Below are 144,179 nucleotides of genomic sequence, written 5' to 3' on the forward strand. Positions count from 1 at the left end.
CCTTTGCGGTTTTACGCAACGCTGTGTCAACAACATATTTTTCAGAGAAATTTTTGCCCTTGACCCCCCTCCTGCATGCCACTGTCCAGGTCGTGGCACCCTTTAAACAACTTTAAAATCAGTTTTCTGGCCAGAAATGGCTTTTCTAGGTTTTAAAGTTCGCCTTCCCATTGAAGTCTATGGGGTTCGCAAAGTTCGCGAATATTCGCACTTTTTGGCGTAAGTTCGCGAACGGGTTCGCAAACTTTTTTTTTGAGGTTCGCTACATCCCTAGTGATAAAAAGGTACCAAGCCTGTGTACCCGGGTTGATTGCAGGCTCGCTTTACCCCCCACTGCCCCTGAATGAAAAGGTATTTCTCCCCCTGACCTGGTTAATCCACCACCATGCAGGACTCTAGAGTGGGCAGCAGATGCATTTAAAGAAATGGTTATTGTGCTTCATTGCAGTTGTGCCGTCTAAATCTAATAGATCCTTGTCTCTTCTCTGTGTCCCTGTGTAAGTCGGCCAATGTCTGACACTAAGGTGGGCATCTACTAACATTTGCATTTTCGTGGTTTTAAAGTTTTTTGAAACCATGAAAGTCAGTTATTTATCAAAAGATCCAAAAAAGCATTAGTGTGACATTAGTGCAGGGGCTGTTAGCTCTTCTTTCAATGGATTCCCAGCTCATGCTGTGGGAATGCTCTGGGCTGATTAGCAGCTACAGATACAGTTACAGAACATCAAACAACTATAGAAGTAGTTGGGCAGATTTATCAAAGGCCAGGGATAAAATTCCTTACTTATCACCAGTGAAAAGTGTTCAGGAAGTTTTTCCTTATTTATCTTCTTTTCTAGCATTCTGAAAAGATTTTTTAACATTTTTTTTTTTCACCATTTTTTTGTCGCCACTTGGTCAACTGATAAAAAGTTTTTGGCCCACGGAATAAAATGATTTTCATTTGTTTCAAAAGCTGGAAAACACTTTTCTCCAGGAAAAAAAAACATATTGGGGGGAAGTAAAAATGCTTTGATAAATGAGCCAGATGTTTTTGGAATTCTGTTTTTTAATTCCGACGGGAAAAAGTCAAGAGAATCTTGTATTTACTTTGAAGCTTACCTCTAATGCCATAGGATGGGGTAACTGGGTACAGGGAGTGTTACTGAAGGGCAATACCAATATCATGCTGGGCAGGGTGCCCAAGTGAGTTGAGAAACTTACCGGGGGCAGCAAAAAGCCGCTCCTAGTTACCCCTAGGGCTGAAATCCGAGTGTAATTGCACTCTCTGCACTAGCAATTCCATTCCCCCTTGACCCGCACCAAAGCTTTAAATAGAAGGGTTAGGGCAGTGATTCCCAACCTTTTTTGCACCACGGACCGGTTTCAAGCAAAACATTTTTTCCAAGGACCGGGGATGGGGGGTGCGGCACAACTAGTGCTAGTTAAAGTTTATATTATGCACTTACTATTAATATTATTATTACATACAGCTTAATAAAGTACTTTGATCCTTGTCGTAATCAGTAGAAAGCTCCCTGGGCTTCGCATTGCTATTGTCATGGCTGTGTAACGCATTAGGGAGTTGGGATCACAAGTAATTGGGACCAGAGGTGGCCCGGTTCAGCACAGCCCACGGCCCGGCACCAGTCCCTGGACCGGTGGTTGGGGACCCCTGGGTTAGGGGATGGCATTGGAAACCCAACCAGGGCAATTCTGCTGCCAGGGGTGCAGAATTGCCCCTACTGGAAGCCACTTACCGGAATGTTGCCTCTTATAGTGCAATAGTGTATGACTTGAGCACTAAGAGGTGCAAGATTGCGCCCCCTAGCGCTTTTGCCTGGGGTCTGGCTGCACTTTGTACCTCACACTGGGGGTGCAGAATTCCCATGAAGAGGTTAACATGTACTGTTCCTTTTCTTATTAAAAAACAAAGAAAATGTCCAGATCTGAAGGTTCCCTGTAGTCTGTTTTAGATTTTTTATGATCATTACAGTAGCTTTGCTATTTATCAGGATTATATCAGAATAAATTAGCATTGCTTTGTTTTTCTTCTAAAAAGGCATACATCTGGTTCCCTTTTGCTATATGGCAACACACGAGGCTTACGTCAAAGCAGCTCAATAAATAGCCTCCCTCCAGATCTGAGTTAGTGGCAAAAGATTTACAAGCGCATTTTACATCAGAATTTCATCAGCAGAGATATCCCGTGTATAGATCATGGTGATTGTACTAATAAACTGCATGTAACGGAGCCCATTACTTATTCATTGCACTTAGCAGGTAATTCATGGATGCGTTCTACTAATGGGCACCCACAGAATGGGGACATGGATTCATCATGCAAATGCTGGCAGCAATTACACACATTAGGGCTTGGCAGGCTTGCACTATGTATGCGGGTTATTACCTGCGTAATCAGATTATTTGGGGTGACAGGGACCTATATGATATAAAGAGACAAATGCGTACTCTTGATAGTATTGTACATGCAGAAGAACGTATATTCAACATTAAATATCTGAGCAGGGACCGACGTGTAGGAGCAGGAGTATAAAGGCCAAGAGCAGTCCTGACGAATGAGCAATCTCATTGCATGTTTGACAAAAAGGCCCTGAAGTTTCAGGGTTCAGGAAGTTACTTTCCTCCAATGTATCCCAGCCAGACTTCTGTGTTTTGGCCAATTTGGCAAATTAATTTAGGAGCCAGGACATAGGTTAAGGCAAGAGGGCATTGTAGCCCTTTTTGAGGCTTTACACAGGCCCGGGCTGGTAATCTGTGGATTCTGGCATATACCAGAGGGGCTGCTGTAGGGTCCCATTGGGTCTCTTGGGGCTGTATGTACTAAAAATGCCTAAAAATGGCTCTTTGTCCTCTGTAAATGTTATTTTTTTGTAAAATGAAAAGGTTTAAAATACTAGTCAGAAGCATATTTTGTGGTCCTGTCTGTAAATAGTGAATCCCAATAAGGCTACACCTCATACAGCCAATCACCTATTGCTTTAGGTTGTGCGTCTGCGTATTATAGAGCCCTTGCACCCCCAGAATAATGTTAATGTTGCATTGCTTAACCCTTGTCATTAACACAGTAAATATTGTATTTCAAAGTAAAACTGACTGCTGGATTTTACACTTTTACACTAATTTGTTGGATAATGGATTTTCCCAAATGCCGTATTATTATATGAAAACCTTTCCAAGCAAGAATTATTATTACTACTGTAACACTTAGGGACCAGTTTTTCAATAACATGATCAGACATGATTGTGAGTGTTGAGATGATCACAAAAAAATAAAACATTTTGGGGGTTATTTACTATAAAGTTTGCTACACTTCTTATCGCCAATATCAACCAATCAGCAGGTAGCATTTCCTGGTCACCTGTTCAAAGCAAATATAATATTGGTTGCTACAGGTTACTGCTCCTGGGCAAACACTGTGCCTTTGATTACATATGGGGCCATAACTATACCACCCAAAACCTGCCAAGATGCCATAGAAGTCAACAGAAAGTGTATTTGTAACATTTTGACAAGCTGAATATTAGTTTTAAACCAGTCAGGCAATTTTCAAATATTTTCTCATAGCATTTCACACTTCTGATGAACAATTCCTTATTTGTCATAAACATGGGGGGAAAAGATGGTAAAAATTGTGAATTTGTTGTTTTTTACACGAGTGTATGTATGTATGTATGTATGTATAACTTTATTTATAAAGCGCCACAAGGGTACGCAGCGCTGTACAGTCTTACAGAATACAAAATTACACACAGGGAGGACAAGTGTTATAATAAATAAATACAATAAATATATATATATATAAATGCACAGGTAATAAGTGCCATGTGGTATGAGACACAGTAGGAAGGAGGTCCCTGCCCCGTAGAGCTTACAATCTAAGTGGTTGGGTAACATACAGGCACACACTGGAAGGTAAGAGTGCATCAGGTATGGGCATTTGCCCTTAAGCGCAGGACTGGGCAAAATAGTGTTTTAGTGCTCCAGAGTGTGTGATTTTGCAAGATTTTTTTATAATTATGCCCCTTATATAGTGCTGTAGGTTTCTGAAAATGTTAATTTGCTGGAGATGTGTCTTCAAGCTGCTCAATTAGTTGAGTAGAAAATGTAAGAATGGCGCCTAAATATCTAACTAACGTATAGTTTTATGTCCCAGTCTACAACTGTAAAATACTAAACCCTTGATTCCAACTTGACTTTGCACTATCCATGGCAGGGGAAATAGTAAATTAGGCAAACCCTCATTAGCGGCAGCCAGGAACAGAATGCCTAAATGGTCCAAATGAGTTTGAAGCTTATTTATTCTAAATATAAATAAACTGGTGAGGGGGTGAGGCAACTGATATATACACTGTCTATCCTCTGTAAAGCAAAATGAAGTAAAAAACAATTTAAAAAGGACAGTTTATAAAAAATATGCATTGTTGTCTTACAATCAACTTGATGCAAGGGCGTTGGTGCTTTTTACATGCAACATTTCTTGCATCCCTGCAATCAGTTGCCTAGAATTTAGCATTCCAAGCATTATGGCAGATATCAGCTTTGGTGGAACTCTCTTAAAGTGATTACATTAACTTCTTCCCCTGTAATTATCCTGTTATTACTTAAGAAGCCAACATCCAGCCTGAGCAAGGGGATTCTTTGAAAGTCTATTAGGGCGTTAACCAATCAATTAACAGACTGGCAATTGGCAGAACAATGATCAAAGTGGAAAGCTCTAATGTTAGTATGTATACTAACAGCCAACAGATTTACTGCTCCCTACACATCTTGCATCATGGCATAAAGGAAAACAACTGAAAAGACTTGCCCAGACATTGGCATTGGCCCCATAGAGTTGCTCAAACAGCCAAAGGGGGATCCAGCCATAAAGAAATGTTAGGACAAATGCTTTAGTACAGTGGATAACTCTGGAAATGTAGGCGAGTAATCATTATGTTAATATTCACATGTATTGTAGGGCACAGCGGAATATATTGGCACTTTATGAATACATGATAATAATAATATTATACCTATAACATTTTCATCAACTACAGGTATCTAAGCAAATGCTGAAATGCACAAGGTGCCCGAACTTAAGGTCTATTCTAGGGGGAAGGACAAACTCATACAATGTAATTGCCGGTAAATTTGTAATACCCTATCAATCCATGCCTCCCCTGAACGTCTCTGCTGATGAATTACCCCTTATAAGGTCAGACTTGTCTATAATCTGCCCATGTCCCTGCCCACTCCTCCCAATTCCCCACCTACTCCATCTATGGGCCATGGGACGCCCCCGCCTGCTTTCCTGACCCAAAGGCTGGTATAATAGTAAAAAAAGGAGGAAACCCTAAATATAGTGTTACGGAATGCAGGCAGCACTGTATTCATGGGGGGAGAATGCACGTCTCTGCGCACTGTATTGGAACAATGGGATATAAAAAGACCACTTACCACTTACCAACAATTTTACCAGCTAACTACTTTGAGTTCCCTTTGTCTTTTTCCAAAAGCTTCATAAGCAGACAACCCTATCATCCATAGAAACTAGCAAAGTGCATTTAAGTAGTAAATATTACAACCATATACATACAAATGACATAAAACTTCCCCTGAAAAAAGTTATTAGCAATTAGTTGTACCTATCAGTGACCTGTGTATCTGTAGCCAAATGGATGATGATGTAGATTCTAGAAGATGAAGATCAGAGCAAATTCATTTTATTGTCCCATGGAACCTTGGGAATAAGATATGTTTCATAAACAAAGCTTGAAACTGCTCATTAGTTGGAGCCATACTGGGCCCCCAGAAGCCTCCTTGGGCCCAGTCACAGGGTCATAGCTCTGCCTCTGGTACCTTCTTGCAAAGAATACTATGATTCTCTAAAAGCCCTAGAAATAGCATAACTAGTTATTAACAAAAAGAGCTATTAAGTAAGTATTGTCACATTAGTAATCCTAATTTTAATTAATGCATAAAGCCACAAAACGGTTTTAAATTGGAAAGGGCTAGCCCCCCCCCCCCCCCCCAAATAAAGAGCATGTATTTTCCTCATTATATTAATATAACTAATACATTTCCACTATTAAAGTCTTGTAAAGCTTTTTTTCCTCTGTTACCAGCTAATAAAGTTTTAAAGCAATTGTCAGCCCTGCGCTGAGAGCCGGTAGGCACCTCTTTGCATGGTCATGTCGGCCTGCTCGCTGCTAAATACATCAGGCTAAGGCACATTTTATTGGTTGTATAATAAAATGTCTCCAGATTTGTCCAGACAACAGGTGTGGAATTTATACCCGGCAAATGTGCAGCCGATTAGTGTTGACATGGGCCTGGTTGGTCTGAGTTTCTGCTCCGGTACGTGATTTGGATACTGTTGTCACACTGAATGGTGCTAAGGTGCAGGGCTTTATAATAAATCATTAAAATAAAATTCTACTTAGCGAGCAGCGCAGTCTCTGTTACATTCCTTCTTAACCTGGTGGTCCCCAGACAGCTGAATAAGTATCTTTGCATTGGAGTGAAACACTAGCATGCCTTGTTAGAAACAATATTTTGACAGGTACTTGGAGACCTGTATAATATATTTTCTTGAGATATATATATATATTATTGGCATACAGATTCTTGTAACCTTTTACTTTAGCATTGTCGTAACTTGCTGCTTTTGTGGGTTCACAATAAAACGTGCCTCTGCCCCCCAGCAAATCATAAAATAAAAAATGCAGGGTTGATGCGATATGAAGCTGGCGTATTCCTGCCAAAATATTGCTGTGAACAGGTACATGCGTGGGATTCGTTATCTGAAAATCCATTATCCAGAAAGTTACAAATTACGGAAAGGCCATCTCCCATCGACTCCATTTTAATTAAATATTTACATTTTTAAAAATTATTCCCTTTTATCTGTAATAATAAAACAGTACCTTGTACTTGATCCTAACTAAGATATAATTACCCCTTATTGGGGGCAGAACAGCCCTATTGGGTTTATTTCATGGTTAAATGATTCCCTTTTCTCTGTAATAATAAAACAGTACCTGTACTTGATCCTAACTAAGATATAATTACCCCTTATTGGGGGCAGAACAGCCCTATTGGGTTTATTTAATGGTTAAATGATTCCTTTTTCTCTGTAATAATAAAACAGTACCTGTACTTGATCCTAACTAAGATATAATTACCCCTTATTGGGGGCAGAACAGCCCTATTGGGATTATTTCATGGTTAAATGATTCCCTTTTCTCTGTAATAATAAAACAGTACCTGTACTTGATCCCAACTAAGATATAATTACCCCTTATTGGGGGCAGAACAGCCATATTGGGTTTATTTAATGGTTAAATGATTCCCTTTTCTCTGTAATAATAAAACAGTACCTGTACTTGATCCCAACTAAGATATAATTACCCCTTATTGGGGGCAGAACAGCCTTATTGGGTTTATTTAATGGTTAAATGATTCCCTTTTCTCTGTAATAATAAAACAGTACCTGTAGTTGATCCCAACTAAGATATAATTACCCCTTATTGGGGGCAGAACAGCCCTATTGGGTTTATTTCATGGTTAAATGATTCCCTTTTCTCTGTAATAATAAAACAGTACCTGTACTTGATCCCAACTAAGATATAATTACCCCTTATTGGGGGCAGAACAGCCCTATTGGGTTTATTTCATGGTTAAATGATTCCCTTTTCTCTGTAATAATAAAACAGTACCTGTACTTGATCCCAACTAAGATATAATTACCCCTTATTGGGGGCAGAACAGCCCTATTGGGTTTATTTCATGGTTAAATGATTCCCTTTTCTCTGTAATAATAAAACAGTACCCATAGTTGATCCCAACTAAGATATCCAGGATTCGGCTCGGGATTTGGCCTTTTACAGCATGATTTGGATTCGGCCAAATCCATGCTTTTGTGCGAATCCTTAAAATCACTTAACTATTTGACACAAAAGTTGAAAAAAGTTTTTAACCCTTCAGATTTGGTTCAGCATTCAGTTGAATCCTCTACGAAGGATTCGGGGTTCAGCCGAATCTGAAAATAGTCGATTTGGTGCATCCCTAAAAAAAAAACCCAAACTGGCTGGCCTACATGCAAATACAGGTAAGATATCTATTATGTGAAATACTTTGGACCCTAGCTCAAATACAGAGTACTACACCACCAAACATGCACTGCCAGTATGCAAATAATACATTCATATAGAAAAAAATAGTACTACAGTAGGCAGGGTATATTAATGCAAATAAAGCCATTGCTTCCCAGCCAGGCAAGGAGGACAAAACATCAGGAACTCTGCATGAGTGCCAAATATAAATGCAGCCTCGTTTGTCAGTCGTATTCATTTGCTTGGTAATTAGCAGTAATTGGCAGCTATAAAAAAGGTCAGACAATCAGCCCTTAGAAGCTTTCAAAGCAACATGAGTTCTAAATAAGCTTAACAGTCAGTGCTGGAAATGCAGGTGAATTGGTCACAAAAACGGCAAAATCACAGTGATATATATATGTATCATCTATCATCTATCTATCTATCTATCTATCTATCATCTATCTATCCATCTATCTACTTTGTATCATCTATCATCTATCTATCTATCATCTATCTATCTATCTATCTATCTATCTATCTACTTTGTATCATCTATCATCTATCTATCTATCTATCAATCTATCTATCTATCTATCATCTATCTATCTATCTATCTATCTATCATCTATCTATCTATCTATCTATCTTTCTATCTATCATCTATCTATCTATCTATCTATCTATCATCTATCTATCTATCATCTATCTATCTATCATCTATCTATCTAAATTAGCAGGGGCAGTCAATTAAGAAAGTTTAGAAAACAACCCCAAAGCAGTTTTAAAATGTATGACTGTTACACAAAAAACTCTTTCATCTATCTATCTATCTATCTATCTATCTATCTATCTATCATCTATCTATCTACTTTGTATGATCTATCATCTATCTATCTATCTATCATCTATCTATCATCTATCTATCTATCATCTATCTATCTATCATCTATCTATCTATCTATCTTTCTATCATCTATCTATCATCTATCTATCTATCTATCTATCTATCTATCTATCTATCATCTATCTATCTATCTATCATCTATCTATCTATCTATCTATCATCTATCTATCTATCATCTATCTATCATCTATCTATCTATCATCTATCTATCATCTATCATCTATCTATCTATCATCTATCTATCTATCATCTATCTATCTATCTATCAATCATCTATCTATCTATCTATATATCTATCTATCATCTATCTATCATCTATTTATCTATCTATCTATCTATCATCTATCTATCTATCATTTATCTATCATCTATCTATCATCTATCTATCTATCTATCTATCTATCTATCTATCATCTATCTATCTATCTTAGCAGGGGCAGTCAATTAAGAAAGTTTAGAAAACAACCCCAAAGCAGTTTTAAAATGTATGACTGTTACACAAAAAACTCTTTCATCAAACATACATATTTAATAAGCAGAAACTTTGGGTTAATAGTATCTGTTTTATAGAATATTTCACATATCTTGTTATGTATGAGTCTCAAAAATACCTGGGATATATCTTAAACTGGGATATTGCATAAAAAAAGATTTTACTTGCCACTGGTAAATACAAGCCATTTTTCACAGAAGTCCATGTACCTGAATTGGGGACTTCTGCTCGGAAACAGATTCTTTTTAGTTTTATTTAGTTCAGCAGTTGTGTTTTGCTTTTCCATAGCTGTGTTATCCTGGCTCTGAACAGTATTTTAAGGAGAAAGAGCATTTCATGTGGTGGGAGATCATGAAAGGTTATGCCCAATAAGCAATAACCTGAATCTCTTGGTATGGGCTGTTCCATGATTGCCAAGAGGAGCTCCGGGATTGTGGACAAGCAATGCTTCAGGGTTGGGCTGTTCCAGAGATGCAGCAGAGAGCTTGTTTGGCCCATAGCTATTTCAGAGAGTTAAGATATTCTTATCTATTTTATCCAGGCTGGTGTAATAGGATATATTGATATGATATACTGGAGCTGTATTACCTTAAGTTGTATATTATACTTACAGCTTGGTTCCAGTGGTCATTTATTATAAAAACTAGGTCTTCTTGCCATTTGCTCAGGGCTTTTATAGGTTTGTGAAGGGTAAGAATTAGATATATTTAGTCACAGAAATGGCATTCAGAGGACTTAAAAAGATAAATGAGGTAAATATAATGGACTATACTGTTATACTGAATTGGTTGCCATTGCTGCCACACATCGTACTTTACCCATCCAGGGAAAGAAAAGGCTTAATTTGAGCACAAACAGGCCAAGCTGACAGTTATCCACCGATGTTGACGTGGGTGCAATGGCCGCATATTGTTCCAACGCAGATCCATATAGAAGTCAGTAGCAACTGTGGCCAATGTCCAAACGGCTCATTGTGACGGGACCTTGACAGATGAAATCTTTCAGTTTGAAAAGAACAACTTCTGTATGTTGGGATAATCTGTTGAAATGGTCCCAAGCCCTGCCACCAAGGCGCCATTCATGCTCAGACTCCTGGGACAGTCTGGTTGAATTCTGTCAAGCTGTTGCCCAACATCTGGTCATATATGGCCGCCTCTAGACTAGGGCCAATACCACATAGTAAAAAATATGGAATTGATAAGATATTTCCCATAGGATTTTGGCAATATATTAGGAAACTGGTTTGTCAGCAGGATGAAGGAAATCAAGGTTTATGTCTTAACAAATTACTTGCCATTTTTTATTTCTTATTTAAACTGATGGCCCGTTGCTGTATATGGCCAACATTTTAGGTACAGATTGCTATTAACTTAAATATTTTTCATTTCATTTAAGTTTTCTAGTGGGTGGGTGGCAAAGCAATTTGTCTCCATTAGTGCACGCTCCAGGTCATTTGCTTTGTAAACCTTCCTCCCTGGTTGTATTTTACAATTCATTAAATTGTACCCAAGGGAACAGATCATCAAAGCGGTGTTTACAAGCCCTTATAGCGTAGGGATGAAGAGAAGACATCCTGGTTCCTAGTTTTCTCATACAGTTTATAAATGATGTGCCCATCCATTTGGTCCTTTGCTTTGTCTGCCCTGGGGTTTATTTCCGCCACCTACTAATGTATATTTCATGTGTCCCTCAACAAGTCTCTCCTCAATGAAACGTGGGATCAATGTATTCTTTACTAGTGCCATCTCCATGTTGGGTTCCCATATGTATCACCATTCTGCCCATTCAATTCCCCACGTTTCTCCCATCAGCATGTTCATCAGCATACCGTGATACTGACGCATATTTCTACCCACCTGATACCGTACCCTAACCAGCAACTCAAGCTTCCAACCTTACTTATTCCTCTAGCCAGCAAGGCACCTTCCCCCCCAAGAAATGACCCCAATATAGTGCGTGAGGAAAATGACACATTTCTCTCATTCATCTCACAATTCCCATCCTCTGCGCAGGATGTTTAACATTCCTTTCCCCTGCATTTTTCATCTGGGCAAAGAGCAGAACAGGTTTAAAGTAGAACAAGTGGAAAAATGAATTTGTGTCTTGCACGTCACATATTTCACTCAAGTTCTTAATCTGTTTCGATGTTTAATCCCTTGAGGGCTAAATCGGTCTCCAACACATTGCAAACTCTCTGGCGCCCAAAGGGCCTCATTGCTTTCTTGGCATTGATACTTCTCAGACGAGTTGTGTGTTTGGTTCTGCTGTGATTTGCGGTTTCCTTTAGTTCAAAACAAACCGCCTGTGATTGACTGGTGGAAATGGGTGGTTTACAGCTGGTATGATTTCATGCCCGTGCCTGTTTTTCACTTTTACTTTCCTTACGTATGTAAATGCTGGAAGATTTTTCAAGAGAATATGTTTCAAAATAATTGTATTCTTACTCAGTGCTGCATGTTTGGGGTAGTCAAAATATTCCAGTCATGGAGTCTCTCTTCCCCTTAAACCTTATAGTCTAACTTCACACATGGGGAAAATAAAAAAACCCAGAACCCAGGGGCTTTGTCAACTCCTATGGTACATGGTAAAATGCCAGGACATAATTATGGATCTTCACCTTCATCCTCACCTTCATAAATGGCTACACGCACAATTTTTACCCAAAACCAAGAAACAACATTTCTATCAATAAGAAGTAAATCATGGATATCCATATTCTGATTTCTGGGCAACACATATGATTTGTCATAAAATAATTTGTAAAATACATTAAAAATGGTGCTATGTGATGCTATATGTATCACATGACCCTTTCTCAATGGGACATCTAGGGCTCCAAGCATGCAGTGTGGCAATAAATACACTTTAATCAGCAACTTCTTCCTCATCCAGATTTTGCTTTTTTTTATTGCCATAGTTACTAGCATACCCTTAGGTGGGGGTATTATAATATACAATATATTGACCATTTCACTTCACATGACCCCCTCCTGATAAGCTCCTGAAATGTTGTGCTAATATTGGGCTGATTTACAAACATAGGTTCTAAATTCCACAAGTGGAGCTGCCAATATCAAGTAATCAGAAATTATTATTCTATAGGTGAATAATGAAGGCAATATGCATCCCTCAGTTTTTCATCTGATATATGTATAAGCTCGTGGTTAGTGTGGCCCTTTTGGTGGACTTCATTGTCCATGTTAAAATTATTAATAATACAGTTTAAAATGGCAAAGCCTAAGTCTTATTGTTGCAGACAGTAGCTGTGTATATATTTGGAAAACGCAATGAATGCAATGTCCTTTCCATAATTATCAGGCTGTGTGTGAATGTGATTGGGACCTTAGACTGTAATCTCCACTGGGGCAGAGATTGATATTAACAGGGACATTTAAAAATCAGAATTTTGGCTCTTGAAGTTTTTTTCAACTTGCTTTATGGCAGCAGTGGCCCTGGGTGACAATGATGTATATTCTTTGTACAGAGCTGCAGAATATGCCAGGCTATCCAAATAAAGGATGATAATAATGATAAATGAAAAAACATGGTCACTGCATACAATCTCCTCTCTACAAATCACTGTAAATCAGTACAGAACATTTAAATGCTAAAATACAGAAATAATATCAGTCAGTGCAGCAGATTTGTGCCAAACTGGCCAACATGTGACTGTGTGTGCAGCTGAGCCCAGTACTGACTGGAATCTATTTGGAACCATAATGTTTCTGATTGGACATGTTGGCCAAGTCAGCTACAAGTGTGCATAGGAATTTGGCCAGTGATCTGCTAGATATGCCCCTAGTTACCGAGCTTTAGAATATTCTAACAGATGGAATGTCTTATAAATCTTTTGGGAACTTTTTATAACTAATTCCCATGATTTGATTGCCATGGTCTGATTCAACTGGATCCAACTTGTAAAATATTAGAAGAAAGGTGATTTCAAATAAGTACACAATCGCCTCTCACACACACAAAAACCCGTGGCGAATTCAAACAACTTGCCAAAAAATCAGCTTTTCCCCGACACTCTCCTTATAAAGTTTTAAGCTCAAGCAGTCGCATTATTCGACAGCTTCGGGGGAAAGATTTACGCTCGCAGACTGCCTCACAAAAGGAAGAAAAAACCCGACACGTACGGTTTGGGCCAAAATTTGTTGCGAAATGAATCAATATTTGTTTTCTGCTTGCCAGACACAGCCTAACGACTTGTTAAGGAAAGGCTTCCTACGAACTGTCTGTACATATTAAATGGCGCGGCTGTTGTGCAAGCCTGGCATTCAGACTCGAGACTTGCCTTGCAAGGTGGATAAATTGAATGCACTTAAAAAGGAGGTCAACAGTAGTTCTGTAGCAGCGGCAGCAGGAATGTCTGAAAACGGCTCATTATTCAACGCACTCACAAGGCGATTGTTAAAAGCCTCTTTATATAGTGCAATCTACTTTAATTATATCCATTACCTCAACTTAAACAGGAAAGCCGTGCCTTTAAGACATTAGCTTCTGCATTGAATGTAAAGCTATTTTCTTTATCAGTACTCTGTCTGTAAAACGAGGACTAATAGTATGAGATTCTCTTCCCCCTCCACCTTCTAAATGGGAAAGAGGGAATTGCGAAAGTTAACTACATTCTTGGCCGGCAACCCAAACACACCTCTTTGTCGGGTGTATATTTGTCTTCTGCTTAAATGCAATTATACTCTGTTTCATTGACTGCAGGTTATACCCGTATCAATGTTCTGGCCTGTTGGAAATGTCTTTGAAGTGTTTCGTTGGATTCCATCGTGCCACCTTTCAGACGGCTGGAATGCACCCAGAACTACCATGTTTCCCCGAAAATAAGACCTATCCAAAAAATAAACCCTAGCGGGATTTCTATGCATTTGTTAAATATAAGCCATACCCCGATAATAAGATCTAGTGATGGGCGTGGCTCCGCGCTATGCATTTCGGCGCAGAGCAGTAAGGAAGACCGGAATACCGGAATGCCACAGCTCCTTTCTCCAAGCCGTTCGCACATGCGCGGGTGGTAACCGCGGTCGCAGGCATCCTATTGCACATGCACGAATGGCTAGGCCAGGGGTCCCCAACCTTTCTTACTCGTGAGCCACAGTCAAATGTAGAAAGACTTGAAGAGCAACAATAGCATCATAAAAGTTCATGGAGGTGCCAAATAAGGGCTAAGATTGGTTATTAGGGGCCTCTATGCACACTATCAGCTTACAGGGGGCTTTATTTGGTAGGAAATCTTGTTTTTATTCAACCAAAACTTGCCCCCAAGTCAGGAATTCAAAAATAACTACCTGGTTTGGGGGCACTGAGAGCAACATCCAAGGGGTTGGGGAGCAACATGTTGCCCCCGAGCCACTGGTTGGGGATCACTGGGCTAGGGGAAAGGAGTTCACGCATCACTAGCGCCAGCCCCACCAACAAGGTCGGCTCCCCGTCAGGTCCCAGCCATTCTGTGCACGCTGAGATTTCAGGTGAAGACGGAGACAGAGACTGGAGGTCTCCACAGTGAAAGTCTCCTTGTGTGTCCCCAGGGGGAAGAAGGAAAGCCGAGGCTGCTATTTCACCCAGCACCAGTTCAGCAACAGTCTGTGGGCCTCTCTCACCCCACAAACACCAGGGGATAGGGGACAAGCTTCAGCAAGCAGTCTGCTATAGATTGTTGTATTATACTTAATAAAAAAATAAGACATCCACTGAAAATAAGCCCTAGTGGGTCTTATTTTCGGGGAAACACGGTAGTCGCTCCGGGCCTCTTACACAAATCTCTGTAGGCATGAAACCCTAGAGTTCCATTTGTTGTCGGATGACCAGATTCACCCGGTCAAAACCACGTCACTCCCAACGTTGCGAAAGAACAACCCTCGGAAAGTTTGGATAATGATGTTGGTTTAAGCCGCTCAATGTGACATGTAGAATATTGACAATTTACACATAAACATTGCTGGCTGGATTAAACATCAGGTAATCTTGCTCGGTATGGAGCCTTCAAAGATATGGGTAACATGCTTGGGGGATCTGCTGAAAAGTTTCTGTTTAGACAGAAGCTGAATGTTTTCTATAGCAACTGATTGATGTACAGGGCGAAATACGGGAAAATTTAAAGAATTTTCCAGCGTGGATTTTAAAGGATTTAACCAAAAACCCAGATTGTACACAATTTTATAATGTAACTGTCTCTCATCAATCTGTGCTCTGATGGAACTGCTTTGATACAGGAGAAGATTTATACAGCGAGATATAAGTCATATACAGGCATGGGATCCCTTATCCGGAAACCCGTTATCCAGAAAGTTTCGAATTACGGAAAGGCCATCTCCCATAGACTCCATTATAAGCAAATAATTCTAATTTTTTAAAATTATATGAAACAAGTGTCAGTGTATAATAATTGACACAAATTCATTTGACACACAACTCACTAAATCTTGTGTATTATAGAAAAAAAACAATGTACCCCCTGTTGTAAAATTTGAACATATTATAATTCCCTGAGATCAAGACATTTTGTAGGGGGGGGGCATTATTCCTTATATAATGGCACAGTTTAAAAAACAATTGGTGGAACAGGTAAGGTTTTCGTAAGGGTGGATCTGTGCTAAGATTACGCCAAGTCTCTGTTTTCCGCGCGTCTCTTTTATTACATTTTATTGCTGTGTTGGACGGATTATACCAATGTTATTGCATATGTCATGGCAGCCTTGAATTATAAATGTTTATATCTTGCCTGCTATACAGGTATGGGACCTGTTATCCAGAATGCTCAGGATCTGGGGTTTTCCGGATAAGGGATATTTCCATAATTTGGATCTCCATAATTTAAGTCTGAATAAACCCAATAGGGCTGTTCTGCCCCCAATAAGGGGTAATTATATCTTAGTTGGGATCAAGTACAGGTACTGTTTTATTATTACAGAGAAAAGGGAATCATTTAACCATGAAATAAACCCAATAGGGCTGTTCTGCCCCCAATAAGGGGTAATTATATCTTAGTTGGGATCAAGTACAGGTACTGTTTTATTATTACAGAGAAAAGGGAATCATTTAATCATGAAATAAACCCAATAGGGCTGTTCTGCCCCCAATAAGGGGTAATTATATCTTAGTTGGGATCAAGTACAGGTACTGTTTTATTATTACAGAGAAAAGGGAATCATTTAACCATTAAATAAACCCAATAGGGCTGTTCTGCCCCCAATAAGGGGTAATTATATCTTAGTTGGGATCAAGTACAGGTACTGTTTTATTATTACAGAGAAAAGGGAATCATTTAACCATGAAATAAACCCAATAGGGCTGTTCTGCCCCCAATAAGGGGTAATTATATCTTAGTTGGGATCAAGTACAGGTACTGTTTTATTATTACAGAGAAAAAGGAAATCATTTTAAATTTTTTTAATTATTTGCTTATAATGGAGTTTATGGGAGATGGCCTTTCCATAATTTGGAACTTTCTGGATAACAGGTTTCCAGATAAGGGATCCTATACCTGTACATTAAAATATGACATATTAAAGTGTAAGTTAAGGTGAACATCCCCTTTAGCGTGTATAAGAGCACTCAATCTGCTTTTATATGGGAAGGAACTCTCCTGTGCCATACCTGAAAGTAGGACTGCATTATTTTTTATATACTTTCTACTGGAGACAGTATTGTTATTGAATACTGTATATAAACCCAGCCATTACTCTGCTAAATGCTACGTTACACATAAATCACAGCAGTAATTACACTGGTTTCGCTTTGAAGTAACATAACGAGTCCCACAAAGAGCTTAAATTTAGATCTAATACAGGACTGATTGGAAACAAATCGCTTGCGTTATCCACTTTTTCGGCTTATTTTTAGCACTGACGAATGAAAAAATAAATCTTGCTAATTGCAGCGAGCGGACCTGTGTTTGTGTTTATATCCCATGCTTGAAAAATGCCACATTTTCCCTTTTTCTCATGCACTCTGGGAACTTAAAAGTCCTGCACCGTAGATCTGGGTTTGGGGTTTCACGTCTTTTATATTTAGTTTGGGAAAATAAACCATGTTAAACAAGACTTGCTTGAAACTAAATGGCTATTATATGGGGTCTACTTCCCCCCCCCCCGTGACACTGAAATATTGCGCTTAATAGTTATAAGCCACACTGAGAAATTCTTTATATAATCACTTCTATGCCAGACTTTATTGTAGCCAGAACTAATCAGCGCTGATCTAAAAACTGAACTACTTTGAATATTCTCAAGACAGATGCTTATTGTACAGACTAAACTGCACTTGATACCTTAATCCTAGCGCTCAATCCAGGTTTAACTATTTTCATACTTTCCTTGGACGCAACCTCAATACTTTCATGTGCCCCCCAGCACCGATGTGGTTAAATTGTAATTGCTCTCTTGAAGTAAAGCGCACCATGGAATTCTCATTATAGCTTACAACTGGAAAACACCTGCTCGTAGCATATTTATATTTAAGAAGCAGAGGAGCAGCGCAGACGTGTATAATTAGAATGGTGCACCTGCTGCTTCGCAGTTCTGGAAAATATGTTTGCACCTTGATAACACCGGGAGGGACATTTTTTAGATTTGGGCGGGGGGGGGGGGGGGTCCATAGGGTTGTTCCAGGGAAGAACAATCAACAATAAGGGCTTTGACAGAAGGGGAGATTAGTCGCCGCAAGACTAATCTCCCCGATATGCCATCCCGCCGACTAGAATGTAAATCGCCGGTGGGATTACATACGCGGCGCCAAAATTTCCTCTCAAGGCAACTTCGGCAAATCGCCGCACCGCATACGCCATGCAGCCGGCGATTTACATTCTAGGCATGCACCGTTCCTTCTCCTGTTGTTGTTCTTGCTACACACATGGCATATATGGTCCCTCAGTCTTAGAAAAGACTGTCAAAAGTTGATTAAAATATAGTACAGGTATAGGGTCAGTTATCCAGAAACCCATTATACAGAAAGAAGAACCCAATTTATGGGAGGGTCAAGCTGCACAGATCCCATTTTTCTTTGTAATAATAAAACAGTACCTTGTACTCGATCCCAACTAAGATATAATTACCCCTTATTGGGGGCAGAACAGCCCTATTGGGTTTATTTCATGGTTAAATGATTCCCTTTTCTCTGTAATAATAAAACAGTACCTGTACTTGATCCCAACTAAGATATAATTACCCCTTATTGGGGGCAGAACAGCCCTATTGGGTTTATTTCATGGTTAAATGATTCCCTTTTCTCTGTAATAATAAAACAGTACCTGTAGTTGATCCCAACTAAGATATAATTACCCCTTATTGGGGCAGAACAGCCCTATTGGGTTTATGTAATGGTTAAATGATTCCCTTGTCTCTGTAATAATAAAACAGTACCTGTACTTGATCCCAACTAAGATATAATTACCCCTTATTGGGGCAGAACAGCCCTATTGGGTTTATTTAATGGTTAAATGATTCCCTTTTCTCTGTAATAATAAAACAGTATCTGTACTTGATCCCAACTAAGATATAATTACCCCTTATTGGGGGCAGAACAGCCCTATTGGGTTTATTTCATGGTTAAATGATTCCCTTTTCTCTGTAATAATAAAACAGTACCTGTACTTGATCCCAACTAAGATATAATTACCCCTTATTGGGGGCAGAACAGCCCTATTGGGTTTATTTAATGGTTAAATGATTCCCTTTTCTCTGTAATAATAAAACAGTACCTGTACTTGATCCCAACTAAGATATAATTACCCCTTATTGGGGGCAGAACAGCCATATTGGGTTTATTTAATATTTAAATGATTTTTTTAGTAGACTTAAGCTACGGAGATCAAAATTACAGAAAGGCGCCTTCTCCAGAAAGCACTAGATCCCGAGCATTCAGAATAATGGGTCCCATACCTGTAGTCCAATAATTATGTGTATTAACGTTTAACGAGCATCATCAGGGCAAAGGAGAAAAATCATTAAAGGACAAGTAAAGACAAATTTAACAGGGGTGCTAATTTGTTAGGTCCCCTTCTAGTAATTAAAAATAGTACTTTTTACCCGTGGTTTTTGGTAAAAAAAACACAAACCTGGGCTTTTGCTATGGGAGAGCCATGCTACCAACATTTTCCCACAGATTCCTTGTGTTGCACCAACTTGCTACACATGGAGGCTTATTTATCAAAAGTATTATTTGTGAAATTTCCTTTTTTTTTTTCTAACGTGAATAAACTCGAAATTTTTTACTTGATTGTTAAACAAAGACAAAAAAAACACACCATGGATGAATGTTGCACGTGGCTACTTATGTTTATGCCTAATATTTACATAAAGTACCCAGTATGATAAATAGGCCCCTATGTTAGCATGTATCCCCTGCAGCGGTCAGAGGGCACAGGGAGATCATACAGACAGGGCACAGGGAGATCATACAGACAGGGCACAGGGAGATCATACAGACAGGGCACAGGGAGATCATACAGACAGGGCACAGGGAGATCATACAGACAGGGCACAGGGAGATCATACAGACTACTTGCAGATAGTGTCTTGGCTTGAATTGAACCTAGTGCTGCAAGGTAGCAGTTTTAACCATTGCACCACCATGCTGCTCCAAATTGACTGAATTGTTGGAAATAAAACTAGCTAAAACTAGACAGCTATTTTTATATATAAAATAGTATCAAATACACTTTTTTTAACACCTATTGTATTGTATACCCATTCTATTCTGGATATACAGAAATGGGGGCTTGTACCTTGCCAAGAGGCTGCTAATCCCCATGAATATACTGCTACTAAAAGAGGGGTGGATGGAGACTGGGGGAAGCAAGGCAGAGCTGAGGATATAGGGGAAAGAGCAACGCTAAGATTTACTCATTTTAAAAATATTGGGGGTAAGATGTTGTCTGTAACCTGGCTTTCACAAAAAGGAAAAGTGGTGGCTGAATTTTGAGGGATTGCTGCTTGTGTATAGGGGTGTATAGGGGTATTTACCCCGGTTTTAGCACCATTTCACGCCAAAAAAGGCTATTATCACTTTTGTAAATTGCCCCCATGGTGATAATTCTAAAAGTTACATTTATTTAAAGTCTGGGTGCAGAATAGAGATTCTTCCCCTGAATAAAGAGAGAATGCCTTTGTAATACAGTAAAAGGAATGTAAGATGACTCATTTAGAAGTAGGAGCTACTACAAAGCAGGAATTCTGCTTGATGGATTACAAAGTGGCTATGAAAACACTGCCACAATACTATAGGCTGCTCAGCTCATTTAAACCTCCCTATTACTGGCCTATGCGTACTGCAATTTCCTAAAGGTTTGAACACCCTAAGTCGCCGCTGCTATATATAGATAAGTTTATCAAAGGCTCAATTGGAAAACTTCAAAAACATTTTAAAACAGACTCCACAAGATTCATTTGTAGTTTAAAGGTCATATTTATTAGGAGATTAAGCGTATTATATTTGTTCTATAAATATAGCGCAGCTGACTGAGCTCACAGTCAGACTTATGGATAGCCAATAACAATTCATTTTGTGGATACCCTTGTTCGCTTGTTCCAAGAAAAATTTGCTCCGTAAGACTTGGATTTTGGTTTTGGAATCCTCTTCTCCTCAACTTCATAGCTCCATCCTAAAATAAATTTCAAAGTAAATGTATATATCATTTATAAAATGATAGGGGCTGGTCTAAAAATAAACGGTCAACGAGCAGAAAGAAGCAATTTTACGTTTTTAATTTTATGCAGAATTGCTGCATTTGTCTGTACAAATACATCATTATTTATAGTTACTCAATAGAGTGCATGTTTGGGTTCCAGACTGCATTCTAATAAAAGTATTATCCGAAGAGGGCAAAACCCCAGAGGTTTTGGGGCCACTTTAGAGGGCCACATCAATCCCCCAATTATAAATACAATCTGTTGGGTCAACAGACTCTCTTAGCATGCATTAGATGACATTATGTGACTTAAATAACAGACTAAAAATGATTGTAGAAATACATATAGAAGAGCCAAGTTAACTGTTGCCTGGGCTACACAACAATATAAATAAAAATATTAATCTGTGGTTCAGTGTGGTTGGGTTGTTCTATCCTACTAATCATGTGTGCTCTTTAACCTGCATATGTAAAAAAAAGGCACAGGAGCAGTAACCCATAGCAACCAATAAGATGTTTACTTTTCAACAGGTGACCGTTAAATGTTACCTGCTTATTGGTTGCTATGGGTTACTGCTCCTGGGCAAACTTAGTGCCTTTTATTACATTACAAATCCATTAAATCTGCAAGATCTGTGGCTGCTACAGGCCTGTTATGGTTGGACCAAAATAAGTCAGAGGCTGAAAATGACAGAAATAGCTATTTTACCAAATGATTTCTGTACTATACTTAACATAATTCATATAGTAAGTGCTAAAATACAGAGGCAGGCCAAGCCCGCCGGGGGATCTAGGCAACCCGGCCGGCCACCAGAAGCCCCACCCTACATGCAAATAAGCATGCAGAGGGACATCATGAGGGGAGTGACTGGTGACAACTTTCAGTGGGGGCAAGAGAGCCTGGGCTATTTCAATAGGTGGGTAACTGGGCATTTGCCCAGAGGTGACAGCTGACCAGGACAGAGGGTCCACCATAAAACTTGTCATCTGGTACAGCTTTTGACATTAAATTTTTCTAATAAAAACCAGGTATATTAGGTTTTTTCAGCTCCCACGCCTGTTGCTCAGGGACGACACACCTAGGGGACCATGTCTATTTCAGTAAGCAAAGACCACTGACATTTACCTGCTTCAATTAAGTTTTATACAAAGTTTTTGGGGCAATGGGAGGACAGCACTGCCCTCAGCCCATTGGTACCTTAAGGGTTAGACACCACAAGAAGCACTAGAGGTGATAAGATCATCATTCATTTTATTACTCTACAAGGATTTCTTACCATTCTTTTCAGCAAAAGAGATAGCATCTTCTTTGGAAGAAAAGGACAGCAGCATATTGGACAAGGGATCCGCCCTTCAAAAAAAATGAAATGAGAAAAATGTGTATTTAGCTTTCTACTGTTACATTAGGAGAGAAAAGCTCAGCCACTCGCAAAGCCGATGTTTATTAAAAGAGCGCAATTACGCAGTTAATCTCCTGGAACCAAGTTCTTGCTCCGGCACCATTTCCATATGTCCCAGGTTTATCTCCAGAATACACAACATAATCAAAAGAAAGGCATTTACCAGAAACATATACTTTGAACTTAGGTAAATATGATCCTACACAGCATATGCACAGAGGAAAGGGGGAAAGTTTCAAATCAGGTGACCACACTGTTTGTACAAAGAGCGTATCAGGCAGGTGACAGCTTTAGTGAAATATGGCCGTATGGATTTATGGGGCCGTACTGTTTAGGTTCTCAGGAGCCTGACTATAAACTCATGTTAATTTTACTTAATGGATAAGTTTCACCCTGCACATACATAATACATGAAAAATCTCCTTTGCACCTATAGAGAAAAATGTGTACGGCAGAATTATGTATATATTTATGCCATGATGTTTTAGCATAGTCTTTAAACTTGTAAAAAGCAGTGAGGTAAAGTCTCATTGTGCACTGATTTATAAACAAGCATATGATGCAATGCTCGCTTGTGCTCAATGAAGCATGAATTCTGGGGAGACCGTTGCATTGTGGGAAAAAACATGGGCATTGTATCCCAAAGTGCACGTTGTAGACTGCATCAGGGTAAGTGAATGCACCCTAATGTATTGGGGGGAAGGTATTAAGAAGGTGAAGCTTGCCTAGGTTCAGTAATGGACAGTCAGCAATTAGAATTTAGTGCAGGGAGCCCCAACCTTTTCACTTGTGAGCCACAGTCAAATGTAAAAAGACTTGGAGAGCAACACAAGCACCATAAAAGTTAACAGAGGTGCCAAATAAGAGGTAGGATTGGCTATTAGGCAGCCTCTATGCACACTATCAGCTTACAGGGGGCTTTATTTGGTAGGAAATCTCGTTTTTATTCAACCAAAACTTGCCCCCAAGTCAGGAATTCAAAAATAACTCCCTGGTTTGGGGCACTGAGAGCAACATCCAAGGGGTTGGGGAGCAACATGTTGCCCCTGAGCCACTGGTTGGGGAACACTGATTTTGTGGTAAAAGTGTTTGGTGGCTATGGGTGCAATAATCGTTATTATTTAATTTCATAAGTGATATCCATCAATTAGACATGAAGCATTTGCTGACAGCTGTTCTACCACTAGCCTGAAGGTTACCAGCGATGGAAGGGGAATGCTACTAATAGCTGGAGGACCTCAACTGATGCATGTGGTACTTGTTATCTCAAGTTAGGTGGTTGCTCCCTTTCCCAGAGCCCTCTTTTTTATGATGTCAATTTCCATGAAAGATTTTTTAGGCTCTTCTTATGTTATCACTTTGCACACTTTACACAGAGCTTTAATATTATCACAGAACCCAGAACCAAACAACTACAAGTCAGGGCATCAAAATATTCACAAATCAATAATTAAATGACAATTCAAAAAGGAAAAGCAAATGCCGATCAATACTGTTTATAGATCAGCGGTAGATCAGTCATAGTAATTTAAAATATCAAGAAATAGAGAAAGTCATAAGGAGTCTGCTCTCAAGGTTCATTATCTAGCAGTGTTGCATGTAATGCAGTATTGTTTATATGATACCTACGTTGATGCCCATCCCATTAAAGGGTTTTCCCAGCGCTCCCGAGTGTCAAATTCTATCTTCCATCTCTTTGTGTTCTGCACACCAGACTGCATTGCATTCCGTGCAGGAACAAAAATGTGGACTTTTCTTGTTTTGATGTGCTCCTCTGGAACGCCACTTATGGTACTAATATCCTAAAATAAGAACAAAAAGACTGATGAAGTTTCTAGATTCAGCTTTGCATTTCATACTTTATTCCTGCAAGGATCAATTAAACAAACATTTCACGTGTTTGCAGTTGTGTCACGCCCTGTATTTTTATGGTTCGCATCACTTTTTTAAGTATGTTGTGAAAATGCAGGGCTTAAACATGCCCTCAAAAATAAAATGCGTAATGTGTTGAGACAATAATTGATTTAACCTTAACTATGTAGTCCAAATAACCAAAGGGAAAAAGATAACGTTTCCGAATCAGTAGTCAACTTCAGAGTCTTTCCATAAAAAGGGAAAGTAATTAGTGTCTCTAAACTGCTCACTGCCATTTGGGAGCTGACCACCATTAAACAGGAAGTGCTGTTGCTGCAAACCAGAAATTACATCATCAGAAGTGGGTGGGGGTAGAAAATATATATATAGATAATATAATATTAAGAAACATATATAAGACCCGCAATGTGACCCGCATCTGAAATTTCTACCTGCAACCCACAGAGTACTCGCTTTTTTGTAGTAAAACCCATGGGTTCTCGACCCATTGCAGGACTCTAGCACGTGCAGCTCAAGCTTTCCTCCTTAGGGTAAGGGTGCACAAAGAAGAAACTGCTGAAATCAAATTGCTATGTAAAACTGTAAAAATAAAATAATACAAATAAAAATGCCTTGTATGCTATTGAGAGCGCTCCGGAATGGCACAGCACAGCGTCATAAAAGAACATGGTATTTATGTTCCTATTCTGTCCTTTCTGTATATCTGGAATATGGGAAAACTCTGCCATAGTCTATAGCTGCCATTTCCCCTTTAAAAAAAAAAAAAAAAAGACATGGTGCCAAAAATTGGCTGCATAGCCTGAATGAATTAATGAATGAAACAGTTTTCAGTAAAATTACAATTTTGATGCCAGTCCAATAAAACTGAAAGGTAAAAATGTTATTGCAAATATATATATATATATATATATATATATATATATATATATATATATATATATATATATAAAATACTTTTTTCTACTCTTCCTCCCAGAGCAATCTGTGACAATGAATCCTTCCAACTGATAGAATGAAAGATTCATAATAATAATACAGGTAATGGAACCATTATCCAGAAAGCTATGAATTACAAGATGGCCATCTCCCATAGACAACATAATCGACATTTAAAAAAAATGATTTCCAGTGCTTTGTACTTGATCCCAACTAAGATATAATTACCCCTTATTGGGGGCAGAACAGCCCTATTGGGTTTATTTAATGGTTAAATGATTCCCTTTTCTCTGTAATAATAAAACAGTACCTGTACTTGATCCCAACTAAGATATAATTACCCCTTATTGGGGGCAGAACAATCCTATTGGGTTTATTTAAAATTCAAGTGATTTTTAAGTAGACTTAAAATAGGAGATAAAAATTACATTAAGACCCCTTATCCGGAATTCCCCCAGGTCCCAGGCATTCTCGATAACAGGTCCCATACCCCTGTAAGTCTCCTACCATTTCCACCACGTAAGCTATCCCAGTCAGCTTTATTTATATATGTAGCAACTGAAAGCTAAGATGAAAATGACAACAAACACATGACTATTATTACAGACCTCAAGTAGAATCCCATGAAGGGGATCTTAAAAGGAATCAGCAGCCGTAGGGTTAACTGAATCCAGTGCAAAGACAGAGTCACTGACGCTCTCGTCCTTCAGAGAGAGCAGAACAAAATTTAAATGGCTTAAACTGGTTACAATATTAAAACTAGAGAATTCTGGGATGGGGGGAGGGGTGCGTGGACCCCCCGGACCCCTGTTCCGACAGCCATGGGCTACTGCCAATTGTACGCTCCGCAAAACTCGAGATTTTCTTCGCTCTGTGGGTTTTTTTTCATTGTTAAAGTAACATGCCCCCAATTTGTTCAAATTCTTATTTCCTTAAACTGTGTTTCCTATTTTAATTAAACATTCACGCTGCAAAAGATTTATTGAAAATGCGTTCTTAATTAAGGTCCCACCAGGGAATAATAAGTTAATTTAATAGGCATGAAATCATTTATTCCAGATAGCTATTACTATAATCATGGCAACGTTTTACAACAGCACCGGCTGACTGAGCTCTCCAGTTGAAAAATGAAGACATATGCTCCAGGTGTTTTTATATAAACTTATTCATGCTGATTTTTTATTATTTCAGTGCCCCCCATCTTTATTTATAACCTAATTAAATACTACAAAATATATATTTTAACAAATAGAAAATTATCCTGAACAACATTTGAGTTACAAGGGTAAATAAATATATATGTTTGGGAACCCTATACATTTTCTATATTTTTATATGAATGTGACCTAAAACATCACCTGATTTTCTAAGTCCTAAAAGTAGATGAAAAAAACCTAATTAAACAAATGAAACAAAAATTATTATATTTGGTCATGAATTTATTGAAAAAAAAAGATCCAATAACTTATGTGTGTGTGGCAAAAGTAAGTAAATCACTCTCAGTATTTGGTGTGACCCCTTGTGCAGCAATAACTGCAACTAAAAGGTTTTCGGTATCCGTTGACCAGTCCTGCACAATTAGGAATTTCCTCCATACAGAACAGCTTCAGTGCTTGGATGTCGGTGGGTTTCCCCACATGAACTGCTCACTTTAGGTCTTTCCACAACATTTCAATTGGAACAAGGTCAGGACTTTGACTTGGTCATTCTAGAAAATCCCCCTGAATTTTTCTTTAACCATTCTTTGATAGAACGACTTGTGTGTTTAGGATCGTTATCTTGCAGAATGAACCACTGTCTCTTGAGATTGAGTTCATGGACAGGTCTCTCAACATTTTCCTTTAGAATTCTCCAGTATAGTTTGGAATTCATTGTTCCATCAATGATGGCAAGCTGTCCAGGCCCAGATGCAGCAAAACAGGCCCAAATATTTTTGGGGGAGAGCAGTGGCTTTCTCCTTGCTACCTTTCCATACACACACCATTCCTCTTCAATGTTCTCCTGTGGATGGGCTTCAGTTGCTTAGAAGTTACCCTGGGTTCCTTTGTAACCTGTCAGACTATTAGATGCCTTGCAGTTGGAGTTATCTTTAATGGTCGACCACTTCTAGGTAGGGTAACAATGGTGTTGAATTCCCTCCATTTGTACAGAATCTGCCTGACTGTTTAGAGATAGTCTTGCAACCTTTTCCAGCTTTATGGACATCAACAACTCTTTTTCTGAGGTCATCAGACACCAAGCTTGTTCAAGCCATGATACACATCCACAAATGTGTGATCAGGCTTTATTGGATCCCCTTTCTTTAAACAGGCTCAATCACACCCGATTGTCATCCTATTGACTAAAAACACCAGACACTGATTTCACCTTCAAATGAAATCCTCAGGATTCACTGACTTTTTCTACACACAGATGTTATTGGATCATTTTATTTTCAATATATGACCAAATATAATAATTATTGTTTCATTAAGTTCTCAATGGGGCAGATTTATAAAAATGTAAGATTACAGATCAGCACATACAAAATTACCCACTTTCTATTCATCCCTATAGGATTTTTAGAAGCATATTTATCAAATGGTGGACTCTAATTTCACCATTGATAAATGTGCTTCTTAAAATCCCATGGTGGGTGAATTTTTCTGTGGTGAGCTCAAATCTCACATTTTGATAAATCCGGCCCTATGTGTGCGCATAACAGCAGATCCGCTCTCCTCTGCCTTTATAAAAAAAATGTCTGTGGAGGAAAGTGGACAATCCTCTTAGTGTGCCCTAAATCTCCGATATTAGAATAATAAATAGAATTGTTGATGAGGAGGCAAGGAAACTGTATTTTTGAAGAATGAGAGTAAACAGTACTGGTAGAAAATCCAAGGGGAGACAAGGAGAAAATCATTTGCTTTCCCCATGTGATGCTTAAAATCATTTTGACCTCTGCAGTAAGCTCAGATGGAAAAGATGGCCAAACATTGTATGATAGGGTCACCCAGTGCAGTTGTTTTTAAATAATTGCACCCCAAGATGATCAGAATATATCTGCATTGATGAGCACTATAAATGTGACCCAAGTCACTGGCGACCTGTGTGGACTTCTTCACACAACAACTTTTTTTTGTGTGTGTGGCCAGACAATTTGATTTCCCTATAAGTAGCGCTTGGCTTATATTCATGCTATTAAAGTTAAGCGATAGATCCTGAATCATAGAATTCATAAATCTCATTTTCGTATTTAGCTTTTAGTTTTTTTTTTAATTAGCCATAACATATTTGTTGCTGGATGCAAATTCCAATTATACACAGCCTTGGGTGGTTATCTTGTCAAGTTATAACTAACTGGAACTACCAAAAGCCAAAAGAAAAATAAATGAGTGGCTGTAAAGAAAGAAATCTATTTATGAGGTATGGTATACTACAAATGTATCCATACCATTTAGTCAATGAGGGCTCTTGTTGACAGCTGGCTACTTATAATGCAGTAAAGCATCTCGTAGCCAGCTATGACCCAGATTCTAATCAAGTCCTCTGCAATACTGTCTAGACTGGCATTTTCAGATGACATTCGTGCTTTTGTATGGAAAAAAAAAAAAAAAAAAACCTTCCACAGAACACCCTGTGGGCTGACAAAGCAAAGATGCTTGTTAACCAAGAACAGCTTGTTGGCTAGAGTTGGATAGCAATAAATAAGCACACTTTAAGAACAGGTGCAACTATGGCCAGTAAGACATTGCTACACTGCTACACAATGTGCTTGTGTGTATGTTCAACAGCTTAATTGAGGTAAGATGGAAAAAATAGATCCCATTAAAAACAACAGTTTTGCACCTCCAGCGATATCACTAAAAAAACCTTATAAAGAAAATACTTATTCCACAGTGCTATTTCTGTCACTTTTTCTAATGACGTTCATTATATTGCAACTAAAGCTGGCTACAAAGAGTTGTTTCATACTACAGGGCACATTCATCAATGTATGATTGAGTCCGAATACGAAAAATGTGTCTTTTCTCTAAGTTTTAGAACTGTGCGAGTTTTCTGCGATTTTTTCGTTAGTTTGCGCAACTTTTTTGTACTTTGCACCACTTTGTGCAACAAAATCTTATTTGTCACAACGAGTATGAAAGTTTGGGATTCATTCAAGCTTCAGTATGGTGACTTTCCTTGGGCCATATCATGATATTTTCATGCAATTAATGCACATCAGAAATTTTCGTATTTAATCCAAATTTTTCCTAAACGTACTTTTTAAGATCCAAAATTCGGACTTTGATAAATCTGGCCCTATGTGTTTATTTAGGAGGGTCCGTGTTTGCACTCCCCAAACAAGAGATTAGTCAGTCAATATTAAGACAATCAATGTGGTCAGTGCAATATGGCAATACAAATATGTCCAACAAGTATGATATTTTATTAGTCAAAAGGTCAGATATCCTTAAGATGCCCTCTCGGTGTACAAGACCACTTGTGCATGTTCTACAGTTCTACTTGATTTTTATTTGACCCTAGCTATCTATTTTAACATATTTAAAAGTTAAATATTGTTTTACATCAGAGAAATCAGAGAGGGAGAAATGAAGAAAAGGGTGCTTTGAAATCTTTAAATACCTGCACTCCCTTTTCTAAAAGGTTAACGGTAAGACTTCAGCATTCCTTCTCCTCTTCTCAACCACTCGGCTCCCTTAGGAATTTACTTTGGCTGCTGGCTTCTGAACATGCTCTGTTCCTCTCAACTCAAAATAGTTTCCATAGAAACTCTCCTCTATCTGTAGAAACATGTTTATTTGTAAGAGGGAAAATGGCTGCCAGGTGAAAGCTGCTATTTGTTTTTAAAAAAATGTGATGGTGCTGGCAAACAGTGGGGATATATGTAGTACAAATGAGGCAGTTTGTCTAAGGGAGATGAGCTCAACTTTAATACATGGTAGATAAATGTAGGGTTTACATGTCCTTTAAAGAAGAGGTGCCTTAAGGTTTTCTACTAACAGTTGCATCGGCCGGGGTTATCAGGTAAGCGATTACAATCCCTGGGGTCACCTACCAGTCACCTCGTCTCCCACCATACACAAACCAAAAGTTTCATACAATAATATTTGAGCGTGTATGGCCACCTTTAGAATCAACAACAACAGCATGGATCAAGGTGCAATCAAAGTGCAATCCTCTGCACAATAGTGAAACTAACAACAATGGTCCTGTTTGAATAAAATGTGGTTACCTTACGTTATGCAGTGCTCTAAAGACATGATATCATTTTCCCCAATTTGATTTAGACTTTTTTGGTATAAAATATTTACATACCTTTACAAATATGCACCTACAAATTGTTGCTAAATTATCTTTATAAAACAGTTCTTTTTCTTCCTAACAAAAGCTTAAGCAATCATAAACCAAGCCCTGCATTTTTACCACAAAGCAATATATTTCAGCTACATCCTTATGTGGTAAGCACAAAGCTTTGTGGCACAAATATATCTCTCTTCCAAAAACTGTATATGTTATAACAGTATATGGTCTTCGTTTCCATTGCTACGAGACAATCTTGAATTTTCAGTTCTCCTGCTCTACCACTGATACAGCATCTGTGAGTGGCTCTTTCTACTGCTATTTCAGTAGGCATTGGTCAGAGGCCAAAAGGAATAGATCATTTAAACATTCTGATAACTAGAGAACAGTGCTGGACAATTTAACCATTAACTTCCTCATGGTCTTTCAGCATTGAAAGAGTTATGAAAACAGTGGGAATGCCTGATGTACTTTAGAATGCAATCACTCCAATAAATGGCATTTTTATAGTCTGATGGTGCTCAAGTAAGATGAACAAAATCTAGTCTAAACTAATGGTCTGCAGATTGGGAAAGCAAATACACTGTTCTTGGCCACTTGAGATTGGTTTTCCAGCTTTAGAGGCAATAAATTTTTCAGCAATAACCAAACCTGTAAATGGTTCATGAGCCTGGATTTAATACTACTTTCCCTATAAATCATGAGTAAAATGTATGGTTTTGGTTAAATACAAATTGCTTTTTGCTGGTATATTGTATTATAACAAAGTTACAGGACTCGACAAGACAAATCTATAAAATGTATTGCATCTTGGCACATAATACTTTCTTGTAGATAATGCCAAAGCCCATTGTTCAGAAAATTACATCGATATAAATGTTTTTTCGGAAAGTTTTTAAATTCCTCCTAGAAAATTACCCCAAAAATTTACTTTGACAGTGACACGTACCTACAATTAATACAACTTCTTTAATCTCGCTGACATCTCACCCTACCCTTGTCTGTACAAGCAAACTATTTTAATCACTTTGGTTACTGGGATTTCATTTGAAGCCCAATAAAATAGTTCTGGAATATAATTTTTTTATGTATATGGGGTATCTTACATGCCTCCTGGGACAAACATATTACACAGTCCAATGTTACTAATGTCTACACTACAGCTCTGAAACTGTTGTGGAACTACAATGCAAAGAATCTTTCCACAGCTGAGGACAGGCGGGGGTTGCTGTATTATTAATATGGATGTCTTAATGCTGTCAACCAGGATGCCTTTGGAAATGAGCCATGGCTATTTTTGTTTCACCTTGTAAATCTAGTTGTGGAAATACCCAGTTGTTTTTTTTTTTTGGTCATGGGTTAGAAATAGACTTATTTTTTTTTACTGCCATGGGACATAAAAATATTCTTATTTTATCAAAACGTTTTCTGTATATTTGTAACATTTTCGATTTTCATTTGTTGGTTAATCTTATGGGTTAAGCTTTATGGTTATGATTCAGAACTTTACTGTTTTTGAGTTATTAACCACTTAAGCCTTCCTGTCCTTTCTAAGCAAATTGGTCTTACTGGGAAGGAGAGAATGTTTGGTGTGAAAGGATTTAAGAGCTGAACCGTGAATTCTGTATAAATGGGTAAAAGTTGCTAGAGGAGGAGGTGAACCCTGCTGTGAAATTTTCCATCAACATCTGATGATTAAGGCGCCCCAGCTCAGTGTCAGATATTTGGCATGTTTTTGGAGTCGTACATTCGTGGTTGGCTTAGTTTGTTTGTACTAAAAAAATTCCAACTTCTTTTTATACACTGTATACTTAAGTAGCAGATGAGACATGATAAAAGATTGATTTGTTTGGCCTGCAGGCCAACCAATATATAATAATGTATACTGTTAAACAGTACTATTAGACAGAGCTTCGTCAGGAAACCTGGACCCTTGCCTCCAGCTTGATTCCTAGAAAGTAGCAACTTGTCCAGAATTTCAATTCTTTTTTGAGTCCAGAGCAGAAATGTAGGCAGGACTATTTACGGCACAAATAAAGTCCAAGGCAAGCATCGAAGGGCAAAAACTATTCATCCTTTGCTATTTTCTTGTGGTATGTGCATTTGGCTTGGGGGTATTAAAACTCTGAAAAACACATTACTTGTGATACCTGTGCAAATGCAGGCATGAGAGTAATAAGAAGGTCAATAAATGGTAATATGTCCCAATACTGCCCCAAAGGGGACAAAAAGGGTATTTTGGGCACAAATGTTATTTTGTACCAAATTATCATTAAAAAACCATATCTCCGTCTCGCTGACTATTGGCCAACTATAGACAGATTCTCACTCTAGTGATCAGCTACTTTCAAGTGCATGCTTGGCTACACTCAACTGCAATGAGCTTGAAATACCCATCCGTAACTTAAGTTATAGCCCTCAATAACAAAGAAAACACCACCGGAATAACTGCTGGCCGTGCCCTATCCAATGGCAGAAGTAAGCCAAGTGTCCTAACAATGTCTAAAGGTCCTCATACACGGGCAGATTGTAGCTGCCGATATCGGTCCCTTGGACCGATTCGGCAGCTTATCGGCCCGTGTAGGGGCAGAAACGAGCAGGCTGGCCGACCAGGTTAGAAAATCCAGTCGGATCGGGGACTGCATCTGCTCGTTGCTGCGGTCCCCAAACCGACTGCCCCATTGCCGCCTACATAATCCGATCGTTTGGCCCCAGGGCCAAACGATCGGATTATTTTATTTTTTTTAATTTCAAGCTCCCCGATATCGCCCACCCGTAGGTGGGGATATCGGGGGAAGATCTGCTCGCTTGGCGATCTCGCCAAGCGAGCGGATCTTACCGTGTATGGGGACCTTAAGGCCTATTTATCACAATTAAGATTTGTGTAGTTTTAGAAGTTTTTTCTACTACAACTAAACTCACAAATTGAAAAAGCATGAATGTTTCCTTATTTGTTAAAAAGCATGAAAAAAGGTGAATACCTTGAATAGTGAACATTACATCATTTAGCACCAATAGCTCCCCTCCAAAAACACTTCTTTCGAAGTGAAAGAACAGCAAAAAAATTGGTCAGCTTCCACTGACTTCTACATGAGCTTGTCAGCTTTTAGATGGTGTATATTTACATTTGCGTTTTTCATGGTTTTTTTAATTAAGAAAATTATTATTAATAGTGCAAAAAACATTGAATCCCCAGTAAAAAATATATATAATTTAACATTTTATAAATTATTTCTCATTTCAGTCCAAGAGGACCATTACATGAGGACCATTGTTTGTTAAATGTCAGGCTCTCTATACTCCACACTGTATACTTCTGCATACCTTCAGAAACCTTCTCTGGGTACCATAAAATGAGTTACTTTCCTATGTGCAAGAGAACTCAGTTGTAATTTGAAAAAATAATGAAGACTCATAAATCTTAAATGTGCTCTTATTTATAAAGAAACTGAAATCTCAAAAACTCAAGCACATTAAAAAAAAAACTTGAATGCAGTGAAATCATATTCTACCCTTAATTTTCAATGAGTCAAATTTCATATTAATCCTGAAAACTTCCATTGTTTTTACATGAACTTGCTTAGTTTTATGTTTAATAAATTTAAAAAAATGTAAGTTTTGGAAACTCAAATTCACAATTTTGGCTGCAAAAATAATGAGTTTTTTTCTGTTTGAAACCCAGCTTGATTTGGCAAATTCACGCACGGTTTCCTTTATGATTGCAAAGGCTTGAGAAACAATAAATCAGGCCCTAAGTCTATGCTACAGATACACAGAAAAGGTAAGAAAGCTGGGGCTGCATTTTTATACCTGGATTCTGCATATGGCTCTCCTTGTATGTGATTATGAACAAAAGTAGAGGAGTGAAGGCCTGGCCAGACAATGAGTGACTGGGTTGGTCAACTTTATATTGTGATATGTTAATGTAGCAAATGCTACTTTGTTTCTGGTGGTGTTAGGTAACCATAAGAAACACAATCTTGGATGAATCTTTTCCTTCTAGCAAACTTTGGGCTAGATTCCATTTAATAGGTTCATTCAATTCCAGATTTCCCCATAGACTTTACTGGAGTATTCATGCTATATGTTTTTCTCATGGGATTGAACCTGGCAGATTATGCTTTATTAGGGAGTTGCAACACAAATACAACCAGTGCACATTCTGGTAAGGATTACACATTGGAGACACTTTAACACGGATTTGCTTCACAATTCTGAATTACTGACTCCTAAACTGCAGGACCTGACACACAAATCAAACCAGGACCCCCTTGCTCTCTGGCTGTGTCTGAGTAGGAGCCCACTGAGCTATTATTTCTGCAGTTTAGAGCTGGAAACCCTTTTGTTTTAGGCAGACAAGGCGTATAATGCAACAAACACAATAAAAGCTGCTGTTTTTGCAACTATGGTTTAATTTTGTTTCCTATTTTGCAAGGAAAACCATCAAAGCTTTGCGGCTGTAGAGAGATCTTTCAATGACCCCCACAGAGAAGAGTTCAGCCTGGTGCCACATAGTTCTTTTCAAGAGTTCAAATTGTTTTCATGGAATAGTAGAGCAAAAACTGTCACCCATTGAAATGCCACTTAACGGATAGGTTCCTTTGTCACCGGCTAAAAGCAATGTGGATAAAATGCTCACAATAGTGCACTGTAACACGTTTCAGGAGTGGAAGAAATCAGCTTGTCTGGAGTATGCTAGTAAGGCATAAGAATAATAAAGTTGCCCTTTATGTGTCAAGCGTGTGATAGGTGCCAAGTCTTTACAAAATCATTTGCAATTTTAGCTATGCAACAGCACCTTACATGTCCTCCAACAGAAACAGAACTGTTCTGCTCAGACCCAGACTGAGCAGCAAGCAGACACATGGCTCAATAATAACCCTTTCAGTTCTCCAAACAAGATACATTTTCACTTCCTGTGTATGTATGCTCATAAAATAACAAATCAATCTTGCTTTAGAGAACAATATTACTAAAAAAAATTATATTGGATAACCAATTTCATAAAGTATTTGCAATGGGCTGAAATAAGTAACACTGAAAGGATTCCCGGTAATCTGACCTATTTTGTCACTTAGAAATCACTTTCATGTAGGGAAAAGTCTCCTGACAGTCGAGAAAGTGTTAATGAATTAAAACAGACAGATGGGCCAAGGTGTGTTGGACTGTTTTAAACAACTGAACACATTTATTGTCAATGGGTGTGAATACACAGCGTTGCGTACTAACACCTACCTAAATCATGAATTCCTGATGCAAATTGCACAAGGGGATTAATGATTTGGACAATTATTTTTTGCCCTGATCTGATCACTTTAGTAAATTTGAAACTCTCTTTTCTGAGCAGAATGCAAGTGTATTGCTGTGGCCTGAACAAAAGCTGAAGTTGCTCACAGTGACTGAAAACTTCAGGGGTTGTCAAGGAGCTTCAGGGACTTTGGAAGGATAATAAGTTTAAAGATTCAGTGAGACTAGTGGTAAATAGGTGAGTAAAGAAGGAGATATGGTAAAAAAAACAAACAAAACAAAACAAAAATACTGGTGCTGTTTGCAAAGAGATGTGACTAAAGCCTACAAGACTTAAGGTGGCCACGCACAGGTCGATAAAAGCTGCGTCCTTCTGTGACTGGTGCCAGCCTGACCAATATCTGGATGAAAAGTGGGCAGATATCCATGGGGAAAGTTTGATTTTGCATCGGAATGAGCACTGCATCTGCGGATTTATAGGCGCTTGCCCACCTCGAGGTAGGTATATTAAGGAAAGAAGCACTCGTTTGGCGACCTCTCTAAACAAGAGGACCTTTACATGTATAGACACCATAATTTCCCTAGAGAAGGGTTCTGGACATTTACAGCATTCAATCAGAAACAGGGCGTGCTCAGAAACTTAAAAACAAGACAGAGACAATAGTAAAATTGTAATGGGTAATAACGTACAAGAAAAAAGAAATGTCTAGGAATGTGTGCTTTTCTCAAAACCTGCAGAAAAAGATAAAGAGACGATTCCAAATTTGTAGGACTAATGTCCTGGATGGAGGTGATAATGCAGAGGGTTAAGTAGAGAAATGAGGCTGATCATTTCAGACTTATCGGTTTATTACCTACCAGCCAGCCACGTTAACTCATCCTTAAATTAAACCCTGATTCTTTTTGCATTCTCGAATGAACACCATCCTACCTAAATAAGTACATTCAGGGGGTGAGCTTCACTCTGTGCCCCCAAAGATGCCCCTAATTTCACTTATCAGCCTTATAATGTGACATGTATTACATTTACTACAGATACTACTGGCAGCTTAGAAACCAGCAAAGTCAGCATCAAATTAAATAAGGGGCACTGTAGTATCAGCAACAGATGAACCTCCTTTTTAGTTTGATAATTTGTAAAGACCCCTAAGCTTAGCTTCCCAACAGCTGCTTGGAGCACACTGAGCATGTGCAGTGTCACTGACACTTTCCAAGATTATGACCCCCTGTGACAAGTTTGAAGGCCTGGATCATCACTGCTATTGAGATGCTGAAACTTTAGGCTGGTGCAATAAGTTCAGTATATTTAATACAGCATTTTTAGCCATATTCATTTTTACAGTTTAGTTCTCCTTTCATGATGTGTCAAGTCTCTGTACATTTAATAACACAAAGTCAAAAGTAAATTGCCACAATATGCTTACATCTGGAACAGCCTCAGTGTTAATGCCATGCCTCTTTTCTCTTCATCTCCTGACCACCATCTGTAATTAGCTGGGTCTGCAAGATTTCTCCTTCATAGATAACAATTGTCAGTGTTTGTGCCCTACCTGATTCTAACTTTTTTTTTTATATGCAACCAACTTTGTGGATGGATGAGTTGGACCAAGCTGTAGCACAATACAACATTTGTACATTCAGCCAAAGGCCGTAAGTATATCCTTTTATACAACAATTCGGGTGGGGAGTTGTGCCAGCTCCCTTAAACTTAGGCTGAAGATTTTAATACAAATAGTAAGAACCCATTACCCTATCTCAGCAGTGAACAGACAAGGATTTCTTACTTGAATCCAGGTCTCGTACTTGAATAAAATAGTCTTTTATCGAGTATGAAGAAGAAAATCTCTTGACTTACGAATTGGCAGTCATTTTGTTTTTTAACGAACGTACACTGGCCCATTAAATAGTCCTGCTTTTGTGGTGTTAATAAGATACTCTCAAAGTTATAGCCTTAACTTGCGGCTTTCAGAGCTGTGTTTCCAGAGACAGAACTTCCCACATGACCTAGGCTGCACTATCCACTGAACAATTGGGTCAGTGCCTCTGGGGCTGTTCCACTGATGATCTGCAGAACTGATGGACCTTATCTGACTGCTACAGATGATTTGCAGACGGTGCCTGGGTCACTATGTGTATCCAAGGTACTTATATAGTGAGCTTGCATGGACCCGGATCTTTGCAGAACATGTGTTTGCATCCATAAAGTGTGGGGCTTGCATATGGGTCTGTTTAGGCATGATGAGGGAAGGGGGGGGGGCAAAGGAAAAATATGAGCATGTAATACACTGAACACATTACATCAAATAGATGACCTCGCATTGCAAGCATTACACGCCTTCGCTGTAAAATAGGTGATAAAACTGTGTAATAGAGCAAAAGCTGAAGGCAAGCCATGCACACAGCTATACTCCATCCAATACACGGACAAGTGGAAGATACTGCTTGCTGTGAGTTACGCTTACACCCAACCTACCAAAAGTATGAGGATGCCTGCCTGCCCAACAGCTAATGCTGAACCCAAGGATGCTAATACCAAGTTGACAATTACATTTGTGTTCCTAATATCAATTTAGAAGGGGTGGATAGTTTTACTTGCACTTTGATGTTTTTGCTATATGGGTTTATAGGTGATATTTTATATGGAATGTTATCTTACCTGTTAGATAAGTTACAGATGATGGGAGTTGTACCTCCAAACCTGGAGACTTGAAGCCCATGCTTAACGTAAAGTACTCCTTCAGACAATAAACCCATTTTTGAATCACAAATCATTACATATATTATTTTGGTAAAGAGGGGCAAATATTTCACGACACAGCGGTGGAAGTGGGAATTTCCTTCTCAGGCCTATGCCTTTCAGTGGCAGCCAGCCTTCACACTTGCACTAAATGGCAGACACTGTTTGAACATTTTGTTCTTTCTCTTTACATAATAACATTATATATTGCTCATTCTGCACTTTTTTCAGCAAACTAAGCTTTCTACATTTCCCTAAAACTTTGCTGAATTAACATTCATTCAAAATGGCTAAATAAGTTTTTCTACTCCAAACTACAAAACTTTGCTGCACTTTAGACCATGTTATCCCACTTTTGCCCTTAGCTACAATGATAAAGCATCATAAATATATTCACAAAACGCTAGGTGTCTTCTTAACAGTCTGATTCCAAGTATCCACAGGAATACCAAACTATGTAGCATGTAGATATCCCACAATAAAATTATTGAACAAAGAATATTTGAACCCTTTACCCAGAAAGCTCCAAATTATGGAAAGGCCATCTCCTATAGACTCCATTATAAGCAAATAATGTTAATTTTTTTGTAATGATTTTTCTTCTCTCTTTAATAATAAAACAGTTCCTGTGCTTGAAGGTGATTAAGCTTCATAAATCCATATTGGTGGCAAAGCAATTCTATTGGGTTTATTGATTCTTAGCAGACTTAAGGTATTGTGATTTCAATTGTGAAATCTTGGGTCCTGGCACTTAGCTCTCTGTATACACACATTTTCTTCAACCCTTTAAGTACCACAGGTCATTACAAACTATGAAACTATTCTACAACTTCACAGCTTTCACTGTAAAAAATATTTTTTGAATATTAATATGGAACCTCTAGTCTATGATTAGTGAATAGAACTACCTTTAAAGTTATGCAGGCCTAGTCATTTGCCAGTGGTTGCAGGCATGTGTATCATGATGAAGCCCAGAAAGGCACATATGGTTGTAGCAAAATACATTGTCATGTGCGCCTAGAGGTTTGCTTTTTATTAAGTCTAAGCCTATGCAGTCTCATACTTATACAATACCCTTTCCTGGTGCTGGAGAGCACCATAAGCAACATCAGTTAGCATTGCTGATTAGGTTAACCAGGTTAACCACAGCCGGCAAAAGGGTTGATTATGCTTTCTTAGTTGGGGTAAGGGGCCGCCTGTAAGTGTGTAGGCAACTGATTCCTAAAATATCAATGCAAACATCCCGGCAATACAGTCAGAACAGCCAATATTCTATACAGATCACTTAGTCACAGGAAATGGTCACCAGGAAGCTGACGGCATCAGGGTTCACAATTGTCTCAGCTGACAGTTGTTTGTATGCAGGACTCCATAGGGGGCTACAGATAATAGTTTAGAAGCTTTTCCCGCAGCTCTGAGGAGTCATCCATCTGGCACTACTTACAAGTCTATTGTGTATACAGTAGAAAGCCTCTGCTTGTGCTCAGCTGGCTAACACATTCTATATATTTGTTTAGTTTGGCTTATTAACAAGTCATTTTAACAACCTTTAAAGATATTGTACAGCGCTGCAGAATATGTTGGCGCTTTATAAATAAATGTTAATAATAATAATAAAATCTATAATAGGGTTAATAATAACAAAATAGTTTTGAACTGCCTTAATAAATAGGAAAAAATAATGGGTGCTCAGACGTTTGTCAAATATTATTCCTTCCTGGGGCTCCAAGGAACATTTTTGCAAATGACAAAAGGACCTGCTAAGAAGTTCCTGAAGTGCTAGCCCCAAGAGGGCCATGTCACACCTCCAGGCACATTTATAAAGCTGTGGAAAAAGTGGCGTTAAAATACAATTTACATCACCTCTCTTCCACAGTAGGTAGTGTAAAAACCTTGTGTATTTATAAAGCCTATTAATAGAGTGTATAGGCGAGTGCTAAATCTGGCAAAAAAGGTGACATTCGCTACACCATTAACACAGCATTTTACATCACAAAACAATTATGGTGTACATAAGGTACACACCAGATTATTCCTTTGCATGGACAATGCCTGGATATTTCCGTAGAAGAACAGTGCTAACACGTCACAACATACCAACCTTCCACTCGTCATTACAGCCTAAATATGTCTCAGTAGATTTTTTGATAGTCACTCTGGGGTGACTCCTATTATGTATATGGTAAACTAGTGCATAACTGTAATTATTCTGTAATTGATTGATTGCAGAGTACTTTACACACACCATTAAATACACCACATAAAACATTGTATGTTGCGAATATTCTGGGCGCTTGCTGTGGTTATGGTCTTAGAGAGCCAATTAAGCTATTACCTTTAGGTAAATGTATCGACCAAACCACAGGGCAATTCACACAGAAATCAATGGGGGTGATTCTGAGCACTTTGCTGCCCAAATGCTTTTTAGCTCAGCAGGCAGGCCACAAAATGCTCACAATCATTTCTCATTTATTCCTATGAAAAATGCCTACTAGATAAGGCATTTATCCCTAAAAAAAAAAAAAAAAAAAATTGTTGCGTTTGAAAGAAATAATTGTTGACTTGTGGGAGTGCAAGTGATTCAATATATAGAAATGAATGGGGGTGAATTTTTAGCATTTTGTTACTCACTGAGCTGGAAAATTCTCAGGGTAATGAAACCCATGTTTGACCAAATACTGGTCACTATATGATTCATCTCTATACAATCTCCATTAGCAATTGTGTTACCTAATCACCTCTGATTAACAGCTGCATTGTGTAGTTTAGATGTTGATCAGGAAGGCTGGTATATATACAGTCACATCTGCCCACATATCCAAAGGGTCTACACAAGCCCAATGTAATCCAATCACTAACTTGAGGGCCAATAAATCAAATTAGCCGGATTTGTCCCTCTACTGGCCAAACTAAGCACATCATCTTCTGGTACCCTCACTAAACAAGAGGTCCATTCAGTGCACAGCCAACCCAAAATAACAACCACGGCAAGTTTTTGGAGCATTACAGTTTCCATTTTCGTTTTAAAGGAACAGTAACACCAAAAAAATTATTTATTTCAAAGAAATTAAACTATAATGCACTGCTGCCCTGCACTGGTAAAAGTTTTGTGTTTGCTTCAGAAACACTACTAGAGTTTATATAAACCCTGGTGTGTAGCCATGGGGGCAGCCATTCAAAAGAAGAAAAGGCACAGGTTATATAGCAGCTAACAGATAAGCCCTGTAGAATACAATGGTGTCTTATCTGTTATCTGCTATGTAACCTGTGCCTTTTCTCCTTTTTACCAGCTTGAATGGCTGCCCCCGTGGCTACACAGCAGCTTATTTATATAAACTATAGTAGTGTTCCTGAAGCAAACCCCCAGTTTTACCAGTGCAGGACCACAGTACATTATATTTCAATTATTTTACAACACTTTCATTTTTTGGTGTTACTGTTCCTTTAAGAGGCCAGGAAAGATATCGCTTCACATGTCACATCTGTTATTTTTTAATGTGAAGAATTTTACATAAATATGCTAACTAGCCGACATGGTATTACATTTTTTTCTTTGAAAAGATAATGTTTATAATGTAAAAAACATAAGTACTATAGATGCACAGAAGAAGATATGAAATGTCTCTAGGCATCGATCAACAACATGTCACACCAAGTTAGTTATGATATACGGTAATTCTGATGTTCTCACTGCCATTACGAAATGTATATTTTAGCCTTTGCAGCCTTTAATAACTGATAGCTGTTCATAGATGGAAATCTATTGTAACTCTAAACATTCTAACATGAATACAGTATGTGTGGGACACCATCTCCAGAGCAGACTTTTACAGTGCAAGTTGGTTATGAGATCTGATGGGTCTGGGACCCCTTAAGGTGGGCACACACGTGGCGATCTGACGATCTTTTGGTTGCACGAAACATCGTCAGATCCGCCACACACCGTTCAGGGCTGAAACAGCAGATAAGGAGGTAGAAACAATAGGATTTCTACCTCCTTCTCCCGATTCAGCCCTGACGGCAGATTTTGGTCAGGCGCCTTCTATGGCACCCGATCAAAATCTTATAACCGGTCCGATCGGCGAGTCGACCAATATCAGCAGCTTCCTGCGATATCGGTCGACTCGCCGACATGCCATACACGCACCGAATATCGCACGAAACAAGGTTTCGTACGATATTATCGGTGCGTGTATGGCCAGCTTTAGAGATTGAATGTTAATCCAGTGAGGTAACATGCAAAAAAAAGTCAATAAAACCCAGTTTATTACCTCAAAACAAGAAAATTTATTGGAGTTCTTGCTTCTGAGATAATTTGTTTATGGTTTTCTTATCCTTTAATGGCTACCTTTGTTCATTTCATCATCGTCAATGTATACATTTTATTTTATTTACATTTAAATAATTTTAACACGGAAAACCAAATGAGTCCGGGAAGTAATTTCCCGCCGTCCTTTCAATGACCTTTGTCCTGACCTGGAGAGACCACCCTCTCTGGTCATTTTTATCTAAGCTGTGTGCTCAAAGGACAGCTCAAAGGACATGGTGCATTCATAATTTGTCACTTTGCTTCTGTCTGAGCAGACAGCCACTTTCTCCACAAGTCTCCCAAATCATCAGCTATGCAAATCTGTGACTTGTTGCCCTCTGGCTTGATCCAGATAACATATCAGAAAAGGGCGAGACGCTGCAACCTTTCCACTCCAACGGCACTAAAAGAGGAAAAGAGACAAGACCGTTCCATGGACCTTATCTGACAACATTTCCCAAGACATTCCTGTTTATGAGTTGGGGGAGATCAAATTGCCTACACTGTGCACATATAAAGAACACCGCAATGTTGAGGTTATTCTCAGACACGTGGAAATGAAAGGGGGGAAATCTAGTAACTTATATAAAGACTAGAGGCACTTCATAGGGTGATTAAGATATCAAGCTAACAACAGAAGTGTAAGGGCTCTGGCACACGAGGAGATTTGTCGCCTGCGTTTTTTGCCCCTGGCGCTTTGGCGACAAGTCACCACGACAATACCCACAAAGATATTTCATGCGAGTTGAGCTCCAGACGATCGGCTACCCATGGTACACTTAACAGTTAACCCCCCCTCCTGTTTACTCAAGTCGTTCAGTAAAGGGTCTGTGTGCGATTTGAAACAGCAGGCAATTTGAAGTAGCCTCGTTTTGACGCTGGCGATTTCCATTGATTTAGCATTGGCGTCTTGTCGCTCGTCTTGTCGCCAAATCGCTCTTTTAAAAATCGCCGGCGACAAATCTCCTCGTGTGCCAGAGCCCTAAAGGTCACCATATGAGTGGATCTTTCCCTGATATGCCCACCTTGATGAGGATACAGGCAGTTGGGCCAAGGGCCGCATCAACGAGCCAACACAGTCATTGCTCTGACGAGATTTTCAAATCGGTCCGATTGATATCTGCTTGATTTTTGGCCAGATATAAACCTGATAGGACAGGGGTGGTAGATAAGCTGCCCACTTGGACTGAAGGAGCCAAATCAGCAGCTTAGCATCAGCAACAAATTACTGAACAAAATTTGATCTTGAGGGAACAATACCTTTAAAATTCAAAATAATGTATTCTACAAATTTGTAATAATGACAGAATGTGAAAAAGAATGCAATAAGTGCATGGACTAGAAATCATAACTGAAACCAGAGCAAGTATAGGTAAAATATCTGAGGAATCCGAGCAATGACTGTGGAATAATGCCATTTGTGGGGAAAAAAGGTCATTGTATTTTAAACTTGGCTACAAATATGTAGAACAGGTCTTGAGTCTCCCATAGGATGATACATACATTGCTGCCAACTGATGAAGTCCTAAGTCTGACCTAGTCACGACCTGAAATGCTAAGCTTCTCTGTGCAGTAAGTTAGAGCCAAAGTGCAGAAAACAAATCTCACCTCACAGCAGGTAGTAAATACAGAGAAAGCAGCACTGAGGCTTCTACTCGTTAAAAGGCTTAGGCAATAAACAGATAATGTTAGCATAACGAAATCCAACGCACACTGGCAACACTCAATTTGAAGTTTAAACTTTCACTGTGTTCATCCAATTAAGAGGTATCCGTTTGTGCCTTAACAGAACAACAAGATACAGGATTCATTAAACAAACCTCCTGGGGATGGTATTTACCCGCACCCTGCACTGTTTGCACAGCACCGGTAACTTGTCACTTTCTGCAGCTTCACACTATACCATTATGGGAACATAAATTTGTTGTGGGGTAGAACCTGCAAACTCGCAGCAACCTGATAAGAATCTACAATCAAGTCAGGAACGTTCTGAGAAATTGGCACATTTATCATCAGAATGAATTTGACTTAAGTACAGAAGCCCCTGTGTGATTTTCCATGCATAGAAATACATTATTCAGATATTTAACCATTATACTTAGTAAAGGCACTTCAGACAACATAATGTAGGCTAAGGACCTCCGGTGTGGTGTGGTTGACTGTAATAGATCACTGTTTTCGCGAGTGACTATCCGCTCCAAAATGGCTTTCAACCTGCAAAAACAGAAATCCCAGATGGAAAGCCCTTCGTAATGCTCCGGTCATGCAAAGTTGCCTACAGGAGGAAAGTTAGTGTGACTTCAGAATAACAAAGTGTTGTGATGACGGTGGAAATGCATTTCGGAGTGGTTAGTCGCCTGCATTTCACACTAAGATCTATAAAGAGGGGAAAATCTACAGAAAATTCCTTCTTAAAGGGCAGTGGCACATGGGGAGATTAGTTGCCCGCGATAAATCTTCACTATTGCGGGCAACTTATCTTCCCGACATGCCATCCCACCGGCATGTAAATCACCGATGGGATGGCATATGCGTTGCTTCAGTTTTCTGAAGTCGCACAAAGTTTCCATGTGAGGCAACTTTGGGCGACCAAAGCAATGTGTATACCATCCCACTGGTGATTTACATTCTTGCCGGTGGGATGGAATGTCGGGGAGATTAGTCGCCCACAATAGTGACGATTTATCGCGGGCTATTAATCTCCCCATGTGCCACTGCCCTAACATCTTAACATCAAGGTAGTGGTTCACAAACTGTTGGGCTGCACCCCACCCTTGCAGGGGCCTGGAGCAATGGCAGGGGGGTCCCCCAGAAAGCTAATTTAACTGAAATTTGTGAAAATGACAATCTCCTCTCATAGATACATCTGAAAGTTCAGCTTGAAAGTCAGTTGTGGTGAGATTTGGGATAATCACATTCATTGTCCAAGATTGTCTTAGAACAATGGCTGAATGGCAGATAAACCAATGTAACACTGTTAGGAGCTAATGGGGCCCCTTTAACATCTTAACATTATCACACCGGGAGATTAGTTGCCCGCGATAAATCTCTTCTACTGCAACTAATCTCCTGCAAATGCTTTCCATTATTGCTGGTGGGAAAACATATATTGTGCGGCTACTTTGTGAGGTAGCCCAAAGTTGCCTTTCAAAGAAACTTCGGGCTACTTCGGAAAGTAGCCGCACTGTGTATGTTTCCCCATGGACGATTTGCATTTAGCTGTTGGGAATGATTTGGTAGAGGAGATTTATGTGGTGTGTCATTGCCCTAAGGTAATGGTTCCCCAACAGGGAATGGGGCCTGAAGCAATAGGAGGGGAGTGGCTAAGCCAGAAAGCTAACGTTACTGAAATCTCTGGAGAATGCCTATCTGCTGACATAGATACACGTAAAAGCCCAGCCTGAAGGTCAGTAATTGTATATCATTGAGCTGAAACCCAATTTTCCAACCCAATTCACCCAATACATGAAGATGAATAGCGTCAAGTAAGTTCACTTTCTTATTGCATTTAACTTGGGACCCACAGCAATTGACTAAACTCACAGCCGGCATTAACACTAACGAGCCCCTATCAGAGGCCATAGTTTTGACACATGTATCGGCCAGTAGGCTGCCAACTCTGTGAAGGGTATCGCTAACATACAGTTGTAAACCTAAAAGGATCTGTTTCAAGAAGGTGGTACTGAAAAGACACAGGTACCTTTAAACCATGTTGCTCAGACTGTTTCCGAGGTAGAAGCCATTTATAGTTTTATTAGTGTATACTGCACATGTAGCCGTGAGTCTGGCAAAGACAAACACATGCCCCTGTTTTGGCACCTGATGCCTTCTGGTCCCCATTACAAGTATCCCTGGAGCATTCAGCTGCCAACTCAACGCACTGTGTGTCCCGTCGCACTTGCTCTCCCACACAATGTTATCTAGTGGTTTAGATTAGATACTGATATAGGAATCATACACCATGCTCTTTCTGTTTAAAGCAATAGGGGACCCAGGGCATATCAGCCTACAGCAAGCAAATACTAAGATGCCACACACTTTTACATTTGGCTCTACAATGACCCCTATAACCCCGTGTACTTCCAGTAATATACACGGCGCAGAACAGGAGACCCCCTGCAACCTTGTCTGAAACTGGCAATGCAACCAAATGGAATGGCATTCAAAGTCGAATCTCTAACCAGCATTCACAAATAATAAGCTGCCAGAACTCCCTCTTGTGGCCAAGAGGCTCCACTAGAACTTACACAGAAATATTGTGGCTTTCTAGACTTGCATCAAATACAAAATTTCTGTAAGAATATATGAAAAAAATTCATTGGGGGAAAAAAAAGGTACTTCTGTTCCATAATAAATGACTATAATAAATATAGGGATTATGGGTAAAATATAAATCAGAGTGAAACAGGGAAATACAGGTATACTAGATGTGCCCTGCTTGTATAACTTGTATATTAATTAGCAGGCAGGCACTCTATGGATTCCACTTTCAGAATTGAATGTGGATTAAAGAATATTAATTAAAAAAAAAGAATCTTGCTAGGGTGCCTGATGCTTTTTAAGCACAAGGGGCATCACCGATGACAGGTCACCAATAACAGAGGGTGTATATAATTATAGGCCAGAATTAGCCAACTTTATAGTATATTGGTAAAAATGCAGCACAGTGCGGTGTACATAAGTAGCGCTATATAAATAAAATTATACAGACATAAGAAACATGACTTATCCTACTTACTCATCTCTATGGTACATGTATCTATGGCAAAATAGATAGATAAATATTATCTAATTTGTACTAAATTGCATGAGTGTAATGTATTGTGTCTTCCTCTTGCCACAGTTCTGATGGAAATATGTCATTACTTTGACACTCCCAAATAACAGTGCCAGCCATGAGAAGAGCATTTGAACCGGGATTCCCTTGAGAGGCACCATATGACATAGCCCTCACGGCGCTTATGGCACATGGAGACCTGGATTTTATTTTTTGAAACATCTCCTTTGTCATTTGCTTGAGGCGTTAGGCAAGTTATTTAAGTCTAAAGTGTTTTTACTAAAAGAGTTTTCAGCGACCACACGTAGGAAGTGTGGAAGGCAGTGGATAAGAAAGTAGGGTTGCCACATGGCCGGGCCGGTAAAATACCAGCAAAGGCCGAGGCTGGTGTTCCCAATTAACTGGGAATGTACTGGGGGGTAAATTTGTAATAACCAGTTGCTTCCTGCCTTTTGCGTCCATCGTGTCATAACCCTGCTGATTTCGCCTAATAAATCTGGCCCTACACAACCAGCCTCCCCAATACCTAGAGAAAGGTGGCAACCTTTGCTACCAACAAAGAAAAGGACCTTAGCTTTCCAGATCATGTGAAAAATCAGGGGCACGTCTGATAAGCTGCTGGGCTCTACTGAATGACATGCAATTGAAGTGCAACCCTTGTACAGTGGTGTGAAAAACTATTTGCCCCCTTCCTGATTTCTTATTCTTTTGCATGTTTGTCACACTTAAATGTTTCTGCTCATCAAACACATTTAACTATTAGTCAAAGATAACACAAGTAAACACAAAATGCAGTTTTTAAATGAGGGTTTTTATTATTTAGGGAGAAAAAAAATCCAAACCTACATGGCCCTGTGTGAAAAAGTAATTGCCCCCTGAACCTAATAACTGGTTGGGCCACCCTTAGCAGCAATAACTGCAATCAAGCGTTTGCGATAACTTGCAACGAGTCTTTTACAGCGCTCTGGAGGAATTTTGGCCCACTCATCTTTGCAGAATTGTTGTAATTCAGCTTTATTTGAGGGTTTTCTAGCATGAACCGCCTTTTTAAGGTCATGCCACAACATCTCAATAGGATTCAGGTCAGGACTTTGACTAGGCCACTCCAAAGTCTTCATTTTGTTTTTCTTCAGCCATTCAGAGGAGGATTTGCTGGTGTGTTTTAGGTCATTGTCCTGCTGCAGCACCCAAGATCGCTTCAGCTTGAGTTGACGAACAGATGGCCGGACATTCTCCTTCAGGATTTTTTGGTAGACAGTAGAATTCATGGTTCCATCTATCACAGCAAGCCTTCCAGGTCCTGAAGCAGCAAAACAACCCCAGACCATCACACTACCACCACCATATTTTACTGTTGGTATGATGTTCTTTTTCTGAAATGCTGTGTTACTTTTACGCCAGATGTAACGGGACATGCACCTTCCAAAAAGTTCAACTTTTGTCTCGTCGGTCCACAAGGTATTTTCTCAAAAGTCTTGGCAATCATTGAGATGTTTTTTTAGCAAAATTGAGACGAGCCATAATGTTCTTTTTGCTTAAAAGTGGTTTGCGCCTTGGAAATCTGCCATGCCGTTTTTGCCCAGTCTCTTTCTTATGGTGGAGTCGTGAACACTGACCTTAATTGAGGCAAGTGAGGCCTGCAGTTCTTTAGATGTTGTCCTGGGGTCTTTTGTGGCCTCTCGGATGAGTTGTCTCTGCGCTCTTGGGGTAATTTTGGTCGGCCGGCCGGCCACTCCTGGGAAGGTTCACCACTGTTCCATGTTTTTGCCATTTGTGGATAATGGCTCTCACTGTGGTTCGCTGGAGTCCCAAAGCTTTAGAAATGGCTTTATAACCTTTACCAGACTGATAGATCTCAATTACTTTTGTTCTCATTTGTTCCTGAATTTCTTTGGATCTTGGCATGATGTCTAGCTTTTGAGGTGCTTTTGGTCTACTTCTCTGTGTCAGGTAGCTCCTATTTAAGTGATTTCTTGATTGAAACAGGTGTGGCAGTAATCAGGCCTGGGGGTGACTACAGAAATTGATATTGAAATTGAAAATTGAAATTGATAAACCACAGTTAAGTTATTTTTTAACAAGGGGGGCAATCACTTTTTCACACAGGGCCATGTAGATTTGGAGTTTTTTTTCTCCCTTAATAACGTAAACCTTCATTTAAAAACTGCATTTTGTGTTCAATTATGTTATCTTTGACTAATAGTTAACAGTTTTTGATGAGCAGAAACATTTAAGTGTGACAAACATGCAAAAGAATAAGAAATCAGGAAGGGGGCAAATAGTTTTTCACACCACTGTAGCTGGATTCTCTATTAGTGTTCCTGGTTTTTACTTTAATAAAGGGCTGCACAGTGCAAAGTTATCAGCATTTCATTAGCATTGCAGTTGGGTTATAGGTTCAGTTCTGGCCTTGACATATACATGGAGTTTGTACGCTCTTCCCATGTTGGTGCTAATTACCTAAACAGTCCATAAAGATATAGGCAGGTTCATTGGCTTCTAATAGTGACCTGCGTGTGCATATACATGGAAGGGTGCTGGGGCCACACCAAAAAACCCCACACACTGCAGCACACAAACTCTACTAAACTACAATTGTAAAACTGAATTTTCAATGCTCAGCTGTGCAAAAGTGCAATAGTACTCATGCAGAGTATATTTAAATTAAAAAAATGAATAGTTATTTATCCACCAGTCTGATACACTCTCATATACTGTACAATTTTTAAAACTGTGTTTTAATACCCCCAGTGAAATGTCTGTGCTCTTATGAAATAGTGAAGGCAGGCAAGTGTTTGCAAGCACAGCATTCTTTAGAATAGAACTTAATGCTGTGTTTACATGCCCGATTATAAAATTGTACTACGCAGCCAATGCAGCTTGCGCTTAAAGACACTTATTCTTTGATGTGAATTGAAATGCTACTCGGTGAATAAAACGTACCAAAAAAAAAAAAAAGTCTGTCTACGCTTCAAAGAGACATATTCTTTGACCCAGTGCTCCAGACTGAAGCCTTGAAATTTTTGCACAAGAATGCTTGGTGAGGGGAGTCCAGACAAAACAGACACTTGAGATGGCGGAGGAGTGGCATATCCTACATCTCAGACACTCCTTCTAATAATTTAACACTCATAGCACCACCTCACCATAAAACACAGCAAAATGTCACGGACGTGAGACTAATCCCAATAAAGGATCACGTTGCCAGAAACAATGTTTATGCCAATTTCATTTCAAAGTACGCCGAGACCCTTTTGCCGTGCATCCACACAAGGAACGACAGAACGAATCGGCCAAAGCTCAGTATTCTACAAAGGCTCGTTTCAGGGGAATTCAAGAAAGAAAAAAAAAAAGGTGTTATACTTTGCTCATAATGAATTAATTGATATAAGGCACTACTATAAATTAAATTACCACCTAGTCAAGACTGCTCACAAAAATCATGATCTTTACAAGGGCAATAAAAGCTTTTCAAGTGATAATGGATCTGGCATTTTCTTCACGTAGGCTGTCAGCAGAACTACAAAAGTGGAGGATTACTTACTGCCTTGCAGACACTGGGGGGCTGTATGACAGCCCCGCCAGCTGAGCTTGCTTACCCCACAGAATGTTTAATCAAACATCAGGTATAAGAGCAAGCTGTAGTAATAGTTTACTTGGTACAGATATTCATTGCAAATGAAGAGGACAAAAAGGTATGTGTAGAGAAGTACATTTATATGCAGGATAAGGTTTAAGGTCCTAATACACTATAAAATCTGCTCATTTGGCGAGGCTGCCACACGAACGGATATTTCAACCGATATGCCCACCTAAGGTGGCCAATTAGTCCAACTGTTTGGCCCTCAAACGAATTATGACATGAAGAGGACCCGTTGCGGCCAATGTGGTTCCCAATCCGATGGGAAAATCAGATCTGCCCAATTTTAGGGTAGATATCGGTCAGGTAGGCCTGTAGGGGGTCCCCAAACACTGGCTGGCAGGTTCGTCTGAAGGACCTGAACCAGCAGCTTAAATCTGCACATGTATGGACACTTTTACTCTGAATGTTTCACAGTAACACTGTAAATGTTATCAATCTACTCTAATAAGAAAAGGAGTATGAGTTTTACTATAGTAGCGGACATGTGTGACAGCAGTCATAGAGGATCACGGCCAACCAGCTAACGTGCCTATTACCACTGGTGAAACATGCTCAGTATGAAGTTGCCCGAATTTTCCTTGTGAGTAAACGTCTGCCTATTTCGGAAAGCTTGCGTATCACATATGTTTCCCCACCAGTGATTTGCAAAACTCATTGTTCTATTTATTATTTATTCAATTTATTTAGGACTGTGTGACACATACACCTTATAGTTGAATATTTGTCGCATAATTTACTATGGTGCCAATTTGCACTTCAGTTTGCTCTGGGGTTTATTCAGTAGGCGACAATGGAATCTAATTCTAGGCTGCTACCATAATCAAGTATAAGTATTGCTCCAAGTGATAGGTTTTACTTGGGAATCCACATTCACCAGCACACCCTGGCCTTTCCACTCTGTTCAGCCAGGTGCACAGTATGTAGAGAGACTTCAGCACTCTCCGCCACCTTCCAAATTGCAGAAAAATACTGGCATAACAGGACTTATTTAAGCGGGATAAATCCTGCTGATTTTTAATAGTAGCAAACCATATAATGTTTATGGTTTGCTACCATTAACAATCAGCAGGGTTTATCCCGCTTAAATAAGTCCTGTTGTGCCAGGTTTTACTTGGGGCAACCTTAATGTTATACTATGGCAATTTTCTGAAACTTTGTTATCTGTGGTAGCACAGAATTAACTGTGGGCAACAGTACCATCACCTTTAGGAGCTTAGCCCTTATAAACCATATAACCATTACCTTACTTTGTGTTCTCATCAACCTTTGTCTAAATAGGTACCAATGTGCTAATGCCCCAGATTTTATATTTCTGGGTTACATAGTAACTTATAGAATTAACATGTTGCTTAAGGGTAGGCCACCCTTCCTTTGCATGGTCTTAAAGAATAAGTAAACCTTTTTTGGAAAAAATCTCTAAAATTACTTTGTACCTTACCCAGAATAACATACCTTTCTCCCTGCGTGCAGATTTATTTTGTTTCTCTATTACAAGTAGCCGAACAGCAGTTCTTTTAGTTACTTCCATGACTAGTGTGAAGCTCCGTCCCCTTTTGCTTTCTAAGCATTTCTTCTCTCTCCCAGTATGCCATTGGAGCAGAGGCAGTGTGCATAGCCAGTAGGCAGCTCTTTGAGGTCTTCATATTTGGAAAGAGGAGTGCACAAGAAGCAAAAGGCGGCATAGCTTCATACTGGACAAGGAAGCAACTTAAAGAACTGCAGTTTAGCTGCTTGTAATAGAGAAACAAAATAAATCTACATACAGGGAGAAAGGTATGCTATTCTGGGGGCTGTTTAAAGTCATTTTGGGGGACATGAAAATTAATGGCTGACTTATACTTCACAGTCAATTCACAGTGGTATTGATTATTTTTTTGGCCATAACCTCTGGAAACAGTGCTACAGTCCTAGGTGCTTACATGGGTCTGCTCCTGGCAGGGATTGTCAATAATGCATAAGCTCCGTAAAGTGCCATGGAATATGTTGGTGCTAAATAAAGAATAACCATAAACCAAAACCAGTATATTGTATGTCGGGAAGCAGTTGTCTCTGAGCAGCGCCAGTGCACCTGTTCATATGTACTTCAAATGCTGTTGTCAGTGTACTTGAGCTCTTGCATCTACTTTGCACCACATTCCATTAGACCACACTATAGAAAGCACAATATCCAATTAAGCAAGAATAAATGCTATCAGAACCACAAATTTAACTCTCTTGCATAGCAAGTATTCTCCTATTTATCTGGGGGCCTATGAAGGAGGCAGACTTCTCTTTGCAAAATATAAACTTGTCTTGTGTTCTCCGAGGATACAAAACAAATGACCAAACATATTCATAGAAAAATACACAAGGTCCATAGTAAGCAATCAAAACTGTTCTAATAATTCTTTCTGCGTTATTATCACCCTTTATTTAGCATGTTAAAGAGGGGGCCCTGCTTAAATCTAAGGTCCCCATTACATTCACACACTCATATGCCCAAGGGACAGTTGCATAAGGAAACAATTGCCTGACTGTTTTTTTGCAGTGTGGGAAGAAACCCACATAGACAGAGAAAATATACAAACTACTTGTTTGGATTTGAACAAGAGCCCCAGTGCTATAAAGCAGCAGTGCTAACCACTGAGCCAATTGGTGATAAGAGCTCATTGCCAACTTACTGCTATGGGTTACAACTCCCTCACTGCACTGCCTGCTTTCTCCATATGTTAGGGATTGGGGAGGGATATAAAACTGAAATAAATGGTTACTAGTGACGTGCAGGACTAGGGGTCAGACAGGATCAGGTTGGCCAATCACTTTTCAAATGGGTAACAGCAGGTCAAACCTTGCCAACAAATGGAAATTTGTAACGAACGTAAAACTGATAGTTGCTTAGGATTACAATTTCTGTTACTAGGCAAAACTTTTATTTTACCTTCCATTTAAAGAATCTTAAGCACTGTTTGCAAAATTTCTCCCACAGACATAATGTATTGTAGTGCCATGGCTGCATCATAATTTAAAAGCAATTAAAATTATTTTTGTTTTTCAAAAGTAAACATTAAGTTAAATTGTTTTAAAAAAAAGATAATTGTTTTTTTGTACAATGTTCCAGCTGAGTTTAACTTGTATATTATAGAACTTTATAATAATGTATCTTTTCTGGAAAGATCCCTTGGTCAACAGGCTTTGCCTTATAAGCAGAATAACTATAACGTTAAAGGGGAACTAAAGACATATTCACCGATGGGTACTAAAATGTTAGACAGCCCCCAGTGATTATAATAGTTTACCTGATACCCTGGGTCATCTCTAGTGCACTGCAGTTCTGTAGATGCTCATTGTTACCATGTCCTTAGGCTTCTAGGACCATATTTTATTGGTTCTGGAATAGGAAAGTGCATTTGCAGAGTGCAAAACAAAAAAACAAGTTTACACTAACTCTCACTCTGCTGTGCAAGGAAGAAGCAAAAGTGAACTGTGGCAAATGAGCTCCAACAGAAATACCCCAGGCCTGTGCAGTTTTAAGCAAATAGAAGCACCATCCTGGGGTACCAGGTAAGCAATTATGAGTGGGGGTGGCTAATATTTGGCACCTCCTATTGATTGATACCTCTCCTTCTTGAAAGGTGAAATTTTGTCACCCAAAACAGGCACAAATATTGTTTTAACTAATTTCAGATGTTTAGCAAAAGCACACTAACAGCAATGTGCTCCCAAATATGTTGGCGCTGCCAAATATGCATTTATGTTTTTATAATAATAATAATTACAGACAAGTTCCAGTTACATAGTAAACTGCAAAGGAGCGTAAAAATGCTTTTTTAGAACGGCAGTGAGACAAGGATTAATATCATTACACAAACATGGACTTGAAAATCTGCAAAGATTTCTTGCCTCTCCAGACTATGTTTGTGTGATTAGCCAAGTAGTCGGTATGTCATAAAATAGGTGTTAATGGAGAAAGCCAGCTTTGGGAAAATGAAGACATATACACGCGGGAAGCCCGAGACATGTGTGCTGTGAAATGACATGACATGTTAATCCCTCTGCATTACATGCAAGTCAGACGTTACAAGCAATGTATGAGCTCCTTTTCCATGCATCGGAAACATCAATGGGTCATAATGTACAGTGGACTGGAAGGCTGACAAGTCACGGCAGCACTTGGACGTCAGCCTTTGATGTCCCTCTCGTGGCTGCTTTGCCACATTGCTACGTATTGCTGAAGTGACTGCAGCAAAGTAATACTTCTTGTGTCTTAATTCCCCCCCCCCTTTTTTTTTTTTAATATGAGATAATACAGGCAATGAAACCATTAACGCACTGAGCCATTCAGAGAAGTTTCAGAAGCATTCAGCATACACATTGGCTACAGGGCAAATAACCAAGATTCTTAAGATCACCTTAGACGTCTTCATAGCATAATAGTAACTTTAGACTCAGGGTTTCCAAATTTGTCCTAAGGCGGCTACAGCAGTTCACATTTTCCCAATCTGCAGACAAGAGTAAGCATTGAGAGGCACGGGGATACCTGTCAGCATGAGTCACTTACTGATCCACCTGTACCTGTGGGAGGATTTCCTGAAGGGCGGGGCTTGGGAACAGAGGGTTAACAAGACAGGCAGCTCAATCATTGCTGGGGGGCCCAAAAGCAAAGATGAATCGGTGGGGGGGTCTGGTACCCCCATAGAATCACCACTGTTTGAGAAATGCTATTTACTAGGGGCACATTTACTAATCCACGAATCCGAATCACGAATGATGTGTTTGATATGTTATAGAATGCCTAATTCCAAGCAACTGGTCTTCATTATTTATTTTGTATAGTTTTGTAATTCTTTGCCTTTTCCTTCTAACTCTTTGCAGCTTTCAAATGGGGGTCACTGACCCCAGCAGCCAAAAAACTATTGCTCTGTGAGGCTACAATTTTATTGTTATTATCTACTAGTCATATACCAGACTCTCATTCAAACCATTCCCTGGTTGCTAAGATAATTTGGATCCTAGCAACCAGATAGTTGCTAAAACAACAAAACTGGAAAGCTGTTAAACAAAAAGTGCAATAACTAAAAAAAAACTACAAATAATAAAAAATGAAGACCAACTGCAAATTATCTCAGAATATGACACTCTATATCATACTAAAAGTTAATCCAAAGCTGAACATCCCCTTTAAATGTCATAGTAGCTGACGCTGCAAGGCTGACACACTGGTTTCTATTGCCAAGTAATCAAAAGCCAAATCATTCCGCAATCCTGAGTGGCCCATTACAAACGCTGGGAAAACTTACGCTAGCATGATATACCTTATGGCAAAAAAACAGTCTAATTTTAGCTTTGTTTTCCTGAAGCTGTCTGAACCAACCTAATCACTGTTTGTTCACTATGGGTTATTGCCCAGTGTTAGTAAATGAGCCAATCCTGAGTCATCGCAGACAGTGGCACAGAATCTGCTATATGCAATCAACAAGATAAAGCTGCGGGTGGGGCAGGGGCTCTCTAACCACCATGGTTCTGCCTGACAGATCCATTCCAGGGTCTGAATTATATATCAAGGTCATATAAATATCTGAATGTACTTAATGATTTAGTTGTACGAGTTACAGATCAGGGAATGGTGATGGAATAGGAAATTAGAAAACTGCTAAAGGAGAAAGAAAGGTAAAAACTAAGTAAGCTTTATCAGAAAGGTCTATGTAAATACAGCCATAAGCACTCACAGAAAAGCTGCACTGACATCTCTGAAAAATGATTTATTGTGTCTGTAATTCCTGTGCCACAGACACGCAGCTCTCTGCTGTCTCCTCTCTCCTGCTCCCCCCTCCCTCAAGAATGCTAAGAACTCACTCCCCCCCTTAGGAATGTGGATCTGAGCCAATCAGCAGGAAGCTGACTCATAGTCTTACTAACTGAGCATGTCCACTTGGTCTGGGTGTCCGTGCAGGAGTGAGGCATTATGGGAACTTTTGTTACACAGCTCAGCGTTTTTTCTTCCTGTTTGGCTTCAGATCTTCTGAACAGGTGAAATATGGGGAGACTTAAGGGCACTATTGAGACAACTGAAGGTATGCCTGCAGCTTGAGATTAACTCTTTACTAGCCTTTCCTTCTCCTTTAATAGCAGTGGCAGGAGGAGATTAGTCGCCTGCGATAAATCTTCACTATTGCAGGCAACTAAGCTACCTGACATGCCATCCTACCAGCAAGAATGTAAATCGGTGGTGGGATGGTATACGCATCGCTTCGGTCGCCCGAAGTTGCCTCACAGAACTGGGGCAGAATTCACTTGAAGCAAAAGAATATGGATCTGGAGAGTGTCCTTCTTAACATGCAGGTAATGGTTAACAGAAACCCAAAGTAAAAGGTGTTGTTTTATAATAATATGGGTACTACTTTTCATAGGCAAAATATAAAAATAAAAGAGGAGATGAAGCAAGAAGGCCATTCAGGTAACGCTGAAGCAGCGTTGAATTTTTCTTTTGCATTATGACCAACAACTCCCCTCTGATTCTCGGGCAGAATCAGCCCCCATACAGGAGGAGTCAGCACTATTAAACCCCTAACGGGAAGGACCCTGATTGACGTTTTGACCCATCACCTGCACAACCCATGGGTCCCAGAGTTAACCCGTTCATCACTACTCACCATTCCTCAAACACTAAGACAAAGAAATGTACAAATAAAGGAATAAGAGTGAAGAAAATAAAGCTAGAAAAAACACTGGCAGGAGAAGCTGCACAGAAACCACAGAAAACAGATTAACCAATCTAAAGATAAATAAATGTAATAATGAAATATATGATGCCCATTCTTTCCCAGCATTTCCTCTGCAAAGCACTGCAGTAGATAGTGCTAATAATTTAATAAAATACTTCTAGACTGTGTAGTTAAAAGTAGGTTTATTTGACTGCAGAGCTGACACTTCTTCCTACAGTGTATATTTTGTGTTTTTCCTATAGTAGACAGGGGGTAAACTGGAATCATTTCAGAAAAGCTAAGGGTGTCCCAGTCTGTGAACCAGAAACACAGGCCACCGAGGCAGTTGTCTCCTTGACACCCTGGTTAGTTCTGTGGTGAGATGAAAACAAATGACAAACAAACAAAAAGCTCTGACTATAAAACCTAGGGATATTTATATGTGTGAGTTCAATGCTGCCAGCAGTTAAGAGTTGGTTGGTATCACTTTCAGTTCACTGCATGCTAAGAAGAGAGGGTGCAACCAAGAAACCCTTGTTTTGTTTCCACAATACAATACACAGAGTCCATCAGTACTGAAAACATCTCGTACTTAAAGATAATAAGTATAGTGGCAGGTGGGTCGCACCAATCTTCTGCTTTACCCTACATAGTTTTAAAAGTGAATTTCCAACGTACTTTCCAGAATGCACAGGGTTGAGCAATCTGTATACTGTGAGGAATGTTTCCTAGTGCTAATCCTAAGAGAAAACCTCCAAGCCTGGTGTTAATACCAGCAACATCATGTTGATATGTTTCCAAATTCCTTGTACGACTTTAGTTTTACATGACAAAGGGTCAGACATTTCCAGTCTTCTGATCAAAGCATACATGTAGAATATATGCAATACCTTCATCGATAGTCTTTTCCCCCAGAGCAATACAGGACATGCCTGGCATGAAACTAGAGCTGCGTCAACTTGATCAAGGTCAGACTTATCGATTTCCTTATCCGTCATCATGTTTCTAATTTGCAGATTTCCTTTACCTAATTTCACAAATATTCAGGTTTCACTGCTTCACTTCCAGTAAAAAGCATTAGAAATACTCTTTTGAAACTCATAGGCAAAAATGAAAAGATTTAAAATTCATCCTTTTAATGTTGCCCATACATGGGCCAGCTGTTACCTTACTGTTTGGCCTGCAGGTCCAACAGGCAGAAAATCTGCATTCTGTATATACAGGTTGATGGCCACCTGGATATCTGTCTTCTCCAGAATAAACTGCTCAGTTCATTCTGGAGTTATGGACCCTAGCATCAAAATGTTCCCCCTCCTTCAAACAAAGGCCTTAGTGGGTCCTGGGCAAAGATCCAACTGGTTGACCACCCCCCACCCCCAGTAGTTGCTCTCCACAGACAACTCTCACCCCCTCCCATAGCAACCATCAGATCTTTGCTTTTGTTCTAATCTAATTGCTGATTGCTATGGGCAATATCACCAGTGATGGCTTTCACACTATGTATGTATGTATGTATGTATAACTTTATTTATAAAGCACCACAAGGGTAAGCAGCTGTACAATCTTACAAAATTACACACAGGGAAGACAAGTGTTATAATAAATAAATACTATATATATATATATATATATATATATATATATATATATATATATAAAAAATATGCCCCTAGGTGTATTGCAGATCAAGGGGAGCAGAGTGCGGGACGCTGGCAGGTAAGGGCTCTAAACATTTTTAATTATCTGATCAAAATTATTTCCTTTTTTCTGTAATTATAAAACAATACCTTGCACTTGATTCGAACTAAAATTGATTTATCGGAGGTAAAACAGTACTATTGGGTTTACTTAATATTTAAATTATTTTTTAGTAGATAAGATATTTGAATACGGAAAGACCCAAGGTTTCGAGTGCTCTGGATAAACGGTCCTGTATCTGTAATAACTAGGGACATGAAGGCTTAATTGAAGCAGAGATCTGGATCAGGACTAATAACAGGCAGGCAAGGGGAAACATGAGATAAGCTATTGCTGATTGTGGGGAAATTAATACATTGTGAGACCCTGGCATATGTCCCTTTTGCATTTTTATTAAGGCAGCCCGGAACGGAGGGGATTCTATATTTTGCTCCTTCTGAGGCAATACGCATGTGTAGTTCAATACCTACTTGTCATAGAGTAAAACATCTTTATTCATCCATAGCATTACTTATTATATATAGCACTGTAAACAGAGTTTATTGAGTCTCTGTCGCACAGAGCTCACAATGAAAAGTCAGTGCCAAAGGAACAGGACAACTAAGCAACATTCCAAGAGGCACAAGTAAATGTCATGGAAGTCATTACCACTGAGCCATTCCTTCTCCCTATAATACAGGTATGGGACCTATTATCCAGAATGCTTGGGACCTGGGGATTTCAGGATAGGGGTCTTTCCATTAATTAATTTGGATCTCCAAATCTTAAATCTAGTTAAAAATCATTTAAACATTAAATAAAACAAATAAGATTGCCAATAAGGAATAATTATACCTTAGTTGGGATCAAGTACAAGGTACTCATTTATTATTACAGAGTAAAAGGAAATCATTTTAAACTTAGCATTATTTGATTAAAATTACGTCTATGGGAGATTGCCTTCCCATAATTCAGAGCTTTCTGGATAACAGATCCCATACCTGTACTCTTATACTACACAATAACAAAGGTTGTAGCTGCAAAACAAAAAGCTGCTATTTCCAGGTATGCAACAACAAGGAGAGATAAGTTTACCCTTGGAACAATTCAGAGCTACAGTGTATGTTCCAAAACAGCCTGTCCTCAGGTTTATGACCAGCGGGTTTAAAGGACACATGATCAAAGAAACAAGGGTTAATCTAATAAATCAAAAGAATTTTGGAGGGAGGCTTGTTGATTATTGCCAGTAATGATATTCAAAAATAGAAAGGACATAATCCTGACCGGTAAAAAGGTAATGATATCATCAGTGAAAATGTACTACTTAATTGAGCACATTACTAACTTGATAAAAAGGCACATGGAAATGTGGAAGAAATGTGTGCTTGAGCTTAATTGGGTTATGCACTAAATCAGATTGAAATTTAAGATTTGTTTATGAAAAAAATGGTATTACAAAAACCTTGTTATATACTGGCAAGTTGCTTCTATCAGTTTGTTTTGAGCATTAATTTTATTATTTTCTTCAAGCAGGTTCTAAAAAGATATATATACAGGTCTGTATAATACATTTAAAGCAGCATCTCCGTTTAATTGTTCCCACACTTATATAGTGCTGCTAGTAAAGGAAAAAGAAAGTCTCAATTACTGATTGCAATCACTTACCTGATACCCTGGGCTGGTGATCCTGTTAGCAGAGAACTACACCAGTCCGGGGTACTTCTGAGCGAGCACCACAGAGTGATCCTCCTCCTCCCCCTTCTTCTATTCCCCCAGGCTGAAGCATGCCCAGTATAGAGAAAAAAAAATGGCTTTTTTGTTTGTTTGGCTTTTTACTCTACTGCAAATGCGCACCCACACCAATCTTGTATGGGTTATTGGTTACTTTGTATGTAATTCTGTATATGCACTGTATAAACCCACTTATTATACAGTGCTGGGAATAAATTGGCACTTTATAAATACACGTAAATGATAATATTAAAGAAAGAAGAAGCAGGAAAAGGATCGCTGAAGAGTACCCTGGGCCGGTGCGGTTTTCCGCTAAGAGGAGCGCTGGCCCAGGATATTAGGTAAGTAATTGCTATCACTGGGGGGTGACTTACATTTGGCATCCCCCAGTGATTGAGACTTTCCTTCTTCTTCAAGGCTTCCAATAAACAGGCTGCTATAAGGCGCATGTTTCCTTCTTAGTGGCACTGACCAGCTGGGTAAAAAGTAAACAAATGAACACTGGGCATGACTTGAGGTGCCAGATAAAAACACGATTGGTGCTGTTACAGCCTGATGACAGGGAATTGCCCACAGGTCATAGTGCTGATGGTCAGCTGGTATTTGAGATCATCACTTCAAAATCTTCCAGCACATAGCCCTTATTATGCATTAACTGGTCCTTATGATATGGAAGAGCCATAGATTTTCTGTTCTGTTATTAGTTGTTTCATTACATATGCTACAAACATTTCTTAATGCAGGTGTTACCATAAACCTTTCTAATAAATATGATATTCATGCCAATTCACATAAGTAGCCATGTATTTAATGATATAAACTGCTGGAATTCATATAATTTGAGTTCTAAACCTGAATGCCAGGAGTGTTTCAACAAGTCTTTTAGACGCAAAACACTGCTTCAGAATTAATTAATGACTGAACCTTATTTTAATTACAATTGTCTATTAAAGGGGATCATGGAGACCTGCATGAATAAAACTGGGAAGCATTTTAAGTCCCAACCCATAAGCTAAAGAGAAAAAATACCCCCTTTGACTCCCATCATAACAAAATGGGTATACTTTGTAACAAAGCCTAAGAAACAAAGTTCCAGATATTGGGATCTCTGTTTAAAACTGGCACTAAAAAAAGAAGTTTGTATCAGAAGTGCACTAGGCTAAGGCTGTATAGACTATAGAAAGGTAATTTACCCAATGAGCAGACATATTGTTTTGGGCAAAATGAATGACAGGATAAAATACAATGTATTGTGTCTCAAGTCATACTGGTTAGTCTGAGCCAAACTTTTAAAGTTGTATTAAAATTCTGCCCCATGTGGACTCCTTACTTGTACATAGCTCTTGATTTAAGATTCTGTAGTAAAGTCCAAACTTTATTGATTGTTTTTTCTACATCTTTCTGCGGACTAGCTTTAAAACAGTATAACCATGTTTGCAGACGCCTTATTCATTTGTGTAATTTCAAAAGGGAGGTATCATATATCAAGCCCTTGTTATTGGCTATGACCGCTGTTTCAGAACCACTGCTATATTCCATCCTTTTGTTTGCAGCTGCAACTAAGGCTTTGTTTCTAATCTGGTACAGGTATGAGACCTGTTATTCAGAATGCTCTGGAACTGGGGTTTTCCCAGAACTGTCCCAACCAGCTTCTTGAGCTGGTTTGAGGAGTCGCATATTACTATAGTCATGTTCTATATACCTGGGAAGCTGTATGTAAATTGATCTAACATCTAGTGATATTCCTTCCAAATTTCTAATGATAGTGGACTATGGAAAAAATGGCTAAGACAACAGAACCACCTCATTTGGACTCATCATTTTACAGTTTACAGGTGGGTATTATGGTTCACACAAAACAGTCATCATTACCGAGCATTTCCCTTATTGTTTCAATTACCTGCATTTTGTTAGGAAATGTGCTTACGATCGGGCAAAGGAGTAAGAGGAAAAACAAAACAGGCCCAAACTGAATGATAGATATGCATTTTCTGTGACCTATTACCAGATAGTTGGAGGCCTTACTAAATGTGTGCTTGGAAAAAGTAAGCATAAATATCAGGTTGCATATGAAACAACAGACCACACATAGCAGGACTTTTTAAAGAAAGACTTGCCAAAACTGTAATCTGCTACTAATTAGAACAAGAATGCCATCTATTTTTTTTTCTAATTGTCGTCTACCCATAGAAGCAAAGGAGGGGGGATGGGAGAATCTTTGCTTGCTCGTACAGACATTACACCTCCCTCTCTACGTCTGTATTCTACTTATTGCATTTAAAGCTCATTCTTCAGGTTGCACAGAGAATGAAAAAAATGAAATGCAAAGATGGGTTGGTTTCTAGTTTTCTGTTTCATGGCATTATTTTAGCCCATTGAGCCCTATGGGAGACTTTCCTTGGGCCGGGTTGGAGCTGCAGAGTGCCATTGAGCCCTATGGGAGACTTTCCTTGGGCCAGGTTGGAGCTGCAGAGTGCCATTGAGCCCTATGGGAGACTTTCCTTGGGCCGGGTTGGAGCTGCAGAGTGCCACTGAGCCCTATGGGAGACTTTCCTTGGGCCGGGTTGGAGCTTCAGAGTGCCATTAAGTCCTATGGGGTGCTTCCAAAATCATGCACAGAAGGATCAAAGTCAGAAAGGTTTTCCCGCTGTTTACGATCATTCGGATACAAAAATTTGTGTGCGGAAAGTGACTTTCCGCACACATTGCGATATTATCGTGACTATTACAATTTTTTCGTAAGCATTTTAGTGACATTTCTGATCATCAGAAACTATAGTATTTAATCCGAATTTTTCCCATTTCGGGATTCAAACTCGTACTTTGATAAATCTGCCCCTTAGTGTGGCAACACAAGGCAATACAAGTATGGGACCCGTTATCCAGAATGCACGGGACCTGGGGTTTTCCAGATAAGGGGTCTTTCCATTCGGATCTCCTACCTTAAGTCTGCTAAAAAAAAGATGAACAGTAATTAAACCCAATAGGATTGTTTTGGCTCCAACAGGGATTAATTATATCTTAGTTGGGATCAAGTACAGGTACTGTTTTATTATTACAGAGAAAAGGGGAATCATTTAACCATTAAATAAACCCAATAGGACTGTTCTGCCCCAATAAGGGGTAATTATATCTTAGTTGGGATCAAGTACAGGTACTGTTTTATTATTACAGAGAAAAGGGGAATCATTTAACCATTAAATAAACCCAATAGGACTGTTCTGCCCCAATAAGGGGTAATTATATCTTAGTTGGGATCAAGTACAGGTACTGTTTTATTATTACAGAGAAAAGGGGAATCATTTAACCATTAAATAAACCCAATAGGACTGTTCTGCCCCCAATAAGGGGTAATTATATCTTAGTTGGGATCAAGTACAAGGTGCTGTTTTATTATTACAGAGAAACAGAAAAACATTTTTAAAAATGTGAATTATTTGATTAATGGGAGATAGTCTTTCCATAATTCCGGATAAGGGATCCAATACCTGTACCTATGGGAGCCAAGTGAACTATGAACTTATGAGGGTTTAATTGTTAAGCACTGTATGTTAAGCCTGGGTACATTTAATGATCTCCTAAATATGCCAAGGAGAGACTAAGTGCCAACTGTAATTTGATTGGTTCACACATTGATCTTTAAAAATTATCCCTCAAGGAAATCTCAAACCTTTTAAAGCATATGCAGTCCAACATTATTGTATAATCATACTAATTACTATCTTAAAGCCTAGCTCTTCTACACAAGGCCCAACAGGATGCATTTCATATTGAGTTTCCCTAACATGTAAAACTGCCTGGATACCTGCTATGTTACATAGGGGAATCTTTTTTATACTGGCAGTTTAGACATTTAATTATCTCCCTTTATTTGACCTTTACAATCTTCACAATATAACATCTAAAGGGAACTTCACTCCAACATACCCTAAGCTTTTTGAAAAGTAAACATAATTTCAAATAACTATGCAATATACATCAATTAAAAAGATATGCAGCCTTTCCATGATTTTTATGTAATAATATGGTTTGGAACAGTTCGCTAAGCCCCCCCCCCCCCTGTTCCCCTGCTGATCTGGCTGACTACTTTGTGACTCAAATATAATGTAACAGTAGTCACCTGTCCTCAGCCTGCATCCTCCCAATCCCACAATCCCCTGCACATGGGATGTCAATGAGGAAAGGAACATCACAGTGCAATGCATTGTGGGTTGTGTAGTGCCTGCATGCTGTCTGTAAGCTGTGGAGAAGTTGTTATTTTCGTAAAATCAGTGTTTTAGTCCCTCTTCCACTGCCAGGATTTCGAGCAATGCAGAAAGCGAAGAAATGTTTTGCAACTGGATTTCAGCTTATAAAATTGTATTTATTCGTAGTTTTTTGGGTATATTAGGGGTTTCTTTGTTGTGTGGGGCTCTTTAACAAATTTTTGATCAGCTCTGGGTTTTACAATGAAAAGATTATTCTAACCACCTATTTGTGACCCTTCCTTTAGACTACAAGAAAGTTTCTGTTGAAATAGGAACATTTCCCTTAATCAAGTAGCCTACTGCAACCAGTAACATGTTCGTTTAGAATTCAGTCATACAGCATAAGGGCTGCCAACCTGCATGTTGATTGCTATTGGATATTGTACCTAATATAGCTTTGCAAATTACTAAAAAAAAAAAAAAATCTTTCAAATTTTTTGTTTTATTTTTATCAGACCAATATAACAGTGAATTTCTATTTACACTGCCACCCTCCATTTACCATAACTTCTATTAAAGTGTTTATTACTTAGCTGGGGCTTTTGTTGTGCCTAAACTGCTGGTTGGTCACAGTTATACTTCCCAGAGCAGGAGCAACCTGTAAGGATATATACCACGTAGTATCCCAGCATTGTTAACCCCAGTACGATCACAATCTGACAGTAAGTACAGCCTTTGTCCTTCCAATATATAATCTGGCCATATCCAGGGCAAAGGGATCTAGTGGTCAAGTGGTTAGGCAAAAGACCATAACTATCTGAATGGGGCTCATTCTTATATCTTTTGCAAATCCTCAAAAATTACACTGTGCAAAGACTGCATGTTAGGAAGCCCTCATCTGCATACAGTAGTTGTCCCAGTCCAATCTGGCCCAAAACAATGGTTGGTTGATTCTGCATACTTAGTGGATCTTTGCCCAGTTTGGCCAATAAACTCAGCCGAATGGTTGAAATGGAGTGCAATCACTTTATAAGATAACAGTAGAAATCCAAAAGGTGTGACAAAGGCATTTCCAACTAAATATTCAACAGATGAAAAGAGAACCAGTATGGAGTAAGGAGAGTTCAACTGATTTTATTCACTAGTATATGCTGCTTCTCATAAAATGCCTCATTTTAATTGTAATATGGTTAAAATGGAGATCTGATTATACAGTTTTCCAGATTTCCTTCTGTTAAGGTCAAACTTTTCTAATGTGTTGGCTCATGTACTGGGAAACACCACCTCTGGTCTTTCACTTTAAAATGTGGATCCCTCCTCTTGTATCGATGAGCACATTCTCTTGCTAAATCAGTAAACTCCTGGCTTTCATTACCATCTCTTCTCTGATGACATTCAAACTAACCTCTCTTCCTCTGATCTTTCTATCAAAGCCCTGCAGCTAAATCATAACCTGACTCAGCATATCTAAAATGTTTTCCTATGTTTGGAATGCACACCAGCTTCCTAGCATTCAGTCACTTACACAGCAGCTACGTTAATGTCCCTTTCAAATATTCCCATTTTTTGGGGGGCCAAATAGTGCTAGGAGTTATGACTAAAATCTTCCCCCATATCCCTTATCAAGGAAACCTACAGATTGCCCTCAAAATGTATTAGATAAACTTAAGGATTCCATTTTGGTTGACTCATTCTTAGTATGTGGCCTGACACCCCCACCCCATTAAACAAGAGAGTTTGTCCCTATACTGCAATAAATTTAATCTGGTCAAATACATTGCTCATCCTTCGTCTGGCCAGACCTACACTTATTTTTATAAATGAGAATTACAGAATTATGCATTTTTATAAAGCCCTTTAACAGTAAATTGCTTTGCTAATGTGAAGGGTGATGGCAACACTAATATAAAGGGTGATCTGTGATCAGTGATCTGGCTTAACCAAAAGAAGATGGCTCCCTTTGCATTTTGCTATGGTAAAGCCAGATTACCGCGAGTAATGGAATTTACTTGTAACAACTGTAATATTATGCTATGGGTATTGGGATACAGCATTAAATCACTTTGCTAAAAACTTAATTTTTTTTTATCTATACTGCTATTTTATTATATAAGTTGTTTAGGTGGTCTGTTAGCATTTGGATTAATTAAGCACACTATTGGATTAATTAATTGTTGGTTATGCTTCTTTATCAGAAAATTTGTCTGTTACGATAGCAAAGCTTTAACCTAAGGGACAACAAATCTCCCGCCATCACCCTTAAGCTCCTACTAAACATTTTAAAGGGGCGGGCCACTGCTGCCATGGTTGTAACACCCTGCAGGTTACCAAGGGCAGAAACTAAGCCACCCCTGGTATTCTAAAGAGCCGAAATTCTGATTTTAAATCAAAATTGTGTCTCTTCTATTGCTGAGAGCGCTACTGTGCTCTTTGCACTAGCAATGAGCCCCCCCCCCCCCCAAACTCACTTTGATGCAAAAAAAAAAAAATTAAGCGCAGGAAGGCATTGACTTGGCCATCTCAAGGCGTCTCCAACCCCTGAAACTCCCCTTATAAAAGTGAGAGCATTTTCCTTTTTTCCCCGTTTGTATGAATTGAGTGTTTTATGAACAACTTTTGCTTTGCTACAATTTATACAGTTAGAAATTTCCTGTGCTGGTCTAAGGGGGAAAAAAAAGCATTTGGGAGTTAAAAACTTTGCAAGCAATTTGCAGGTAAAATTTAGTAAAACAAAAAAACAAAACACAATTCCTGAATCCTGAAATAGAGTGCACGACTGACAGGGACGACTTTGCTGTAAACAACCAGCTTAAAGGGGACACTCAGCTTAGATGTTACCATAATATTGTATTTTTGCTCTTAGTCGATTTTTGAACCCAGCGGGATATGGAACATGATCTAAAGATTGTGAAGAAGCAGACGCAGCCTAACTAGCCAGCTGTATACCAGACATGTAAGCATTTGTCTAGAAGTCTGAGACTAATATGGCATTTAAGCCATCTGCAAATGAATTCTTAAACATCTTTAAGGGCAGTTAGATGACATGTATACAGAAAAATATTATTCCAAGCTATAGAATACTTGCTGTGCTGTATGGCACAGAAAATGGTATCTTCCACTGCAAACTAAGCAAGATGGAAAGGCATTTTCCATAATTTCTTTGGTTCTCCTGCAGTTTCTCAAAGTTTATGCAGGATCTATGAGCCATGAATTTTAGCCTGTCCTGAATATAATAAATTGATTTTAATGTGTTTTTAGAAATGCTTAATTAAGACACAAAAATATATAAATGTATATATTTGGATCTGTCAAACGCAGAACATAATCTGCCACAGCTGGATGGCAGTGCTGTATACAAAATTAGCATGCCAGCATAGTTTCATGTTTCCATGCATGATGACATATTTTCTCCCCGGGCATTATCCATCTTTAAGCTGGTTTTTGTATTTTCATTGGATTTGTTGCCCTTGTTTTAAAGCATTATGTTCTTAAACATAATGGCACATATTGATTTCCGAAGACAGAGAGCGAATGGCGCTGTGCGGGACACTTTTTACCTGACAAGTGGCCCAAGATGATATTGGACACACACACACAAAGCCTTACCATTTTTTCATCAACTGTGATGAGTTGCGTGTCTTGAGCTTGGGTCTGTGCCAGCCGCCATGTGGAAGTGCTCAGTGACCTGCAGTGCAAGACTTGAAGTTAAAAATGATTCATGCAATGAGAAAATAGAGGCAGACAAATCTTACATAAACAAGTTACTTTAACAATATCCGTCCTTTAAAAAAAAAAAAAAAAAATTGATGAGAGGGGGAGAGATGAAGGCACAAACATCCCTTTTCTACCCAATTAGTTCTGTCTGCTGAGTTTTTGGCAGACTCCCACTTAGAAGTTCACAAGAGGCTGCACTTTATGTCACAGAGAGACTGCCAGTGGCAAAGACTGTACCGCTCCATGTGAATGTACAGTAGCAGGTTCGTCACAAATAGACAGAGCTGCAACAACCGACTCGAAACTCTGATCCGAAAATGATGGTATCAGAGGCATGACTATGTGCTTAATTGTATTTGCTGCTTGGCTAGACAGAAAGTTACAAAACGGAAAAAAAAAAAAAAAATATTTTATTGAGAAAAGCTGTAGTGGAATTTGCAAAGGTGTGGTGCTTTATTTGGGATCTAATAAAAATTAAACGCTCTACTGAGAGAATTAAGGCTGTAAAGTGATGAATCACTTGCCATCCACACATTTTCCTGAGGCTTATAATATTAAAAGTCAAGGAAAATGAAGATCCGAACCAATAAACGACTATATATGATTTAGGGTGCAAAGTAAAAAGTGCAATAATAACAGTGGTGTATAATGTGGAAATTAGAGCTGCTCTTTAACAATGTAATGCCTACAGAAATGCTTTCAATGCAATGTATTCCAACCATGGAGAGATGTGAAAAAAACCAGGCATGAAGCAGGCTTCTTGTCTTTTTTCTCAAGGGCAGCCAGCAGAAGAAGGCAACTTGTCCCCGCATAAACATAGCCATTCAGCCACTACTTCCAATATCAACTTAAGGACCTTCTTAGTGTTTTTCCTACTTCCCCCCCAAGCCCAAGTGTTACATACCAGCATGAGTCAAAATCTCTTCTCCCATCAGCCAATGCTGCTGCCATGATGTTGAGATTGATTGTGGAGCAAATAGCACCCAAACATGAGCACCTATGTAACCCAAACATCTCCATCTACTGGGACTTGTCCCTGCCCGCAAGCCCAACATCCTGGCTAAAGCAGGTATGGTAAAAAGATACTTAAATAAGGCTGACCATACACACCAACATTTACTTAGCTGTGATACAGCCAAGTGTGTGGATCTTTGGCTGATATAAACATGTAGGGGCAGATTTATTAATGTGTTAATTTAGAGCTCACTGCAGAAAAACTCACCTACTTTCTTTTACTCCTATGGGATTTTAAGAAGCAGGAATGAATAGGGAGCTTGTTAACACCCTGTGTGTCATTGCTGGTTCAGAACTGTCACCCAGCGTCACCCTTCTCAGCCACCGGGGGGTCCCAATTTTTTTTTTTTTTTTATAAATTTGAAAAACCATATAAGGATAACACAAATGTGTCAGAACAAAATCAAATTTAATCCTCCCTCAGTCTTTTCAAAACTAAACTTAAAGGCTCCCTCTTGGGGCACTCGCACAGCCCCTGATCTGGGAACTGGCACTTATATTGTAGTGTCACCCACTGTAACCTACAGTACTTATATTTGCCTATTTGTGTGTGTAAGTTACCCTCCCATATAGAGTGTTAGCTCTACGGGGCAGGGACCTCCATCCTCTTGTGTCTTTGACTAATAACTTATTGCAACTGTATCTTGTATTTATTTGTATTTATTGTTATACTTTGTATTTATCTATTATTATCTTAATAACCCCCTGTTTGTATTAATGAATTCTACTGTACAGTGCTGCGTACATAAGTAGCGCTTTATAAATAAAGATATACATACATACATACATTTAAAAAGATATAGTTTAATCAGCAAAACTGTGTTACCAAGTTTTAGACATAACAAAAAGCATTTGGTGCATGGTGGTGCATATACAACTCGGGCTTTGGTGAATTTGTCTTTCAACCTTTTTTGGTTTTTTAAAACTGACCATTTTAAAGGACAAGGCAACCCCCATAATGTACTGCTTTTGAAGCCAGGGCTAATTTTACCAAATTCAGTAGAACTTCAGAATAAGCCAAGGTTTCACTGTAGTGTTTTATTCCACTCAACAGAAACATATGGCAGTGCGATGAAGGACACAGAGTCCACTTTTTAATACAGCATTAAAACAAGAAGCGTTAAATTCAGGGCTGTGGAGTCGGTAGATAAATTCCCCAACTCCGACTCCTCAGTTTCTGATACTTCCGACTCCTCTGTTTTTAATATGCTAATGTATTTTATACATTCATACAGTCAATGAAAAGCATGCTTCATGGTCACTCAACGTGTTCGTTTATGCACTGCGTGCACTGGGCTTTATTCTTATAGCAGGCAAGTAATTAATTATGACTGTTTGTGAATTGGGACATTTAAACTTGCTCTATTTTTTTTTTTTTATTCCCATTTAAATTTAGTAGGAGTCGAAGTCGGTTCATTTTTTGCCGACTCCGACTCCATGTACCCAAAATTGCCTCCGACTCCTTGACTCCGACTCCACAGCTCTGGTTAAATTATTAAAAAAAAAAAAAAAAAAGCAAGGAAGGGGCAAAGGGGGGCTAAAAGTGGGAGGACTGCAGTTTCAGGGGGTTGCCCTATCCATTAATTCAATTTAACACCAATTTTGTCTTAACGCCACTTTTGTGACTTCCACCCAGGAGCCCTGGGAAGATCCTCCAGGTGTGTATGTGTAGTCTGCTGCAGTGCGATCACCTGGCTGTGTGTGAACGTTAATCATCTGTTCAACAGGCAAATGACAAATTTTGGTACATTCTCCATCCACAAAATTCTTGAATCCTCAAATTGTATCACATATTACAAGCACACTGTCACATCTCATCAAAAATAAACACCAAATATGGAAATAATAAAATTCTACAAAGCCAAAGAAGTCATTTACAGTCAATTCAACATTGTTTGTAAATCTAATTGCTATGGGAAACAGTATCAATCTGTCCCATCCTGTGTGTGCTCTCCACTGCTCTTTCTAATTATCTAATGTATCTTGAAACAACAAGAAAGGATCAGCCCTCTACCAGCCAGGATTTTTGGATGCTGCTGCAGTAGATTCTAGGGTTAAATAAATATATATATTTAGTGCTTTACTGAACACATCTGTTTTAATGCAGTGTAACGCAGGCAGCTCAGGGGTTAATTACCTATGCAAAAAGCCTCTTTAATCAGAAGTCTCCTGTTTAGAGTGTCCTTCATCCCCCACCATAATGGCACTGTGCCAGGCTATGGAATGATGGAGCAGCATTCTTGACCCAGTGAGTGGGTTCCTGACCCAGTAAGTGCTGTAACAGCAGACCACCCCCATGCTGGTACCATATCCCTGGCTGTGATCACTAAAACACAACGCAACTGCTTTTTTTTTTTTTTTTTTTAACATGTTTAAATGTTTTTTTGGTGGCCCAAATTACTGAAAACATTCAGATAATAGATCCCATACTTGCACTAATTTAGTTTTGCTGACTGTGGAAAATGGCGCTACATTAAGCAAGCACTGTCCTCTTGAGCAGCCACATTTTATAACCTCTACCTACAGGGTATGCCAAGATGCAGTTGTTAAATAATCATAACTTCCAAACATATATTACATAGGAAAGACAGAATGATCGTGTGGGAGGAACTTCAATAGAGCTCCCAAGTCGGCACTGCAGGAATTGCTTGTTTAAACCAGAGGGCAATCTTTGTATTAGTCCTACCAGTAATTACAAGCAAAAGCACTGCATTTACCCTATAAACCATATAAATACAGAGATGGAATGCAAAAAACAAAACAACGGAAAATGGGGAAAAAGTTTTTCATTCTCTTTACATCAAACTATATAAGATTATCTCTATTAAAGGGGCACTTTTGGCAGATTTCTCATTTAGTAGCCTTAAGCTGGCCATGTACCACGAATATTTCATGAACCAAAGTTCACGGAGCATCAGCAGAGGCCACAGCTCTTCCAACTGTTTTTGTGCTTTACCCAAACTATAGGCCAAAGTCACTTGGGGTGGATTCTTGGCATGCGGATAAGCGAAAGTCGAGAATCTGTCATTCCACTCAAAAAAGCTTATTGATTTGCCTGCTCCCGGAGTCATTGCATTGACCCAGGTGCAAAAGTGGAATTTGGTGCGGAACTGCTTGCGCATACAGTTTTGTGCCGAATTCCACTTGGGCTAATGCCACATGGAGCAGATTCTCAGCCTGAGGATAAACGCACATCAACAAGCTTTTTTGATCGTAGGAGCAATTTCTCAGCCTGCGTTTATAAGTCTGAAGTCCTTGGCCAGATTGCATTGATGTTGGAAATTTAAACATTTCTGTCGATGTCTTTTTGAATTTAGTTAAAGTGATAAAATGTTGAAGAAATGTCAGTACTTTAATGGCAATTCAATGACTTTGCCAAACACAAAGATTGTAGTTTGTGCTGTAAGTTTTAACCTTCCATTCAAAGCTTCACACTGCAGCAGGGCACTCCGGGTCGACGCAAGGACCTCAACCGTTACAGTTTAAAACCGATCAATCTTTATTGACACGTAGTGAATTACTGCCCAAGGTCTGATGCATCTCATGACTGCGCACTTCCGCATTGTTACTACAAAGAGTATAAACCCAAGACCCCAACTATAAAATTACCATAATTATTATGGCTTAATAAATCACAAATCCAATATTCACCAACAGATGCTTTGTAAACATTTTTTGTCAACTCGCGTTACTAATACAAAATTATCTATGAAATTCATTGCGGTACAAATTAATCTAGTAACAAGTTAAAGTAAATACAAGTTACCAGTTTGTTAGAACAACTCATTAAACATTGTTGCAGTCCATATGTTGAAACATTTTTACTCTTAAAAATAGCAGCTTATTTCAAATGCTAAATTTGAAGGAGAAGGAAAGCTAAAAACTAAGTAAGCTTGATGATAAAGTGATACAGAAGAAGAAGAGGTGAACAAATTAATTTTCTATGGGTGCTAATGTTCAGCACTAACACCTGTCAGATAACCTCCAGTGCAAAGTGCGTGCAGGGAGAAAAGATTTGTACAATTAGAAGACAGGATAAGGAGCTGTATCTTCATAAGAGCAGTTGGAATTGCTACCGTATGTATGATGATAATGTCACATTTGGCCCTAAATATGCTTTGAAACTACACTATAAAGATTTTACAATGCAAAATATGTCTTTGTACATGAAAACCCAAACTGCAATTACACTTAAATTAATAATGTTTTAGTACTTTGGTACAGAACTTTAAATTCTTATTTCATGCCTGCTCTAAGATAGAGAATCAAATGAATAATATGAATGCCATAGGCTGTTTGATAGCACATATGAATATGATTACCTATGTACACTGCATGTAAAAACTCCATATTATCAATAGTGCATTCATTTTTTTCATGAATGATGCTTTGGTGCCTGCAACAAAACATAGGGAGCTTGTTTTATGCCCCATAGCCTACTATTAAAGTAACCTACAAGTTCCATTTCTTTTGGAAGAGACACTCTAATCTGTTTCTTCAAAAAGTATGAATAAATATCATTTTACAAGCTGATATCCATCTACAAAACAGCTCTTCTCTTTCTGCATCATTTGAAATCCTGGCAGAGGAGGAGGGACTAAAACATTGATGTTACAAATTGTAACAACTACTCCATAACTTACAGACAGCATGCAGGAACTACATAACCCACAATGCATTGCACCGTGATGTTCCTTTCTTTATTGACATCACGTGTGCAGGGAATAGTGGGATTTGGTGGATGCAGGCTGAGTAGAGTCGACTACTGTTACATTTAATTTTAAACTTAAAGTAGTCAGCTAGATCAGCAGGAAAACAGGGGGCCGGGCTTAGGAAACTGTTCCAAACTATGACAATAAAGGTTTTTATTCACCAGATCATGGAATATCTAGTAAGTAATTAGAGCAACAGGACTTGCTGAGTGATCACTGAAGACGTTTCACTGCTCATTCACTACAGTTGAGCTGTAAAAGCTGCGTGGATGAATAAGAAGTTTCCTCAGCAACTCCAGTTGCTCTAAATTGACTTATACTAGATAAAATATATAATTACATTAAAAATCATGAAAAGGCTGTATTTTTTTAATTTATGTAAATTGCAAAGCTGCTTGAAATGATGTTTACTTTAAAAAAGATTAAGTTGGATTGGAGCAAATACCACATTTCATGGATAGGGAGAATTATAGCGGTGAAAATGACTCTATTACCTAAACTCCTCTATCTCTTTAGACTGCTACCTGTGAATATAAGTGAGAGGGACCTGAAAACATTCGAGAAACAGGTTATGTCATTTATCTGGATGGCCAAGAAACCAAGAGTGAACAAATCAGTACTGTACAGAAATCGGTTGGAAGGTGGCTTAGGTCTTCCAAACTTGAAAAAATATTATGTGGCTGCACAATTGGCACAAATCCCCACCATCCATATCCAGTCCGCCCCGCCTCTCTGGGTCGACTTAGAAAACTACATGGTGAAACCACTTACAGCTGAAGCTCTCTTTTGGTCCCCGGCTCCATCTAGATCAACTTCTATGAGCCTTTGTTTAAAGCACACACTAACCCTGTGGGATCGCTACGCCCCCGTATACGCCTGGGCTTCCTCCTACACCCCAGCTGCCCCTATCATAGGCAACCCCCAGTTTCTCCCGGGGCTCCAAGCCAAAGCATTTGCTTGGTGGACGGCGAATAAACTCACAAGAATAGAGCATCTAATCTCAGTCAGAGGCCCATACCCTATGTCATACCTAATTGAAAACTACGAGCTGCCAAGATCAGAGCACTATAGAGCATTGCAGTTGCTCCATTGGGCACAGAAATGCTGGGGGCCGAGTAACACAGACCAGACTCCGCCGACATTCTTTGAGAGATGGTGTCTGAAAAGCGATATCATACCCAGAGCTATATCTCTCTTATACCTCACAATGATATCACCCAAAAATCTTACAGCAATTTCATATATTGCACAGTGGGGTAACGACTTAGGTGTAACCCTTACGGAAGAGCAGTGGCCCCAGCTATGGGAAAATCTAAAATGCAGCTCAGCAAATACAATCCTATCGGAAGCTGGGTATAAGGTATTATTTCGATGGTACCTAACTCCAGTCAGGTTAGCACGGATATATCACAATGGGAACGATCGATGTTTCAGGGGATGTTCGGCCCCGGGGACCATGGGACATATATGGTGGCACTGTCCCAAAGCAGTTAGATACTGGGCAAGAGTCTATAACCTGATCTTTTCAGTGCTACATCTAAACTTACGCAAAAACCCCTACGAAGCTTTAATGGGAATGCCCTCAGCCACTGTCCCAAAAGTCAAACAAAAACTCTTGAACTGTATGTTCCTAGCAGCCAGACAAACAATAGCGAAGTCCTGGAAGGCCCCATCTATTAATTGTACACTGTTTAAAAATAAAGTAGATTGGATCTTTATCAATGAAAAGCTATCAAGTGTCGCTAACGATAAATTTAACTCATTTCAACTAGTTTGGAAACCCTGGATAACCTATAGGTTTCAGGATCAGTTACCCCCCCACCTCCTCACGATATGAGTAGATACAGCAACAATAATTAAACCAGTGACCAATTCACATGGGATACTATATCTCCACTACCCAGTTACTAAGTTACTATGTTATTATGTTTTTTCATGCTATTTTGTTATTATTCCGCTTCCCTTTTTCCTTTTTCTTTCACAATCACTAATCTATGGTTATAAAGATAAGGCTATGCATAACTCAGACTAACTTTACAGGTATATAACATATTTTAAGAAACTTGACTGCAGCTTCCAAAGCATAATAAAAGCAACATTGCTGAGGGAACTGGAGAAAGTAAAGCTAATGGGGCGTGCCCCTGTAAGAAGCATAATGCAAGACCAGATCGGTAAACAAATGTATGATTGTAATGATTTTATATTATATAAATAAAGATGTAACTTTTCTGTAATGGAAACGGTTCATGTATGCTATGAAAACTTCTAAAAAAATAAAAATATTAAAAAAAAAAAAGATTAAGTTGTGTTAGGGTGAAGTTCCCCTTTAACACCTTGCAATAAAATAATCTAACATAGGGTATTTGTAAAGTTAGCGACATGCAACAATTTGTCAATCTCCCCATGTTACGTAGCCTCATATGTGTCACTGTGTCACATGATACATGCAACTATACCCAAATACACACATCATCTGTGCACAAAATAACAAATATGTATGGCAACCCTATTCATACACACCAGAAAGCTGAAAGATGCATTCATCACATTTTATTTCTGAATATTTATCATTTATGGGGTCTCACACACTTTTGCTACAGGCAAAGCACAACAAAATTAATCTAAGGCCAAGTGAATGCAGTATAAGGCAAGTATACTCTTATGTGACATACATTCCGTGGGCAGGCAGTGTGCTGACAATACTTTCTGCACCCACTACAGTTAAGTGGATATTGGCCCTTAAAGCGGACCTGTCACCCAGGCATAAAAAACTGTATAATAAAAGCCCATTTCAAATTAAAAAGGAAACCCAAACTCATTTTTTTATTAACACATCCAAACCCATTATAAAAGCATTTAAAAATCCCAGATGTCAATCATATATTGCCTGCCCCGCCTCTATGCCTTAGGCATAGAGGTGGGGCAGAGAGTTACTTTCACTTTCAATTCAGAACTTCTTAGATGTTGCTGCATCCTCACATTCCCCCTCCCTCCTCACCATCTAATTGTGTAACCAGTGCATGGACATGGGCATCAGGTCCCCCTATACTGGCACAGAAATAAGATTTTAGCAGGCTGCAAATCTTGCCTTAATAACACTGTCCACAAAATGGCCCCTGCCTGCTTGTTGCAATTGTGAATTCCAAGACTGAAGAAAATAAGATTCAAATAATTTATAAAGTGTAAGTGAAGTTTATTTTGCTTGGCAAACACAATAGAAAACTATCTGGAATTATTTCTTAAGGTGACAGGTCCCCTTTAAGCATCTGTTGAGTAATTTGTTCAAAAATAACACCACTGACCAGCATATTGTATCTATATACACATATACATAATGATTAGACAAGCCAGTGTGTATAGTTAGAGAGGAGGCAGTAATCATGCAACTGAAAGTGACACTAAACTTACTGAGAATTACGTGCCAGATAAATTGAAGTCATACTATCCATCCAGATGGGAATGTTTATCACATACCAACCCTGGATTCATTCAACATAAGAACTTCAAATAATGCATGAATAATGACTTTCAAAAGTTACAGTATGTCTAAAACAGCCCTTTGGGTTACAGTGAAAACTTGGATTATAGGGAAAGTGTGTAAATTTTTTTATTTAGACTTGACCTGTGACATGCCACATCTTTTAAACCATCTCAGTCATGTAGCTAATAATTATTTATACATGGTCCCTGACACCTTTACTGGATCCCCCCATAGATCCTCTCTAGTCTGTATGCAGTGAGCAAGCGCTAGCCGGGAAAGATATAGTGCTGAGCGCAGCCTGCTCTCCTGCAGAGCCTGGGAAATTACTGACAAGAAGTGGAATGAATGATTTTAGAGTTATTTATTCAAAGCACAAAATGCAACATTTAATGGCACCGTAAAATGCAATAGCAAATAGCATATGGCTTTACTTTTGGTTTTTTGGCCATCCAATATGGAATTTAAACAGATAAGTGTATAGCAGCGGTCCCCAAACTACGGCCCGTGGGCCTGATCCAGCCGCCCCAGGGGAATTTACCTGGCCCGCCACTGCGTCCTTACCCCTGGCAGCAGAGAGAGAGAGAACGGACGGCAGGTAGGACAAAGGGAACGCTGGGGGGAGGAGTTGGGGGGAAATGCGACATGTTGCCACTGCCGCCGACGGGGGGATGATGGTGCTGGAGGTCCAGCCCCCCAACAGTCTGAGGGGGCCCTTGATACGGCCCCTTGGGTCAAAAGTTTGAGGACCCCTGGCGTATAGTGAGATTCTACAAAACCTTCCACGTTAACAGTAGCTTAGTAGCTGCAACGTGGATACATAGTATTTTACATTTTAGACATTAAATAAGTCAGTTGCAAAGCTGTTTATTAAAACTTTTACAATACTATAAGCTTATTTTACGATGATATTAACTGCCCCTTAAGGGCAACTGCACAAGCACAATCTGATGCCCACAGGACCGGTCCAATGGTCCATCTACTGGCTGCCTTCCACATCTCACCCACTAGGACACTGATCCCCAACCAGTGGCTCAGGAGCAACATGTCGCTCACTAACCCCTTGGATGTTGCTCTCAAAAGCAGGTGCTTATTTTTGTAATTTCTGGCTTGGAGGCAAGTTGAATAAAAACAAGATTTACTACCAAACAAAGCCTCCTGTTGGCTGATAGTCTGCACAGAGGCTACCAAATAGCAAATCACAGCCCTTACTTGGCAAACCCACGGACTGTTATGATTGTGTATGATGCTTTTGTTGCTCCCAGAGTCTTTCTACATTTCACTGGGGCTCACGAGCAAGAAAGGTTGGGGACCCCTGCACTTGGACCTGTTCTACATGTCCTGATCTTCCTTTAATCACAGTGAATAAAATGTTTTATAATCCAATTTTAGCTTTATATAGACCACACCAGGTTCATCTACCCCCTGCCAAATTCTCCCTAAAGGTGGCCATACACAGGCATAATTAAGCTGCCGATTTCACCACTTCAGAGCAAGTTGGCAGTTTGCCTGTGTGTTAGTGATGCACCACGGGTCAGCCTGAAACCTGCAAAACACAAGGGTGGGTTTAACTATAAAATGTGTCCATCCCGCCTGCCACCTTAATATTCCCCACTTCCACCTACAGATGATGCTATTTATAGATATGTGCCTGTGTGCCCTGCTCATTTTGTGACATCAGAGAGGGGTGGGGCAGGCATGGGTCTATAAACACAGAGGCTCGGCTGGTTAGGGTGGAGGAAGGTAAAAAGCAGGAGGATCCTCACTACCGTATATGGGGACCACCGATGGGCCTGCACAACTGATATCTGCCTGAGAATCAGCTAGATGACAACTGAGCAGGTTTAAAAATCCTGTTGGGACGAGGACCACATGGGCTTGTAGATGTGCTCCTAACCCCACTGGCCTGCATACCACTGTTAGAAAAGCCTCAAAGTGAGCATATTGGGGAAAAATCTGCTCATTTGGCAACCTTGTCAAACAAGCAGAATTTTCTCATTTGCCTAATTGATAACGCTTTGCCCAGCATATTTATCTAAACATACATGGAATAACTATAGGTTATGCATTCCACATCCATGCTGTAACTACACCTTAACTTGTTCAGGTCACAATGGAAAATGTTTGCTTTTTTATTTGTTTTGGATGCCTATGAGCTACACACTTTCACAAAAACCTTATAGCTTAAAATGTTTTTTTCCTGTTTCTTAGCCGCAAGTAGAACATATGCATCCATTTTAACTCTATTAGAATGAAAGTTCGTAAATCATTGGGGCTTATTAATTTGTCAGGTCAATATGAGTCAAGTTGATTATTCAAAACAGAACCAAACCATTTGAAAGGAATACAAACGACACCTAGGAACTAGATTTTGTGAGAATCCAGATACGAGAAGCACGCAGAACATTGTGTTACTGCCTTTTATCTCCCATAACACAATACCTCTGGAATGTGTTGGCTGCGAGAAAACAATAATAAAACTGCAGAACATCAGCATAAACTTCATGGTGTCAAACAATCAGTAAAACAAATATGAACATATCAATATGTAGCCGAGAGTTGCCTTAGAAGACATACCATAATAAACATTTACTTAGAGAAAAATGAAGCATCTTAGAGATTACAATGTGTTGAGAAACAGGGTATTTTTATGCTCTGTGTTATGGAATGTAGAACCAGAGGAATACATAATCGAGGAATATACTTTGCAATATACACATTGTTAAATTCACATTTTCCCACCAAAGATAGTAAAAAAAATGCATCTGGATTCAATTGCATCCACCCGCTATCTGACTGATCTATGATACCTTACACAGGACACCTAGCAACAAAACATCACAAACGGTGGAGGCTATAATGTTTAGGATCAAGCTGGAAGTTTAAGTCTTCTAATGACCCTACATCCTACTCTTGGCTTGGTGATTGTCAAATCTATTTGTACAGATATGGGACCCATTATCCAGAATGCTTGGTACCTGGGGTTTTCCATAATTCAGGTCTCATACCTTGAGTCTACTAAAAAAAGTATTTAAACAGTAATTAAAACCTTATTGGCTCCAATAAGGATTAATTGTATCTTTGTTGGGATCAAGTACAAGGTACTGTTTTATTATAACAGAGAAAAATGTATCATTTAAAAATGAAATAAACCCAATAGGGCTGTTCTGCCCCCAATAAGGGGTAATTATATTTTAGTTGGGATCAAGTACAAGGTACTGTTTTATTATTAAAGAGAAAAAGGAAATAATTTTTAAAAATGTGAATTATTTGATTAAAATGGGAGTAAATGGGAGTCTATGGGAGATGGCCTTTCCGTAATTCGGAACTTTCTGGATAATGGGTTTCCGGATAAGGGGTCCGATACCTGTACAAAGCAGCAACTAGAAAAGCCAGCCAACACAACAGGAGTTATGTGCCCTCTAGAATGCAAGCAAAAAATGCAGCGCTAGATAAGAATTAAAGGGTTTGTTCACCTTTGAGTTAACTTTTAATAGAGCAGGACTCCCCAAACTTTTATACCGTGAGCCCCATTTAAATGGAAGAAGTGTTGGGGAGCAACACAAGCATGAAAAAGGTTCCTGGGGGTGCAAATAAGAGCTATAATTGGTTACTTAATAGCCCCTATGTGGACTGGCAGCCTACAGAAGGCTCTGTTTGGCATTATACTTGCACTGGGAGCAACATCCAAGGGGTTGGGGAGCAACATGTTGCTCACAAGCCACTGGTTGGGGATCACTGATGTAGAGTGTAATTTTCTGAGACAATGTACAACTGGTCTTTATTTTTCATTATTTGTAGTTTCTTAAATATTTCAGATTTTGTTCAGCAGCTCTACCCCTTTTGGAGTTTCAGCAGCTATTTGATTGCTAGGGTCCAAATTACCTTAGCAACCAGTGGGTGGTGTGAATGAAAGACTGGTGTATAAATAGGAGAGGATTTGAATAGCAAAATAAGTACTAAAAATTAACAATAACAATTATACTGTAGTTTCACAGAGCAATTGTGTTTTTGGCTGTGGGGCTCAGTGGCCCCCGTTTGAAAATTGCAAAGAGTCAGAAGAAGACGAAGACAAATAATTCAAGAATTATAAATAATGAATAATGAAGGCCAATTGAAAAGTTGCTTAGAATTGGTCATTCTATAACATACTAAAAGTTAATTTAAAGGTGAACCACCCCTGACAAGATTTTCTGTGCACTCCACAATGTGCATGTGTGGGCAAATTAAAGGGTCCGTCCATCCAAAAACCACTGTTTATATAATGAAATAAAATATAACTTTGACTAAATTCCAATGAAAGAATTAAAATTAATGCAAATGAATGAGCTCCCATTTATCCTAACAAAAAGCTATTTCTGTCTGCTTTGTTTCCTGCGAAGAGTGAGATTTTCATCAGAAGACAAGGAGCCCTGAGTGCCATACCCTTAAAGGAGACATATTGGATAAATGGAATAAACCTCTAATTTTGTAGACAATTATGAATAATATATGGTGCTGGTTTCACTTTGGGCTAAACATTAATCCTATCTGTAAAAATGGCCCCTTTATTGGAGCTCCCTATAGATCCTATCAGCTCTCTGTCCGTGTTTGTAATGAAGGGTGGGTGTGTCCTAACGGTCCCTGCCAGAAGTAGGAGGGGGAGAGCCAATCACTGCCCTGCACTCACACAAGCAGACAGGCTTCAGTTCCCTATCAGGTCAGCCTAGCTGCTGATTGGTTCCTATCCTACAGTGCAGTGTACTGAGTGCCGCCGGCCCCCCTGCAGATCCAGAGAATTCAGCCAGCAGGAAGTGGAACGGATGGGCGGGACTAGTGGGGTTTCGGTGGAATTTCTCAATAAATCAGTCCAAAACAACTTTTTTAAGCACAATCCTTCTATATCTAAAATTCACTGGTACATTCTTAATTTTTATATATGTCTCCTTTAAAGGGGCAGTTCATCTTTAAGTTAACTTTCATTTTTGTTATAGAATGCCCCATTGCTAGCAACTTTTCTATTGGCCTTCTGCTGGGGTCCAAGGATCCCTTTAACCAAAAACCTATTACTCTCGCTAAAGCTACAATTTTATTGCTATTGATAATTTTTGTAACTTATCTGTCTTTCCTTCAATCCAAAGCCTGGTTGTTAGGTTAAATAAAAATTGAAGACCAACTGAAAATTGTATCTGATGTTTAAAGAAATACTGTCATGGGAAAACATGTTTTTTTTTCAAAGCCATCAGTTAATAGAGCTTCTCCTGCATTGTAATCTGTTTTTCAAAAACAAACAGATTTTTTTATATTTCATTTTGAAATGTCACATGAGGCTAGCCATATTCTTCATTTCACAGGGTGCCACAGCCATGTGACCTGTGCTCTGATAATCTTCAGTCACACTTTACTGCTGCGCTGCAAGTTGGAGTGATATCCCCCCCCCTTCCAGCAGCCGATCAGCAGAACAATGGGAAGGGAGCAAGATAGCAGCTCCCAGTAGGTATCAGAATAGCACTCACTAGTAAGAAATCCAAGTCCGGCTTGGGACTCCTCCAGTTACATGGGAGTAGGAGAAACAATAGGTTAGCTGAAAGCAGTTCTAATGTGTAGCGCTGGCTCCTTCTGAAAGCTCAGACTCAGGCACACTTTACTGCTGTGCTGCAAGTTGGAGTGATATCCTCCCCCTTCCCAGCAGCCAATCAGCAGAACAATGGGAAGGGAGCAAGATAGCAGCTCCCAGTAGATATCAGAATAGCACTCAATAGTAAGAAATCCAAGTCCAGCTTGGGACTCCTCCAGTTACATGGGAGTAGGAGAAACAATAGGTTACCTGAAAGCAGTTCTAATGTGTAGCGCTGGCTGAAAGCTCAGACTCAGGCACAATGCACTGAGATGGCGCCTACACACCAATATTACAGCTAAATAAATCCATTTGTTGGTTCAAGAATAACATTTTAAATGCTAGAGTGAATTATTTGCTATATAAACAGTGTAATTTAGAAATAAAAATCATGACAGTATCCCTTTAACTACAACTCCTGATCCCTCCATGGTAGTATACTGGGAAGTTACAGCTGCAGGGCTGATATACAGAGACATAACTAGCAACCATTAAACACTGTATCGTCCTTGCTTACCCAGAGCCCCCAGCAACCCCAGGCCCATGCCCTCTGTGGCCTTGCCTTCAAATTACGCTTATGACAAAACAAAGCGCCCCTTTTAATAAAGCAACTTTATCTCCCACTTACTTTGCCCCCAATGTCACGTACTGGAGGATCCCAGAGCTGTCAACTGGGCACCAGAGCGTCCCGCTCATTTCCCCTCCCTATAAGTCTCCATAGCAACGCCTAAGGAAGACTTCATACCACGAAAACAGCGGCACACGTTACCTATTTGAGTTTATTACAGCCCCGACTGTTCTGCTGCCCCATAGCAGCTGCCTCAACGCTGGTGACATTGAAGACGCCATGACACTCTGGTTGGACGGAAGCCGCACTAGGGACAAAACTGAAAGATCGCAAGAGCGAAGGTGCAGACGTCACAGAGCGCTGCAGACGCGGGAAGCTCAATGTGTGTGTGTGTGTGTGAGGAGATAGGGAAACAGTCGCCTGGGCATTGCTTACATTGAGCTGCTCTTTCATATACTGAGTGTAAGCGGTTATATCAACCTTGTGATATAATATGCTACGTGTCAGTACAGTTATAGCATCGAACCAGAACATTTTCTTTTACTTTGAAATGTGTTTACAGGCAGAAACGTGTTCTTGGTGGCAGTTCCTCTTGTCACATATTTATACAAGTAAAAGTAAAACATTTGCCCTATCTTTTTATGGACTGACCTTCTTGAAAACTTCTTGGTACTTCTACCCTTTTCAATTTGAAATGCAGTCTGGTTGTTGGGGTCAGTGACTCCTGGCAACTAAAACATTTTTGTTGTTTGAGGCTACAATGTTTTATTACCTCTCTTATTCATCTTCCAGTTTGTCATTCCAACCACTGCCCAGTTGTTTGGGTAAATAAAACCCAAGCAACTATATCAAAATAGTCGAAATTCCAAATGGGACAGCTGCTCAACTCTAAAAAAATCATAATTGAAGAATCCTATAATATTAGAAAATTGCCATTTCTGACCATCTACATCAGTGATCCCCAACCAGTGGCTCAGGGGCAACATGTTGCTCCCCAACCCCTTGGCTGTTGCTCCCAGTGCCCCCAAACCAGGGAGTTATTTTTGAATTCCTGACTTGGGTGCAAGTTTTGGTTGAATAAAAAGAAGATTTCCTACCAAATAAAGCCCCTGTAAGCTGATAGTGTGCATAGATGCTACTTAATAGCCAATCTTAGCCCTTATTTGGCACCTCCATGAGCTTTTATGATGCTTGTGTTGCTCTCCGAGTCTTCTACATTTGACTGTGGCTCATGAGTAAAAAAGGTTGGGGACCCCTGATCTACATCATGCTAAAGGTTTACTTAAATTTCACACCAGGGAAGCTACTGCTACTTATAGGGGTGTGCTCTCATATCCAAACTGTATATATGTATGTATATTTTTATTTATAAAACGCTACTTATGTACGCAGCGCTGTACAGTAGAATACATTAATACAAACAGGGGGTTAAAGATAATAAATAAATACAAAGTACAACAATAAATACAAGTAAATACAAGGTACAGTTGCAATAAGAGTCAGAAACACAAGATGAAGGAGGTCCCTGCCCCGTAGAGCTTACAATCTATATGGGAGGGGTAGCTAACAGACACAAATGGGCAAGCTGTGAGGAAGCTTCCACGGCGGGCAGCCACATTTACATGCATACACATGTGTACATACACATTCATTATAAGGAGGATCAAAATGTGCCATATGGACAAAAGTATTCAATCACATATTTAACCATTTAAGTAGCTACACCACTGATTTGCTTCCTTCCACCCTGATATCACTATGCACTGCTAGACATGGCAACTTAGTCAAGAGTGGTTAATAAGTTAGTAAGTGGTGGAAGTCAGCAAACTATATCAGCTTTAGTATGGCCCATTTTAGATCATACATGTTCATGTACTACCCCCAAAAGTCGCCATAGAAATACTTCAGGTATTTTCTCAGGATGCACATCATGGAGCGGAGGTGAGTGGTCAGGCTGTTTCACGGCCTGCATTTAACCACAGGCTGAGAGACAGTTTCATCTGACCACAGTCTGATATTTTTATGCTTTGAAATGAAACCATTAATCACTGTAGGAGGGGTATTTAATAAATATCCTTTCATTTGTTACTTGTTTTGTAACCCATAGGGGCCGATTCACTAAAGGCTGTTAACGCATAGTTTTATGCATTAGATAATTAAGTACCGAGTCATTTTTACATGCGTTACTACTCATATCGCATGCACAAAAATTCCAATTATCGCAAAGCGTTATTTCCATTGCATTGCGGTAATTATCTAATAGAAATAATACTAACGCATAATTCACAAACATATATGAAGCGTTAAACGCGTTAAATATTGCAATAATCTGTGCTAATATTAACACCTATTTGGAGTAGGCGGTACTCAAAAAACATTGCGGTTCGTGAGCGTTTGTCAAGACAAGATGGAGTTTGCAGTCGCATTTTTCTTGCCTTGTGAAGAAGAGGATCAAGTATGTGATCGTCCTAGAGTGATGCATCCTACAGTTTTCAGGGAAAGATCAACTCTAGAGGAATTATCAGAGGAGGAAATAGTGAGGCGCAGAGTGGCACAAATTGTAGTAGCCTGCGCTGTACTGCACAATATTGCCAACCGTCATGGATTGCCTGGGTTTGTGGCTGATGACCTAGATGACCCAATTCATCCCATATATCATGTACAAAGTGCAGATGATAGAAGCAATCGAGTACTGGGAGAAATCATAAACAATGACGTGTAAGTACCAACAATCTTTACTAGAATAAAAAAGAAACACAAAACAACATCTGAAACAATACTCTTTTTATTTACAGTAAAAATAGTTGCACACTTTTAAAAAAATGCTCATTTATTTTATTGAGCTCAGCAGTAGTGAGTGGCAATATGCAACATTTCTGCATTCACAGTAACTATGATTCACTAAGCACTTAGGGCTGTGACAGACGGGGAGATTAGCCGGCACGCAAAAAATCTCCCTTGTCGATGCCGACTAATCTCCCCGAAATGCCATCCCACCAACTAGAATGTAAATCGCCGGTGGGATGGCATACGCGGTGCCGTGATTTGCCGAAGTCGCGGAAGTTGCCTTGAGAGTTCATTTAACTGTGTTGCCAAATGAGCGTATCGCTTCCCCATTTGGACACCTATGCCAAAAATCTTTTAAAAAAATCTGGCAGATGAGGACAGCAGTGGTGCATTAATGTAGTCTTTATCTGATGGACCCATATTCCCTCAGTATGATCCAATCGTTGGCCCCCATATTGCCCAATAGATATCTGCGCAATTTTCATCCAGATATCAGACGGGCAGGCAGTCCCAGTGCTCCACACACAGGCCAATAAGCTGCCAACTCGATCTGGAAGAGCTGAGTTGACAGATTAACCCACTGTCTGGAATAGTTGTTCTTTCATCAATTTCAATATGTAAGAGAAGCACCAGATCCTACAGATACTAGTAATACCAAACTATATGAGCTGTGCTTTCCTTAACCTCAGCACAGAAACAATAAAACATTTTTCTCCGCAATATGATCATAACCATCTGTTTTAAAAAGCTAGTGAATTTTTAAACATTTGTGTAACATGCAGAGTAGTACATCATTAGTATAGTAGTTCTAATGTGTGGTAAGTGTTTTTACATATGTTTTTCCAGACTGGAATATTTAAGATACAAATTCGGTGGTATCCCCACCCTCCACATAGTACAATTTCAGCAACTTACATCTGGTTAGATTGGCTATAGAAGGTTAGTGTTATAGCTATGTGTGTGTCACTTTTATTTGCACTTAAGGCTCATTCAAATCAGAAAATGTAATACAACAAGACCTTCTTTTGGATAGATTGCAGATGTTTGTCATATTGGTTTGAGATTAGCTACCCAGTTTGATTAGCTACTGCGATGCATTTCTGTCTGATTTTCTTATAGTTTACAATAATAAAAATAGTAAAATAAACTTTTCTTAAAGCTGCATTCTAAAAGTAAGGTTGCCACCTTGTCTCCTTTTTCCCAATAATATTTTTTTTTATAATTTTGTAAAAATAAAAAAATAGTACCTGGAGAGATAATAGCAATCAAGACACTAATATATATGACAACAAACAATGGCTGTCTCTCCCTCTCTCTCCCCCTCTCTCTCTTTTTCTTTCTCATTTTTATAACCATGCACAATTGGCAAGGAGAGGCGTGGAAGAGGCTTGCAGCAGCAGCATCTATTTGTTTCTGGCCTCTGCAAGTTGTCCAAGTCTGTTAAATGTTGTTATAGTGGTTTTCTTGTTGTTCATAAGTGCAGTTAGACTTTATCAGATGACTGTCCAATATGAGTCTTTTCTAGGCTCTGGCTTTAATCTGTTTACAGATCACAGAATCTAGATTTAACTTGCCTCACAATACTGTGGGTCTGTTTAATAATGCTTCATAGTTCTGTAATTAGGAAAAAAATAGGTATTCTGTTACAGACCCTAACCCACCCCTTTTTTGGGCAATATAAAAGCCCACCATATATGCAACATTGTCCTTGTGGTACAAAACCATCTGAAGCAGTTAGGTGAGAGGTCAGGACACAATTTTGCCAGGTGTAACACCATAAAATGACCTTAAATTAACGAACTATTGCCAGTAGCTCAAGTATTTCTTTCCTGACCTCCTCCCACTTGGGGACACCAAACTCCTGCCAGTCTAGTACATACTTCAAATGTAAAGTTGAGTCATGTGATATATACAACAAATATATTTCCTGGACTTGGAGAGCAGCATAAACATATATTAATTCTTTATATAGGGTAGACTAAGGAGAATGCTTCAATGTAAAATAATTCAGTGATAGTGAAAGATGGATATTCCACTCCCCTATATGATGATTTCATATAATGCAGAATTTATCCCAAACAGATGTTTATGTTATATCTTTTATAATTTACATAGATTTTAAGGTTTTAAGGTTTAAAATTCTGCCCAAACACTTTAGACTCTTTCAAGAGAATCCCGTTTCTTGCCCAAGGGGGATGTCTGGGTTACCATACCATCACCGCTTCATGGGCATAAATTAGTTTTCAGTAGTTTCATACAGTGCCTTAAGTTTAATTCTTGTTTAACAACAGGGTTTAGCCCCTGAGGTTTGGCATGTTTCAAAATCCATCACAAGTTTTGAATCATGACCTCTTCAGATCAGCTGATTCTAAAGGGGACATTAGCTACGTAGCTATGATGACTGGCTAACAAATATTTTTAAAAGGTTAGATATATCACCTGAAATTATTGGGATCTGACCAGCTCTTGTCATCCTTCAGAAGTTCCTGTACTTTCATTAATAAGTGCTTTTGAATTGAGGAGATGCCTCATGTTCGTCCACTTTAGTTTCCAACGAATCCATTATCTGTTCTTTTATCTCTTTTTAAAATTAGCTGGGGACGGACTGGTTTGCAGCAGAGATTTAAAAGTGACCATACACTGAAAGATCTGCTTATTGGGCCATTTTGGTCATCAAATGAACAGATATTTATTAAATATGCCTACCCTGAGTTGGGCTATTACAGATTGCTCCAGTTATGTGGCCTGAGGGACAAACCATCAAATTACATTGATGGGATGTAGACACATAAACAAGCTATTGTGCTCCTCACCCCGCTGGGCAGCTTTGGAGCAGATATCATTTAGGTAGGCCTGTCTGTGGGCCCCACACAAAGGCTGCTAAGTTGCTGACTTGGTTAGTTGGCAGCTTTTATTGCCACCTTAATTTTCCTGGTGTGAGTTCAGTAAGGCCTCACTAAAATGTGATAAAGAATCCTGACCTCACTCAGCACCATGTTAGAGCTCAGTTCTTCCACCATACTGGCACTCTCAAACAGGCATCCCATCTCAGAAAAGTAAACAGATTGCTTTGACTTCTCCTTGTGTTTTGGAGATCTTATCATTGTAGTGTACAGTCTCAAGCCAAACAGTTTTTATATGATCTTGCTGGCTCTTTGCTTACTATCTCACTCTAGAGCGCAGAGGTTAGCAGCATGACTGTTCCTAATATGTGCTCCTTGCCAAATCATCCATTTATGAATGCAAGTCCAATGTTCTCGGCATAAAAATCATACAAATGCCATATATTATTTAGCCAGGGCTCCCTTGTGTCCGAGTATTGTTTTGATGCAATATGTATAGAGGAGTGTATACTGATCCCTATACCTTTATGAATGGCATTTAAGCACACTCAAAATAGCATGCAATATTAATATTTAGCTTTGCTCTGGCATTTTCATTTATAAAAAAAACTCTTATAAAAACAACATATTCAGTGACTAGTTAGTTTGGAGCATGCATCTTATTTAGAGTGATACCCACACCTTCAGGGAAGGTCTACAAATTCAGTCTTAAAAAAATCCCCATGACAACCTTTTCCAAAAGTTCCCATGGGAGGAGAGAAAAATCCTCCCCACAGATTCAGCTGGCTGTCTGGCACAGGATGTCTGCAAAAACTATGCATGTGTAACTTATTATGCAAACGGTTCTGAACAGATAGAATAAAACAACTGTAAATTATTATTAATAAGGAGTGGGTTGAGGGCATTTTCCTGCAGTGTTTTTTTTAGTTCCCTAATGCCTTTTAACCCCTTTGCAATTGCAGAAAATATTGTGGTGTGTAAAAAAAAAAATATATATACCCAGCCTAATAGCACTTGGCTATAAGCAGCGGGTGGTCGCAAAGAGGTTAAGATCTGTCAACAGGAAAAAGGCGGCTGTCTAATGGTTGTGAATGTCTTAAGGCAGGAATGAATATCTGTTTGAGCACATGAAATTGGATGTGACATGTAAAGGAATTTTTTTGGATGAAAAAAAAATTGATTAAGAACCGTGCTTGTTTCGAGTTGGTGGTTTTGAAATTTAACATAATATAACGGCAGAGTTGTTACAACCCTTTAAAAAATAAAGATTTGTGCGAATAAAACAAATTGTGCTCGGGGTCCGTACTAGGTACAGAGAGTGTCTGAAATACTTTCTGCACATTCTGGGAAGGCTCTGCAGACACAATAGGGATTACAAGACTCTTTGATGAAGTCTCCTTCATTTGAACCTGTTTTTCCTTCCCCCATGAAGCTAAAGATAATCTCCCTGAAATGAACATTTCCCTTTTTGAATGACAGCTCAGGCAAATGATAAGGGTTTAAAAAGCAAAGACATGCTGACAAAAGGAAAGCAAAAACATCCAAAAAAGTAAAAGCAAAAGATTAGCTATTATGACATGCCACTGAAAAACAGTCTGGAAAAGCCTCCATTAGCATCTAACCACTCAGCTGAGTTAGCAACTTGTGATAGCTACTAGTGTTTGTTTTATTATTAGGTATGTTACAATCTTACAGAGTTTTAACATGCTCCATGCAGTGAGCACAATTTATAAAGTAGCTGTAAGTAGAATGTTTTACTACTGTAGTAATGGTATATATATAAATATAATATCTTTTCTAAGGCCTGTGTTGTCCAGTCTCTTGATCTTGTATTATATGTTAAATTAGATTATTATAAATTAGATTTGTAATTAGAAATGTACTGAGAATAATAATTTAGTATCATTTACTTCCTCCCCCCAGACTATTCTGCTTAAGAGGTTTTAGAAAAGGCTGGACTTGCCCTGTAATGTTTCCTATGGTCGTGTGAGAAATATCTTTGGAAGCCGCATTCAATATGCTTGGCATGAGGTGAGTGGGTTTGAGCAAGTATTACATTATACAGCATACATATATGGAATTATATAATCTCTCAAAAATTCCTGTGATATGAATTGCGATATGATTCTATTGGTTATTGGTCTTATTTTTGTTTGTAATCTGTATGTTTAATTTATACATCCACTTATTGTACAGCAAAGCAGAATATTGTTGTGCGTTATAAATGTGTTAATAATACTAATAATACAATTAATACTACCACTGTTATTACTGCTACGGTAAAGGATACAGAAATAGAAATTATACTACAGGTATAGGATCTATTATGTGAAAAACCCATTATCCAGAAAGTTCTGAATTATGGGAAGGCCATCTTCCATAGACTCCATTTTAATTAAATAATTACAGTTTTTACATGATTTTAATGATTTCCTTTTTCTCTGTAATACCAAAACAGTACCTTGTACTTGTTCCCAGCTAATATGTAATTAATCCTAAAAGGGGACAAAACAATCCTATTGGGCTCATTTAATTATTTTTAGCATACTAATTTTTAATACAATTTTTTTCGTAAGCATTTTCGTGATATTTGCGATCTTCAGAAATTATTGTATCCAATCCGAATTTTTCCCAATTCGGGATTTGAACTCGTGATTTGATGAATGTGCCCCTAAGGGAATGGAGATCCAAATTACAGAAAGACCTCTTATCTGGTAAAACCCCAGGTCCCGAGCATTCTGGATAACAGGGCCAATACCTGTAATTCACTTTTGTAATCTGCAAGAAAAACAAATTAAAAGTGAAACAGCAAAACCCACTCCTGCCAGAACAAGACCATTGTGTGGTCCTAGTCACCTGACATCACCCAATTCCTAACTTAGGAGGAAATGACATTTGGGGAGTGATTTATCAAGGATCAGCAGTGTCGGACCAACAGGTATTGCTCCCAAAGAATGTACCTCTTGTCTTTGCTCCTGTTCGCAATATCCACTACTGCAGCTACCCTCACACCAGCACTAAGCCAGCTGATTTCTCCTGCTCGCCCTTTTTCAGAATTTGAGCAAGCCAAGGCAGGTGGAAGCAGAGTGTAATATACAGTATTTTTTTTTTTAAATTGCTCCCCTGCAGCTGCACTCTAAGCAGCTGGGTATTTTGCCAACCCCTAGTTCTGGCCTTGAGGATCGGTACCATTTACCAAGTCATAAAAACGAAGTGCCGCATATGCTTTCCAACCGTCAATTTACTTTATTGCCAGTGGAAAAGTATTTTGGGGTGACTTGTCACCCATGGCACACAGGAAGATTAGTTGCCCGCAGTTAAATCTCGGCTACTGTGGGCAACAAATCTCCCAGAAATGCTTTCCCACTGGCATAAGCCAAAGAATGGACGGATCCAATAAAATTATCATTATATATGCTTTATTTTAACTTCTTCAAAAAGGATTGACTTTTTCCTCCTCCAATGACATTTACTTGCATTGTGGTTATTATTATTATTTGTAGGGATGCACAAAATCCACTATTTTTGGATTCGGGCAAACCCTGAATCCTTCGTAAAAATACTGAACCGAACCGAATACTGAACCGAATCTGAATACGTAAGGGTTAAGATTTTCCGCTTCTATGTTTATGTGACAAAAAGTCACATGATTTTAAGGCTGAATCTTGGCCGAATCCCAAACCAAATTCTGGATTTGGTGCATCCCTAATTATTTGTAATAATAATAATAATACTTATTCTGATATTCCATTAAGGTTATGGTCAGGTTATGGAATATCTAGCAAACAACCTTCATATAAACAAAAATGTGTGTGGGAAGCTCGGTTAGGCCAGTGCCGCGAAAAGTTTGTTGAGACTAGACCCCCTGTTTTTGCCAGTAGGCTCACTTATTTTGTGCATATGTTAGACCAAATATGGCCACCTGTACAGGGTGCTGTACAGCTCTGTCCTGGTGTGGCAGCATAACTTTTTTTTTGGCCAAAATAATGTTGTTTCCCACAACCTGAGAGAGGGAAAGAATTATCCTATGATAGGAGCACTTTAAAGCGGCTTTGAGGGTCTCACGCTGATACCTTTGATTTAGGCAGTGCCTAAGGTAGGTCTCTATAATAATAATTTTCCCATAGAACTTTATATAATCAGTATAATAATAATATCTCTTAAGATATCTATGGGACAGGGACCTCCTTCTTCCTTTGTGTTTTTTTGTGTTTAATCTGTGACTTACATATTTTATTTTTTATTTATTGCACTGTATGTTCTCCATCTGTCCTATTAATCTATTTTAAAAATGTACTGTGCATATAAAAGAATTTCTGCTGATTATTCCTTGTTATTATTTTTGACAAACAATAAAGAAGCATGTCTTTTGCTTAACCTCCAAGTATATATTGCTCTGTTTACCAACGAAGCCTTTTACACATCTGTGAATTATATTAGTCTAACATCTGTAACGTTTCTGGAAGTGTGGGTGTGTGGGCTTAGCTTATAGTTTAGAGAATTTGTGCAGTAAACTAAAGACAGGAACCTGTTACAATACATTTTTATGGGACAACAAAATGGAATGAAATTTCCTTTTTGGTAATGTTATGTGTTTGATTAATATCTGTAAGATAGACAAAAACCAAACAAAAGTCTGGCAAGGTTAATGTAACTGTTTTCTAATAGCAGATGGAAAAGGAACTCCTCATAGTAAGAACAGATAAGCATAAACTTGATTTACTCCTTGAAGCCCAAAGGGCTGTGTTGTCCACATTAAAAAAAACAACAACAAAATTTGAGGCTCATTTATTAAATTTGGCACAGTCATGTTAAATTATCTTAATAATCTTAAGTAATATCCAAATTCCAGCTTCATAAATTCATAAATCTATATATCAGGTTCTCAAAAACTCAAATTGCACAATGTAACTGGCAAATTAATTATAAATCAAGAGGAAAGGTGATTAGATGGCATTCGCTTTATTATTCACAAAGCAATGACCTCAACCATTGATAAATATGTTCACAGTGAAGTATTATTGTTAAAAAAAATAATACACCTTTAACTAACAAAACTTTTAGGTTACAAATTTGTCATGGCATCACATACTTATACTTATACATATTTAAAAAGATTGCCAATTAGCTAACAACTGGATAAAATATAAGTGTATTTATTACAGTTGACTATTACAAGATCAGCACTCATTATGTCACAATGCCATTGTCCAAAAATGAGTAATTTTTATAACCTGTGAGGTTGAGGTTTTTATAGTTTATTTGGCTGCCCTGTAGAAACAAGAGGATTTTGTAACATGAAGCCATTGTACAGAAGGGAGGTAATGTTTTTAGAACACAAAGCTGAGGGTTTTTCTTAAAGGAACAGTAACACCAAAAATGAACGTTTTTTAAATCAATAAAAATATAATGTACTGTTGCCCTGCACTGGTAAAAGTTGTGTTTTTGCTACAGTAACGCTAATATAGCTTATATATATGAGCTGCTGTGTAGCCATGGGGGCAGCCATTCAAGCTGGAAAAATGGAGAAAAGGCACAGGTTACATAGCAGATAACAGTTAACCTCTCTAGAATACAATAGTGTTTTATCTGTTATCTGCTATGTGCCTGTGCCTTTTCTCCTTTGAATGGCTGCCCCCATTGCTACAGAGCAACTTTGTTTATATAAGTTTCTGGGGAAAACACCCCAGTTGTACCAGTGCAGGGCAGCAGTACATTATATTCTAATTACTTTCATACACTTTCATTTTTTGGCGTTACTGTTCCTTTAAAATGAATCCATTTTGCATTATAATTCTTCGAGGAGTTCCATGACCATATAAAAGCAAAAGACTGGAGACCACGCGCTTTAATACAGGTTATGGAACACACAGCCTGAAAATCGCACAAAACTAGGTTTCATCAAATATTATCTGTACGTGTATGGCCAGCCTTACACTTAAAGCAGTGATCCTCAACCAATGGCTCGTGAGCAACATGTTGCTCACCAACCCCTTGGATGTTGCTCCCAGTGGCCTCAAAGTAGGTGCTTATTTTTAAATTCTTAGTTTAGAGGCAAGTTTTGGTTGCTTAAAAACCAGGTGTACCTCCAAACAGAGACTCCTGCAGTCCATATAGGGAATACAATACCAATTAACCATTAACAGCCCTTATTTGGCACAAACTTTTTTATGCGTGTGTTGCTCTATACCTCTTTTTACATTTGAGTGTAGCTCATGGGTAAAAAAGGCTGGGGATCCCTGTCTTAAAGGGTGGCCTCCTGTTCTTTGTTTGTTTCTATGTGTATTCCACAGAGGGGTCTGTATCACATGGATCAATTGTGCTGAAATGCAGGAGAGATCTTTGTAAATTTAGTACTAGTGCAAAAGTATGCTCTAGTGCAAAAGCGAAGAATGAGTGTTATAGCATGAAGCCACTGTGTAGTAGTAAGGAAGAGATTTATATTGCTTGATACCACAGTGAGGTGTGAGGGAGCAATCTATATAATATGAAGCCATAGTGGAGAAATGAAGGAGAGATGTTTATAGCATGAAAACAGTGGAAGAGAGAGGGAAAGATGTTAAGATGAAGGAATTAAAAGCACTTGTGCAGTGCCTTTGTTTAGGGCAATAGTATACATGGTATAGAGACCACCCGCTATGTGCTGTGGATCCCGTCCCATTGACATCAGTTGGAAGCACCATAGATCTTCCCTAACCTGCAATGAATTAATGAAAATCAAACCATCCCATAGTCTGAACATTAAACCATTCTGCAGAAGTGAGAGACATGTTTTTATAACATGAAGCATTTGTGCAGAGGCGAGGTGTTTATAACACAAAGCCATTGCGCAGAGTGTTTTTATAACATGAGGCTATGCTACAGAAGTGAGCGAGTCTTTTATAACATATAGCTACTGTGATTTGTGTTATAAACTATGTACTAGCAAGAGAGGGGTATTATGGGTTGTGACTTGCTGCATTATTAGTCAGTAAATGGGGGCAACGGTGTGGGGTTTCCAGGGGAAGCCAAGAATCCATACTTCACCCAACTGCACCCCTTTTTTGCATGAGCTTGGTAGCATATGCACATGTGCAGGACAAAGGACTGTGTGTTGTATGCACATATGAATGGAGAACCACAGCTCAGACCTAAAGGGGACAATGATGTCTTACTGCATCAGTAGATAAAGAAGGTGTGAACTGGTCAACTTGTATTTTATAGTGGCCAATAACCCAAGATTTTAGGTTGACAAAAACAGCAATACATCCAGTGTTTTTCTATCTTTTCCTATCTTAGAGAAATGGGTGTGATTGATGTTTTTATCAGAATTGCCCAAATTAGTTCAATCTGGGTACAAATGTAAATGTCAAATTATGATAGCAAAATTGTATGAAATATCTGAATTTCAGACTTAGGAACTTGTAAAGCCATATAAGTCATAAGATGAAAAACAAAAGGGAACACCAAGAGCCCCAATAATGTAATATATTTTTACAAGGAGTAATGATAGAGTATACAAATTAATACTCACAAGCCAGGGTTACCAATAGGCAACCACTGTATAAACAGGTGGGGAGATTATCCTGACCCCACTCAGGAATAAGAAGTCGCTCTCTGTAGAAGGAAGAAAAATGGGGATGACACCCCTCCACTCGGGGTGGACTCGGTATAATGATAAGACAAAACAGAGGCGCCAAAAAGATAAAATTATCTAAAAACACTTAAAAACCCAATGGGTAATTCAGAGGAGGTAGTAGTGAACTTACCTCCTCCAGGCAGACACTAACAAAAGTGGTAATTTTCAGTAATAGTTTATTCACAACAATGTTTGTTGTGAATAAACTATTACTGAAAATTACCACTTTTGGCGAGCCATTTTGAAGACTGTGTGCGTAAATATGCATCCAGCATTTGCCTGAAAGCCTTGTTACAACGTCAGCCATAATGCACCCCAGAAACTCTGCTGATAAAAGCCCTTGGATAATAAACAGACTCATTTGATACAAATTAGTAGTATTATTTAGCAGTGGCACAAAGGAAATGCTACTGTGTACCTGTATTTAGCAGGAGCTTCAGTAAGGCCTGATCCATATGGACACTAAATAGGGCCACCTTGAGCAGTAAACATCACTATGTTGTTTATAAACTATAGATGGAGCAAGATGTATAGAGATGAGTTACTTTTGTGTGTAGAGAGTCAAAGAAAGTAAGGGATCAATTCTGCAGACGTACATTTGCTTGTGGACATCCTGAACCACAAGAAAGAGCGTGAACTGAGATTGTACAAGAAATTCCTATGAGGCCCCTGGCTCTCAGGAAATGTTTTTCCTATGGACCCTCCCACTCTATTTGCTTGCTTGAGAGCACAACTCCAATATGCATGCACTCACATGCGACCTAAAATCCACCCTTGCCTGCCCTTACCAGACCCAGTGGAGTTCGACCCTCCAAAGTTGCAGAATCTCCTCTTCCTATCATTCCTCCTCTGGACTGGAAGATGTATTATTGTACAGCATATGAGAGTGTTGCATACATGAGGGAAAGGAGGCAAGCTGCACGTGGGCATTCCCTGGCAACTCTACAACATTCAGAATGCACACGCCAGGATCTCTGGTGTTCAAAGTTACTAGGAAGCCATGTATATGTCTATTTTGTCAGTTATGTTACACTTAGAATTGGGGTGATCCTGTATAATGGCACTAAATCTGCTCCACCCCACCCCCAGGTTGGTGCTCCTGATTTCTAAAAAAGTCACCATTACATTCTTTAAAGGAACAGTTTAGTGTAAAAATAAAATTAGATTAATTAGATAGACTGCACAAAATAAAAAATATTTCTAATATAAATAGTTAGGCAAAAATGTAGTCTATAAAGGCTGGAGTGAGCAGATATCTAACATATTAGCCAGAACACTATTTCTTGCTTGCTGCTCTCTAACCTCTTAGTTAGTCAGTGACTTTAGGGGGAACCACATGGGACAGAATAGTGTTCTGGCTATTATGTTAGACATCTGCCCCGCTCCAGCCCTTATAGATTATAGTTTTGCCTAACTAACTATATTGAAAACCTTTTTTATTTTACACAGTCTGTCTATTTTACCCAGTTTCATTTTTACACTGAACTGTTCCTTTAATCCTTCTTGCAGCTCTGGACCAGGCATGCATTGGTGTAAGAGTGAAAAGCTTACTCTTCCCTTCTACATCCTTTTTATTCTACTGTGCATGCACCCACTCCAGAATTTAGAAAAGAATTGCAAGCTGTCAACTAAAAATGTAATCTGTTAGCTTATAAAGGATATCCCTAACTGCTTCCTTTATTGGCTAACATGGGACAAAATGTTGCTCCATGAAAGACAGTAATTACATGATTAGAGTGAAGTAGTCATGAGTACCAGGAAATAAATTCCTGCATACAAGTGTAAATTCCCAATTGCTTTTTACTCTATTATATTAAAAATGGTTTGATTCACCAGTTCTAACTTTTAATGTTAATTGTTACATAAATTAAGGTTATACGTATAGATTAAAGGGCTCGTGCAGTTTCAGCAAATGAAATTTCCTTGCAGTCTGTTGTGGAAATGTGCTCCTTGCATAATATATTTGTGCTCAGCACTGCTCAGTCCTTCTTGCATTCCATTCCAAATCAAGTGCTACTCTGTCTATTAATACAGGGGAACCTTGGAGCTACTGCCACCTCCTGACCAGGGGATATCTCCAGGGTTCCTTCACTCCCAGGGCCAATAGATGCAGCACACTTTCACCTAAAGAATAAGGCACAGATGTCACTCGCATGGAGAACACTGGAAATAACTCCATGCGGATTTTTGTGCAATTTCATCTGATTTGCAGTGCATTTGCAAGCAAGTGCAAGCTGACTGAAGCAAACAAAAAAAGTCAATTATGTATGGATCACTGAGAAATAAATCCATGATCAGCGAGATAAAATATTAAGGATCTGGTAATAGCAGACACAGCTAAAAGGGTCTGTGCACATGGCTGCACCACCTTTTCAACTTAAATTTGTGGTGGGCACTGATGTAACCAGTATCACAAATCACATCTGTTTCTTTTGCTATTGCTTGGCAACTTGGACATCTCCTCAAAATGGCACAACATGTAGTCCTCTCACAAAGGAAGCTGGGAGGATAAAGCTTAAGTGGAACATAAGGGGAACATTTGGGCTCTTGAATAGTTTATTGGATTCTCATCAATATATTTTGTAATAAACCATCAGTATTTAAAATTTTGACGAGTAAAAAACACATACAGTATTAGCAAATGTGTTTTTACCAGCGCACAAAGCCTAGGTTGCAAAAGTAAGGGCATAAGAAGAGCAACCTTAAGTTTGATAAATGGTGGAATTGATGTTTTCCTCTTAAGATATGTGAAAGGAAATTTGCCTCTGGTTTCTAAATCATGGAAATCAAAAGGTACCTCCTGGGGCCACATGGAATGAGCCAAGACCTAAAATTCATACAATCCTTTGTTATGAAAAATGGTAACCTACTTAGACCAATTCACCAATGTTATTCTGAGCACAAACACATAAAGAGTTATGCAGCCATACATCATCCCCACAACATCACAAATCATTCAGACTTTCTTAAAATGAAAATGTCTGGATTGAAGTTGTATAAGGAATCAAATAATGACTGTTACTTTACATGTTACCATTTCTAAAGCTACTGAGCTCTCCTATACTAGCTATGGTTCTAAGAGAAGAGGCATCTTACTGCACTGAGTACACTACTTACACAGTTTCAGTGAACTCCCCATCCCACCTACTGCCAGCATGTCTTGTTGCATGGACACATTCATTTTACAAGAAAAGATCCTGAAAAACATAGCAGCAGCCATGGGGCTTTAGGCTGACTGGGCTAGGGAATGCTGCTTTGTCCCACCCTATCACAAACAATTACAATACTAGAAGACTGCAAAAACTCTTGTGATTGGCAAAGCCTACAAAGGTGGCCATACATGGGCAGATTTAAGTTGCTAAGACCAATTTGACAGCGTATCTGCCTATGTATGGGACCCTCCGGCGTTCCTCACCAACCGATATCTGGCCAAAAGTCGCCTACGTCGATTGGTCAAGCTTGATTTTCCCTAAGGATTGAGCATCGCATAAATTTATTGATGCAGTCCTCACTCCAACAGCTCCAATTCCTGACATAATTTGATCATTTGGCCCAAATATCTTTATTAGATATAAATTAACCCCTGTATGCTGTTTCAGCGGTGTTCCTTGAAAGGGGTGTCTGATAGATGGAGAGAATGGTAAAAGGGATCAGTAGAGCACTAAAACCACATTTCCTTAACATTTTCTTAGGGTATTTATGTGTTTAAAGCTGCGTATTGTGTTATATATTCATGTTGCAACCCTATTCATTCAGTTTGAATTGAGAATGAATACTGCTAATAGAACAACCTATTTTGCCTTCTTTGCCATCATCCCTATAGGTACAAACCACATGAATCAATTGGACTGGCAAATACAGTGTCTTTATGTCTGCAAGGTAGAAATTCAAAATTGTGCACCTGTTTTGCCAGTGGTTAGGGATTGCTAACTAAGACTGAGTAGATTAGATAAAGGACCTCCTTCCAGGGTCAGAACTAGGTGTAGGCAGAACAGGCATGTTGCCTAGGGCGCAATGATGGGGTTGCTGGATACATGCCTGCCACATCCAAGTTCCGGCTCTTTTGTAGCATCCCATGTCAGCATAGCGCATTGCTAAGGAGCAGGGGAGGAAGGGAGTTAGTGAGGAACAGGGGGAGAGGTTAAATGAGTGGAGGCGTTTGTGGAAGTGCCTTGGGTGCAGTTAGCGTTTAGCCCGGCACTGCCTTATTCTGAATGTATTTCTTAAAGGGCATATATGCCCAAAAAATAAATTTATGTAAATTTACTTTCTCAAATTATTTTTCTATTTTTAGTGGTTTCTGAGATGTTTGCATTTTTATTCTGCTGGTTCTAGACTTTTGGCTCGCCTGAAAAACAGCTCCAAAGGTTAACTGAATACAGGAAGTGCATAGAGAGTGCATGGGCAGTTAGGGTCACTATGGGCCTTCAAAAATTGCGCCCTCAGGAACTGCTAAAAATAGTATGAATGTAAATTGCAAAAGGGCTCAGTATGTTTGTAGCAATTTTTCAGGGGGTTTAGATCCCCTTTAACTTGTGGCATTTACTATTTGTAAGAGTGCATATTATATTTATTAATATATTGTAACTATGTTCAGCGCTTTGGTGCCACATTCTTCTGCTTATTAATAATGCTGCGTGTAAAAGTGCCCCTTGCGCCATTGCCCTCGTGCAGATTTAGCTGCTAAAGCTGCATTATTATTGAAAATGTGTATCCCAAACAGCACTGTGTTAGCTATCTCACCTGGGGGGGAGGGGGCAATTCCCATTTTTCAGATAATGATAATTACCAGTAATTAAGTGCAAACAACCCCATTACTGAAATCAGATGTGTTTACACCCCATTACACTTACAAAGAGAATAGGCAATTGATTGGGTGTTTTATGTTGATTACTTAACAGGACCAGTGTAGGTAAACGCTTAGCTGATACTTGCCTTTACTGCACAAAGCTAATGATTAAACAAATAAGCCTTGTGGGTTATCACTTGGTGTGAAAGGGTCGGCCAATTTCATGACTCTCTTGCATTGGGTTTAGAGGGATCTCTACAAATGCACAGCAGTTCCTGGAAGGGAAAGCTCTAATCCTCTGGGGGAAGGTGAAACTTTGTAACTCTCTAAAGAACATTACTTGGTGTGAAATGGTATCGATTGGACTATTTCATATCTCTCTTGCATTGGCTTTAGTGGGATCTCTGCAAACACACAGCAGTTCCTGGAAGGGAAAGCTCTAATCCTCTGGGGGTAGGTGAAACTTTGTAACTCTCTAAACATTATCCTGTTATCCCCTGATGGTTGGCCTCCCTCTGTAGTTACACATCAGGCACTGTGTGGAAACTCCATATCTGGTGATGCTTACAACTTTCCTGGGGGGGTTGTATGTTTCAGTCTGTACTCCTCCCATCACTACAGGAATGCAGAGGTTGTCTAAAAAGCTCTTTCCAGCAGGATTTTTCTTTGGCAAGAACCCCACTGAGGGATCAACTGATTTTCTGTAACAATACCATATCTCTGTATCAGCTAACGGCTCTACATTTAGGGATCATCTGCTTTACTGTAAAGATAAAAGATCTCTGTGTCGAGTAGTGGGCCTATAACCGGTGCATGGCCAGCTGCAGTTAAACTACAACGCTCAGTAGCCTGGCCATAGGCTGTTGTAGAGTGATAAAAATTGTAGTGCAACAAGAGAAGTTAAAACACCACACAGCAGATAACTGCTGCCATTTTCAAATCTGCAGCCCTTCTTTAGCGTACTTTTACATGGACATTTGAGTGTGCATCTGAAATGCATGCTGAAGGCATCAAAAGATATTGCCTTGTATATGGCTTCTTACACCTGTATTACCATGCATGGTGTAAGCCATTATCTAAGTAAGGGGTTTATACATGCTTTTATGGGTACAGTCCCCATAGAGCAGACTCAGGGCCAGTTTAAAGTGATACTGACACTAAAGAAACTATTCATGTACATAAAAAGTTCCCTATAGGTCATGTGGATCATTTTTCGCTGATAGTACTGCTTTTGTGAGTAATTGTTATTTGAAGTCCCTAAACCTGACTGTTTTACCAACCTGACTGTCCCTTCTCATTCTCTCAGTTATAGCTTCTAATGCTAATGGACTCCTGCTGTACAAATATGGCAGCCCCCTTATAGAGGAACATGGGGATCAGATAGGAAATGTAAAAGCATCAGGCAAATACTTTAACGGCTGTGACACACAGGGAGATTAGTCGCGCCACAACAAATCTCCCTTGTCGCAGGCGACTAATCTCCCCGAAATGCCATCCTACTGGCTAGAATGTAAATCGCCGGTGGGATGGAATACACGGCGGCACGATTTGCCGAAGTTGCCTTGAGAGGAAACTTCTGCGACTTCTGCAAATCACGCTGCCGCGTATGCCATCCCACCAGCTATTTACATTCTAACGCGACTAATCTCCCCATATATCACAGCCCTTAAGAAAAAAATTCCAAAGAGATCCTATTATGATATATGTTAAAAAAGGTTTATTTTCTGGTATTATCTCTTTAAGGGATTCCTATGCCTTAGAATGCCTAAAAAAGATACAACTTTGGAACAAAAGTTAAATTGTGGTGTTACATCTAGTTAATCTGTAGTTTAACCTCTTCAAACCAACCCCAGTGCACTTATATACACATGCCTATACAGACCTTTCAACTAAAAACTAAAAATAAAGGGCAGATTAATCAAAGTTTGATTTAGAACCCACTACAGCAAAACTTACCTACTCTCTATCTATTCCTATGGAATTTTTAGAAGCACAATTATCAAATTAACGTTCACCCATTAGCAAATGTGTTTCTAAAAATCCCATAGGAATGAATAGAAAGTGGGTGAGTTTTTCTGTAGTAAGCTCTAATTTCAGACCAAATCTGCCACTTGCAGTGTAAAATGCATTTTATCAGTTTAAATATAATCTTAATGCTCAACATGCACAATGAAGGGCAGCTTTGCTGAAATGCAGATCTAAATTGCCCATGGGTACAACTGGGCATCTTAAATGCACAAAAAAACGCATACACACAAAAAAGGGGTCAGTGCATAAAAGCTATAATTCTAAATATCTAAAATTCACTGGGGAGATACAAGCAACAAGGCTGATATCTTGCAATAAGAAATCGTCTTTGAAATGGTATTTCTTTAAAGCTTTGATTTGCTTAATGCTTATTCATTGAGTTTCGCTCTTAATTTTTGGAGAGTAATTAGATATAGTTGTGATGTTTGTGTTTCTCACTTCTGAAGAGCTGCTTGTTGTGATAACTAGATAAGGCTGGGAAAAACGAAGAGTGCCAGACAGGGAGCATGAGGGATGGGGGTTCGCGTCTCCTGAGAGATGCTGGAAGGAAATAGCAAATGGACTTGATCTGTATACTAAGCAAACATTGGGCAGTTTCGGTATAAAGTGCCAGGGCATATACTGTACTTTCATCCTATGAACTCAACGTGTTATTTGCCATTAATCAGTAGAACATGAGTGCCTTCATTAAGCATCCTTCTGTTTGTTCGGCAGCACCTCGTTACAAAACACATCAGAGAAAGGCATAAAGCAAATTTCATTTATTTTATTGTTCACCCATAATTTATTTACAAATACACATTATAACTTTTATATACATTACACATTTACATGGTAAAAAAGTACAAAACTATATATTTAAATGAATTTATATTTAACTTGCCATGTTTGAAAATATAAAATTGAAATCAGAAAAAAAAAATGTATTATGAAAACGCAAGAAACTTGAACTGATAAAACGTCGAAATACACAAATAAGTCTGAATTGGCATGATGGAAATGATTGGTATTTGTATCTAATAGGTGGGAAGGATCAACACGTTTGGAACCAAAGAATCTTTGGGATTTAACCATCCAGTATGTTAGAATAATGGAAACTAGGACATTTCCTGAAACACAGCCACTTCAACCTTTTTTTTTTTTTTAAATATATATCTATATATATATTTCTATATATATAGATATATATATATATTTGTATTTTTTTCATCTTTTTTGTTTTCACGTTATGCTGCAGCCTCTTTTGGTCAGTCAAGATTCCTTGTAAACAAAACCCGAAGGATGTATGTACAGAACTAAAGGAGAGAATCCAATAAATAAACATTTAGAAACTGACATGCAGGGTTCATGGAAAGAAAAGCGCCGAACCCCATTCGCGCTATCGTGATGCGCTATGCGCCACGGACGCTCTTGGCACAGCGCATTCCTCCGTTACTCAAGGGGTTCGCTGAGCAGAGTGGACAGTACCGTCAATCACCTCTAAGGAATGGACTTACAAGAAAAGCTGGACTTTACAAGCGAAGATATTTCACAATAAATAACACTGCTCTTCCTTTGACGAATATATTTCTTCAAAACAAGGTGTACAGTCAAAACAGACATTTTATGTATAAATTATAAAACATGACAGTATAAATAAATGTCTACCAGACTCAACTATATGTATACTTTGTTTTTTTCTTTCCCAAAATAAATAAGCATACACCTATTTACAGTATGGACATGTGTTCTTGCCCAGAGGCTGTTCCAACAGTTTTGGGAGCTGTTACCATGAAGATATGACAAAACTGTAGTCCTGTTCCTCTTCCTCCTCTTCCTCCTCTGTATCTTCAACAATGGCTATATGGGGGAATATAGGGGAGCTGTTGTTTAAAAAAGGACAACAACAGCGCAGAAGCTCAGTGCATGTTTCTCAAAGCCCTCTGACCAGCCATAATACAGCGTTGCATTGTATGTGACTCGCAGGGGATGCTGTTTGGCATCACCTGATAAATAATACTTTTTTTTTTTGTTTGTTTTTACATAATCTATGAAGTCTTAACAGCGGAAAGTTCTGAAGAACCAATGGATCAGGCTGTTATTGCAGATTCCTGTAATCAGACAAAAAGCGCTCGTGTTCTAGGTGTACTGCTTGTGTCCTCAGAGTTAGTAGAGGCCTCTGTCCGGGGACAGAACCCAAAGCTACTACTGGTACTTGGATGGAGTTAGGTCACTCAAAGCGTTAATGAAGCAATCAGCGAAGCACATAGAAGCAAATTAGAAAAATAGAGGGAAAGATATTCTCAGGCAACCCCCTTGTAAATAGCCTTGGCTTTTCCTGCAAAAGTGCCGAAATCTTGCAGGCAGCTTAAGTCATGTCACTGGAAGGGTGTACATATACCGCCAAATAATGCTCACATTCCCTTAGAAACAACAAAAAAGTATTTTGCTTTAAAGAGTCTTCATTACTGAGGGGTTGCCTTTAGAAATCTTACTCTGTGTTGCAGTGATTCACTTACAGTTGCAAGATCCACTGTGTTTGACTTCCAAAAGAACCCCCGTGGAGCAGGCTGCCTGTTTCATTGCGCACTCGCTGGGGTAGGTAGTGTTATCGCTGGCGCACACTGTATCGTCTGACTTGCTCTCTGCTCCGCACACATCATCGCACAGCGCACAGCGACCTCTACCCACTCTACTGTCCCACAGGCATTTCTTTCCAGCGCTGCACTGAATATCTTCGCAAGACTTGGCCTCTGAAAGGGAGAAGAGCCAGGGCTTTTAACAAATAAACTTATCAGTCAGTGATCTCTCTTTAGTCTCACTGGGGCATGACAAAGCAAGAAATACAAATGCCAAAACAGCAACTAAAATCGTAAAACGCACAGACTTATAACATTTGGCAAGGGAGTTATATCTGGAAAGGAAACTCGCAATCCCTGGTTGTTCCCTGTAATTACTTAGATTTCATTTAGCTCTTGTACTAACACACACCGCAGATTAATGTATACATGGGTAATAGTGAATTAGCCCCTAGGAACAGGTGAATGTAGAAATGACTAGCATACATCACATCTACTAGCCTTTTAAGTAACACCAGGGATGAGTGTGTAAAGATCATATACAACTGGTTTATTGGTGAGTCGCCGTCATATTTTCAGATACAACAGGGATGAGAATATATAGTCTTCATGATAACAGATAAACCATGACCATGTTACATACAGAATAGGCAAGGGTAAAATAGCCTTCATAATAATAATAACCTACACCAATGGCAGGGAGCAAATCCTTACTAGAATGACAGATTTACCATAGTTAAGGATGCAATCAGATTTACTCAAACAGATTGGTAGGGCGCTAATATCTAGCATACTGACGAAAGCAAAATAGTAATGGCGCAGATATCCGAAGGAACATCTGATGATTGACAGTATCTGCCGTACCAAAGTATGCACCATAGGTGAGCAAATAACCTTCTACTGACACCCACCACCTGGGAGGGCGCATATAGCGTCAGAACACCACCTGACAGCTCACATATTTACAATATGAATATATACACCACAGACAATGTTACCATTAGCATATACAGGGTGCAGGTATCTGCCATACCCACACATGGACCACCAGCTAGAGTGAAAATGGGCTCCATAAAACACAGAGCAGATAAAAAGGTGCCAACAGCCACTATACTGCATTTATCTGCATTTTTATCTCCAGCAGATACAACCCAGATGCCAATAATGTTATACATCTCCAATGGACAGGAGAGAAACATGGATATTTTATATTGTTCGTCTTAAATGTACTGCAGGAGTGGCAGGCAAGGAAAACAGAAATCTAGAGACCACAGTAAAATCAGCCAGGTATGGATCAAAATCATTTCCTCTTGCAAAATAAAAAAAATGCCATAATTAAATGAATGTAAAACAGGTAAAACGGTTCTGCTGGGACCAAAGGCAGTGTCGCTGCGTGCTCTGCAGGCACAAGGCAGGTGTCGCTGCGATCCTCTCTCATTCCTTAGCTAGTGTGGGATGTAAGGCCAATGAGGGAGTGAAAGTGCACACACACACCAGGAACACTCCGGGAAACTTGCCATGTACCAGGCTCCAAATTGGCAGAAATCCTCTTGCACCAACCCTAATCACATGTTGCTTCTCTTGCCCCATACTGAGTGTCTTCTCCTCAAGGCACTTGGGAAAGAATGCTACTCAGAATGGATTTGTCGCTGGGTAAATCAGACACCACACTTACTTATGCATTTCCCCTCGTAGGCTAATCCAATGGATCTGCCCAGCAGGCAGGTAGCCTTCCTCAGGTGGCAGGCACTGGCATAGGTTATTCCATCATTCCCACACAGATATTGGTCAGGGGAGACAGGCTCCGGGCAAATCCGATTACATGTCACACAGTAGGCGTTATTGGTCTGATCCACCACACAAGTGGAGCTCCCTGGGCACAGCACGTCCCTGCAAGTTTCTGAAAGAGAAAGAAGCGCAAGGGCGCACATCGATCAGTATAAAGGCGCAATGAATGACAGATGGACTTACAGCACTACTGGGGCACAGCTAAGCGTAAGGTCATAATAAATTGCTCTTATTTACTCCATATACTATGTACTTTATGGGACCCGTATTATATCACATAAAGTTTTGCAACTCCCAAGCCAATGCGCACCAAAAAAGCTTCTCAGGCTACTAAAAGCCACCCAATGAGAGCTTTCTTTTCCATGCTGCCCACCCATGAGGTTCAGGTAACATCACAGCAATCTAATGTGGCTGTCCCTCCCAGCCCACAGATCCCTAACTCCCCCCACTTGTTTAACCTACTTTTGCATTTTCCTTGGTACTGCACATCCAGCTCCGGGACCCCTTTACATTTGGCTTTGAGCAAAGCGCACTCATCCTTATAGGTTTTGCCATCTATTCCGCACACGGAACCTTTCCAAGTAATGTTGGAACAATCCGGAGCGCAGACACACCTCGGCTTGTTCTTCTTGTTCATTTTACATTTCTTCCCAGGGCCACAGTCTACGTTCTCACATGTTTCTGTAAGTGCAACAGGTTTAATTAGCCAGTGGGCAAAGTACTCAAGAAATAGTATTACTAGGAATGTGATAAATAGCCCCATATCTCAGCAGCATGTCTAGACTTTCAGGGACTAATGTGCCTGTGCCATTACATAAAGATCATCTGGGGTGTTATGGTATCTAATATAGATGATAAATAGATAGATGATAGATAGATATGCCAGATTCATACAAGCTCCTGACACTGGGAACTTACTAGTACAAGAAAAGTATTTCCCCTCTGTGCCTAATAGCTAAAACAGCATGCAGTATCTATGGAGAGAGAACAAAAGTTCCTCCAGAAAGCGAACTCAAAATTGAGTGCAGATGTCCCCTTCACTTTAATAAATCCCTCCGTGAAAAATAACACATAATAAGCAAGTGTAGGTGGCCAGAATCTGCTAGCACAGTATCCTAAAGTCTGAGCTGGGTGAGATTATTCTTGCACACACACATACACACATACACACATATGGACTGTGTGGCTGCGTCCCCCTATACAAAAATAATGCCAAAAGCAGTTCAAAATATGTCAAGTATGCGGGTATATAAATACATATGGCAGCTTCATGGTTTCATGGAAGCACAGGTCGCATCAAGCATACACAGGGATGGTTAAATCATGTATTCCTACAACGTGTCAGTAGAGACTGTATGTTAAAGTACTAAAAAAAAAAAAAACTTCTCTCGACTTCTTTGCTTACAGAGATGTAGGAATTTAACCCTTTCATTTTCAAAACGAGGAGATGGTAGTAAAAATTGTCAAGTAAAGTACCTTTGCAGGGGACGCAGTGAGGGGCCCCTCCATGAAATATCATCCATTTGAAGAGGGTGCTGTTGGGTACATCCTCTTCAGTCCATGAGGTACCCAGCCTGCCAGTCTTGCAGCATTCCTCCTTGCTCAGCTCAGTCCTGTAGAGAACCTGACATCGGCCGTTCTTCGACTGCTGCAGCCAGCAATTCCCAGCTGTAAGAGACAGCGGCCCAGCCATATCAGTGTCACTTAGCAGTGACCCAGACACAACACGTGTGCTCTGCGCTCACTTCCACTAGACTGTTTACTTTTATTCGGCCTCTTTCATAACCTGCACTAGTAACAGCAGTCTCTCCCCAGCCAAACCGCTCACACTTGCACGGTTAACCCCTTCAGGGCTTCCACTCTATAGATATCCACCCAGGCTACACAAAGGGTTAATTGGCCGCGCTGTTGAACAGCCTCCCATCCAGATGTTGAGATAACGAGCCCATAAAACCCCTGCTTTATTGAAATATTACAGTATCAAGTGCGTCAGTTGTCAAGCCTGCGATCCAACCTCATGTTGCAATCCAGGCACATTCAGAACATCTACATGCAACACTAATCCATTTCGAAACGTGTTTTCTCCCCAATCCCACGCTATGTTACCCCTTTTTTAAAGTTAAGAGAAAGGATAAGCTGAACAGCAATAGTTCTAAACAACTCACTACAACTAGTTCCATTTGGAATTGCGCCAACTAACACTGCAAGTAGGCAGCAATTAGCACAAGGCAGATTGCGTCAGTTGGAAGAAATTCTGCGCACCGCTGGGTCCGACTGCGCCTCTGCTACGTATAGTAGGGGGCTGGCAGCCAATGACTTGCCACCACAACTTCTGTCCCACCAGCTGGAGTACAACTAGAGTAGTACGAAACAAATACCGACATCCTCGCAAGTCCCTAATAAGTCACTAGATTCGTTACATAACTGTAACCACTGATAGTAAAGTAGCACTCTCTGCCGATACATTTATATACACATTAATAAATCTGGAAGCCAAGTTGACTGTAGCCCTTAAAATCCAGAACTACCATCTTGATATTGCAGATATGTAAAAGTGAAGTCTGATCTAAGTCACCAGCCTAACTTGCCTCTCCTACTGTCTGCCCTAATACCAAAAAAAATGAAAGAAAATCCAAAAAGAGTGATCAAGTCCTTCAGGTTCTTACCTTGGACTGCGCGATGTTCCATGAAATGGCACAGAGAGACAGTCAGGAGGAAAATCATGCCCGGCTGGATCCTTTCATTTAACATCCTCAGTGCAGAGAGTGGAGAAGCAGCAGAGTCTCAAGTGGAGAGATGGGATAATGGACCAGGCACAACTCCGGACTCTGCTTATGATCGCTCTATTGAATGAACAGCAGCCTCTAATGCAGTCTCTCTTTAAATCTATAAGGGGGTCTTAGCTGTCTGCGGTGGGCGGTCTCCTAATGTGTGTGTGTGTTTGGGGGTGGGGTAAAAAGAAAAATTCAGAGTGAATCAGGTGACATTTTCCACCTTCTGGAAACCTTTTCCAATGAACAGTGGGTAGGTAGATCCTAGAGAGAATGTAGCAAGGAGTGTTTGCTGAGTCCCAAGCAGAGAGAGAGTGAAACTTGTCCAGCAGCTGGTGGGGAAATGGAGCAGCAGTGTGGCTACTTGTGCAGCAGCAGAGGCAGCAGCAGGGAGTGGGGCATGTGAGTGGGAAGCGCTGCTATAGGAGTGGGGCATGTGAGTGGGAAGCGCTGCTATAGGAGTGGGGCATGTGAGTGGGAAGCGCTGCTATAGGAGTGGGGCATGTGAGTGGGAAGCGCTGCTATAGGAGTGGGGCATGTGAGTGGGAAGCGCTGCTATAGGAGTGGGGCATGTGAGTGGGAAGCGCTGCTATAGGAGTGGGGCATGTGAGTGGGAAGCGCTGCTATAGGTGCTGCTGGGTGCGCACAGGACAATGACGTGACCTCTCCCAGACTCAGCCTTGTTGGGCAGGACCTACCCACTCTGGCTCCCCCTGGGCACCTTCTGAGCAAAGACCGGGCAACATCGGGGCGCACTGTCTAAAGAGGGGGGGTTAGGACTTGCCCCCCACCCACCTCCCACTCAAACTCTTAAAGTGCCTTTTAAAATATAACTCCCAGAACCTGAAACAGTAGTTAAGTGTCTGCTCCCACATCCAGCTCTCTGGGAGTCTTCAGGGACAAATACAAGTTTAATACCTAAATTTGCCCCCCCCCAAGTGACAGTCTTTTCAAGTGGCAGTGTCTGGAGTATCAGACAGGAATGGGACGACGTAGGCGGTCTCCTTTCATAGCCCCAGAGATTGCCCCATCGATAATGAACTTCTATAGGGCCAGTTTATTAAGCGCAGTCTGGCATCCTCCGCTGCAAGTTGGCGGCCACTCATTTCTAACATTTTTGGCACAGCTGAATGAAACTGAGTAGGCGATATTTCCTTTTATACAGAACCATTACTTCACGGAAAATGGTATTGTTGATTCAAAAGCTGCCTCTTTTCTCTCTCTCCCTCTCTCTGTCCCTCTACATTTTCTATTCTTTTTGCCTCCAGAGCCCAGAGGACAACAGACAGAGAACTATGCAGACTGCATTCCTGGATACTGGCAGGTCGCTTGGATTTGTATTGCCACAGACTTTGACTGCAAATAACTCGGCGATAACAGATTTTTTTCCAGCAACTGCAGGAGATAGTACTAATCTTTTAATAAAAGATCCCATTACAATGGGATCTGTCTGGGAGGACTATAATAGATCCAGAAATACAGGCGTGCTAATATTAGCAGACAGTTGTTTGGGCCCCTCAGGCCGGCCCAGGCTGCTCATTAGGCTGCTCTGTGGGGCGAGTACAAAGGGGCTGGGGCACCACCTGCAGGCACACATTAAAGCGCACTGGTAAATGATTGACCCTGCAACATCCCCCTATTGTCGCCCTTTCTACATCTGGGGCATTTTGCTCACTTCACAAAGCCTTTTTCCCCCTTCCCTTTAACTTTCTCCACCCCTACTATTTCCAGGATAAATACAAGGTTGTTTAGTGCCCTCTAATGGCAGACGACATCTTTAATTAATAGCACAGCATCCTTATGGTGAGAGCCAAATGAGGCAATTCCTAACTTAATTCATAGTTCCTTTTGCTCCTACGTCCTCATTTCAAAATCATTCTGTTTGTTTCTGGTTTGTGTAATCTCCATTAATCCGGGGCTGGAGAATCCAAACAGTGAGAGAGAAGAGCCGGTGAGTCAGTGCGTTGGGCAATGATCAGGGCTAGGGAGCTGGGCGGCTGGGGCTTTATCGCCCATTTGCGGTTAGGAAGGAACAGGGGTCACAGCTCTGGAACGTTTCACACACTGCCTTCCTGTTCTCCTTCCATTCACAAGTAACGGGCTAAGCCTGTGCTGACTTATGGCCAAAAAGCGCTGCCCTTTCACCCATGTTCCTCAAATCTGTCTCCTATGAAATGAGAATTTGTGGCGTGTGCTCGGCCCCAGCGGACAGTAGCCCGGTGGCACATCATAAAACTCGCACACACACATCATTAAGGGGTCGGCAGACGGCATTGCCTCTCAGCCCATGGGAGAGGGGCCTCTGCGGGTCAGGGTTGAGGTCATTGGCAGGGCAGTGCGGGGAGAGGAATGGCTTCTTATCACTATCCCTTTGGTATAAATCCTGCTAGGGCTGGCTAACTGCGGGCTGGCTAACTAACAACTGCGGGCTGGCTAACTAACTGCCGGCTGGCTAACTGCGGGCTGGCTAACTTACTGCGGGCTGGCTAACTAACTGTGGGCTAGCTAACTAACTGCTGGCTATCTGCGGGCTGCTAACTTACTGCGGGCTGGCTAACTAACTGTGGGCTAGCTAACTACCTGCGGGCTGGCTAGCTAACGGTGGGCTGGCTAACTAACTGTAGGCTGGCTAACTAACTGCGGGCAGGCTAACTAACTGCGGGCTGACTAACTGTGGGCTAGCTAACTAACTCCGGACTGGCTAACTAACTGTGGGCTGGCTAACTAACTGTGAACTGCGGGCTAACTAACTGCGGGCTGGCTAACTAACTGTGGGCTGGCTAACTAACTGTGGGCTGGCTAACTAACTCCAGACTGGCTAACTAATTGCGGGCTGGCTAACTAACTGTGGGTGGGCTAACTAACTGTGGGCAGGCTAACTAACTGTGGGCAGGCTAACTAACTGCGGGCTGGCTAACTAACTGTGGGTGGGCTAACTAACTGCGGGCTGGCTAACTAACTGCGGGCTGGCTAACTAACTGTGGGCGGGCTAACTAACTGTGGGCAGGCTAACTAACTGCGGGCTGGCTAACTAACTGTGGGCAGGCTAACTAAATGGGGGCTGGCTAACTAACTGCGGGCTGGCTAACTAACTGCGGGCTGGCTAACTAACTGCGGGCTGGCTAAATGCGGACTGGCTAACTAAATGCGGGCTGGCTAACTAACTGCGGGCTGGCTAACTAACTGCGGGCTGGCTAACTAACTGCGGGCTGGCTAACTAACTGCGGGCTGGCTAACTAACTGCGGGCTGGCTAGCTGCTTATCCTGGGACCTCTCTCCCTATAAAAGCCTAGGTGCCTGTGTGGGGTTTGTAAGGGGGGAATGCGCCTTGGTGCTGCTGAGAGGTTCCCTATGTGTGGGCAGGTTGCTAGGGGCCAGAGTACTAGTAACATGTTGCTAACAGCACTAGTGCCACTAACATTCCAGCCGCCGCCGCAAGGTCAGTGCAATAACACGGGTGTCTGGCCCCGCCGCACCTGCTCTGTAACATCGCAAAGCAAATGTGTTCATCTGCAGCGATTAGTCACATCAGTCGCAAGGCTAAACCTGGCTTGTCATCGCAAAGCAACGTGACTTCATTCATCTCTTCTCATTCACTATCAGGGGATCCTGCCTCCTCCTCCTCCTCCACCCCGGAATGTGTGTACAGAGCAAAGGAACACAGGGCAGACACCTTTATTTGCTTCCCATCATTGACACAATCGCTGTTTGCCTGTTCCAAAAGCGCTGCTCCCGTGTGGCTACAATGGTTTGTCTGATCCAGGTACAGCCATCTGAATTCTATTGGCTAAGGGAGCCAAACCTAAAGGGGATGTAAACCCAAACAGAACATTCAGCCTAATGAAAGAACTTGTAATTCTAAACAACTTTCCAATACACATCCAGACATCAAATGATTTTAAAATGGGTAGTTCACCTTTAAGTTAACTTTTGGTATTTTATAGAATGGTCAGGTTTCAGTTGTTTTAATAGTTTTTAAATTATTTGCTTCTCTCTTTTGACTCTTTCCAACTTTCCAAAAGGGGTCACTGACCCCCTCAGCCAAAATACTGTTGCTCTTTGAGGCTACACTTTCATTATTGTTACTTTTTGTATTACTCATCTTTCTATTCAGACCCACTCCTATTCATTTTCCAGTTTCTCATTCAAACCACTGATTGGTTGCTAGGGTCATTTGGAACCTAGAAACCATATAGCCGCTAAATTCAAGACTGGAGAGTTGCTGAATATAAAGCTAAATCATTCAAAAACCACAAATAACATACAAAAAGTTAATACAAAGGTGAAAAACCATTTTAAATGAAGTATTACTAACTGTAGACACTGATATTAGGAGACTATTTGCAATTGGTCTTCTTTTTATTACTTGTGGTTTTTCAGTTATTTGTTCAGCAGTTCTACAGTTTGGCATTTCAGCAGTTATCTGGTTTCCAGGGTCTTATTTACCCTAGCAACCAAGCAGTGGTTTGAGTGAAAGACTGGAATCTGAATAGGAGACTGATTAAGCAGGAAGATAAGCAATAAACATGAATAACAATAAAACTGAAGCCTCACAGAGAAATAGTAATTTGGCTGGGGGGGGGGGCAGTGACTCCTATTTAAAAGCTTTTTCATACGGAAGAAAAAGGCAAACGAAAACAATAGGAAATAATGAATATTAAATGAAAAGTTTCTGGTAATAGGACATTCTATAGCTAAAAGTTAATGTAAAGGTGAACCACCCCTTATCTGTAAATGTAACTAAAAGCAGTGTTTATCTGCCCCTGTCTGCACTCCTTGTTCCGACTGTTACAACAATGTTGCATAATTTAGCTTCTGTGCAGACAAGACTGGTCAACTGCCTTCTGTTACCCTGTTTCACAAGTCAGAACCGCCAGTGCTGAGAATAGCTAGGCACAGACAGATACTATTTACAATGGCATTTGCCACTACACATAGCTTTAAAATCACTGAACATTTTTAATGAATGAATATTTGGAAGTTGTTTAGAAGGACTTTCTCTATTATTACGCATTAAGTATTGAAGCCTGAGCAGAAACCACAGAAATCATATTTAGTTGTTGATATCCCACCATGTGCTTTGGGAATATATTTCCCTGTCTCAGCTCCTCCACTGATCTATGTGGCTATTTATTAATTATACTAAATACCAATATTGTGTATATGGATGAGGAGCCATCCGCCACCCTGTTTACCTTCTAAAATGCAAGCCCTGACAGCCATAATGTTTCCTCTTCCAATATAAGAAAAACTTTCAGCTAATTTTACACTTACACTCTAACCTTGAAAGTCCTCCAAAGGGCTGACCTAGATACAGTGGAAAGATAATAACAAGCAACTCCAAGGCACCTAAACTAAATATAGCCTCCATTTACATACGATTCATCAATGACATTTCACTGACAGTAAAGTGAATGCTGCCTCTTAGTCTGTCCCTTGTCTGCACTGAAGCTGCTCTACTCCCATCATGCTCTACTCCCATCCTGCTCTACTCCCATCATGCTCTACTCCCATCCTGCTCTACTCCCATCATGCTCTACTCCCATCCTGCTCTACTCCCATCCTGCTCTACTCCCATCCTGCTCTACTCCCATCATACTCTACTCCCATCATGCTCTACTCCCATCATGCTCTACTCACAGATTGCAGCACCTAATATTTTGTTTCCAATTCATTATCAGGGGTGTGTAGCACCCTCTTACTTTGCTTTTTACAAACATTTCTAAATAAATAATATTTCTTAAAAAAAAATTGTCATTTCTTAAATTGTGTTGTTCAGGAAGATGGTCATACACTAAAGGATCCTCTTATTTGTTCAGGCTGCCATTTTCAGGCTGATATTTTCTCGATATGCCCACCCTGAAGTGAATAATATCAGATTGGTTTGAGTGTTCATCCCTCAGGCCAAACCAGGGTCAGACTGAGTTGGCCAGGCACTGGGAAAAAACCCGGTGGGCCCTAGTGGGCCGTGCTGGCCCAGACCTGATCCCCGTGGTGCTCCCCCTCCTGAAGATCTGCCTCCCCCATCATGCTTAAGATAAGACTAAAGCAGTTGCGCTCGGGAGAGGGAGTTGGGTGGCAGCGCAGGCCCCTTAGGGGGCGTGGGGGCCAGATGACAGGGCCCCTTAGGGGGGGGGGTTTGGGGTAGGGATGCACCGAATCCAGGTTTTCGGGTTCGGCCGAACCCCCGAATCCACTGTCAGGGATTTGGCTGAATACCAAACCGAATCTGAAGGGATGAAAATTTCCACTTCTGTGTTAACATGACAAAAAGTCATGTGAGTTTTTGGATTTGGTTTGGCCAGGACTATGGATTTGGCCGAATCCGAATCCAGCTGAAGAAAGCCGAATCGTGGGCGAATACCAAACCAAATCCTGGATTCAGTGCATGACTTGTGTGGGGGCCAAGGCGGTAGCCCCTTGGGGGGGGTGTGGGGCCACTGCGATGGTTGTCCCTGCAACCCCCAGTCAGACCCAGATGCTCGACATCTGGATGATTTTTGGTCAGATATCAGTCTGACAGACTCATCTGTCACTGGGCCCCATACACAGGCCGATAAGATGCCGACTCAGTACATCCCAGCTTTTATTGGCCCGTGTTTGGCCCCTTTTATTAAAGCGGACATTGCAATCCATTAGAAATGTGACACATTAAGAGGCATTTACTTTCCCAGGTACAGTAGGCAAAGTCCAATTTTCCGATGCAAATCACCATGTTTTTTTCTTACCCGCAGTGCAGCATTTTTACCCAGACTTCCAGAATAATAGTGGCCATGTGGGATTGCCAGGTTTGGGCAGCCTATGGGCTGCACCAATTGCAATTTAATTTAAATGGAATATATTTATTAGAGGTGCCCCTGAATTTGTTATTGATCTGGTAATTAATTAAATTTTTACTTTCCCATAATCTAGTTACCACAACCCAAAAATGAATATATATTATATATATATATATTACTAATTCCTCCCATTATTCTACGTTCATATGGACCTGCAATAGAGTTATTTGTTGTGATTCACAAGACGGAGTGGGATGTGCTATCTGCCAGATGTGTCAAACTGCTACATGTTAGAGTATGAAAGCAAAGTTCTGATTGGTTGCTATAGATAATTGCCCTTGTTAGTAGTACCCTTGTTAGTAAATAAATCCCCTTATTCACAAATAATAATATCTGTATCTCTATACGCAGCTAATTCTATACATAGTAATAATGGTGAGCTAGTTATCAAATATCATTACAATTCCATGTAGACTGTATGCTTTTTGGGGCAGTGTCCTCCTGTGTGTCTTACCACATGGTACTTAATCTCTGCATAGTAATACTTGTGTGTGTGTAATTTTCAAATTGTAAAGCGCTGCATATCCAAGTAGCACTTTATAAATAAACGTGTACATACACAAATACATAAAATATATAGGGGGTTATGTAATAATCCATAGAAACCAATCAGCAGGTAGCATTTACTGGTCACCTTTTTAAGCAAACACCTTATTGGTTGCTGTGGGTTACTGCACCTGGGCAAACTTAGTGCCTTTTATTACATATGGGGGTTAGAGTTACATAGTAATAAGTGTCATATGTTATTAGATAATTGATAGTGAGAGGTCTCTGTTTACAGAGCGTATAGTGGTTGGGCAACCCACAGACAGAAATGGAAGGATAGTGAGAGCAGCTGGGGGGAATCACCCATAAAGGCCAAGGTTACATCAGGTGATTTGCTAGCAGTCTAAGATTAAGGATTTAGTTTTAGGGCAGTGGTGCATCTTCGTTACCACGGGCGACTAATCTCCCCGCAATGCCATCCCACTGGCAACAATGTAAATGGCTGGTGGGATGGCATACGCGTCGCTACAATTTCCCGAAGTCGCCCAACGTTGCCTTGAGAGGAAACTTCAGGCTACTTTGGGAAATCGTAGCAACGCGTATGCCATCCCACCGGCCATTTACATTGTTGCCGGTGGGATGGCATTGCGGGGAGATTAGTCACCGGTGGTAATGAAGGTTTGTTGCGGGCAACTAATCTCCTGTGTGACACTGCCCTTAAGGGTGAAGACACATGGAGCTTTAGAAGCAGCTACTTGTAGTGGCTACTAAAATAGACAATGCTGATCATTTACTGATAATTGTCTCTACATGTGTTTTAGTTGAGCCGATTCTCAGTATTGTTTATGGCAGCGTATTATCTGGGGTTTAGTAGCTGTGAAAATGTACAAAGCCTGGAGGCGCCCCGAGACAAAGGTGAAATGGAAAAGAAGTTTGATAACATAGGAGACTGAGAAAAACTAAGGGAAGGTAAGAGTACCAGAATCAGGGCTGGATCTAGGGGTAGGCACCTTCAAAGGGTGCAGAACAAAACAAAATAAATCTGTGTACGGAGCCAATCCTTATTCAGAATTCATGTGGTGCTGTTTGGGACTTCTGCTACTCACAGAAGGATAGATACATAGATATATGACACTCACTTGGCTAAGCAATGTATAGTTTATTTGAGATCCCAGCAAATGTTTCAGGTTTGCCCTCTTGTTCAAGTGCTTTTGTTTCTCCAACCACTTTTTGTTCCTCCAGAAAACATTTCTTTATGATCTCTTAACATTACTATTAATTAGGGCTGGAACTAGGGGTAGGCAGGCTAGGCAACTTCCTAGGGTTGCTATTGGGGGGCATACAGTTTAGTGAGTAAATTTTGAAGCCAACCAAGTAGAAGTAAGCAAAAAGGCAAAGATCAAGTGACATAATGGGGGATTAAGAGGGAGGATCTGGCAGCTCTGGTGGCATTGGCAATGGGTGGGGTTGCTGGGGAAGAGAGCACTGGATGGCAGTTGTAACAGGGGAGGTGTTATGGGTATTATATGTTGGGAAGGCAGGTCAAGTAGCATTACCTTGGGTGAGTATACTATGTGGTCTGGCTCTGCTATCAATTTTTACATCTTCCATTAGAAATAGCCAAGTTGTTTCAGCTGCCAATCTCTACTAAATTAACTGAATATTTAGGTTCTCATTCTTAACTTGTTTCTGATCATTGCAATCCACAAGGCTTGTCTGGAAAGGACGGTAACTCAGCCTTTTGGAACCACAAACCTGTTTTAGTTCATGAGCCCTAATTAAACAGAACCCTTAGTGGATCAGTTCAGACTAATTCACCTACTGGGAAAACTATTAGCGTTCAGCAGGACATTAGAGGCTGTTGGCCTCCAATATAGATTATTAATCATCACTAATGGCCAAGGAATGGAGCAGTAGCCTATATAGACTCATTTGTGTGGATCATTGATGTAATGACAATGTGCAGAAACTACCAACAGATCAGGTCGGCCAACTTAGCTCCGAAAAACATTATAAGCAAACCACATATTTTGTTTACAGTTTTTTTTTAATATGGAACCAATGTTGTAACTGGTTTTGGACGGAGGAAGCATTCCACTGCAACCCCCCTTTCTTGATTGAATACAAAACAATATGTTGCAAAAAACAAATGTTATAAACACTGGTTAATTTATTAAAATGGTTCAAGGGTCAAGCAAGTAAAATGAGCAAATTGCCATGTTTTGTTCCTACACAAGCTTGAGAGTAAGCAAAAACAGACCAAACAAAACCACTGAAAAGTAACACAATACATATATGAAAATTGGGTCTTTTATGTAAAGAAAACAACAAAGCAAAATACAAGCTGCATAAAGGCATTCTAACGGGTTACTAAAAGGGAATAACTTAGAAATAGTATCCCTGATCCTTATAGGAATAAAAACTAAGCAGCAAAACCCAGCCTTGCACATCTAGAATCCAACCATTCCTCTGACATTTAGATGCGTCCTGTTTTATGATTTCTATTCCCACAGAATGAAAGATTCACATTTTTTAAATATTAGGGCACTATATTATTGCCATTTTTAAAAGTTTTATGTCTTTTTCTCTGTGTACAAATTTACCTCATCATTTTGGACACAGTCCCTCTCAAAGGCCTGTTTTTGTCATTTAAATATTTCTCTTCATCTGGCTCCTATGTCTGTTACACAAGAGAGAGACAGAGAGAAAGGATAGGCAAGCAGATATTAGCAGAAAGCTCGATGTGGCAAATCCGTAAAAGTGCAACAAAGCCAAAAGCTGTCAGTGTGAATCCGTAACTCACACTCCTAGGCTACAAATCCCACCGTTCTTCTGCCACTGGCCCCAGAAGCCAAAAAAACTATTGCTCTGTGAGGCTACAATTGAATTGTTACTTTTTATTACTTATCTTTCTATTCAGGCCTCCTATATTCATATTCCAATCTCTCATTCACACCTCTGCTTGGTAGCTAGGGTAATTTGGGCCATAGCAACCATATAGCTGCTGAAATTCCAAACTCTAAAGCTGCTGAACAAAAGGCAAAATAACTCACCCGTAATAAAAAATAAAGACCAATTGCAAATTGTCTCAGAAAAGCATCATACTTCGTACTAAATTGTGAAAAGCCCCTTTTAATATACCAGACTACACTTCCATGTGCAGCATTTCGAGCCTAAAACTATTGAGGTGATATTTAAGTAGCAAACTGCAATTTGTCAAAAGCAAGATGTAGTGCTACAATGTCTACCAACAACTATAATGCTGAAGAACCCAAATAAGTGTAACAGGAGGTACTAGGATTCTACCATGATCATCCATGATTGGTTCCAATAGTAATAGTAATGCATTTTTGGTAGCATTTTTGTTTGATACATGTCAGATTTACCAAGTGGCTGTATTTGGTAAGGTTACATTACACAGTCTATGAATCATATGCCCATGTTCATAACTGTATTACTCAGTAGCATCAATACATTTTGTTTTACATAATGGTAGTGTGTTGGGGGTATCCTTAATGGATACAAGTTAGTATGTATAGTAAGTTAGGATGTATCTACAGTTAGTATTAATGTTTGTACATATAGTTTATGTATGTGTGTTTATAGATACTATAGGTCAGTATATGTTTGTGGGTGCTGGGTTTACTTGGAAGGGTTGAACGTGATGGACTCTGGTATTTTTTCAACCATATGTAACTATGTAATTTACAGTGAATCAATGCATTCTAATTCTGAAATATCATTAATATTATAGCAGCCATCTTATTACTAGAGCTTCTTACATGCTGACCTACAGTAGATGTAAGATACAGTTTAATGCTCCTTATTGATCTGGGAGTTCCTCACTCAAAAGCTGTTCCATATGATGGGCCTTTTTATTTATACAGGTATAGGACCCATTATCCAGAATGCTTGGGACCAAGGGTATTCCAGATAAGGGGTCTTTCCGTAATTTGGATCTCCATGCCTTAAATCTACTAAAAAATCAATAAAACATTAATTAAACCCAATAGGATTGTTTTGCATTCAATAAGGATTATTTATATCTTAGTTGGGATCAATTACATGGTACTGTTTTATTATTACAGAGAAAAAGGAAATCAGTTTTAAAATTCTGAATTATTTGATTAAAATGGAGTCTATGGGAGACAGGCTTTCCGTAATTCGGAGCTTTCTGGATAACGGGTTTCCGGATAAGGGATCCCATACCTGTATACCTTTTTTGTGCTCTATGATCAACCTGCAGTTCTACAAGTTGTTGGGTAATACGTAATTCGGTTACAGGCACACTAGGTTTTTCACATGATTTAGGACGATTAAAATGAAGTAGTGGAAAATATTGAACTGTTGTTGAGGACAGTCTCCACTTCGCATACTCTTGATGTGTCTGAAGGAGCAACAAGTTGACAAGGTGTAAGATGTATAAACTTGAATGCTTACAGATTAGGTCTAGCCCACTTACAAGTTGCAGACACACAGATGCAAATGTGATTAGAAGTGGTGCTTACAGTAAAAGGACCAAAATGCTGAGTGGGTAGGCAGCTGAATCAGAGACTAACTGGAAACATGTTGCCAAAATAAGAACTGTCATGTATAAAGGAAACAGAAAGCCCTATATCCAGAGCAACAGCCCGGGGTTTCAGCAAATGAGCAAAGTCACTCAGCGTGTTTCCAAATTGCAGATTTTATTTTTAGTTCTTGATTTAAATCATTGGCTATGGAAACTAAAAGCCCCCCAGTTTCACGTTAGCCAGAAATTGTATCTTATCAGCTGAATATGACGTAGCACTTCCAGTACAATAAATCCTCTGTTTAGCAAAGGAACATCAGTTTTGTCACTGAAACAGCTGTTTTGGAAATTACAAAAATTCCTGTTTCCAGATAAAGAATTGTATAGTTTATGTAACTGAATATTAGCAAATGTATTAATATTGAGCCATAACATGGTTTATAACTCTGTGCAAACGACTTAGTTGTCATTGACAGTAAACATCAGGTGAAATTATGTCTATTAGCAGAAATGTTAAACATACAGTACACTATGTAAGAACCCACATTGCTGGATTACTGTTTGGGGTGCCCAAAGCCTGCCTCATTTTTTGGGGTGCCCAAAGGCCGCTGAAGATTTTTGTGCATCCCCAGTGCTCTATATGTGGGAACAGGTTGGTCTTCCTCTTCCTATTTGGGGAGCCTAGGACTTAGGGCCCAGTAAAGGCCCCAAAGGAGTTTAATGAGTTATTAGACCCACAGTTCAATATTTTCCCTGTGAATAAGGTATAAGACAGTGGTAGGTGTTATAGTTCTTCCAAGAAGGGTAAGGCAGAGAGGTTGAGCTACAAAAAAAAACCCCTGAAATCCAATATATGAGTGATAGATTGGAGTATCTATGCCAGGTTATACTGCCTGTTAGTGTAGGGATTAAAGTGAATAGGGATTAGGTTAGAGAGTTCACTGGAGGTTCCACTGGAAGTCATCCAGGTCCACTAAAGGGTGTCACAGAGGTGAATTAGGATCCTACCAAGTCTACCCTGTGTGTCAGCATGTGATTCCCTCTGCTACTAAATGGGCCTTGACCACTTTATCTCAGAAAAGCCTGTACTGTGAGTAGTGACTGTGCTAATAAGTAGTTTTCCTGGGTTCCAGAACTCCTGTTTTGAGCACATGAAAGGCATAGTTCTGCAACACCCCTCTCTTCCTCCATGTGGCTTTGCGAGGGCTCTGCTGAGACTGAGGGTCTGATGTCTGGTGTGGGAGCTTGTCCTGGGTGGAAAGATAAAGGTTACAATAATTTCTGACTCCTGGGTCCCTGCCTGCCTTAGTTGGTACAGCTATCATAATAAGTAAACACAACATCTGTTTGCTAATTGCAATTAGTAATGACCGTTCATTTGCTGGTTCTGGGTCTAAAGTGGCACAGTAATACAACAAATATATCAACCCTTTTACAGTATATAAAATGACAAATATTGTTTGTTAAATTGATTTTAGGCCCAGAATAAGAAAACAATGAATTTGACACATGCAAAAATGCATTCACCCTATCAGGGAGCCCTTTGTAACACCTCATTTGGCAGAAATAACCACTTCCAAATGTTTCCTGTATCCAGCTTATAGTCTAGTCCTGCTTTTAGCTTTTTCTTGTGCAACTTAGAAATATGGCTAGGTCTCCCTCCATGCACTGCAGGCTACCAAAATGTTTTCAGTAATTCGAGGGCTATTCCATAATCTGTTTTTTGTGTTTTTCTCTGGAAGTACAGGTACTTGTAATCAGGGTCAAATGGGGGGGGGGGGGGGTGCAGGGTCCACCGGGCCTCACAGAGGCTATGCTGGAAATAGCCCCTTCAGCAGTTGCCTTTCATTAAAAAGTGATTTTCCACCAATGACTGGAGGGGGTGGAGTTGTGCACTTTTAGATAACAAGTTGTCTAATTCCAGGCAGTGTCATTCTGTGGCTACTAAAGCAAATAAAGTGCTGTCTTGTATAAAAAAGGGCATTGACTCACGGGATGGAAACATAATTTTGCCCCTTTATAGGTCCCTGGTAAGACCTCACCTTGAGTATGCAGTGCAGTTTTGGGCTCCAGTCCTTAAGAAGGATATTAATGAGCTGGAGAGAGTGCAGAGACTGCAACTAAACTGGTTAAGGGGATGGAAGGGTTAAACTATGAGGTGAGACTGTCGAGGTTGGGGTTGTTTTCTCTGGAAAAGAGGCGCTTGCGAGGGGACATGATTACTCTGTACAAGTACATTAGAGGGATTATAGGCAGATGGGGGTCGTTCTTTTTCCCCATAAAAACAATCAGCGCACCAGAGGTCACCCCTTTAGATTAGAGGAACGGAGCTTCCATTTGAAGCAGCGTAGGGGGTTCCTCACGGTGAGGGCAGTGAGGTTGGGGAATGCCCTTCCTAGTGATGGGGTAATGGCAGATTCTGTTAGTGCCTATAAGAGGGGCCTGGATGAGTTCTTGAACAATCAGAATATCCAAGGCTATTGTGATACTAATATCTACAGTTAGTACTAGTGGTTGTATTTATAGTTTATGTATGTGAGTGGTCTGTGCTTAATGAAGTGGAAACGATACCCAGGATGCTTCTGTCAAAAGTTATACAAGATGAAAAGTCTGTGCAAATGTTGTTTTTGCTGATTCATTAAAATGGCCCTGGTCCTGCATAATGGATGGTAATGTGTTCCTTTAGTCAGTTGCTTTACCTCTTTTTTTCTCCTAGTGTGTCTTTTGTGATTGCGGCCTGTTCCAATAAGTTTTGCTTTGCATGCTTCAGATGATGGCTTTTTTGAGAAACTGAGAAACACTGGGACTGCTAAGACTAGAGAAACTAGGGACGCTAAGACTCTAGACCAGTGATCCCCAACCAGTGACTCAGGAGCAACATGTTGCTCCCAGAGGCCTCAAAGCAGGTTCTTATTTTTGAATTTCTGGTTAGGAGGCAAGTTTTAGTTGCATAAAAACCCATTGTAATTGCCAAACAGAACCTTCTGTAGGCTGCGAGTCAACATAGGGGCTATCAAATAGCCAATTTTAGCTCTTATTGGCAGTCCCAGGAACTTTTTTCATGCTTGTGTTGCTCTCCAAAACTTTTTCTATTTGAATGTGAAGGTTGGGGATCCCTGCTCTAGACCATAAATGTATTGCCGTATAAAGACCACAGTAGTAAAAGCATCATGTTACGTTCCAACACAACTCCATGCAAATGTGTACAGTTTTCAAAACAGGAAGGAATATCAGGACATTTCTTAACCATTCAGCAACAGTTCCAAGAATGTTTAGGACACCAATCATGGCTCAAGCTTCCAGGAGTATCTTGAAGAGTCAATAAACATTCTCCACAAATATTACCCTAACAGCTGGTCTTGGGGCTGACACCACTGCTTCAATCTAACATTTGGATAGCTACTATTCTGTAGACACATCCCTCACAGAATCCTCTTGCAATTCTATTAAAAACTGTGACACAGACTTAGCCTGTGTTGAGTTCCTGGCCCAGGCCTTGCATTCATTCCGTGGATTACATAGTCCTGACCTTGTTCCCCATATTCTGCATCTGTCTGCCACCTTCCCCTGCCCTTTGGCATTTGACTGCTGCTTGCCTTGAACTCTGTCTTGTTTGTATTATCTGCCGTCTACCATTGACCTGTTTCATTTTGGGTTATCACAATAGTGTCTATGCTCAATGTCAGGTTCAGTGGTTAGTGCTATACTTCCAACACAGACTTTCAAGCCTACACAATCTATTTTTCAACTGCATCCCTGTTCTACAGTCCCATTATTTGGGCTCCATTCTGCCAATCCACAACCAACAAGCATTCAATTATTCATATTGCATAAAGACATTTACTGTACATAAAGTGCTGTCTATATGAACTATGGGCCCTTTTATAAAGCACTGACTTACTGAAAGTTTATATCAACACATGGACCCATAAGGGCTCATATACAGACACAAGTGTAGTTTTGGACCCTAGTCATCATGGTTTTTTTTACCTACAATTCAGTATTTTCCCTCTAATTCCTGCATGATAGAAACCTTGAGGTGGTAATGCACATACATAGTAACATAGTAACACAGTAAGTTGGGTTGAAAAAAGACATACGTCCATCAAGTTCAACCATAATGCCTATATATAACCTGCCTAACTACTAGTTGATCCAGAGGAAGGCAAAAAACCCCATCTGAAGCCTCTCTAATTTGCCACAGAGGGGAAAAAAATCCTTCCTGACTCCAAGATGGCAGGAGACATTCAATAAGTGTCTTTTTCGACATTTGGCCTCAAGATCTGCGCCCCATTGTTTAAGTTCAAGTACGCTGCCTTAGTTGATGGAGGCCATGTTGGGAATCCTGGAGCTACGGCCACTTTTGAGGTGGGAGTGACGTCAGTACCCTGTGTCAGTAGGTACACTTGCCTACCATTTTCTAACATGAGGTGGAACGCCACAGTGGCGCTGAGTACAACTATGCGAAAGTGTAAGGAGCGGCTTTACATGTAAGTCCCCCTAATAAATGGTGACAATTTATATAACAATTGTGGCTAAAGTTGCGCTACTATGACTGCACTTGTGGTTCTTAAATGACAAATATTTAGACAAATATTTGCAAAAAAAGCAATCTTAAATATTTACGAGTTTGCATTTTTTCAAACTAAAATTTTTTACATTTAACAAAGGAAAAACTTGCAAACATTTGAATGAAAATCTTTGTCAGCTTAAACCTGTTGAGATGTTATAAAAGTCAATGGGTCTGTATATAAGCAATTAAGCAATTTGAATGGCATTTTTTTATTAGATTTTTAAAACCTCATTGAAATAAATTCAATAATTTACAATTCTCCTCTTTTTTTTTTTTACTTGTGTTGAAGGTTAAAAGTTGTGCAGTTTTTTTTTTTTTTTTAATTTGTAATTTATTTTCCTCAAGTTTGAAAATGACTTTGAAAAATATTAGTGTTGTAGTAAGCCAGACATTTTCCAGGACCCCCCCCCCCCCTTAAAAAACAACACAAACTCACATTTCAAGTAGTTGTGTTGAGTAACTGTCAGTTAAAAAAGAGTAGGAGATATGCTAAGAAGTATCTCAAATAAATATTGGTAGGATACATCAGAGTATTGGGCCTTTGAAAACTGAGATAGATAAGCTGATTAGTGAGGATAAAGGGAAGCTCTTTCCTTTAGTCAAGGCTTTATCCGGTCTAGGATGAAATAAAGAGTGCTGTTAGGGAAGGGTTTGTATGAATCACAGCAGCCATATCATGGCACACACATTCCACCAACATCCCACGCTGTGGGCCTAAGGGCTTCTACCATTTTGGTTTGTTTACAAGTTACGGCAGTTATTGATAACAACACTTCTTTTTTCAGGGAGCAATTTTTTCCTGTAATATGTACTAGAATAGCAAATAGGATATGGTTTGATTGAAGCAAAAGAGGGCAGTACTGTCAGTGCCGAATTAATATTAGGGCACCCAAGGGCTTGTGTCTAGGGTGGCAGGTTTTGGGAGGTGGCCTTCAGGTGTGTATATATTCATTTTTTAATATGAACAGAGCTGGGGGTTGAGGGGGTCGGGCCACTCGGTTTAAGTGACGTCACCTGCACACTGTGTGTGACGTCACATTCACGACATAGGGGCCTAGGGTGGGTGGCACTGGACCTAAATACAGCCCTGACTAGTTAGATATGTTGAAAAAAATTAGTATCTATATTAGTGTCTATGTAAAACCTGCCTAAGTGCTAGTTGATCCAGAGGAAGGCAAAAAAACCTATCTGAAGCCTCTCTAATTTGCCTCAGAGGGGGGATTCTTTCGTGACTACATGATGGCAATCGGACCAGTCCCTGGATCAACTTGTACTAAGAGCTATCTCCCCTAAAGGTCCCCATACACGGGTTGATAGTAGTTGCCGATTCGGCAGCTAATCGGCCCGTGTATGGGCACTCCCGACGGGCCTGCCCGACAGACATCTGGCCTGAAATCAGCCAGATCTCGATTGGGCAGGCTAGAAAATCTAGTCGGATCCGACTTTGCCTATGACCGTCATTATAATACGATTGAATTACCCTGGATTCTCCCAATATCGCCCACCCGTAGGGATATTGGGAGAAGATCTGTTCGACATCGCCAAGCGAGTGGATCTGCCAGTGTATGGGGACCTTAACCCTGTATTCACTTGCTAAAAAGCCATCCAAGCTATCTATCTATTGAAGCTATCTAATAGATCACATCTACTGCACCCCCACTGTCCAACTTCTTACTAATCTCATCATAAAAAGCAATCAAATTTGTTTGACTGGACCTATCCTTCATAAAGCCATTCTGTAATAGCCCTAAAACAATAGTTTTGGTTGTTGCTCCTCTACTAAGTACAAATCATTCTGGCAACAAAATGGCCTGAACAACTCTTTGTGCCATACACACACACAATTTCTTTGTTTTCAAATATCAACAAAAGTGTGCGCCTTCCTTTGCACTATTGATCATTTTTCGCTTCTGCCATAAGGCTAAATGAAAACTTGCCTCATAACACTTCACTAGGGGCAGCCAAAATCCACCCTGGTAAATTTAAAAGTACAGGTATAGGACCCATTATCCAGAATGCTCGGGACCAAGGGTATTCTGGATAAGGGGTCTTTCCGTAATTTGGATCTCAACCCCTTAAGTCTGCTAAAAAATCAATAAAACATTAATTAAACCCAATAGGATTGTTTTGCATCCAATAAGGATTATTTATATCTTAGTTGGGATCAATTCCAAGGTACCGTTTTATTTCTACATAGAAAAAGGAAATCAGTTTTACAATTCTGAATTATTTGATTATAATGGAGTCTATGGGAGACGGGCTTTCCGTAATTCGGAGCTTTCTGGATAATGGGTTTCCGGATAAGGGGTCCGATACCTGTAGTTTTTCCATTTTTCAACCAGAAATTCAGTTCTTTTAGTATAGAGAGCACAGTTGCACTTTCTACACCCTCAAGAGGCTTGGTAAAAATTTATCATAAGTTTATCACAAGTGAAAAGCTTCCCAATTCTTATTGGGACCTTTCTACAAAAAAAGACCTCCCCTAAATACCCAGTGAAATTGCCACCAAACTATGATTTATCATGAATAGCTTATATAAAGCAACAAATAGTTGATTACACAAATTGTGGAGAGTGCTTTGAAGGCCAGTAAAGGTGCCCATACATGAAGTTTCATACAATATTCAGTGCTTGTATGGTGGGTTGAGAAGGTGACTGATATTGGCAAAAGCCTTGGATATTGGTCGTCTCTTCGATCGAACTTCGGCTGTACGTTGATGCTGAATCAGCAGATAGAGGTAGAATTCTCTTGTTTCTACCAGCATATCTGATGATTCAACTCGTAACGTTAGTGGAGTGGACCAATGGTGGCAGGAAATATCGTTATTGTAACATGAATGGCCACCTTTAGGGTCACTTTTTTGGGAAAGTTACTATTTGCTCTTCTCCACTGGAAGGCCAGGTCAGTTATTATTGTTATTATGCCCTATTATTATAATGATTTAATGATTATTATAATGCTTAGAAAGATTCAGTTTGATAAATCCCTAACCCCATGTTTTATAAATCACCACCTTTTGCAGAAGGTACTCAGGACAGTACCTACTAATCTACTAAATCTAACTCTCCATTCCATCAAAGTAGAAGAGTTTGAAACCCAACATAGGAGAATGGTCTTTCTGCCTAGTGCTAATGCTGCACATGTTTATTTTTCACCCCCCTCCCACAAGGAACACCTATTGTATCCCTGAAGACTTCCTACTCTGCAAAGCTAGGAAGAACCAACCAGTGACTAACCATGTGGTCCCAGATTTTTTTTAAATTGCTGGACAAGTAAACATATCGTGGTAGATATCTGCCTGGGCTGCTGATCAACATTTGTTAAATTCTGCCTATCTGTCCATTTTCTTATTAGTCTTGTAGCAAAATGAGCTCTGTTTAAACATTTTCTAAAGCTGACTTCATATTTCAAGGAATTGAATATGTGAGAAGATTCGTTTTCCACTAATGACTCCTGGAATTTGTGTCAGTCACATTCCTGTTCCTTTTAATTAGTATCTGGCAGAAGGAAATGTTCACCATTGTTGAATTAATTCAACAGTCAAGTTTTTCAAGTTTCAAGTTTCAAGTCAATAGATACATTATATTCTGTAGATGGATCCAATAAGACAAAATTGTCTACTTATTATTTTATTGATAGGTGAAAACGATGGTAAAGTTTGCCATAGTTTTAAAAAAGTTGTCAATGGGACAGGTTTAAAAATTTTCATTGTGAAACAATGAAATCAGCCAGTGGATGGAATCAGGGTACGAGAGACATCACGCCTGGGAAAAAAGTTGCACTGTACCCCCAGCTCCGCTGTCAGATAACCACCGGTTGGTCTGGCAATGTCTGAGAAGGGTTATTATTTCTTAAAATTATTAAGCTTTATTGATTATATAGGCACCCAGCCCCCCCCCCCCAGGCTGCTGTCCTAGACACAAGCCCTTGGGGGCCTATATTTATAAATACGGCCCAGGACGGGATGATCAGATAATCATTGTTAAATGAACGTTCAATGTGCATGCCTTGAAAGGTTGGGTTAAATGGAAAAGCAAATAAAGGAACAGATAGCCTTCGGTTAATCGGTTAATATATATATGTATGATCTTGTAGCCAACACAACAAAGATACGGCAAAAGTCTCCTCACGTATTGTTAACCGTTAATGGATGAATCTTTCAGTAAAACCATTGCTTAGCTGATAAGATCGTTCACAGGGTGCTGACAAATTCTGCCCGTGTATGGCCAGCCTAAGGTTCTGATATTCCAAAGAGAAATAAACTTAGTGCCTTGCAGTGACCCAGACTGCAGAATATCGTAAGCTGTCTAACAGTTCATAACTTGTGGGCTATTCAGTGCAGCCTGGTCACTGCAAGGCAAGAATAAGGATAAAACCACTCCATTTTATTAACTGACATTTTTAAAGGCCATGCAAACCATACATTTTCCCATCATGTATAAGTTGGGCACATCTCCCCCATCTAAACCACATTCGTATTGCATAAATCCCCTCTGTTTGCCAGCACCAACACATTTTCCTAAAACAAATAGCAGCTTTCACTCAGTGGACATTTTCCCTCTGGCACATCAAGAGTGACATTTATATCTACAAACAGCACATGTTTGCTGTAAAGTTCATGCAACTAAGAATGCAGGCTTACACAGGCAGAACCTACTTTGATAAAAAGTCCTGCTTGTAATGGTTAAACTGAGCTCAGGACAAGAGGTTAGGAGAAAAAACGTTTCCCCAGCAGAGTGCCCAGCTAGAGCAGGGTGTCTATGAAAACCAGCAATGCCATCTCTTCATTGGCTGCTAAACTGGAGGGTGTGTTTGGTAACCTGAGTTGAGAAGAACTGAGCATGCTCAGTAGCCAGCAGCCAAAGCAAATTCCTACAGGAGAGAGTCCAGTGAGGAGAAGGAATCCCAAGTGATTAAGTGGATGTTGCAGCCTTACTTTTAACCTTTGAACAACTGGAGTGGTGTTTAGTTAAGCAGTTTACTAGCAGATCACTCCAAGCTTTGCATTTAGGGCATATTGTTTAGCAGTGTGGGATGTTTTTTTTAAATTTCTAGATACTGGATGGATCCGGTAGTCTTCTCTTTAACTACTGGTCACCCGCAATTAGCTGGATGTTATCTGCAAATGCTGTTGTTTTGCCAACAATGGTTCACTGAAAAATTTATAAAATTGGCAAATGATGTAGTCTTTCTCCTTGTCAGAAAGCAGGGTGTTAAACATGCCTCTCTGTGAAGAAATGAGCTACAGCTGGGAGTATTTCAATCTCCTCCTAAATACCGTCTGTGGGAGCTGCTCATAGTATCTCATAAACGCCTTGATTTATCGGTTCAGAAAAATTTGGGACCATATGCTAACTTATATGCATAGCTGAATGAGCCCCCTTGTTTATCATGCTTATCAACATGGGCAATAAAAAGAAAATGTTCCTACCATAATCTCAGACAGTGCTGATATCTCCTGGTCACAAGAATGCGAAGGGGCTCCAAGCACTAAGGGCCGAGCTCAGCGGAAATCCAGCAGACACAGTTTATCCCGTTTTTATGTTTGTAAAACTATGAATAATATTAATTGTTAATAAACCTATCAATACTATAACAAGTTGCCAAAAATCATCAATATAATGTGATTAAAAAACAAACAAACAATCTCACCGCCCCTGAGAACTCAGAGAGGGGAATGCCTAATTGGCATATGGTCATTCACCAATCAGATAGACAAAAATGATGATAAACTGCATATATGACTTTTCTAGCAACTTCTTAAGCAATAAACCGCTTTTGCTTCAGGTCTTTAAAGATATAAACCAGTTTGCGGAACAGAAACATTAGGTCAAATTAAAAATGACTGCTTCCTGTGGGGTTTCAAAGAATTTGGGATTACCTTCCTCTAAGATTATCAGCCTGACTGGATAAAGGAGTGAGAATTTGAGTCCTGAGTAATGCAACGTGCTGTGTGTTTGGCTTCTACTTGAGAACTCCTGAAAGATAAGGAGTTTCATGTTCTGAAAGGGAAAGCCTTACTGCTTTTTATGAACTGAGAAACTTGTTTAAAGACAACTACAGAAGTAAGGATCTGGGTCTCGGAATTTAGTAACCCGGATCTGTTACAGCACAATGGCGATTTTATGATTCCTCAGTCAATGATACGCAGTCTGGCTTTCTGAAGATACTCCTTCGCATTAGCTATACGTTGTTCTGTATTTAGCAGTTGGTTAGTTTGTGTTGGCAGCTACTTTAGAACCACAGTCAGTTTCATGGCAGGAGAGGCCGGTTTTTGGTCTAGAAGAGCTGTCGGGTTAGCCCCCATTGTACTGGAGAGCTGTCCGTGGTTGTCGGTCTAGTTCCTAACCTAACTTTGTAAAGCCTCTTGTGCTTTTTAAAATATATTTTATATTTATGTTTGTGTTATCCATAGGTTTCTCAATGACTGTGATTTTTGGTACTTGATGTTTGACTTGAGCTTTGCCCTGTGGGTACAGATGTTGGTTTGATGGTTGTGCAGGGTTTATGGAGTCTCCTTAGCAAGTTGAGATGATTACTGGGAAGTTCCAAGTTTCACATTACCTGCATTGTTTTTGTTTTGCCTTGTCCTAAAACGCTTGCCTGACGCTGTATAGGTGTGGGATGTCCAAGCAAACTTCCCAGTATTAATGTTTATGTTAAATAATGCTGACCTTGGGGTGTTGAATCATTCCCCACTCCAGTGTGGGATCTGTTAAGAAGATATTGCTATAAACATTAGGTCTGGGGTTTAAATAACAACAGCCGAGAAAAGAAACAGCTGATAAAGCCAAGTAGGAGAGTGAAGCAGCCAGACAACAAAATTCTCATTTTTGAGAAGGACCTTGGAGTCCTTGTAGATAATAAACTTGGCTGTAGCAAGCAATGCCAGGCAGCAGCTGCAAGGGCAAACAAGGTTTTGAGCTGTATTAAAAGGGGTATAGATTCACGGGAGGAGGGGGTTATTCTTCCCCTTTACAGAGCGCTGGTAAGGCCCCATCTAGAATATGCTGTTCAGTTTTGGTCTCCAGTGCTCAAACGGGACATTATTGAGTCAGAGAGGGTCCAGAGAAGGGCAACTAAGCTGGTAAAGGGTATGGAAAGTCTTAGTTATGAAGAAAGACTGGCCAAGTTGGGTCTGTTTACACTGGAGAAGAGGCGCTTAAGGGGTGACATGATAACTACTGTATGTACTGTATCTCCCTTATGCTTTATTTACCAGGATTTTTTACTGTGAGGGCTGTGAAGTTGTGGAATTCCCTCCCCGAATCAGTCATACTGGTAGATACATTATATAGCTTTAAGAAGGGGTTGAGTGGCTTTTAAGCAAGTGAGGGAATACGGGGTTATGGGAGATAGCTCTCAGTACAAGTGAGGGAATACAGGGGTAGGGGAGATAGCTCTCAGTACAAGTGAGGGAATACAGGGTTATGGGAGATAGCTCTCAGTACAAGTGAGGGAATACAGGGGTAGGGGGGATAGCTCTCAGTACAAGTGAGGGAATACAGGGGTAGGGGGGATAGCTCTTAGTACAAGTGAGGGAATACAGGGGTATGGGAGATAGCTCTCAGTACAAGTGAGGGAATACAGGGGTATGGGGGATAGCTCTCAGTACAAGTGAGGGAATACAGGGGTAGGGGAGATAGCTCTCAGTACAAGTGAGGGAATACAGGGGTAGGGGAGATAGCTCTCAGTACAAGTGAGGGAATACAGGGGTAGGGGAGATAGCTCTCAGTACAAGTGAGGGAATACAGGGGTAGGGGAGATAGCTCTCAGTACAAGTGAGGGAATACAGGGGTATGGGAGATAGCTCTCAGTACAAGTGAGGGAATACAGGGGTATGGGAGATAGCTCTCAGTACAAGTGAGGGAATACAGGGGTAGGGGAGATAGCTCTCAGTACAAGTGAGGGAATACAGGGGTAGGGGAGATAGCTCTCAGTACAAGTGAGGGAATACAGGGGTAGGGGAGATAGCTCTCAGTACAAGTGAGGGAATACAGGGGTAGGGGGGATAGCTCTCAGTACAAGTGAGGGAATACAGGGGTAGGGGAGATAGCTCTCAGTACAAGTGAGGGAATACAGGGGTAGGGGGGATAGCTCTCAGTACAAGTGAGGGAATACAGGGGTAGGGGAGATAGCTCTCAGTACAAGTGAGGGAATACAGGGTTATGGGAGATAGCTCTCAGTACAAGTGAGGGAATACAGGGGTAGGGGAGATAGCTCTCAGTACAAGTGAGGGAATACAGGGGTATGGGAGATAGCTCTCAGTACAAGTGAGGGAATACAGGGGTAGGGGAGATAGCTCTCAGTACAAGTGAGGGAATACAGGGGTATGGGAGATAGCTCTCAGTACAAGTGAGGGAATACAGGGGTAGGGGGGATAGCTCTCAGTACAAGTGAGGGAATACAGGGGTAGGGGAGATAGCTCTCAGTACAAGTGAGGGAATACAGGGGTAGGGGAGATAGCTCTCAGTACAAGTGAGGGAATACAGGGGTAGGGGGGATAGCTCTCAGTACAAGTGAGGGAATACAGGGGTAGGGGAGATAGCTCTCAGTACAAGTGAGGGAATACAGGGGTAGGGGAGATAGCTCTCAGTACAAGTGAGGGAATACAGGGGTATGGGAGATAGCTCTTAGTACTAGTTGATCCAGGGACTGGTCCGATTGCCATCTTGGAGTCAGGAATGAATTTTTTCCCCTCTGCGGCAAATTAGAGAGGCTTCAGATGGGGTTTTTTGCCTTCCTCTGGATCAACTGGCAGTTAGGCAGGTTATATATAGGCATTATGGTTGAACGTGATGGAACGTATGTCTTTTTTCAACTTAACTTACTATGCTACTATGTTACTATGTATGATTTTTGATTTTTGATATTTGGCCTTTACTTTATATGACAAAACTTGCTTATTTTGTCTATTTGTCTGACCTGTGAGGTGAAAATGTCCCCAGAAATGGGCTCCATCAAGGTACCAGCAAGTGACGGACTGAATTGCCTTCTTCTATGTGTTACAAGATGGTATAGTGCAAAGGGGCACTAGGACGAAGGACAGTTGCTTCAGGGAATATATATCTGTAAAGCTGCTGTATTGTTTTGTCATGAGCATTGTAGCTTTGAGCTAAGCAGCGGATAAGTGGCTAGGATATCAAATTCATTTTTTTCATAATGATGCAGCTCTTGCAAAAAGAAACCATGTGGAGGTGTGCACCCTGTAAGTCTCTATACTGAATTAGAATGTTTGGTAGAAGACATTTTAAGCAAGAGCCTTATTTGCTGAGCTCCACTCAAACTCTGGCATGTATTGGAAACATATGCAAACAATGTAAATATAATGCAGGACAAAAGGGGGAAAGGCCCTTCTTCTCATACCCGACAAAGGTGTTGATGGGAACAGGAAGCATATTCTGGTGCCTAAATTCATTGCAGCTGAAAACAAAGAATAAAAAACATACAGGCAGCTTAATTGGCTTCGGACTAAAACTGACCATAGTGTGTGTGAATGTGGTAGCGAATTAGACTGTAAGCTCCTCTGGGGCAGGGACGGATGTGAATGAGGTATAATCTCTGTAAGGCACTGCGGAAAAGTGTCAGCTTTATATAAATAACAGGAAATAAATAAATAAACAACTCATGCTATTTACATGCTATTGATGAGCTTCATGGTTTTATAGGAAAAAGTTCCCCCTAGTTTTTATTTAGGTTTATGGGATTTTGGAAACTCACACTTTTGGAGTGGTTTTAATCAGTTCCTACCTACTTATATAGCAGTAAGACATGTTGATATTAAATGCCTGGAAACGTTTATTTTTCAAGGTGTTTTAGAAAAAAAAACCAGACTATAATACACCAAATCACTGCGCCATGGTATAAAGTGGTATGAAAATTACATGCGGATGTGTAGCCGGGCGCAGAAACTCAGGCACAACACTAGCCTTGAGAAAAGCCAATGTTGCGTGCAGCTTTTGTTTACAAAACATTTTGCACCAGTTTATAAATACGCCTTATATTTTTACAAGGCGGTGTAAACGTCAACCTTCGACCTTTTTTTGACGTAAAATATTTTACTTGGCTTTATAAATAGGCCCCTTAAGTTTCTTGCTGATTTGTTGTCGGAAGGAAGGCTTTTCCAATTCACATTTATCACATTTGGCATACAATTTGTACGTTTGTGTCTGTTAAGGAACACAATGACAAAGTGATCCCGAAAGTCTTCAAATATTATTGTAAAGTGGCTGGAACGCTGCAGGAGCCGCAGGGTATTACAGGACACTAGAAATGGCCACATGTGCTTCTGTAAGTGGCTTTTTTCAAACCTTTTTCCAATGTGGAAAAAACACAATCTTATGTAATAAATCAACTCCTTAGAGTACATTAAACTACTAGTTAGGGTTGTCACAGTTTGCTATGGGCAAATCTGCACAGGGGGCAGAGCTGGTGATGTTTCAGGGTGGGTGTATGATATCAGGGGGCAGGGCAAGTGATGTAGGGGGCAGAGCTGGTGATGTTTCAGGGTGGGTGTATTATATCAGGGGGCAGGGCAAGTGATGTAGGGGGCAGAGCTGGTGATGTTTCAGGGTGGGTGTATTATATCAGGGGGCAGGGCAAGTGATGTAGGGGGCGGAGCAGGTGATGTTTCAGGGTGGGTGTATGATATCAGGGGGAAGGGCAAGTGATGTAGGGGGCAGAGCTGGTGATGTTTCAGGGTGGGTGTATGATATCAGGGGGCAGGGCAAGTGATGTAGGGGGCGGAGCAGGTGATGTTTCAGGGTGGGTGTATGATATCAGGGGGCAGGGCAAGTGATGTAGGGGGCGGAGCAGGTGATGTTTCAGGGTGGGTGTATGATATCAGGGGGAAGGGCAAGTGATGTAGGGGGTGGAGCAGGTGATGTTTCAGGGTGGGTTTATGATATCAGGGGGCAGGGCCAGTGATGTAGGGGGTGGAGCAGGTGACATATCAGGGTGGGTTTATGATATCAGGGGGCAGGGCCAGTGATGTAGGGGGTGGAGCAGGTAATGTTTCAGGGTGGGTGTATGATATCAGGGGGCAGGGCCAGTGATGCAGGGGGTGGAGCAGGTGACAGCTTTTGTTTCCCATTCTAGATGATCATCACACTTTCTCTGCTTTTTCCTGCTGTATCGACAAAAATTGTGCAAAACCCACAATAATTAGGTTAATCGGTTAAAATGCTTATATTTCCGCATCTGCAAATGTGTATGTTAGACGATGCCTTTGGTTCAGGCCTTTATTGGACCTCACCCCCAGGGTGCAATAAGGGAGTTTAAAGGACGCTGAAACAGACAACAGCAGCTTACACAAAGCCTCATTTTGCAAGAATCAATTTCTGAATTGTTTAACATTTTGCCCATTGGCGATGGTCCCATCTGGAACACTGCCAGTTGACCTTCCTCAATATTATCCTATCAGTTTGTATTTAGGTGTCTTTTCCTTTCATTGTTTCACTTATGTCGACTCAACTTTCCAGATGAAAAGTACCTGGTGGAGGAAACTGAAGACAGAAACGTTATGGTCTTTTTTTCCAAGTGAGATAATAGCACCTGCCGTTCACCTTGATATACTTTACATTACAGTGACCTCTAGTGGATACACAGGAAAACCACATAGGCATAATTCAATTAAATTCTAACCTATTTTAGTGGGCCTTATATTGTTTTTACTCTTCTGTAAATGTTCAACAAAATTCAGTGATAAAAGTAATTTTAAACTGCTACCCATATTTCTCTTCTAATGTACGTATAGTGATATAAGCTACATAGTTAATTTTGTTGCAAAAGAAGACAAAAGTCCATCAAGAGCAACAACTCCAAATACCCTCAGCCTATATGTGCACCTACATATACAGATCTGTCAATACACGCACATTCATAAAATATATGGCGATACCTATACTAAAGTAACTGCAGAGTCTAAGATCACAATAGCTTGGATTTATGTTTGTTCAAAAAGGCATCTGAGCCTCTCAGTCATTAATAGAATCTGCCACCACAAAATCATCCAGCAGGGCATTCCATTTTGCTATTTTAAATTAAAGTACAGTACCCCAAGGGGGGGGGGATTCTTTTATCTTTGTAAAGATTAATCATGCCCTCCCACAAGTGCCCCAACCATGTCTTTTTAATTCATCTATCCTTTTACCAGTTTAGTTGCAGTCTCTGCACTCTCTCCAGCTCATTAATATCCTTAAGGACTGGAGCCCAAAACTGCCCCCCATACTCAAGGTGAGGCCTTACCAGGGACCTATAAAGTTATGTTTTCATCCCTCGGCGAGTCAATGCTGTTTTTAAGCAACTTCACTTCACAGTTTAAGCAATTTATGTTGAAAATGTAACAGAAATTTTATCTGGGATAACGTCTGGCAGAAGCATGCTGCAGACATGGCAGAGACCTCATTTGAATCAGTTCTAAAGAGCTCTACAGCATGGTACCACCATTTTGTGATTTTTCTTCTCCCAAGGCTGTTGGGCCAGGGCGGCACACCTGGGGATCATGGCTACTTTAGTAACACAGAGCATTTCTTCACTGCCTGACTATATTGAATTTCATGAGTGTTAGTATTATTCTATCACAAATTTCTTGGGAAGAAGGGGCCCACCAATGAAATTTTGCCCTGGGCCCTGGTGCTTTAAAGCGGCCCTGCTCCCATACTCCAAAAACATACAGGTAGGTGACAGGTAGGTGAACTTGAATTGAATAAATAGTTACAATTTTGCCTAGATTCCATTGACTTTTGCCTTTTTCCAGCTTTCAGATGGTCACTGACCCCGGCAGCCAAAAACTATTGCCATTTAATCCTACAATTTTATTGTTATTGTTACTTTTTATTACTTATCTTTCTATTCAGTCCTTTACCTTTTCATATTAAAGTCTCTTACTGAAATCACTGCCTGGTTGCTAGGGCCTTAGCAACCAGTTTGCTGCTGAAACACCAAACTAAAGTGATGTAGGGGCGGAGCAGGTGATGTTTCAGGGTGGGTTTATGATATCAGGGGGCAGGGCAAGTGATGTAGGGGGCAGGGCAAGTGATGTAGGGGGCGGAGCAGGTGATGTTTCAGGGTGGGTGTATGATATCGGGGGCAGGGCAAGTGATGTGTGATTTCTATTCAGTCCTTCACCTTTTCATATTAAAGTCTCTTACTGAAATCACTGTCTGGTTGCTAGGGCCTTAGCAACCAGTTTGCTGCTGAAACACCAAACTAAACAGCTGCCGAACAAAAAGCTAAATAATTGAAAAAAAAAAAAAAAAAAACTACCTGCAAATTTCAATGTCTACATCATACTAAAAGGGGTAATTTGAAGGTGAACTACCCCTTTAATAAGTATCAAACATTTACTTTTTTAACCATTATTTAAATGTATGATTTTTATCACGAAAAAACCCAAATCACGGGAAAAAAATATGAACATTGCTAGAGGCCTACATTCAAAAGGAACTATATAACTCTCAACAGATGACTGATACAAGATATATGACTTGCTTTATGTATTCACGTCAGCTAAACTGCAAAAAGGGTTACTGTCTATGCGTTATTATACTCCTTATAAGCTCTCATTAATGTTTCAAGAAAAGGAGATGATAAAACCAAGAGAAAGGAAGATATGGTCAGGTATCGTAGTAACTGTATTATAGTAACCGAGGTGAGGTAATTCAAGTGCTGAGCAACAAAAAGAAAAATCATTATATCCCCCAACCATTCCAATATGAAACAATTAAATCAACAAGGTTCAGTATTTTCCAATAAATAAGTGAAACTGCTCAAAGCAGCAGCTAAAAGACACACCAAACAGTCTTGTCCTAAAGGAATGGTTTGAAGATGTTACAGATATAAAATGAAATGAGCTTTGAATAAGAAAATCAGAATAAATGAGAAAAGACAAGGCTATCCCGGAGCAGCGCAAATCTTTCTATAAAGCGACCTCCCACCTCAATGGCTCAAATATACCAATGTCGTTTATGACAACTCCATGTAAAAAATGAGCTCTAATCTGGAGCTTGTAGACAAGAAACAAATGTGTAAATGTAACGACCCAAAAAAGAATGTAATGAAATTCTGTAGTTTTGCTCGAAATAAACACGTCTCGCGAACCTGTAATGCTGATCGGAGAAATGAACCCTCGCAGCTCCCCTACCTCCCTGCCTTTGTTATTACTACATAATGTCGGAAAATTACACGTTTTATCTATAAATAAAGAATTTTACAAGATTGTAAATGGTGGGTTTTCTGTATTTACTTAATTTAATATAACATACACTCTTTGCATTGTGGCTGTTATTATACTGCATCAATCCATTTGGACGCTACAAGGAAGGTAGAATCATCACTAAACCTACTGGTGTGGGGGCTTCCAGTATAGATCAGAAAAAGTCACAGTGCATAGGTCCAATGCTGGACTGGATTCAGGCACAACTTTAATTACAGGTATCAGACCCCTTATCCTAAACCCATTATCCAGAAAGTTCTGAATTACGGAAAGGCCATCTCTCATAGACTCCATTATAAGCAAATAATTATAATTCCCCTTTTCTCTGTAATAATAAAACAGTACCTGTACTTGATCCCAACTAAGATATAATTACCCCTTATTGGGGCAGAACAGCCCTATTGGGTTTATTTAATGGTTAAATGATTACCTTTTCCTCTGTAATAATAAAACAGTACCTGTACTTGATCCCAACTAAGATATAATTACCCCTTATTGGGGGCAGAACAGCCCTATTGGGTTTATTTAATGGTTAAATGATTCCCTTTTCTCTGTAATAATAAAACAGTACCTGTACTTGATCCCAACTAAGATATAATTACCCCTTATTGGGGGCAGAACAGCCCTATTGGGTTTATTTAATGGTTAAATGATTCCCTTTTCTCTGTAATAATAAAACAGTACCTGTACTTGATCCCAACTAAGATATAATTACCCCTTATTGGGGGCAGAACAGCCCTATTGGGTTTATTTAATGGTTAAATGATTCCCCTTTTCTCTGTAATAATAAAACAGTACCTTGTACTTGATCCCAACTAAGATATAATTACCCCTTATTGGGGGCAGAACAGCCCTATTGGGTTTATTTCATGGTTAAATGATTCCCTTTTCTCTGTAATAATAAAACAGTACCTGTACTTGATCCCAACTAAGAGATAATTAATCCTTATTGGAGGCAAAATAATCTTAAGGGGTTTATATAATGTTTAAATCATTTTTCAGTAGACTTAAGTTATGGCGAAATTACAGAAAGATCCCTTATTTGGGAAACCCCAGGTCCCAAGCATTCTGGATAACAGGTCCCATACCTGTGCCAAAACTTGAAAGGTCAAAATAACCCCATTGGTCAGCCCAGCCAATACAAATCATTTTATTGAGAATTTTGGATAGCGAGATAGATATTTAAGGGCTTTCCTGCTTTTTCCCCCAACCTACTCATTAACAAAATAACCACATACATTACTCACATGGTACAAAGGTTTCGATGACTCCCTTTATTGTATGTGTTCCTGCTGCAATGACAAAAGACAAAGATGCCGCTGCCGCCAAAGAAGCATCCAAAAAGTTATGCGTGGTTTTTTATTGCACCTGAAACAATAACCACTCAAGGTCCCCCTTGTCTGAGAGGGATTCTCCCCAATGATATGCTTCCATCAATGTATTTCTGTGTATTCACCCATCTCGGGGATTGATTCATTAACCCTCAAAGCGACATATTAAGTGTGAAAGAGGGTTTTGTTCACGTATGGCTATTGAATACGCCGCAAAGTAGACATTTTTCAGACAAAATATATTCGAGTCAGTTCTTTGTGCCCCAAAATTTGTGGCCATAGGGGCATGAAGAATCTGTTTGTGAAAACGTATTCAACTGAGCATGAAGAGGCTTTTAGGCCTGGACAGAAGCCAAGGGGTG

General features: G+C 39.9%; 2 protein-coding genes across 6 annotated transcripts; both read right to left on the reverse strand.

Annotated features, from left to right (window-relative positions):
• Positions 1 to 20,874: 20,874 nt before the first annotated feature.
• Positions 20,875 to 85,012, reverse strand: ndufs4 (NADH:ubiquinone oxidoreductase subunit S4). Of its 2 annotated transcripts, none has more exons than XM_002941029.5 (5): positions 84,883 to 85,012; positions 69,206 to 69,284; positions 24,147 to 24,319; positions 22,395 to 22,468; positions 20,875 to 21,090 (listed from the first exon to the last, which is right to left on the reverse strand). In XM_002941029.5, the coding sequence occupies exons 1-5, from the start codon at positions 84,960 to 84,962 to the stop codon at positions 20,987 to 20,989; spliced, it is 510 nt and encodes a 169-aa protein (XP_002941075.1). In that variant the 5' UTR covers positions 84,963 to 85,012; the 3' UTR covers positions 20,875 to 20,986. The 2 variants fall into 2 exon arrangements, with proteins under 2 accessions (XP_002941075.1, XP_002941076.1); XM_002941030.3 differs by having other exon boundaries at positions 84,742 to 84,929.
• A 20,485-nt stretch (positions 85,013 to 105,497) lies between these two features.
• fst (follistatin) lies at positions 105,498 to 112,507 on the reverse strand. 4 transcript variants are annotated; one of them, XM_012960359.3, is made up of 6 exons: positions 111,759 to 112,507; positions 110,569 to 110,760; positions 109,555 to 109,773; positions 108,980 to 109,204; positions 107,245 to 107,478; positions 105,500 to 106,585 (listed from the first exon to the last, which is right to left on the reverse strand). In XM_012960359.3, exons 1-6 carry the CDS (start codon positions 111,841 to 111,843, stop codon positions 106,512 to 106,514), a joined length of 1,029 nt encoding a protein of 342 aa, XP_012815813.1. In that variant the 5' UTR covers positions 111,844 to 112,507; the 3' UTR covers positions 105,500 to 106,511. The 4 variants fall into 4 exon arrangements, with proteins under 4 accessions (NP_001008057.1, XP_012815813.1, XP_031754549.1 ...); XM_031898689.1 differs by having other exon boundaries at positions 105,500 to 106,608; XM_012960363.3 differs by having other exon boundaries at positions 105,934 to 106,836; positions 111,759 to 112,506.
• Positions 112,508 to 144,179: the final 31,672 nt, after the last annotated feature.

The sequence above is a fragment of the Xenopus tropicalis genome, chromosome 1 (genome assembly GCF_000004195.4).
Source record: "Xenopus tropicalis strain Nigerian chromosome 1, UCB_Xtro_10.0, whole genome shotgun sequence".
Classification (NCBI taxonomy): Eukaryota; Metazoa; Chordata; class Amphibia; order Anura; family Pipidae; genus Xenopus; species Xenopus tropicalis.

Bases quoted from the DNA above. Each gene is read 5' to 3' on its own strand.
- ndufs4 (XM_002941029.5), bottom strand. From the start codon at position 84,962: ATGGCGTCTTCAATGTCACCAGCGTTGAGGCAGCTGCTATGGGGCAGC. The intron at 69,285-84,882 runs GTAACGTGTGCC...CTTGCACTGCAG, and splicing joins GCTGTAATAAACTCAAATAG to GTCACTGAGCACTTCCACAT. The intron at 24,320-69,205 runs GTAAGGCTTTGT...TTCTTATTTTAG, and splicing joins TCACAGTTGATGAAAAAATG to GATATTAGTACCATAAGTGG.
- fst (XM_012960359.3), bottom strand. From the start codon at position 111,843: ATGTTAAATGAAAGGATCCAGCCGGGCATGATTTTCCTCCTGACTGTC. The intron at 109,774-110,568 runs GTACTTTACTTG...TTGCACTTACAG, and splicing joins TCACTGCGTCCCCTGCAAAG to AAACATGTGAGAACGTAGAC. The intron at 107,479-108,979 runs GTAAGTGTGGTG...TCTCCCTTTCAG, and splicing joins CTACGAGGGGAAATGCATAA to AGGCCAAGTCTTGCGAAGAT.